This window comes from Choloepus didactylus, chromosome 14 (genome assembly GCF_015220235.1).
Source record: "Choloepus didactylus isolate mChoDid1 chromosome 14, mChoDid1.pri, whole genome shotgun sequence".
NCBI classification, from domain to species: Eukaryota; Metazoa; Chordata; class Mammalia; order Pilosa; family Megalonychidae; genus Choloepus; species Choloepus didactylus.
Genome location: NC_051320.1, coordinates 77,766,051 through 77,910,229, shown reverse-complemented (window position 1 = coordinate 77,910,229; position 144,179 = coordinate 77,766,051). Strand labels below are relative to the sequence as shown.

Sequence of the window (144,179 nt, the reverse complement as noted above, 5' to 3'; positions counted from 1 at the left end):
AAGCGGAGGATTTTTGGAGTTCTGGTGAACATAGAAAGGGGAAGGGCAGAGCTCAGGCCCTGAGGCTCATATGCAAATCCCGAAGAAAAGCTGATCTCTCTGCCCTGTGGACCTTTCCTTAATGGCCCTAATTGCTTTGTCTCTCAGCATTTCAAATTTCTCTGAGGAGGGCCCCCCCCTTTTTTTTTAATACTTTTTTCTTTTTCTAAAACAATTACTCCAAGAAGCCCAATACAGAAAGCTTCAAAGACTTGCAATTTGGGCAGGTCAAGACAAAAGCAGAACTAAGAGAGCTCTGAGACAAAGGGCAATAATCCAGTGGCTGAGAAAATTCACTAAACACCACAACTTCCCAAGAAAAGGGGGGTGTCCACTCACAGCCATCATCCTGGTGGACAGGAAACACTCCTGCCCATCGCCAGCCCCATAGCCCAGAGCTGCCCCAGAAAACCCAGTGTGTTGGAAGTGCTTCAAATAACATGTACACACCACAAAACTGGGCGTGGACATTAGCCTTCCCTGCAACCTCAGCTGATTTTCCCAGAGTTGGGAAGGTGGAGCAGTGTGAATTAACAAAGCCCCATTCAGCCATCATTTCAGCAGACTGGGAGCCTCCCTACACAGCCCAGCAGCCCAGAACTACCATGGGGGGACGGTACTCACCTGTGACATAGCACAGTCATCCCTCAACAGAGGACCAGGGGGTGCACAGCCTGGAAGAGGGGCCCACTTGCAAGTCTCAGGAGCTATACGCCAATACCAAGGACTTGTGGGTCAGTGGCAGAGACAAACTGTGGCAGGACTGAACTGAAGGATTAGACTATTGCAGCAGCTTTAAAACTCCAGGAACACCAGGGAGATTTGATTGTTAGAGCCACCTCCCCTCCCTGACTGCCCAGAAACACGCCCCATATACAGGGTGGGCAACACCAACTACACACGCAAGCTTGGTACACCACTTGGACCCCACAAGACTGACTCCCCCACTCACCACAAAGGCTAAGCAGGGGAGAACTGGTTTGTGGAGAACAGGTGGCTCGTGGACGCCACCTGCTGGTTAGTTAGAGAAAGTGTACTCCACGAAGCTGTAGATCTGATAAATTAGAGATAAGGACTTCAATTGGTCTACAAATCCTAAAACAATCCTATCAAGTTCAGCAAATGCCAAAAGGCCAAAAACAACAGAAAATTATAAAGCATATGAAAAAACCAGATGATATGGACAACGCAAGCCCAAGCACCCAAATCAAAAGATTAGAAGAGACACAGCATCTAGAGCAGCTACTCAAAGAACTAAAGATGAACAATGAGACCATAGTATGGGATACAAAGGATATCAAGAAGATCCTAGAAGAGCATAAAGAAGACATTGCAAGACTAAATAAAAAAATAGATGATCTTATGGAAATTAAAGAAACTGTTGACCAAATTAAAAAGATTCTGGACACTCATAGTACAAGACTAGAGGAAGTTGAACAACGAATCAGTGACCTGGAAGATGACAGAATGGAAAATGAAAGCATAAAAGAAAGAATGGGGAAAAAAATTGAAAAAATCGAAACGGACCTCAGGGATATGATAGATAATATAAAACGTCTGAATATAAGACTCAGTGGTGTTCCAGAAGGGGAAGAAAAGGGTAAAGGTCTAGGAAGAGTATTCAAAGAAATTGTTGGGGAAAACTTCCCAAATCTTCTAAACAACATAAATACACAAATCATAAATGCTCAGCGAACCCCAAATAGAATAAATCCAAATAAACCCACTCCAAGACATATTCTGATCACACTGTCAAACGCAGAAGAGAAGGAGCAAGTTCTGAAAGCAGCAAGAGAAAAGCAATTCACCACATACAAAGGAAACAGCATAAGACTAAGTAGTGACTACTCAGCAGCCACCATGGAGGCAAGAAGGCAGTGGCACGATATATTCAAAATTCTGAGTGAGAAAAATTTGCAACCAAGAATACTTTATCCAGCAAAGCTCTCCTTCAAATTTGAGGGAGAGCTTAAATTTTTCACAGACAAACAAATGCTGAGAGAATTTGCTAACAAGAGACCTGCCCTACTGGAGATACTCACGGGAGCCCTACAGACAGAGAAACAAAGAAAGGACAGAGAGACTTGGAGAAAGGTTCAGTACTAAAGAGATTTGGTATGCGTACAATTAAGGATATTAATAGAGAAAGGGGAAAAATATGACAAACATAAACCAAAGGATAAGATGGCTGATTCAAGAAATGCCTTCACGGTTATAACGTTGAATGTAAATGGATTAAACTCCCCAATTAAAAGATATAGATTCGCAGAATGGATCAAAAAAAATGAACCATCAGTAATGTTGCATACAAGAGACTTATCTTAGACACAGGGACACAAAGAAATTGAAAGTGAAAGGATGGAAAAAAATATTTCATGCAAGCTACAGCCAAAAGAAAGCAGGTGTAGCAATATTAATCTCAGACAAAATAGACTTTAAATGCAGGGATGTTTTGAGAGACAAAGAAGGCCACTACATACTAATAAAAGGGGCAATTCAACAAGAAGAAATAACAATCGTAAATGTCTATGCACCCAATCAAGGTGCCACAAAATACATGAGAGAAACACTGGCAAAACGAAAGGAAGCAATTGATGTTTCCACAATAATTGTGGGAGACTTCAACACATCACTCTCTCCTATAGATAGATCAACCAGACAGAAGACCAATAAGGAAATTGAAAACTGAAACAATCTGATAAATGAATTAGATTTAAGAGACATATACAGGACATTACATCCCAAATCACCAGGATACACATACTTTTCTAGTGCTCACGGAACTTTCTCCAGAATAGATCATATGCTGGGACATAAAACAAGCCTCAATAAATTTAAAAAGATTGAAATTATTCAAAGCACATTCTCTGACCACAATGGAATACAATTAGAAGTCAATAACCATCAGAGACTTAGAAAATTCACAAATACCTGGAGGTTAAACAACGCACTCCTAAACAATCAGTGGGTTAAAGAAGAAATAGCAAGAGAAATTGCTAAATATATAGAGACGAATGAAAATGAGAACACAACATACCAAAACCTATGGGATGCAGCAAAAGCAGTGCTAAGGGGGAAATTTATACCACTAAACACATATATTAAAAAGGAAGAAAGAGCCAAAATCAAAGAACTAATGGATCAACTGAAGAAGCTAGAAAATGAACAGCAAACCAATCCTAAACCAAGTAGAAGAAAAGAAATAACAAGGATTAAAGCAGAGATAAATGACATAGAGAACAAAAAAACAATAGAGAGGATAAATATCACCAAAAGTTGGTTCTTTGAGAAGATCAACAAGATTGACAAGCCCCTAGCTAGACTGACAAAATCAAAAAGAGAGAAGACCCATATAAACAAAATAATGAATGAAAAAGGTGATATAACTGCAGATCCTGAAGAAATTAAAAAAATTATAAGAGGATACTATGAACAACTGTATGGCAACAAACTGGATAATGTAGAGGAAATGGACAATTTCCTGGAAACATATGAACAACCTAGACTGACCAGAGAAGAAACAGAAGACCTCAACCAACCCATCACAAGCAAAGAGATTCAATCAGTCATCAAAAATCTTCCCACAAATAAATGCCCAGGGCCAGATGGCTTCACAGGGGAATTCTACCAAACTTTCCAGAAAGAACTGACACCAATCTTACTCAAACTCTTTCAAAACATTGAAAAAAATGGAACACTACCTAACTCATTTTATGAAGCTAACATCAATCTAATACCAAAACCAGGCAAAGATGCTACAAAAAAGGAAAACTACCGGCCAATCTCCCTAATGAATATAGATGCAAAAATCCTCAACAAAATACTTACAAATCGAATCCAAAGACACATTAAAAAAATCATACACCATGACCAAGTGGGGTTCATTCCAGGCATGCAAGGATGGTTCAACATAAGAAAATCAATCAATGTATTACAACACATTAAAAATTCGAAAGGGAAAAATCAAATGATCATCTCAATAGATGCTGAAAAAGCATCTGACAAAATCCAACATCCCTTTTTGATAAAAACACTTCAAAAGATAGGAATTGAAAGAAACTTCCTCAATATGATAAAGAGCATATATGAAAAACCCACAGCCAGCATAGTACTCAATGGTGAGAGACTGAAAGCCTTCCCTCTAAGATCAGGAACAAGACAAGGATGCCCGCTGTTACCACTGTTATTCAACATTGTGCTGGAAGTGCTAGCCAGGGCAATCCGGCAAGACAAAGAAATAAAAGGCATCCAAATTGGAAAAGAAGAAGTAAAACTGTCATTGTTTGCAGATGATATGATCTTATATCTGGAAAACCCTGAGAAATAGACGATACAGCTACTAGAGCTAATAAACAAATTTAGCAAAGTAGCGGGATACAAGATTAATGCACATAAGTCAGTAATGTTTCTATATGCTAGAAATGAACAAACTGAAGAGACACTCAAGAAAAAGATACCATTTTCAATAGCAACTAAAAATATGAAGTACCTAGGAATAAACTTAACCAAAGATGTAAAAGACCTATACAAAGAAAACTACACAACTCTACTAAAAGAAATAGAAGGGGACCTTAAAAGATGGAAAAATATTCCATGTTCATGGATAGGAAGGCTAAATGTCATTAAGATGTCAGTTCTACCCAAACTCATCTACAGATTCAATGCAATCCCAATCAAAATTCCAACAACCTACTTTGCAGACTTGGAAAAGCTTGTTATCAAATTTATTTGGAAAGGGAAGATGCCTCGAATTGCTAAAGACACTCTAAAAAAGAAAAACCAAGTGGGAGGACTTACACTCCCTGACTTTGAAGCTTATTATAAAGCCACAGTTGTCAAAACAGCATGGTACTGGCACAAAGATAGATACATAGATCAATGGAATCGAATTGAGAATTCAGAGATAGACCCTCAGATCTATGGCCGACTGATCTTTGATAAGGCTCCCAAAGTCACTGAACTGAGTCATAATGGTCTTTTCAACAAATGGGGCTGGGAGAGTTGGATATCCATATCCAAAAGAATGAAAGAGGACTCCTACCTCACACCCTACAGAAAAATTAACTCAAAATGGATGAAAGATCTCAATATAAAAGAAAGTACCATAAAACTCCTAGAATATAATGTAGGAAAACATCTTCAAGACCTTGTATTAGGTGGACACTTCCTAGACTTTACACCCAAAGCACAAGCAACAAAAGAAAAAATAGATAAATGGGAACTCCTCAAGCTTAGAAGTTTCTGCACCTGAAAGGAATTTCTCAAAAAGGTAAAGAGGCAGCCAACTCAATGGGAAAAAATGTTTGGAAACCATGTATCTGACAAAAGACTGTTATCTTGCATATATCAAGAAATCCTACAACTCAATGACAGTAGTACAGACAGCCCAATTATAAAATGGGCAAAAGATCTGAAAAGACAGTGCTCTGAAGAGGAAATACAAATGGCCAAGAAACACATGAAAAAATGTGCAGCTTCACTAGCTGTTAGAGAGATGCAAATTAAGACCACAATGAGATACCATCTATCACCGATTAGAATGGCTGCCATTAAACAAACAGGAAACTACAAATGCTGGAGGGGATGTGGAGAAATTGGAACTCTTATTCATTGTTGGTGGGACTATATAATGGTTCAGCCACTCTGGAAGTCAGTCTGGCAGTTCCTTAGAAAACTAGACATAGAGTTACCATTCGATCCAGCGACTGCACTTCTCGGTATATACCCGGAAGATCGGAAAGCAGTGACATGAACAGATATCTGCATGCCAATGTTCATAGCAGCATTATTCACAATTGCCAAGAGATGGAAACAACCCAAATGTCCTTCAACAGATGAGTGGATAAATAAAATGTGGTATATACACACGATGGAATACTACGCGGCAGTAAGAAGGAACGATCTCGTGAAACATATGACAACATGGATGAACCTTGAAGACATAATGCTGAGCGAAATAAGCCAAGCACAAAAAGAGAAATATTATATGCTACCACTAATGTGAACTTTGAAAAATGTAAAACAAATGGTTTATAATGTAGAATGTAGGGGAACTAGCAATAGAGAGCAATTAAGGAAGGGGAAACAATAATCCAAGAAGAACAGATAAGCTATTTAACGTTCTGGGGATGTCCAGGAATGACTATGGTCTGTTAATTGCTGATGGATAGTAGTAGTAACAAGTTCACAGAAATGTTGCTATATTAGGTAACTTTCTTGGGGTAAAGTAGGAACAGGTTGGAAGTAAAGCAGTTATCTTAGGTTAGTTGTCTTTTTCTTACTCCCTTGTTATGGTCTCTTTGAAATGTTCTTTTATTGTATGTTTTTTTTTTTTTTTTTTTTTTAATTTTTTCTCATACAGTTCATTTAAAAAAGAAAGGAAAGTTAAAAAAAAAAAAAAAAAGAAAACAAGGAAAAAAATATGTAGTGCCCCCTTGAGGAGCCTGTGGAGAATGCAGGGGTATTGGCCTACCCCACCTCGATGGTTGCTAACATGACCACAGACATTGGGGACTGGTGGTTTGATGGGTTGAGCCCTCTACCATAGGTTTTACCCTTGGGAAGATGGTTGCTGCAAAGGAGAGGCTAGGCCTCCCTATAATTGTGCCTAAGAGCCTCCTCCCGAATGCCTCTTTGTTGCTCAGATGTGGCCCTCTCTCTCTAGCTAAGTCAACTTGAAAGGTGAAATCACTGCCCTCCCCTCTACGTGGGATCAGACACCCAGGGGAGTGAATCTCCCTGGCAACGTGGAATAGGACTCCCGGGGAGGAATGTAGACCTGGCATTGTGGGACGGAGAACATCTTCTTGACCAAAAGGGGGATGTGAAAGGAAATGAAATAAGCTTCAGTGGCAGAGAGATTCCAAAAGGAGCCGAGAGATCACTCTGGTGGGCACTCTTACGCACACTTTAGACAACCCTTTTTAGGTTCTAAAGAATTGGGGTAGCTGGTGGTGGATACCCGAAACTATCAAACTACAACCCAGAACCCATGAATCTCGAAGACAGTTGTATAAAAATGTAGCTTATGAGGGGTGACAAGGGGATTGGGAAAACCATAAGGACCACACTCCCCTTTGTCTAGTTTATGGATGGATGAGTAGAAAAATAGGGGAAGGAAACAAACAAACAAACAGACAAAGGTACCCAGTGTTCTTTTTTACTTCAATTGCTCTTTTTCACTTTAATTATTATTCTTGTTATTTTTGTGTGTGTGCTAATGAAGGTGTCAGGGATTGATTTAGGTGATGAATGTACAACTATGTAATGGTACTGTGAACAATCAAATGTACGATTTGTTTTGTATGACAGCATGGTATGTGAATATATCTCAATAAAATGAAGATTAAAAAAATAATAATAATTATAATCCATGAGATAAGTAGGGCTTTTAAAACCAAGGAGGAAATTATTGTCCAAGTCATATGTCTCTTCCCGTCTCTTTACCTTTCATTTTCTTCTGATTGCTTTGGGCAAAAGCTGTCAGTTAAGAATATATTGAAAGGTAAAAGACAACAAAATGTAGGAAATAGTTCACATCCAAGGGGCTTGCCTGTCATCTTCTGTCAAAGACGTAACATAAACTAGCTGTACATAAGCTGAATCAGGAAGAAAATTCAAATTCTGGGCCTTAAGGTGCAGATAGCACAAGGGTGAGTAATAAAATATCAAATATCCAAAAAGTCTCCATGCATATTAATCACGCCACCATTGACAAGCTCCCCCCTTTCCCTTCCACGGGCACAAAGCCCGCCAAAATGGCGAGAACACAGTAATGCTTGGGGAACCCGGGTAGAGGCCTCCAATTCTAGGACAGTGTTTTGAGCCCTTATTCTTTCTACCCATAAAAAAATTTGTTCTAGGATTCCTAATTTACTTTCAAGAATCTGAGTAGTGGAGATGGTCAAATGTACCCTTCACAAAACATGTAGGATGGCCTGATGGTTAGGGGCCTGGAATGTGGAGCCAGGGGGCCTGCAATTTACTACGAGTGGGGACATCAGGACAATGGCTTACCCCTTCTCTGGGCCTCAGTCCTTTTCTGTAAAATACAACAGTAGTAATGACAGTACTTATTTCATAGGGCTATAAAGAACATTAAATCAGCTAATACATAAGACAACCTTAGAATAGTGCCAGGAACGAAATAAGCACTATTATTATCTTTTGGTATCATTATTATTATTATTATCACCATGAATATTATTATTACCATTATCAAGAATAGCTTAACTGTTCTTGAATGTGGAGTTATTGGAACAACCAATACAAATATGCATTTGCAAATACATACATTTTGTAGCTGGTGATACTGGGGTCCAGAGTAGGGAGGGAATCTAAGTTCACTGCATTAGTAACATGAATCCAGGACTCCTGGATCTCAGACCACTGTCCGTTCTGCTCATCTGTATCAGTCTTTCATATTGGAAAACTGTAATGAGAGTCTGTCAGTGAGACTTAGACATTTATGGCTAGACTTGCTTTTAAAGACATTGGTAAAACTTTGAGATAAACGATTATTGATATTGTCTGCCCACTTTCTGCATAGTGGGGGCTTTATGTGAATTTTCTGCAGTCTTACAGGTACACATTGCTCCACCCGATATAAAGGAATAAAGGCAGATTTCAGGTCAAGGTCCACCTGGGCAGAGCTGGGATCCAAACCTTTTCCATTATACCTTCAACGTAAGTAGGGGCCAGGGAAGGGGAACCAGTCTATCATTCAAACCTTCTGATGGGTTTCTTGTCATCCTTCTTTATCCTGCTGTAAAAGACTTCTAAAATGGCTGCCTTCAGTTCTAAAGCATTACTACAAGGAATAATCTAACAGCCCTTCCAGGATTAACTGCCACACAAGGAAGTCAACTGTGGAAGGAGCTAAGCGTCAGGTGTGCTGTGGTCTTAATTCTACGTTACCAAGGTAGGTTATCGACCGTAGTTTCCTTGCAGTTTTTTATCTTCTTCATACCCAACTCTGATCTGCTGGGTTATCTTTTCATTGCTGCATTCAAGAGTCTCTGTTTATACATACATACTTATCTACAGCCATAGCTTTCCTCATCTGGGTTAGAAGACATTATTGACAGCATATGTATCAACTCAATATTCAAGTCAGCTTCCTTTTAAAAGAAACTGCAATTTAAATGTTTGCTCACTAAATCTACTAATCTACACCTAATGTAAGAATACTTTCAGTGACTATTGATTTCACTTCCTTTATCTCTGCACTGTTTTTTTCACTCCAAACTTCAGCCTTTTTTCTCTCCATTGAATTGTGGCTCCAAGGTAAATGCCCAGTGCTGCATGGTGAGGGGCTGAGATGACAGGCCTGTAGGACAGGCCCCTTTCCCCTGTGGACAGACAGGCCTCCTCTCAGGCTGCCCAGTGCTGAGGGTGTTCCCGTTTGATCTCATCAGTGCCATTCCGGAAGGAGAGTGCCCACCTAAGCCCCATTCTCCTGCGAGGTGCAGAACCAGGAGCTGCCAGGCCTGCTCATGTTCCACTGCTGGCAAAGGGTTGGGAGGCACCGGTTTTTGTGAATTCCCTCAAGTCCTGGGGCCCCCCCATCCAGTCTGAGTTCTTGTTTCCACCTTTCAGAGTTCTCCTGTGGCTGTCTCCTGTATCATTTCTAGGTTTTTCCAGTTGTACTTAGCAGAACTAAGTCTGTGTCATTTTGTCTCAAACCAGAAGCCTCAAGAGGATTATGGTTTAATAATATCATCTGTAAAATCTCATTTCATTTCACACTTACAAGCACTTTAAGCTCAAAATGTGCCTCTTTTTGCACCAGAGCTCACAGAACTCTCTGTCTCATGGGTTTAAATGCTTTAAAGTTCACGTTTGTTAATTATGATATCCATGTAGTATGGGACATAGATCATGGGCTTTGGTGTCAGACAAATCTAGTTTGTTAGTTCTTGTACAGTCTACGTTCTCAGTTTCATCATCTGGAAAAATAAGTACCATAAAGGATTACTATTATGATAATTGAGATAATTATGCAGAATGTCTTGTGCAGGGCCAGTCATAAAACATATGAACACTCAAAAATGTCAATTCTTTGACAGTACTGTATAACCTGTATTTTTACATGTCTTCAGTTGTTTGTTCTTAATTACAAATATCTCAAGAAGTCTTCCTTTTCTTTAATAATTCCCTTTTCCCCAGATATTTCTATATTACCCAGATAATTGTTTCTCCCTTTTTCTATAATGTCTTGAAGGTTTCTCTCCCTGAGGGTTCCTCTTGTTATCTTCTCTGTGTTTTTAGCCTCACTGCAGCCCAGGAAGAACGTTCTTATAGCCATCATTATACAATTTCCATACTGAGTCTAAGGGATAGGGGATCCCGTACTGACCAGAGTCTGGATTATATCCTCCCGGCCTCAGAAGCTTGGGATTTTACTTACAAACCATTTTATTCATCATCCAATTGGATATAAGTCACATACACACACACACACACACACACACACACACACACACACACACACACAGACACACAGACACACACACACACACACACACACAGACACAGCCCAGATCAGATCCAATTCTAGTTTGGGTTCTTGAATGAAAGGTTCTCTGAAAATCTGTGACTGCTCCCCCATGTGCTGAGAGGGCACCTTTATTTGTTATATTATGCTTTCCCCTGGGGTTCTGTGGTCTGGGAAGGGAAACTAGAGGGCCCCAGATTATGCTTAGTGTTTTATAATTACTAGCTGAAACCCAATCCGAGGCTTTCAAGGCACTTGCCCTCCTTAACACATCTGCCAGGACCCTCCCCTTTTTCTCTGCTCTGGCCCTACCAGAGGAGCTTTTAGACAAATAAACTGAAGCACTCATGTGGCCGCCAGAAGAGCTCTGTGAGAAGCAGAATCGAACTCAAGCAGCCCCAAGGCCTGCTGTTCCTTTGTTCGCTGCTTCTCAGGGATGGAGGCAACCTGGAAGCATATATGGCAAAATCACGGCTATTCTAGCTGGGCCCACACTTTCCCTAAAAATAACTTGTGCCTGGGAATGGCTGACTAAGGCATCCTGACCATCTGCATTTCTGGAAGGAGAAAAATGTTACAGGGGTCCTGATCTTTTATATGTATTAAACCAAATTTTACTGCGTCTCTATACAGTATTTGAATTGTGGTATTTTAGGTTTTATCTATACAAGCAAAGGCTTTTTCAAAGGACCTGATTGGCCAAGATAGTCTTTATATGCATCTAAACTAAAGGGACAAAGAATAAAGGAAACTAATATTTATTGAGCATCTACTTTGTAAAGTAAGGAAGCATCCAGAAATAGCATATTTTTCAAGCTAATCTGAAATACGAAATCCTGACAATGGGTTTGTAGAATTGGAATACTGAGGTAGGAATTTCCTTTTAACTCTATCCTATGTAGGGCTATATGTACAAAAGAAGAGACTTGAAAAGAATTTAGGCACCTAGGACTTGAGAGAGTTATGCTAATGGGAACAAATGAGTTATTTTTTATAGAATCCTGCTATAATTCATTCATTCGTTATCTTAGTCATTCATTAAGTATTTACTGAATGCCTACCATATAGCAGGTATTATATCTAGGTACTAAGAATTGAACAGTAAATAAAAGTTACAAAACTCCTTGCCTTCATAAAGCTTACATTCCACTGAGTGAAAAGAGACAGATAATAAAAGAGATAAATAAATAAAATATATAGTATGTTTGGTGGTAACAAGAAATAAGAAAATACAAAAACAATGATATGAGATGTGCTACAGTGTGTTGTGGGGAAAGGTTGCAATTTTAAATAGACTGGCTAAAAAATGCTTCACTAAGATGACAACATCTGTGAAAAGAATTCAAGGATATGAGGGCATGAGCCACAAAGAAACCCGAGGAAAGAGCAATCCATGCAGAGAACAGCAGGTGTAACGCTCTAAGTTGACAGGGTTCTTGGAATATTTGAAGAATGTGAAGAAGATCAGTATGGTTATAGCAGAGTGATCGGGGGGAGAAAAAGACAAGGTGAAAGAGGAAATGATGGGGGACATCAGATCACATAGGGCATTGTAAGCTATTGGAAGAACTCTGGCTTTGACTCTGAGTGAGGTGGGAGGGCATCTCACCATGTGCTGGTTTGAATGTATTATGTCCCCCAGAAAAAGCCATATACTTTAATGCAGTCTTGTGGGGCAGACATTTTGGTGCTGATTAAATTTGCATGGAAATACGCCCCACCCAACTGTAGGTGATAACTCTGATGAGATATTTCCATGGAGGCATGGCCCCACCCATTCAGGGTGGGCCTTGATCAATGGAGAGCTGAGGGGCAGAGGGAACTCAGTGCAGCTGAGAGTGAACTTTTGAACAGGTGCTACAGTCAAGAGGGACACTTTGAAGAAAGCACAGGAGCTGCAGATGAGAGACAGTTTGAAGAGGGCTGTTGAAAGCAGACTCTTGCTCCGGAGAAGCTGAGAGAGGACAAATATCCCAAGTGCAACTAAGAGTGACATTTTTGAGAAACTGCAGCCTAGAGAGGAATGTCCTGGGAGAAAGCCATTTTGAAACCAGAACTTTGGAGCAGATGCCAGCCACGTGCCTTCCCAGCTAACAGAGGTTTTCTGGACACCACTGGCCATCCTCCAGTGAAGGTACCCGATTGCTGATGTGTTACCTTGGACACTTTATGGCCTTAAGACTGTAACTGCGTAACCAAAGAAACCCCCTTTTATGAAAGCCAATCCATCACTGGTGTTTTGCATTCCAGCAGCATTAGCAAACTAGAACACACCAGATGGGAAGGTGGTGAACATGACATGGATTGCATTTTAGCTGAATCCCTTCAACTGCTGTGTGGAGAACAGACTGAAGGGAAGGACAAAAGGAAGGGGTCAGTTAGGTGGCGTCACACAATAAATCAGGTGGCTGGTGGTTATGCCAAAGTCACACACATAGAAAGTAGCAGAATCAGCATTTGAACCTTGACATGTCTGAGGCCGAAACCCAAAGGCTCTTTCTTGTACACCACCACCTCCTGGGGGAGATGGTCTGACAAAAGGTTGCTTATAATGGGTGTTGATTTCCTTTCCATGTGTGACCAATGCAGAAAGTTACTTTGAGAATGGTACTATTTTGGATTTTTCTCTTTGCTTACTTCATGAAACATAATCAGAAAATTATTCATTAGCATTTAATTTCCAATGAATGAAAATTTAAAAAAATATTGCATATATTTTATACTATATGCTTGGCTTTAGTTGGCCTCATTTCCTCAAGTTCTAACTATTCTTATATGCAACCTTGAAAGACCTTGAAGCCTAGAATCTTGTTGTGCCCTGTAAAAACCCCAACAAATTCCTTCTGGACTTGGTTAAGTGCTTTTGTTCGCACTGATTATCAGCTCAAAATCAAAGGTCCCTCTTCTCTTGCACTTAGGTTCCACTTAACAGCAGAAATCACGTGGCTACCCTTCACCTTCCCTCTGTAGGAGGAGGAACTGCAGTGTCATTGTCTGAAAGTCAATTTTTCAGTAGAGGCTAACCACATTAATTCAGTCCTGCAGAAAGATGCTGGCGGGGAAGGTGATTCAGTATTACTTTTCCCCTCTAGAGATGGCTCTGGGGTCATAGACATAATTCTCATTTCCCCTATTTTCTACATGCCCATGACCTGCTTTTATCATCTGTCATCTGGGGTAGAGTAACAGCTTTCTTACTGGATGTTCTTGGCAGTTGGGCTTTTTCTCAATCCATTCTTTGTGGGTGAAATGTTAAAACCATGAATCTGGTTGTATTCCTTCCTTCTTATAACTGAGTAGTGGATTGTCCAAATATTTGAATAAATTTCAAATTTCTTAAACTTGTTTACTGAATCCTTTGTGGTCCGGACCCTTCATGGTCTGATCCCAATATAAATGCATCTTTATAATAAATTTAAGACAGCTATATTGTTATTTCCATTTTATAGTTGAGGAAAGTAAAGCTTCATAAGCTTTACTAATTTTCACATACCTACTATGTAATGACTCAGGAGTCAAATCCGGAATCTAAGTTTGTATTCTGAGTCAGATCAGCTATGTTGAAAGTGATTGTGATTTTCTGAAATTTTTTTCACTTCTCTATTTTGTGGCCACAAACAAATCTTTCCACACAGATTATCCTCTCTCCACATTTTAAGATTATCTTTTAGGAAATGTTCCTATTATCCCCTAAATGTTTGAGATCCACCATCTCTGTGTTCTCTCCCCACCCTGTTCTCAATACCGCCGTAACATGGTGTCCAAGTGTCATCATGAATTTTCTTACCTGTTTCCACTGCCAAACCCATGAACATTGAAGGCAGGGATATTGTCCTATTCATCTTTGTATTATTGGTATCACAGTATCTGGTACACAGTACAAACTCAGATAAAACTGTCTGATGAATAACTGAGTGGATACATAAATGACTGAAGATGGTTCTATCCCCAGATTTGAGCAGAGTCACTAAGCCCTATGGTTTTAAATGTCACCTAATTGAACTAAGCATACAACTAGGCCACATTACAAAGTTATTCAGGGTGGCAGAAGGGAGGAGAAAAGGGAGATAGCATCCTTAATAGGTGCAAAAACAAAACTTGCGTTGAACATCTCAACCCTTATAGCACCACTCCTTTTCCCAACCCAACTTGGATGACAACCCTGGCTATTCCACTGACATCAGAATATATTTTGGTTTACTTTACTGTCACCTCACCTTATCTGGCTGCTAATTTAAGTCAGAAAGTATCTGTATAAACATAATAAAAGTGGGAGGAAATTGATAAAGAAGCTCAACTTTTATATGCACTGGACCATGGTTCTTCCCTGAAAGGCCCCAGTCTCCAGACTATCATCACACAAAGTCACATAGGATAATAGATTTCAAATGTGAAGACTGGTATCTTAGTTTCCTAGGGCTGTCATAAAAAGCTACCACAAACTGGATGACCTAAAACCACAGAAATTTATTGACTCACAATTTCGGAGGCTATAAGCCACGTTCCATCTGCCCCCTGTATGGGAGAATCCTTCCTTGCCTCATCTGGCTCCCAGTGTTTGCTGGCAAACCTTGGCCTTCCTTGCCTTATAGGTCCACCTGCCTCTGACTTCACATGGCCTTCTTCCCTGTGTCTGTCTGTGACCGTGTTCAAGTCTCCTCTTCTTTTCAAGACACCAATCACACTGGATTAGGGCCCAGCATAATCAGGTTTGGCCTCATCTTACCTAATCATATCTTCAAAGACCCTATTTCCAAATACGGCCACATTCACACGACTCAACGTTAGGACTTGAACATATCTTTTGGGAGGGACACAATTTAACCCAATTAAACTAGATTAGGAGCCTTTTTCTGAGGCTTCTCAGGTGCTTATTCATTCACTGATTAACCAAACATTTATTAAGCATTATTTATATCAACACTGTTCCAGTATGTGGAGACTACAATGAACAGGAGAGCTCACATCTCTGCTCCTTTGGTTACATTCTAATGGGAGACACAGATAGGGTATAAGTAAATGGCAAAGATGAATACATGCGTATACATACATACATAGGTTTACATATGTATGTTTACATATGTATATATATATGCATAAACACACCTAATTTCAGGAAGTGATATGTACAGTGAAAAAAACATAAAGAAGAGTAAGAGGACAGGAAGGGATGCAGGGACCAAATTTTAGGTAAAGCTCTGAGGAAAATCTCAGAGAAGGTCAAATTTGGACCAATATATAAATAAAGTAAGGGAGTCATGGGAAGGTCAGGGGTATAAGGAGTCCACTCCAAGAGAACAGCAAGTTTAAAGGTCCTAAAGCAGACAAACATCTGTTCCTCTGAAGAACAGAATGAAACACATTATGGTTGCAGTGAATAAGTAATTAGGAACTGAGGTAAGAGAATTAGCCAGAAATCAGCTAATACCTGGCCTTATAAGGCCATAGTACAGAATTAAAATTTTAAGTGTTATGGGCAGTATTGGAGGGTTCTAAATAGAGAAGAGGCTTGATTCATAATTTTAAAAGATTAGAAGCAGGAAGACCCTGACAGTAACCTTGGATGAGATAATGATGGTTTCGTCTCCAGAGATAATACATGTGGTAAGAAGTCATCAGATTTAAGACATGTTTTCAAGAAAAATTGGCAGGATTATTTCATGTGTTGAATGTACAGATGCAATAAATGGACAAATCAAAGATGACTCCAGTGGTTTTGGACTAAACAACTTGAGAGAATTGTGATATTACTTCCTGAGTGGGGAACTGAAGGGGAAGATGAGGGCTGGGCGGGAGAGGTAGTGGAAGATATTGGGTACAAATTTTGAGTTCTGTTTTATTCTTATTTTGCTTGGGCTATCTATTAGACAACCAAGTAAAAATATCCAGCGGGAAGTTGGTTTATGGTTTGGGGGCTCAGAGGAGAATAAATAAATATAAATATCTGGGAGTAATCTATATACATGGTATGGGAAGCAAAAACAAAATAAAGCAAAAAACCTTGAGCAAAGCATCTTCCTCTTTATGTAAAATGAGAGGATCCAAAAATTCACTTATCCTCAGGGAAAAGGAAATTCTCCTTATCAGTCTTGAACTTTTTTCTTGGCTCCCTTACTGAACTCTGCGTGGGGACAATACAAAATCAGAGTCCCATTTCCCACCCCTGCTGATCCTCAAGCACTAACTGTGAAGACTGGCTCTCTTGGAGAGCCTTCTCCCAGTTCCTTACAGTGCTGCCAGGAGCATGTTTTTAAGCCCCAGGTCCTCACAGCACAACCAGGTCCTTCCTGTTACTGCAATTTGTCAACATGAATGAGAATATTCCATGGCTCTCTAAAGCCTCACGCCTTTAGTAATATTAAATTAAGACATTTGGGTTGGAAGATTGACAGAAATACTCAAGTCTGACATGTACTGCTAAATCCTCACATTTCCTGGCTTACATAAGTTTAGACATAGTGATATAAGACCCTCACAGCTAAAAGGCAATTTAAAAAGAGTTGTGGTTCACTGAGCTCCTACTGTACAATTGGCTCTGTACTAGGAACCGCACATATGAACTCAAAACAACCATATTAAAGTTCTGTTTTTAATTCTACCTTCAGAGATGAGGAAAATTAGATTTAGGCAGGTTGATTAACTTGCCTAAAGCCAACAGTTGGTGAATAGTGGATCCTGCATTCAAACCAAATTCTTTTAACTCTAAAGACCCCCAGGCCCTAATACATCTTCATTTAGTCTCTTTTTATCAAACCACATACTTAACACAAGTATTAAGTATGTTAATATACTTAAGTGTTAAGTATGTTAAGTATGTGTTAAGTATGTTTACAATTTTATCCTCATTTAACAGATGAGGATGTTTATAATTTTATCCTCATTTAATAGATGAGGAAACTGAGGCATATATATATATATATATATATATATATATATATAAAATTTAGTTATCTCACACACACACACACACACACACACACAACTTGTGAGCTATTAGGGTTGGCTTTCCTTGAGTTACAGGATATGACTGTTTAAAAAGATGGCAAGGAGGTAGGATGACTTTCCTAAGAGAACTAATGCAGATCTTTGAGACTTAAATATTGATATCAGAGAATGTGTGAGTGAGAAAGAAACAAGAGTCTTCTTCCAGCACTAAGTTTACACTTTCATCTTCAAGATGATTAATATGAAAGGTAATGTATAAGAATATCCCATCTACAGTGATTGCTTGGCACCAAATCCACTTTTTTTTTTAATTCACTGGCTTTTCTTCAAAATTTAACCAAAAATATATTTGATTAATTGCTTAGAAACCTTGAACATGATATTGAATTGGGAGTCATGGAATCTGTATGCTTCTTGTAGTCTGCATAAGTCAATTCTCTTGTCCGGGCCTCATTATTATCTGTAAATGGTGATGATTCAATGTGTAGCCCTTAATTCTCTAAATTCTATGAATTATAAAATTCTTTGAATAGAAGAATCAGTAATTTTTTATGTCACAATAACTGAAGAATTTTCATGTCCTAATTTTCATTTTATTGCTATAACAACCTAAAGTAAGTCAGACAGGCCTAATTATTCCCATTTTATAGATGAAAACTCAGTGGCTCTCACAAATTCACATACCTGATAAGGGGGAGAGATAATACTCAAATAATACAAGCCTTCTTTGTACTCAACTAAGAATGGGTCCTTTTCCTGAGTAGTTATTGATTGGCTAAACTGAGCAGAGCACTATATTAGTGCTGTGATGGCTTTGGAGACATATGTACTGTCCTCACAATCTAAGTCTAGTAGAGGCACATACACAATTAATTACAAGTTAGAATGGCAAGTATCATTTAAAAGGGAGTTTCATATTGGAAGAATCATGGAAGTTTTAGCAAAGGGTAGGTTTGAGTTAGATTTTGCAAGTATTCATGGGATATTAGCATGTGGAGATGAGTAAAAAGAGACATTTAAGATAAAGACTGGTATAGACAAAGTTACATAAAGAAGTCATCAGATTTATATGAGCAGTAGTCTGGCTGGAACTAATGATGCCTGAAGGAGAACAATGACTTCAATTCTTTGAGTTAGAGGAACTTGTCTAAAGAATTTGGATCTATTCCAAATACCATCTCTTTGATGATGATTAGGCCAAAAAGCCTGAAGCAGCTTTTTAAGAAACTCTTGGACAGAATGACTCAAATGTACTACCATTCTCTGTTAATATATGGGCTGTTCCCACCATAATTGTTCTGTGGTCTATAATATACTTCATAGAATTGTTTAAGCCTCAATAACGCACGCAGGTGAGAGTGTATGTGAGTGCATGTGTGTGCACACACGTGTTATAATCTCTACCCTAGGGATGATTACTTGGGAATTTACACCTGAGGCTTTTGATCGTAAACCATCTCCCTGAGGCAGTTATCACAAAGATGTCTGCTCTTTTTATCGCCATCCAAGAGCAAGGATTATATTAAGTAACCTATATATGTTATAAAGGGGATTTTAGTTAGTGAAATGAGAGCAAAATGGATATGAGAAATTAGTATCTGTAAAATTAGCAGGGTTCGATACAGGAAGATTGGCTAGAAATATTGCAGAGACAGTCTCTGCCTTTGGAGAGACAAAGTGTAAAGGAGTGTGTTGAATCAAGTGTCCAAATCCCCAGAAATGGAGCCCTAGGCTTAATTTCTAAGAGATTTTTTGTCTAGCATCTGATTCAGACAACTCTTGATCACATAACTCAACTCTAGCTAGACTTTTTAACCATATCCTGGTGAGAACTTGGTCACACGTGACTCAAGTGACTCTTAACCAAAGTTCTATTGGAGCACCTAAAACGACAGTGATGGAACTCCATGAGCTCTCAAAAGAGATTATATGACTACTGTCTACTCTTTGCCAATAAACATCAACATGGGTGGCTAATTTGGCCCCAGACTTGTTTGATTTCATTTTAACCTAGCAGTGAAATTGTGAAGAAAAGACCCACAGCCCTAAAATACCCCAAACTACTTGAGGTTAAGCCTATTTACCAAAATAGTCACAAGAACTGTGAACAGCCAAATTGGCTTAGGGAAATTTGCAACAATAATCTTCTGAACATTCAGGACCAACCAGAGTTCAAAGACAAATACTAACCTCCTTCCCATGCCCTGACCCCAGAAGCAAAACTTGTTTGCAGGCTAATCCTAAAGGGGGGAAGTCCAGATGGGGCTGAAGTAGGGATAGGGATAATTTCTAGCAGTGGCTAGTACTTAAGAGAGTGCTCTCTATGTGCTGTGCACTGCCCTAAGCACTTTGCATGTATTGGCTCATTTAATCTATAATAACCCAATCAATTTATAATTTTACCCTCATTTAACTGATGAGGAAATTGAGGCAGAGAGGTAAATGGTTACCCCAGTCCATACATCTGGGAAACAGGAGGCCCAGGATTCAAGGATTCAAATCCAAGCAGTGTTATCTCTAGAGTCCTTAACTTAACCATCACAGCCAACTACCTCACACACAACTGAACCAGAGGACCCAGGAGGTCAGGTGCTTTCCCGGGAGCCTGAAGGTTAGTAATATTAAGATTCCCTGACTTGTGGACACAACACTTGGCAGGTTTCAGAGTCTTTTATTTTACATATCTAGCACAATCCTTCCCGGCAACAACCCTGGGAGGAAGATAGAAAAGATTCTGTTGTCCCTACTTTACAGATGAGGAGAATGAGCCTTGGGGAATTTAAATAAATCGTTCAGTGTAAGATAACTGGCAAGTGACAGAAGAAAGAGTATAACAGAGTGGGCCTAGGCTGGGGTGGTGGCAGCCCTGCAGTTAGCACTAGATGACACCTTATAGCAGCTGGTGTTTGTTGCCACCTCAAAGTCAACTCACACAAACCCTCTTTATGTCTGGCACTTGACAATTTGCAGAAAACGTCTCTATATGCCATCTTATTTAACTCAGTCCTCACGTGCACCTAGTGCATGGAGGAGCAGGACATGTTAACCCCATCTGTTGATGAGATGATGCCTTCAGGACTAGCGAGTATATATCATACAGAAACGGACCTCAAATCTTCAGACTCCAGATCCAGACTACATCTGTATTCACATGGAGACAAATTCCAGGGCTGTAATATTACCAATGGGATTTCGAGTTACGCATCTTTTGCACTTTTCTCTCCTCTCTTTTATCTCTTGGGCTACCCCCAACCCTCTTCAAATCACCTATCCCTTTTGTGTCACTGAAATGCTATTACTGTGCAGAGCCAACAAAGATACCATTAAATATTCTTAAAACAAAATGCATTTTTCTAAGAAACACATGTTATGACTGCTCACCAAGGCAACAGGGAATTGATGACGTGAGTGGAGAAATGCCTTATGACTGTTTAGCAACAGATGCGACACCCAGTCAGCGATCAGAGGCAATGATGGGTTATCCACTGACTTGGTGTCACAGTACTTCCCATAATTGGCTTTTGAAACATTAACAGGAATTGAAGTTACTGACCTCAGCAGATTGGCTGTAGAGGAAATAGAGCATCTGGTGGCTGAATCTCCAGTCTTAATAAACTCTTAAGATTACGCAAAGTCTATTATACTCGGGATCTAGGTTTTTTCACCTTGAAAATGGGAGTTCAAGTAACTAACTTAATAAAGACCAGAACCAGTCAATAGCTAGTTTGTGTCATACATCTTGAGCCTTTGTGATCTAAAGATAATGCTACACAGGCACCTTGGCCTTCGCCATAGACTTTTAGCAGAGGATGAGGTGATTTATGATGGAATTTGCATAGGCAAACAAACCCCCAGCTGCAAGCTGGCTGCCCTGGAGTTTCATGGTTCACTAAGGATTAAGATTCCTGGAGCTCCTTCTGGGTGGCTAGAGGCTCTGACAGATATCCTTTCCCAGTTAGTTTCCTGACTCTGTGGGAGGTATCCCTTCACCTAGAGGTATGATGAAGTTTGACTCTACCCAGGAGGAGTGAATTGGAGATTGTGAGCTGGGAAGTCTCACATTTTGTGAAACTTAATTGTAAGGGAACTTTCTTTGGTACAAATTTTGCTGTCCTTGAAATGTGGAATAGCTAGCGGAGGGCTCACATGTTACAGCTAAGGACAAGAACAATCTGTTTGGCTTGTAGAGATTCTCCAAGAGTAAGGACCTTTCCTGAAAAGAGTTGATTGACTACAGAGGTTCTTACTGGTACTGCTTCATAAATGATACAGGAGATCTAAAATTCACAGAATGACAAAATCTTAGGATGTCAAGGGACATGATACTTGAATCCCCCGTTTAATATCCAAACAGCATTAAAGGGCTATTGTAACTTTCAGGGATATGGAACACTCCTAAAGTGAGATAGATTATTCTATCCTCAAACAGCTCTGATTGATAACATGTTTATTCTATTGAGATGGAATCTTTCTCCTGCTAACATTTCTATTGGAATCATGTAAACAAGTCCAATCTCTCATCAACTGGAAAGACCTTTAATACTTAAAGACAGATATTATGTAACCCTCAGGTCTTCTTTTCTTTTCTTTCTCTCTCTTTTTTTTTTTATCACCCTCAGCTGATTCCACTATTTCTCATATAATGTGATTAGCTCTTTAAAATAATTGGGGAGGTGGACATCCAACCAGGTGCCTAAGATCTATATGCACATGGAATGGAATCAATTACCTTTTTTTTTCCAGGATGGTAGGTTTTAGATATTATCCATCCTAATTTCTCCATGATACAGATTTTTAAAAATAATAATAACAACCCTAGACTATAGCAAGTGATTTGCCCAAAGTTATCCAGCTAAACACTGGATTTCATAGCTCTTGGTCCAGAGATTTTATTGTTACTTTTGTTCACTTAGCAACTGATATGCTCAGAGTCTAGAATCATAGAATGCTAGAATTGAAAGAGAAATTGGAAACCATAGAAGTTTTTCCCATATCTATGGGACATGAGAAAGAGTCTCTCATTTCAACATAAAATTCACCTGGCCTGGCTGATGATAATGCAGCCAAATTCCCCAGAGCTATGCCTAACATCAAAAATTATAAAACATTGTGCTTCACATGCAAACACCAATGGTCATCTCTGATACATGTGCACCCACCCAATGGCAGTGTGCCTTTTTGAAGTCTTTATGGTTATGTATGTACACTACAAATAATACTCAGAGCAAATTTGAAGAAAGGGACAGCAGAGAGAAAATTACAATTAAATAAAGTAAGTACATATATTAGGGACTGGAAAGGAATTTGAAATTATGTAGTCAATCTACTACTTGAGACACCCCTATCCTATCCTGACCAATTGGCAAACCAGCCTCTATCTGAACATTTCCTATGACTGGATGCTGGTGTCTCTCAGGCGGCACGCAGTATTTTTGTATGCTCTGGTTGTTAAAAAGGACTAAGTCTGAGCTAAAATTGTCCTCCTATAAGTTTTGCTGAGAGGACCTAGTTTTCCCCTTGACATTCATAAACTATCCTATTGTCAACAACTTAACTGTAAAATCAGAACATCATTCTAGGAAATTGACCCTGCATTGATGTTGGTCAGCTCAGTAAATTATAGGTAGCCTTACGGTCAGCACTCAGGATTATAGTGGCCTGTCACCACTGGCAGTTTGATTTCTGCACTGGCCACCTCATTAGACAAGAAAATGCCCTCAAAGGGCAAGCCTGTTTCTTGTCTTGGCTGGCCTGTCACCTCTGATGTTAAAGGAAACAGCAGCAAAGAATTGTGGCTGAAAGAATTGTAAATTTTGCCTGTGGAGAGTCACTGAGGGCAACTCTCCTGAAAGGGATTATTTGTCAACTGCACTAAGACCCTTTGTTATTAGAGTTTAATTGATATTTGCTACTGGAGAATAAAGCTGAAAACAGGATGCAAGGAAAGCAATTAAATCTCTTTTATAAAATTTAGTTAATAGGTTGTCAAATTTGGTAAAGATTACCGCCTCCTTTTATTGCAAGGATATGGGAAGGCTGTCTACTATCCTGGAGAAACATGAAGCAATCACAGGAGAAGCAAATTAAATCCAGTATGGCCAGGAAGCTTTAGAGCAATAAAAAGAACAAAAATTAGGAGTCAGGGGACCCAGGATTTTAGTTCAGACTGGTCAATAGCTAACTGTGCAACTCCCTTCCTGAGCCTTGATTTATTCATTTGTAAAATGTAGGTGTGGACAAGATACTCTCTAAGGCTTTTCTAATGTCCTATTCTGTTCCTAATCTATACAGTTATGTGCAGAATAGCACAGCAGATAAGAATCAAACATACCTGACTTAGAATCCCAGCATCCCCAGTAACTAGTTATGTGATCCTGGTTAAGTTACTTAACCTAGTATTAATGTCCTCATTTGTAAAGGGGGAGAATATTATGCAAAACCCATATATTTTTTGTTGTTGCAAAAATCAGAAGAGAATATACATTTAAAATATTTGACCATGTCCTGGAAGACAGAAAGTCATCACTAAATACTGGCTGTTTTTATTAATGTTCTGTTTCATGATCCAGTTGTTTTTTCAACTACACTGATATATTCCAACCGCCAGAGGGCACTGCACAGGTAACGGCTAGATTTTTTTTTTTTTTTTTTTTTTTTGCTTTGAAACTGGACCTCATTGTTACTTGAATCAATTGACTGCCACCAGGAAGTTTCAGCTCAAACTGTTTGGCCTCCCTCTGCATCTTCTACCAGTCTCATTGACTGTGTGTGTCTCACTTCAGTCTGGGCTCTTTTACTTCCCCCTGCATTCCTGAGGGACCCTCAGGAGATTTAGTGCTCATTCAGTGACTCCAAAAATGGAAGAAAAAAAAAGTAAACAAGCATTCTTTGAGTACCTACCATGCACCAGGCATTGTGTTAATCAGTGCAATTAATTCTCATAACAGCAAGACAAGATGTTAGTAGTCACAGTGCCTGTTTTAGATGTGGGAAAACTAAAACTCGTATGGGTTAAGCTCTTGATCCAAAGTTATACAGCTAGTAAGTGGTGCAAGCATCATTCAAGCATCATTCAAGCCATGGCTACTTGACTCCAAAGGTTAGACTCTTTGAATTTCACTGTACTGCCTCCAAAGCTGTGTTGTGATAAAACCACAGGACACTGATCAGGGAACAAGTCAAAGATTGGCACTATCTCCTCTACTATTTAATATTATATTGGAGTAATATTAGCTAAATTGGTTAGGCTACCAAAAGCAAAGAAAGGTAAAAGGAAAGCTTAAAACAATCTCTGTCTATAGATTATATCATAAATTGGAAAAACCTAAATAAATCAGTATCAAAGCTACCATAAACAAGACAATTTAGTAAAGGAGAGGTATAAAATTAGCATAGAGGAAGAAATAACTTTCATATATACAAACATAGCTAGATGAAAGAAATAATGAAAGAGCACTCCTAATTTAAATTAGTAATAAAAATTAGTGAAATGTATTTCTGTGAGTGTGAACCTATTGTAAATAGGATCTCTTGAAGATGTTATTTTAGCTATGGTATGGTCCACATAAATGAGGATGGGCCTTAATCCTATTACTGGAGTCTTTTATAAGCAGAAGAAATTCAGACATAGAAAGAGAAAGCCACAAGGAGGAGCCAGAAGCCGGAAGTCAACGAAAGAGCAAGGAGAGGACATCATCATGTGACGGGAGAGCCAAGGAACCCCAGGAACGCCAGCCAGCCAGAACGCTACTGGCCCTAGGAGGAAATAAACCTTCTAGCCTCTGAAACCGTGAGCCAATAAATTCATGTTGTTTGAGCCAAAATAAATAAATAAATAAATAAAGTGAAATTCATTTGGAAGAATTAAGAAAGGAAAAAGAAAATGTATGATAAGCCAGGAAAGCCCTTAAAATGATAAGTTAATTCTTACAGATCATTAACACATTTTGTAAAGCCTCTTTAGTCAAAACAGTGTAATATTGGTATGCAAATAGACCAATGGAATAGAATGGAAAATCCAAAAATAAAAATGCATGTGATAAAGAAAGTATCTCCACTCAGTGGGGAAAATTAAGGGTTTTTGTTTTTAATTTTTTAAATACTGAACGCTTCACGAATTTGCATGTCATCCTTGCCCAAGGGCCATGCTAATCCTCTCTGTATTGTTCCAATTTTAGTATATGTGCTGCCGAACAGAGCATGAAAATTAAGGGTTTTAAAGACAGTTAGCCATAAGTAGAAATATAAAATTGGATCTGTTTCTCATGCCATGTGACATAAGTTTCAAATAGTTCCAATATTTCAATGTAAAAATAAAGCTACTTAAATACTCCAAAAATATGGATGGCTTCCTTTATAACCTGGGAGATGGAAAATGGTTTAACTATGACTCAAAATCCAGATGCTCTATAAAGCAAACTTCATATATCTGAGTACATAAAATTAAAAAAATAAAGTTTGTATGGCAAACAGGAATTAAAACAAAGAAACACTAAAAACAAAATAAAAGGACAAATATCAAATGAGGAACAAATATCTGCAATTTATATCAGAAAAGGCTATTTCACTAATAAATGAAGAGCTTCCAAATACTGAGGGGAAAAAAAACTAACAATATGATACACACTGCAGCACTTTTTGTAAAAGAATGGAACCCACTCAAATGTTCATCAGCATGGATTAGACTGAATATACTATGGCACTATCCATAGGATGTTATAATATGCAGCTACCTAAAAGAATGAGGCCTATTTATTTATTGGCTTTTCACAAGACTATATCATTAAATGAAAGAAAGGGCACAAAGGACTGTGTTTAATATATTAATTTTACGTAATGGGGAAATATACATTCATATATACATAAATATAGGTATATATGCATATGCATTTGTTTTGACTTTCAAAAAGAAACCATGGAAGAATAAACCAAAAATTAATAAAATGTTTATCTACAGGAGAAGAAAGAGAAGAAATGGAACAATAGTGAAGGTAGACTTTTCTGAATAAATCTTGTTTTATAGCTTTAAATGTGGAATCCAAAGAAATACTTTACTAGTTAAATACACATGATTTACATTTTAAAAGATTATTCCTAAAAACTGGAAAAAGTAACCCACAAATGCATCTAGTGTATGCCAAATTGGTCATATAACCAAATTTTTAAAACATTATAATGATTTCAAGGGACAGTGTTTTGATCATACAAAAATGCATATTATGTCATTTCGAAATGCATGCATACATCTATAATACAAGTTAATGCATTAGGAATCATTAAGAATCAGGTTTTCAGTATAAGAGTGAAGTGATGCAAATATAAAATTAGAGTAGTTCGGTTAAAAAAACTTATAATCTTTCATTTGAATAGGAAATACTATGAATTCATTTTTCTCTTGCATCGCTTCTGGGCTTTTTCTGTGGACAGAGCTAGAAAACATGGACTTTTACAATAGGCTGAAAATGCTCAGTAGAAATGATATCCCAGGAGCAATGATAACATTTGGAAAACACTGAAATATATTAAAATATATTATATTTAAAATATATATTAAATATATTAATAAAATATATTAAAATATATTGAATACAACTGTTGAATTTTATTGTGAGCTTAATAGTAATATGGGAGAAGTGTAAGATGAGCGTGAATGCCCTGACATAAGAAATGTAGCCCTAGGGACTGGTGATCAAACAGGAGACCACCTCCAGACACATCCTTCCATGATAGGTGGATGGAGGACAGACTGAACAACTCATATCAGACCTTAGGAATCCCTACGTTTAGCATATCTGCCTAGTGAGTAGGTTCTCTATTGAACTGATCACTGACAAGACTTTTGGAGCCAAGATACTGTATACTGGGAGAGGTGCATAATTGATAGTGCATGTTTGAATGAGCCCTTGCTCAGTTTAGTCAAATTATCTGTCAAATAACCAGTCATTAATATTTCTATTTTTTTACTTTAGGAAATGTGGAAGTGGGGAATACTGATTTTACACAAAAGGTAGAAGACACATCTTCAAGGTGCTTATAATTTAACAATACCAGGCCATGATCCTGACTACGTATGACCCAGTGGAACAAGTACCCTGTTGACTGTTAGGAGTCATTGCTTCTGAATTAAGACAATGTATGATCTTGAATAAGTCAATTGGGCAGGCATTCACTGAGTGCCCACTATGTGCTAAGCACCATTCAAAGTAATGGAGATTAAATGGAGAACAAAATAGACATGGTCACTGCTCTCAAGCTTACATTCTAGTATAGAGAAACAGAATGTACACATGCAACACATACATGAACAATATTTTCAATGAAAGCTATGAAAAAACAGCTTTTCATAGAAAAAGAAAGTGACTGGATGGGGGTGTGGGGTGCGGTGGTAATTAGATCAGTTGATTGGGAAAGGCCTCACTAAGAAGCTGGCGTTTGAGCTGAGACCCAAATGACAAGGAGCCAGCAAAGAACAGATTTGGGGGCAAGAATCATTCCCAATAGAGGAACAAACTCTTCCCTGAGTCGGGAATGAGACGATTAGTGTCAAGGAACAAAAAAGATACTGTGGCTGAAATATGGTGATCAAGAGTATGAATATTAGTAGATGAAACCAGAGCGGGAGGCAGGGAACAGATCCTGCAGGGCCTACAGGTTTGGAATTCAAGGGCACTGGCAAGTCTTTGGCAGATTTTGACCGTAATATTGAGAAGTTCTGATTACATTTATAAAGGTCACTCAGGCTGCTGGTGGAGAATGCATGTAGAAAGACTAGAGTGGCTGAGGCAGTGGATGCACTGAGAACTGATGGAGAGAAGTAGAGAGAAACACACAGGACTTACAGGATGAGGGGGCAGGGAAAAAAGAATCAGATATGAATTCAAGATCCTTGCCTTGAGCAACTGGGTGGATGGTAGCAGACTGGTCACCGACTTGCTCTATACCTTATTTTTCTTTGTTTCGCAAAGCAAAGTTAGATTGCACAACTAAAATGTTTAATACCCGAGCTAGAATTCTGAATACAGAAAAAATGATGACAGTTACAATTTGAGAGGAAGGTCATTAGTCAATGAAAGATAACTATAAAACCCCTGTTTAAATTCATAGAAATAATTTGCATGTTTAAGCTCCATAGTACTTTAAAACATTTGAAAATTTGAAAAATTCTGAATCTTTGGCATTGTGAAGGCCAAGTGGACTTCCCTTGAGAACCTCAAGTCAGTTAAAACTTTTCCTGCCCCAGGACTTTGCTCTGTTTATTCCCGCAGTTGGTCACCACACCCAGCTTTCTTCATGACTGGCCACTTTTTGAATAAATGAATGAATGAATGAAATAAGAATAATCAAATATCGAACCTGCTACGGTTTATAAACTTTGATGATGTCAAATAATGGTATTGATTTGAGTTATGAGGTTTTATTTCTTTTCCCATTTGACTTCTTTCAAGTTATGATTTTTCTCAATTTTTGAGTGGAGGCTCAAATGTATTATAGAGCATTCCTCAAAACATGATCAGAGTTAAGAGATTTATGGCTGAAATGAGCTCAAAAAGAACGGGAATGGTAGAGACCAGCCATTTCCAAAAGATTGGGCACTTGGTCTCACCTTGGGGAGCTTATCCTGAATGTTTTGACAGGGAGGATGAGCAGCTGTCATCAGTCTTAGAAGGGAAAAGCCTGGCTCCAATCCTTTAGTCATGAACTCGTGTGGAAATCCCATCGCACCAAGGAAACTACAAAAGACGACTGGAATTTCCCATCTCCTTTGGCGATATTTATCTGAAGAATCTCAGGAACTTAATAGCTGAGGTTTCTTGACTTGCAAAACTTGAGCATGTTTTGGTTGTTACTCCCCAGAAGCTAACATTCCCCTCTGATTTCTCTCAGACACGCAGACTTACTTCACTTCCAGGTCCTGACCTGGTGGCTGGCTGATGGCTGCGGTATATCATTAAAAATGCATGGTCTCACTGTGGTTTTCTTCTCTCCAACTTGTAAGAATTTCTATTCCTTTTTTAAGGAAGGGAGAGTTTTCTAAGTGAAGGCCTGGATCTAAAAGAGATACCCAAAGCAAACTCTTGGAACCAGTCCAAGATGGATATAAACATCCTTTGCAGACAGAAATGTCTAGTGCATGTGAGGGCCACTGAAGCAAAAATTTTCTTGTAGGCCTATTTAATGTTCATCCTGTGGTACAACTGCTTGGAAATAGGAAGATCCTATTCAATTAATCCTTCTCGGTACAGATAATGAAGCCCCCTGTCAAATCATAAAGATATATATTTTATTATAGACAGTCTCTTTTTTTGAGCCAAAACAATAAACAGGAATTGAAAAAGTTTGTCAGTGGCTTGATTTCTCTGTAATAGATAACCACTCTGATTTTTTATTTTTTTCCCAACTGATTTGATTAGATTTCACATGGAAGAGAGGCTTCCCAAAATAAACACATCTTCAAATCATAAAAGATCTATTTCTGGGTTATAATGACAGAACCACTACCCATCTGGATAATCCAGGATAATTGCCCTGTTTGAAGGCCCATAGCCTTATTTACATTTGCAAAATCTCTTTGCCCTGTAATGTAAGAAATTCACAGTTTCTGGAGGTTAGGGCATGGACATCTTATGGTGACTATTATTCTGCCTACCACACATACCATGCTGGGAAATCCATTCCCATGCACCTGATCCCTTTTATTTAGCATGAGGCAGAATCAATTCTGGGTGAAGAACTCCAGAGAGCAGCTAATGTTTAGAACATGGTCTAGCTTTAGGAAGAGGTGGAGACAAGATAAGGGAACTAGGTAGAAATTGAGAAGACGGAAATTAGGGAGAGGTTCAAGGTAATGAGTTTGGCCAACTTGGTACTAAGAAGAGGGTGCTACAGGAGCCCAGCTTCCCTGATACTTGGATTTCAAGTCTGAATGGCAGAAAAGAAAACTAAGAGAGGGACAATGGAAATGCACCAGGCCTTGTTTCTGGTAATCGAAATTTCCAAATAGTGGCACGAAAGAAGGTGATATACTTGCTTTAGTCACAACTGATTACTAAACTGGAAGATAGCTGAATTAAAGGTGGGTATGGAACATTAGAGAATGTAGCCTTGAGAACATGTGATTAACTGAATATGTTAGGGGCAGATATTTTCTATCTTTTCACACTCCTCTTAACAACAGATATGACTTCATCATACATTTCCCTGTGCAGCCTCACTCACTATTTTAAGTAACACATGTTGATCAATACTATACTTGTTTGGACTACATAGTCTAAAGCTTGTTTGTTTTTTGTTAATCTACCTCCCGTTCCTCTAGGGATATACTTCTCTTTAGAGTGTTTCTCTTCTTAATTTTTTTCTAAAGAATTTGTAATCTAGTAATCTAGGTTCTAATGTATATCTGACACTATCCTCACCCAAATTCTAAACTAGGGCATTGGACAGTGCCAGCACAGTGAGGGCTAGAGAAATAATTAATGTCTGGATGGGAGATCTTTCCCAAAAGGAAATGTTCACCATTTTTGACCAACCTTCTTAAGTGGTTTGTATTTAAGCCCAAAGTAGCCCCAAAATGTTTCCTCAGGCTCTTTGGAGGTGCAATTGTCAAAGACTTCTTAGATTTTTTCATCAGTAGAATAAAAATGCCAATAGCTTTCTCTGTGTCCTCTGTTGTGGTGACAACTGTTATGGTTTTCCTGTGCACTGGCCATTTCTCCTTTTTTCTTATAACAGCATCTTGATTTTTCCTTAGGGAAAAATACAGTCCCTACCCTTAGTATGTAGGGTTAAGGTGAAGCTGACAGTACTCTGAGCTCAAAATATCTTTGACCAAGTGTTCTAGTTTGCTAATGCTGCCAGAATGCAAAACACCAGAGATGGACTGGCTTTTATAAAAAGGGGTTTATTTGGTTACACACTTACAGTCTTAAGGCCATAAAGTGTCCAAGGTAACACATCAGCAATTGGGTACCTTCACTGGAGGATGGCCAATGGTGTCTGGAAAACCTCTGTTAGCTGGGAAGCCACGTGGCTGGTGTCTGCTCCAAAGTTCTGGTTTCAAAATGGCTTTCTCCCAGGACGTTCCTCGCTAGGCTGCAGTTCCTCAAAAATGTCACCCTTAGTGGCACTTGGAATATTTGTCCTCTCTCAGCTTCTCTGGAGCAAGAGTCTGCTTTCAACAGCCATCTTCAAACTGTCTCTCATCTGCAGCTCCTGTGCTTTCTTCAAAGTGTCCCTCTTGGCTATAGCAAGCTTGCTCCTTCTGTCTGATCTTATATAGTGCACCCAATGGGCGGGCCAACACCTCCATGGAAATTATCCAATCAGAGTCATCACCCACAGTTGGGTGGGGTGCATCTCCATGGAAACACTCAAAGAATTACAATCTAATTAACACTGATAGGTCTGCCCACACAAGATTACATCAAAGATAATGGCGTTTGGGGGGACAAAATACATTCAAACTGGCACACCAAGGTTTGTCCAAACAGTGCCAAGGATTCTTGATCCTGTGACTGTTTCTTGGAACTTTGGGAGCTAAGTCTCTTTCTGCTGGACTTAGAGTTGTGAGGATGTGTGCTGGGACAATTGTATGGGAAATGGGAGCTTAGATTCTACTCCATGAGAAAAGCACAGCAGAGGGTAGATAAAGACTAAGTCAAAGTGATGTCATCTGAGCTCCTAGACACAACCAGTTGGCCACTAGACTATCCAGTTAAGTTGAAGAATTTTCTTTTTGCCTTAAGCCAATTTGAATTGGATTTCTGTTGCTTTTAGCTAAAAGCATTCTGATTGATATACATCTAATGAAATCCTCTCCTAGTCAATCTTCAATTTGATATTTATATTTGCATCTGATTGCCCAGCATCCTAGGGCAGTGACTTTATTTAATCCACTGCTGTAGCCTTAGCACCTAGATCCATGTCTGGTACATAGAATTCCTCAACAAATACTTCAGGAAAGAACTGGGAATGAATGATGGTTTCTTTATACTTTCATCCTCAACTGTATTTTTTTTTTTTAACAACTTTTGGTTTAGTTGTCTTTATTGATACCTGTTACCACAGGGGATTTGAAATAGGAGCCCAGAGATCACTAGAAGTCAGAGCGGATGAATTAACTATCCACATTATTTAAATCCATCTGGTTATCTGCCAGCCACACCATCACCTGCATTTAGACAGGACAACAAAATCAACCCAAAGGTAAACAGTAGTGAACATTAATATTTCAGTTTAACCCTAAGAAAACTGTGCTCTAAATCTAGTTCAGCTGCTGCCTAAAAAGTAAAGATAAACTATCTGGAAAATTTTGTGAAAATTTCCTGATTTTTGACAGGAGAATTTATCAGACAAGCACTGCTGGAGACTAGTCATATTTTGGCTTGCATACTGAATTCATTGTCTAATAAGTGTTCAAATCTCTTTTATCCTTTGTTCATGATTAATTTCCTAAATGGGGCTCTGGAAAATTACCTTCAAAAAAAAGTATCTGCCTACAACCTCTCCTATAGAAATGTTAATGAGATTCCAGGTTTCTGTTACTTCTTTGGACAGTGTACAGATTCCAGGTATTATTATCAGCTAGCCAATCAATAGCAGCTCCCTACCCACCCGAGATCCTTTGTGGATGAACTTCCAAAACCACAACTGCTTATAATTGGAATTTTGAATTCTAAAGAAAAGAATCGCTATTCCCATCATTAACTCATTAATTAAGCCCCAAATTTCTAGAGTCAGCAGGTTTTTAATCACCACGTTGTATGTCTTTAATCCCGAGGCACAAAAACATGTCCGGCACTAACTTTTTTGCCAGTAGTCTTTTCCTTAATGGTGTTTTAGTTTCGTGTGGGAAAAAAAAACAAGTATTTGAGGTTATCGACCTCAGGGCCTAAAAAATACCATAATGATTTTCCATCAAGTTGATAAATTTTTATAATGATTTATTTCCATAAGATTCAACATATGTTGGTCACTTAATTCCAAAGGCCCATGTAATTAGCAATGGGACTTTTACTAATCAGATTGAAGGAGAAGGAGACAGCTTCTGGAAGCATTGTATTAGCTCAGACTCTTTTGCACCCCCGTCAAAATCTGTCCAAGTCTAGCTAATCAGAGCCCTACAACGTTCCATGCAAGGAATGACCAGTAAAAATCACCCCAGCCTTCTATCTTCTATGTTAGATACAGAGTTCTCTTGTCCGCCAGCATGAATGGTTGCTATCATTACATCAGCCTCCAGTGGCTTCAATACATGAATGGCTAGCTTACAGTCCAAGAGTGGATGGCCTTTTTTGTCTTTTTTGGGGGGCAGGGGGGGCACAAGGGGAGGCATCTGCCAACCAAAGGAAGCAAGCAGACAAAGCTGTCTTTAAGTATTCTGTCCCACGCATTGAATAAGCAATGCCTTTAGTAGCAGCTCAAGATGAGACTGAAAACATGAAGGATGCCCATAGGCTTCTGAAAACCCCCTTCCAGTAAGACAGCTCTTCTATCTATAGAAATGAAAGTAAAGTTGAACTGAAAGCAGAGCTGTGTGTACTTGACTTTGAAGGGGAGGCTTGGTAGGAAAGAGTGGTGGAAACAATTCAAGCTACAGGGCACATGTTATCTGTGAATGGCCCTGTTAACTCAAAGTAAGGAGAGAACTCTCTCATAACCAGCTTTTTAACTTGGGAGACAGAATACATGAGCCCTGGCTCTGCGTCTAGCAATCTTGACTTTTATTTTTATTCCATTTTTAATGTTATTCTACCATTAAAATAATAACCAGCTAATTGAAAAAACTTAGAAAAATAAAGAAAAGGGTAAAAAAGCAGGAAATAATATCTATAATCCCATTGAACACAGGGAATTTTTCTTATAATTTTGGGCACATTTCTTTACAGTTTTGTTCCTATTCACTTACCTTTATTCAGGTGACAGAGCTGAAAATATAGAATTATATCCTTATTCATATTTATTTCTGTATCCTGTTTTTTAAACTTTATATTATTAGCTCCTTTTCCATACCATTAAAAATTCTTTATATTTTATAGTACAAAGCATACAGAGAATTTATAGTTTTGCAGATATTCCATAATTTACTGAGTCACATCTTTGATGATAAGCATTCCAAATCATACAAAATATGGCACAAATACCATTGTCTAACTGCAACAGAGACATTTCTGTGTCTGATCCCTTCCACCACCCCCATCTGAGATGCACTACCATGATAAACCCCCAGGCTTGGGGAGTGAGGGAGAGTGCATTGTGAACTTCAGGGGTGTTTGATTTAGGAAAAATAATGAAGTCTACGGATCTCCATTACAAAGGCTTATATTCATTGAAATGTGTAAATTAAAAACTTGCTTAATATAAAATCAGACATTCATTTTGACTCAAAGACTGAATACACTAAAATACTTTAAGATACCTCACAATAAACAAAGTGAAAACATTGGTTTAACTACTACTTCTACTAATTGGTGCTATATTTTTTATTTGGTGTTTTCGCACATCGTATTTCATAGGAAATAAAACTAGTTATAGGCAAAAGAAGGGCTACTAACCCCTGGCAAGATTTTTCCATCATTTCCACAAGTCCTTCAATGAATTTAGAACCACAGTCTTCAACATGTGGTCAAAGATTTGTTGATATTTTGCCTCTTTTCTCACTCTGGTGGAAAATATGCCTATAAGGAGCACCCTTAAATAATGCAGAGAGAAACAAAATGTCTGGCTAATCACACACACCAAATGACCCAGTGTCAGAAGATGGGAAGATAACCACAGGAATTTAGCTGGAACTGCTCTCTCATATCCCTGAGCCTGAGCATATTAGAATCAGGCGGAGCCAAAGAGAAAGGAAGTTCTGGTCAGACACACGTTGACTCACTTGAAAGTTCCTTCCTCATATAATTTTCTTGTCCTGTCAGATACTTCACTGACTCTTGGAAATATACCTAGAAGGTGGGGTCAAAATCCTTGACACAGCCAAAGTAATAAATGCTCAGACACAACTTCAGAATGTCCAAGGCGACCAGAGAGGCACCCAGACTTACCACACATTAGCTACAAGAGTGCGTGGAAAGAAAATCAGTTTGCAGACATTCCCACTGAAATGACTATATTTTTCTGATTATGAGATGAGGCCAGAGGCACTTGTTATCTCCGTCAGAGAGGAGGGTAGGTCCCTGAATTCACACTGAAAATATGAAAGCAGTCACATCTGGAGGACTTGGGCCCCACCCAAGGCTCATATTTACAATCCTTTGGTAACCCAGCCCTTCTCTGGAGCCCACATGGAAGCTGTCAGAGCAAACCCACAGAGGATTGATGACAACAGGCAGGACACATCCGTGATTCTCCCAGATACGTCCCATTTATCAATACAAAGAACTGGAGGTCTGATGCCAAGTAATCTGGAAATGAAAATACAAATTGTTTTCTGCCTATGATTTAACAGAAACGAGTTCACCTCCAAAGACAGTCAGTAGTTGGTCTCTGGTTAGAAGAAAGAACAGAGAGGCAACATGCTGAGGGATATTTTGTTCTGAAGTGCAGGCAGCTTCTGAGTATTTGAACCACCTGTTTATAGAGACTTGCCCTACATATATACCACTTCTAATTTGCCAGTATTTTAGAGAATCCAATGCATCTAGATCTCAAATGAATAGGGCATTATGTAGTCTTTATATATATATATATAAAATATTATATTATATATATAATTATGTATCTACTATAATTATATATATATAATTTAGCACTTGAGCACAGTGGGTTTTCTAATTGTTTAAATTTATAAGCAAATAACTGTGTCTTACAGACAAGAAATGTGAGAAGACTGAGCTTATGAATACAACTGTAATCAAACACATCTGCAACACTTTTAACTGACACTTTTAAATATATACACACTAACTGTGTTGCAGAGGAGTTGACATAAGTGCTAAGCAGTTCACATAAATTGCTGTCATTATTGTAAAGCAGGTGAACCAAAGTTTGGGGTTTCATCCCTATTTATATGTTAGGACTTCAAAATCTGTAATACTGCTCAAGCTTTTTCATGATATTATTTCATTTGAAGATAAAAGACTTAGAACACAAGAACCAAAGTTACAGGAATTCTGATTTGAAATCGGCAATACTTACTGAGGTTGAGTGTCTTCTCTGTGCCAGCCACTATGTGAGAGGCTTTCCAACTTGTAATTTTCAGTACAACATAAAAACGAACAATCTCACAACAGGCGAGGCTTTAGGAGGTAAATATTACTCTGGAAATAAGTTATCTGTCACTAGACATGCTGAAGGAGGGAGGAAGGGCCGTGTGTGTGTGTGTGTGTGTGTGTGTGTGTGTGTGTGCGCGCGCGCATCGGGTTTCCTTTATGTTGCTTTGGTCAAAAGATGAAGTAGATGAAGTCTGAGGTCTCTCCTAACAGAAGATGATCAGATTCTACTCCTTGACCATCAGGAGCACAGACACACAGAGATACTGCATTCACACTGAAAGCATTTTAATATGAACATTTTCAGACTAAGACCCTACACTGTCGCTCAAGAGTGACGCTCTCCTTGTCCACTAACACCGCTCTCCCAGCAGCCAGCATCTCCTGCACTAGCCAGCTCATCTCTATGTCTAAGAATATTAAGTGCTACCTACAGGCTCTTTTCTCATTAACTCCTTCTTCTGCAACTTATTTATTCCACAAATATTTAGTTTATGTCTTGGGGACCTACCATGAGAAAACAAGCAAGCCCCTGTTCTCATGAAGCTCAGCCCTTACCTAGTCCTTGTACCTGCTTTCCTGGGTTACCCAGGTGCTGAAGGACTTGAGACAATCACAAAGCATTGACTACCTGTCCCACAGGTGAAACTATGATTTTCAGAGCGGGGAAGGGGGATGTGGGGGTGTGCACGCAGGTGATTCACATCAGAGCAGGTTAGTCCAAAAGAAGGGAGATACACACCAATAAATGCCATGTGAGAATCTTGGGGCTAATAAAGCAACAGGCAGGTATTAGAGCCCACGGCGAGGGGAAGAAAGGAGTTGTTGAAAGGTCAGTAATATTCAGACATTCTCACCTGGGTACAAAGATAGCCTAGCCATCAGTATATGTTAGCACAGTTCTTAGCTTCCCTTTCTAGGAAACCCTACTTTACTCTCCCTCTCCTGGAAGCCTCCCAGAACCTTAAACCTACAAGCCTAAGTTTATGTTCAGACCCAACTGCAGGTTAATTTCTCTTTTAGGACTTACAACAAATCTGTCTCTGATTACACTTAAGAAAAATGAGGATAAAAGAGACGTGATAGTATGTTCAGTGACATCTAAATAGTACAAGACGGAACTTGTTCCTGATGTCAGTGCGATACCTAGTGATGTACTACAAATGCACAGATGGCAAGAAGGTATGAGGAGAACATCCAGGGTGAATCCTGCTTGCAAGGAATCAAGGAGGCTTTGAGTAGACTGCTAAAGGGGAAAGAAGAGGAGAGTTGAGGGCAGGGAGGATAATCGGAAACAAATTTGGCTTGTGATGCAATTTTTGTGGATTTTTTTTAATTGTATATGTGGATCTTACTGTAATAGTAAAAAGATGAAGGATAAATAAGTAAATAATTTAATAAACAAAGTGAATGAATGAATGATATTTCCCAGTCATCATCACAAATGAGGAAAACTGAAGGAGATTGTAGAGAGAGAGCTTACATGATCCAACACCCTGGGGTGTGTGTATGTATAAATTCATGTCAAAACCCAGTTTAGAAATTCTTTAGGCAAAAATTAACACTTTTAAAGATATTTTAGAATGCCTACATGGTGGGTGGCCTTAGCTATCTGCAACCTGAATACTTAAGATTACAGTTACTACATAGTAACCCATGTTATGAAGCAATGGGTATCCTACTGGGGCACAAATTTGAATGACGTGTCCAGTGAGGCAGGTGTGAGTCGGCTGGGAATCAAGTGTGTAAGAGTGAGGCACTCTGCTACAGCTGCTCTCAGCTAAGCCAGAGACTCTCACTTGCTCATGTGGCAGTATCTGCCTCCATTTCTATTGCTAATGTCACAGGTCCAGCGAAGTTAGGAAAACATCATCATCTTACTGCAATTTGAACATTGGCCTTGGCAATGAACAAAAAGTAACAAATAAAAAATTTCTTTGGACATGAAGAGTAAGTGAAGAGGCTATGGATGATGATGTTTCCTAGGAAGAAAAATAAAATCATTATATAATTTAGAGAGAGGATTGTCAAAGGTAGTGGTAGCTAGGATCTCTAACATAAGTAACTCTACTGTACACTCTTTCCAAAATCAAGAAGAGTGCATTTGTGAAACTGTTTTAGCAAATGCTCCAACAAACATAAAATTGTCTCATTCAGTGAGTGATAAAATATTAGCAAAAGGTAAAAGAGTAATTTACTTGGAATATGGGGCTATACATAAGGAACATGAGTTTTAATAAAAATGTGATTTAACAGGAATGGAATTTAATATTTTTATAAATAGCTAAACTCACATATAACAATCATTTTATATTATGTATATTATAATCATTACAAGTGTAAAGAGAGTTCTTGATATTTTCTTGTATACTACATTTTGTAGAGAAAAATCTTTACGATTTGTTTTGCACATAGAGAGATTCTGTAAGCCTTGAAACCTTCCCCTCACGATTGTCACAGTTTCTGATAATGCTACAACTCTCGGAGATATTTTCAAATAGAAGAGGACTGTCTACCAAGATAATGAGAACAAACTGAGGTAAGTTAATTGAGAGTATTTTTCCTGTTCAGTATTTATTCACCAAACACAAAACACTCAACTTAAGACAGTTACTGCATCTCCACAGTCCTTGCCTCTTAAGGTCAGAGTTAAGATCAATTCATTTTGACAAAAATTTGCTCACCAGTAACAACGTACCATGTTCTCTGCTGGGTGCTGAGGAAACAACAATTAAACTTATTTTTGTATTTCCCTTTTATGGGCAATGTTCTAAAAAAAAAAAAACGGTCTGATTGGAATTACTGGTGTTGATTCACTAAAGAAAAGACATGCCACAGCATTTCCTTTTTGAATCACTCTTATCCGTCTGTGGTGGAGACTCTTCATTCCACTAAACCTCATCTTCATTGGCAAGCACCACTAATTGGCAATCTCTCTCACTACGGCGGACTCAGGAAACCATAAGTGGAGATCTGGAATGTTTAGGAAAACCATCATCGGACAGCTCATGCCTGATGGCTCTGAAGTCATCCAACTGATCTATGGCAATGGGATCATATTTGTATATTTTGCTCAGACCACATCCTACAGATTCCATTAAAAATGAAGTATCATGCAGCAAAAGAAAAAAATGATTATCTGAGCTGTCCAGGTATGGGATGCCACATGTAATAGACTGAATCACTGTTTCTGATTTTTTTTTTACATTATAAAATGTTTTATTAACAAAAACTCAAACTTTGGAAACGTGGGGCATTGTAAAAGCTAAGAAACTCCTTCACGAAGCACTAATTGTGTACACTATGTTTTCCAGACTTTTTCCCAAGTAATAGTCTAGGACATCAGTCATAGCTACTGCATTCAGAGGGGTCTTATTTCTCACTGCTTGAATTTTAAGAAATATGCACTGAAGTACAATACAAACCACAAACAAATATTTACAGCAGCAAAAATAATAATCAACTCATAATAAAACACATTTTGGCCATATTTCAAAAAATATTTCACAGGTCAACATAATTCTGTGTTATCATTGGTTTGTGTCTTGCTTACAGTAGAGGCCGAAAACACACTTAATGACCAAGAACTTAAACTGAATTATGTAAACCATTTTCCTCCATTCTTTTTTTTTTTTTTTTTGTCATTAGAGTTTGTGTATTTTATATCATGTAGGAAGTAAACAGTGGAGTTAGAAATCAAAAATTATTGACTTCTATTTGTATTCCATTGTGGTCAGAGAATGTGCTTTGAATATGTTCAATTGTTTGTGTTTTTTTTAATTTACTGAGGCTTGTTTTATGTCCCAGCATATGGTCAATTCTGGAGAAAGATCTGTGATCACTAGAGAAAAATGTGTGTCCTGGTGATTTGGGATATAAGGTTCTATATATGTCTATTAAAATTCTCTCTCTCTCTCTCTCTCTCTCTCTCTCTCTCTCTCTCTCTCTCTCTCCTTTCTTTGTTTCTCTGTCGGTAGGGCTCCCTTTAGTTTCTGAAGTAGGGCAGGTCTTTTATTGGAAAAATCTCTCAGTATTTGTTTGTCTGTGAAAATTTAAGCTTTCCCTCAAATTTGAAGGAGAGTTGTGCTGGATAAAGTATTCCTGGTTGGAAATTTTTCTCTCTAAGACTTTTAAATATGTCATGCCACTGCCTTCTCGCCTCCATGGTGGCCGCTGAGTAGTCACTACTTAGTCTTATGTTGTTTCCTTTATATGTGGTGAATTGCTTCTCTCTTGCTGCTTTCAGAACTTGCTCCTTCTCTTCAGTATTTGACAGTCTGATCAGAATATGTCGTGGAGTGGGTTTATTTGGATTTATTCTATTTGGAGTTCACTGAGCATTTATGATTTGTGTATTTATATCGTGTAGAAGGTTTGGGAAGTTTTCCCCAACAATTTCTTTGAATACTCTTTCTAGACCGTTACCCTTCTCTTCCCCTTCTGGGACACCAATAAGTCTTAAATTTGGATGTTTTATTTTATCTATTGTATCCCTGAGATCCATTTTGATCTTTTTGATTTTTTTCTCTGTTCTTTCTTTTGTTATTTCATTTTCTGTTCTGTGGTCCTCTAGGACACTGAGTTGTTGTTCAACTTCCTCTAATCTTGTATTATGAGTATCCAGAGTCTTTTCAATTTGGCCAACAGTTTCTTTTATTTCCATAAGATCTTCTATTTTTTTACTTATTCTTGCAATTTCTTCTTTATGCTCTTCTAGGGTTTTCTTTATGTCCTTTATATCCTGTGCCATGTTCTTCTTCACATCCTTTATATCCTGTACCATGCTGTCATTCTTTGATTGTAGTCCTTTGATTAATTGCGCCTAGTACTGTGTCTCTTCTGATATTTTGATTTGAGTGTTTGGGATTGGGTTCTCCACATCATCTGGTTTTATCATATGCTTTAAGATTTTCTGTTGTTTTTGGCCTCTTGGCATTTGCTTTGCTTGATAGGGTTCTTTCAAGTTGTAAAAAATACCAATCTAATTTTTCAGAACTACAACTTGGTGGTGTACACTTTCTCTAACTAACCAGCAGATGGCGTCTGCGAGTCACCCATTTCCCTCAAGTCAGTTCTCCTCAACTTTGTCTTTGTGGTGTGTGGGGAAATGATTCTTGTGGGGTTCAAGTGGTGAACTCAGTTTGGGTGTGTTGTTGGTGCCATCTGCCCTGAATGTGGGGCGTGTGGGTGGTTATGGAGGCAGGGCAGCTTTAATATTCAAACCTCCCAGGTGTTCCCGGAGATTCAAGGCTGTTGCAAGAGTCTAAGCCTTCATTTCAGTTTTGCCCCAGATTTTCTCTGCCGTTGACCCACAAGTCGCCGGCATTGACGCAGCATCCCTGGGTTTTCCGAGCAGGCCCCCCTTCTCAGCTGTGATCTTCCAGGACCTCTGCTGAGGGAAGGCTGTGCTATGTCACAAGTGCACGCCATCCCTCAAAGGAAGCTCTGGGCCGCCAGGCTGTGCAGGGGCGCTCCCAGCCTGATGCAAAGATGGCTGAATGGGGTGTCTCAACCCCTCCCCCGCTTTTCACACAGCTTTGTCTTCCCAGCTCCGGGACAACTAGCTGTGTATAAACCCAAGGCCACTGTCCACAGCTGATACTGTGGTGTGCACGGTGCCATGGGATACACTCCCAGTCACACTGGGTTTCCTGGTGTGGTTCTGGGCTGTGGGCACGGCCCCGGGCAGGAGTGTCTCCAGCCCGCCGGGGAGCCGGCTGCAAGCAGCGCGGTTTCTTTCTCCTTTTGGCTCTCCCCTCTGCCACCCCAGGCCCTGAGGGAACCAGCAGCGGTCTATCCTCCATGTCAGACACTGAGAGGTTGGCACAGCCCACTCCTGCCATGCTTCACTGCGCGGTTCTCACCGTCATAACTGCAGCCACTCCTGGGTTTTTTTTTTTTTAAAGAACTAATCCGTCTCCAAATGCCAACCCCTGGTTTCCTCACACCACAGCGCAGCCACGGGACTTTCAGCCGGCTCACTCACTTGTTTCAGAACGCAGACTCTCAGTTTCACCAAGTACACGGTCCCTGTGATTTTAGCAGACGTTGTCCAGCTGGTGTATCGCTGAAACTGGTATTCTGGGTCACTTTCTGGTTTTTATCTAGTATTTTTCCTGGAGGTGTTTTTTTGCCCGGTCTCACCTAGCCGCCATCTTAGGTTCCCTCTCTTCCTCCATTTTTAAATGTGCTGATTTTAAAGAGAAACTTTATAATGATTCAGAAACTTCAGTATGATATTGCAGACAGTGTGGTAACTCCTACCCTGAAAAAAAAAATCCCAGTGACTGAGATAATTTGTTTTTCCAGGTACAAAGCATATAAAACTAGGCTCAGATGAGGCAAACAAAAATCCAGTATTTGCTTTCTCTTTTAAGACCATTATGTACACCCTACCCTCGCTAGGGGCCTTGCACAGCCTCCCACTCCTCTGACAGCACTTTGGCCATGTAACTGCTTTTGTCTATTAACTGTCAGCAGAAGTGACTTATGTGCCACCCAAAAAGAGACCTTAAGAGCTGTCATGTGGTCACACTGCCCCGATGGGAACTGCCCCTTCAGCCTGGATCCTAAAATGAATGATACAGGGTGCAGAGCTGCAGCTGACCCCCGCTAACATGCCACCTGAGGGCCCTGCACACAATGACATGTGAAGCAAAGGAGACCTAAAATGTATTTGCTGTGACCCACTGACATTTAGGGGTTGTTAAGGTAGCATTACAAAGTGAAAGCTAACTGATAAACCACATAAACAGAAGGTGACATGTTACTAATATAACCTAACTGTATTAGTTTGTGGATAGCATCACACCAGTTGTATAGTTGTATTTCATTATTTTATCTTACTTTACTTTTCTTTGTTTTGCTTTTGTTTTATTGTTTTATTTTATTTAGTTAATCCTATGGCCATCCTTCTGCCATCAATAGTAGGAAGTCTAGTTTTTTTGTTTTTTTTTTTCTCGAGGCTTCCATCTCAACCCTATCCTCAGCCTCCAAATTGCCCAACAATCTTGGAGTACAAGAAGGACCAGTCCTCTAGGCAGAGGGAAAAAAAAAAACTGAAAACCTGAAAAACTCAGCCCATTAGCCTCTATGCGTCCATCACTGCCACATGGTGCAGTTATTGAAGAGTAGGTCTGCCCAGTTCAATGGAATTTTGTCCACTGATGCCATATTACATTTTGGCCTGAGATCTCTTATCATGGGCATATCTCTCTTTTATTTCACACTGATTTGCATAACCATCTTTCCACAAAAACAATCACATGCTATGCAGGAAACGGCCTTTTTTCTCCAGCCCTTGGCCTTATGTTGAATTTAGGTCACTAGGCCATATACTCCTTGCTTCACAGGGGTCTTGGTGTTCTTTTTTTTTTTTTTTTTTTTTTTTTTGTTTTGTTTTGTTTTGTTTTATTTGAGCAATTACAGATTTACAGAAGAATCATGCAGATTGAGTACAGAGTTCCCATATATCCCCCTCACATAACAGTTATCCCCATTAACATTTTGCATTAGTGTGGCACGTTTGTTACATTGATGAAACAAAATCATTATGATTCTACTATTCTGTAGTTTACATTAGGTTTCACTTTTTGTGCTGTACAGATCTATGGGGTTTTTTTTTTAATTTTTATTCTGGTAACATATAAACCTAAAATTTCCTATTTTCTTCACTTTCAATTATACAATTCAGAGGTGTTAGATTCTGGTTTGAAAATATGCACAAAAATATAACACTTTACTTTGAATGCAGCAAAGCCACATTCCATTAATTTTAGCCAAGAGGCTCTTTTCTTTCTTATGGATGAAAAGTAGTCTTTAAAGAAAAGAAGGGCAAATCAATTGGGAGAAAAAATTTCAGGGCAAATCTTCTGCAGCTGTAGAATTGAAGTAGCAGTTCTCTCTCTCTGATTAGTGTGCTATGCAGAACCAGTTAGCCTCGTGAAAGTCTCAACCTCAAGAATCTCAACAGGAATTTATTTGGCCTGAGTCAAGTGCAAGACCAACAGAAAAGTAAGCTGGGTGTCTTAGTTTGGTAATGCTGCGGAATGCAAAATACCAGAGATGGATAGGCTTTTATAAAATGGGGGTTTATTTCACTACACAGTTACAGTCTTAAGGCCACAAAACGTCCAAGGTAACACATCAGTAATCGGGTACCTTCACTGGAGATGGCCAATGGCGTCCGGAAAACCTCTGTTAGCTGGGAAGGCACATGGCTGGCGTCTGCTCCAAAGTTCTGGTTTCAAAATGGCTTTCTCCCAGGACCTTCCTCTCTAGCAAGCTTGCTCTTCTTCAAAACGTCACTCACAGCTGCACTCTGTTCCTTCTCTTTGAGTAGCTCATTTATATGGCTCCACTGATCAAGGCCCACCCTGAATGGGTGGGGTCACACCTCCATAGGAGTATCCCACCAAAGTCACCACCCACAGTTGGGTGGGGCACATTCCAAGTAAATCGAACCAGCACCAAAACGTCTGTTCCACAAGACCACAAAGATAATGGCATTTGGGGGACACAATACATTCAAACCAGCACACTGGGGAAAAAAAAAAAGTCAAGCAGTTTCCTCTGGAGTAATGAACATAAAATAGCTAAATTAAAGTGAGAGCAGTCAACGATTCCACTCCACCACCACCATTAAAAATAAACAATTGTGCCGAGGCAATTATCCCCAACTCCTTTGGCAAACAACACTTTTGTAAAACTTCAGAATCTCCACTATTCCTTGGAGGAAGGTTACTTGACCATAAATAACAAAAGTTGGACCCAATTTAAAACAGAAATCTAATGTGACACTAACTTGTTATTATTGTTTGAAACACATTTTTATAGTCACGGGTCTTCTCACAGTTCTAAAATAGCAATTTGTCAGAGAGAAGGATGTTTGATTTAACAGTAAATTTCTTTGTGTTTGGTAAGCACAATTAGTAAGCTGTTTAGAACTCTACTTTGATTATCTACATATGACAGAATGAAGGAAGATAAAGACAAAAAAAAAAAAAGTCTTCCAATTTGTACCTTGCTTTTCCACTTAAAGGGAAAGAAACAGCATTTAGGATGTTCAGTTCTGCATTTCTACATACTAGAAATAACTTGATATTTTATCCTGTTCCTTGTTATAGTTAAGTTCATGTGTCAACTTGGCTAGGTCGTGGTGTCCAGTTGTTTGGTCAAGAAAGCATCAGCCTGATTGTTACCGTGAGGGTATTTCGTGGACATAAATCATTAGTTGATGGTACCTATGGCTGATTACATCCACAATCAACAAAGGAGATTGCCTTCAGCAGTGAGAGAAATCTCATCTAATCTCCTTAAAGGGAGAACTGATTACTTCAGCAGTGAGAAAGAATTTCTATCTCTACTTTAGCCAACCAGCTTCCCCTGCAAATTCCAATGAAAACTTCACTGAAGTTCACCCTCTTCTGAATTGTCTTTATGCCTATTTTTCTCTGAGACTCAAATTAAATGGAAAATAAGCTCAAGTCAACACCATATTTTGTTGGAGAGGGACCACCTGAAGTGCAAGAAAATAAGGAAAAGGAATTTATCTGAAATCTTTTCAGATAAGAAGTAGTTAATAATCACGGAAAAATTGTAATCTGGTGTTTAACTAGTGTGTAATATCTACAAACTATCAAGAAGCATAGTATCATATTTCAGTAGGAAAGACTCATGAGAAGTAGTACCATATTTGCGTCCAAGCATTGGAAGTGTACTCCAAAGAAAGATGCTTCAACTTCAGGGACAACATAATACAATTGGTCTCTCCACCCAAAAAGCAGACTGTGCAAATATTAAACATCCATGGAAAGATAATGCAGTTATCGTAGTGGTTAGCTGTGGGATACCTTGTCTGGATATTTTTCATAATAGAATAAGATCAGGTGACTAAGTAATGTACTTTTAACATTGTTCTGATTAGATAAGAGTTGTACCTCTAGGGATTTTAATAGTGGGAATTCACTAAGTAGGCAATCTATGAAATTTACTAACAGTAGAAAATTGAACTGCACCATAAAACTGCACCAATTTTTGAGAGTAAATGGCTTGTTATTATCAGGGAACTTCATGCCTCCTTTGGTTAAATCCCAATCACTTCAAAGAAGTTGTGAGTTCACATCTTTCTGATTCGATATGCTCCTTTTTCAAATTTCTTTCTTTGATGTCTCTAAGTCTAGGTTCCTTTTCAATCCATCAGAAAGCTGTAGGGATACCCAGGTTCCTTATATCTAAAGAGGGACAGCAGCCAACTGAAGAATATTACAACTAGACACATACCGATCATACACATCATCTTCCTCTTTAGAAAGTTCATGCGAGATGTGGCAGCTTTATCTAAGATCACCATTCCCAGGGTAATGCACATGTTAAGCAGAGAAATGATGTATGTTTCTCCTACAAACTGAGAGTAATACATTCTGTGGATGTAATGCATCTGTCCTGTGTGAGGATTCCTTTCAGCGTATGGTGCTGCTTCAATACGAGTCCACATTTCACCAGCTGTCATCACAGTCACAAAACAAAGAGCAAAAACTGCCCAAAACGTTTTGCTAAAAATAAATTTCCTGTTCCATTTCAGTAAATACACAAGTCCACCAATGAGAGCCAAAAGTATCCCCAACATGAAGAGATCATGATAACTTGCAGGCCGTCGGATTCTGATGCTGACGTTTGTTCTCTCCACTACCCATTCAGCTATCTGCTCAGCTCCGATACCCCTTTCTTTCAAACAATAAATGTCGTCTACTGTAAATTGCCTTTTTGCTGGAAAGTGGAGGAAAGTTGGAACTGACTTCACTTGGAACATTCCAAAGACCTTAGGGCATTCATCATAATCCACCATAGCAAAAAATATCTTGTTGAATGCCCCAAGGTGTTCCCAGGAATTTGCCAAGATCTGAAATTCTTCAGCAGCTTGTTTGCAATTTCCACACAGTCTAAATTCCTGGAGAGCAGTAAACATCACAATAACATAGTAGTTTCTTGGTGGATCTAGTATGAAACGATGGCACATGAAGTCACTCATTCTTTTTTTTTTTTTTTTTTTTTTTTTTTGTGATTGCTCTTATTTTAATATTTTCAAAAACAGGTATTTGAAAGTTAATGTAATTTTCTCTATGATAGATACATAGCTATTGATATTGAGGCAGCAATATACTGGACATTTAGGGTAATGATTTTTTTTTTTTTTTTTTTTTTTTAATCATCATTTTATTGAGATATATTCACATACCACGCAGTCATACAAAACAAATTGTACTTTCGATTGTTTACAGTACCATTACATAGTTGTACATTCATCACCTAAATCAATCCCTGACACCTTCATTAGCACACACACAAAAATAACAAGAATAATAATTAGAGTGAAAAAGAGCAATTGAAGTAAAAAAGAACACTGGGTACCTTTGTCTGTTTGTTTCCTTCCCCTACTTTTCTACACATCCATCCATAAACTAGACAAAGTGGTGTTTGGTCCTTATGGCTTTCCCAATCCCATTGTCACCCCTCATAAGCTACATTTTTATACAACTGTCTTCGAGATTCATGGGTTCTGGGTTGTAGTTTGATAGTTTCAGGTATCCACCACCAGCTACCCCAATTCTTTAGAACCTAAAAAGGGTTGTCTAAAGTGTGCATAAGAGTGCCCACCAGAGTGACCTCTCGGCTCCTTTTGGAATCTCTCTGCCACTGAAGCTTATTTCATTTCCTTTCACATCCCCCTTTTGGTCAAGAAGATGTTCTCCGTCCCACGGTGCCAGGTCTACATTCCTCCCTGGGAGTCATATTCCACGTTGCCAGGGAGATTCACTTCCCTGGGTGTCTGATCCCACGTAGGGGGGAGGGCAGTGATTTCACCTTTCAAGTTGGCTTAGCCAGAGAGAGAGGGCCACATCTGAGCAACAAAGAGGCATTCAGGAGGAGACTCTTAGGCACAAATATAGGGAGGCCTAGCCTCTCCTTTGCAGCAACCGTCTTCCCAAGGGTAAAACTTATGGTAGAGGGCTCAACCCATCAAACCACCAGTCCCCTATGTCTGTGGTCATGTTAGCAACCATGGAGGTGGGGTAGGCGAATACCCCTGCATTCTCCACAGGCTCCTCAAGGGGGCACTACATCTTTTTTTTTTTTTTTTTTTTTTTTAACTTTCCCTTCTTTTTTCAAATCACAGATTTCGCTGATCTCAGCAGTTCCACGTTTTCATGAGTGTTGTATGAAGTATGCCCAAAGACAGATTGCTCTGTGGTGTCCAGTCCACGCAGTTCCTGGCTTTTTACCTACTTTCCTGGAGGAGTAACTAAAACATACAGCTCACCAGTCTGCCATCTTGCCCCGCCTCCTTGGTGTTCTTTTTAACCAGGGGTCTCCAACAATCTGCCAGGGTATCCCAATCAATGTTACCCTAACACTGAATCAAAGAGGTACTTTCAGGTTTGCCCCATGACCCCCCTCCCCCCACAAAAAATGGTCCCTTGACAGATACTGTCAAGCCCCTAGTACCTACTGCTATTCTTTCTCATAACTAAAAGACCCCCATTGGGACCATTCAGAAGACAGAGTGGCACCGAGATGAATGACCGTGAGTCTGTGTATATACAGAAAGGTAGATGGAAGCATCTCCCAATTTTAAAAAAATGTTCCCTATCACATTAATGTACATCACTGATGCATCTCCAGAGCGTAGCAGAATGACTGGCACATTAGGTGCTCAATAAATATCAGATGAATAAATAGTAGAAATATCAATTATGAAGCAACTCAATAAAATCAGAAATAATCTGATATTTCCCCACTTTACCTTTCCCCACATAAAGTAATTTTTCTGATTTTCTAACTTTTTGAGACATAATAACTGAGATCTTTGGGAGGGAATTTCAGAGGCAGTGAAGTTTAGAAACTTGGTCTTAGAATATTCATAGGGGCTCTTCAAGCAAGTTGTAATAGAAACTACTAATAAAAGATGAAGCTAAAATATGCAAAGAAATTTTCTATTTATGTGAGGTCATCATCAAACTGGGAAAATCACTTACTTCCTCATCCTAAAATTTAAAAAAATAATAATTCCTTCATTTCTATATATCACAATGAAAAAAAAATCCATTAGCCAGTTTTATTAGGTGACAAAATTATATGTGAGGGTCTTTGGATATGAAAAGATGGTATTTATGACTAACTACATTATTTAAATTGGTAGATAACCAACAATTTTCCAAGCCTTTCTCCTCTGTAAACAACTCTATGAATAAGGAGATATTTCAGTAAGCATTTTCATTTCCTTGACTAAAATCCTATATTGTATGATAATACCTACATGACAGAATAATCTTTCTTCAAAAATTCTTAAATTATATAACTACTTCATTTTAACCCATTCCCTCAGAATTATATTTATATTCTCCATCTAGACTAGGAGAATAAGTAGCCATAATTCCTGGATAAATGAAAACAAATGAACAAACAAACATGAACTAAGACTTACACATCATCACATGTATAAAATCCCTATTGTCAGGACATCTCAGGTGCTAAGTAAACAATGGCAGTTTTTATTAGTGAAGGTTTTCTCTGAGAATTACATCATCTAGTTGAGAAGAGGCCGTATAGCAAAATTTTTAAGGGTACTGGTTTTGGAGTGAGAAAATTTGGATTCCCACATTTGCTTGTAACAAATAGTGCAACCTTGGGCCAATCACATCGAGTCTCTGGGCTTTGATTTTCATATTTGTAAAATAAGGATAACAATACCCAATTCAGGGGGACTTTTGTGATAATATATGTGTATTAAACACAGCAAATTGCAAAGAAACAGGAAGCTTAAGTACAACAAACAAAAAATTGTTTTACTTAAACTGCAAAAAAACACATCAAAAGAAACAAACACAAAACAGCACCAATGAATCTATATGGATTCAAATTATTAGGTTACCCTTCTGTCTCCTATACCTACCTCTTTTCACACGTAGCTGTGTTCTCTCAGGCTAACCATCCTCACAAGGTTAAAACCAAGAATACAGCCATCTCTGAGCTTACATTCTCCTCAGTCTCATGAATAAATAGGAGAGAAGGTCTCTCCAAATAACTACAGTTAGAAAAATTCTGGAGAAGAAACCTGATTGGCCCTGCTTATGTCACTTGTCCATTTTTGGACCAATCAACTGCAGTCAGGTCAATGGAATACTACGACTGGTCTAGCTTCTGTGATGTGCAAATCCCTACATTCAGGAAGTGAGATCTGCTGCCAAAAAAGTGGGGGAAAGGGGGAGACAAACCAAAAGAAACAGCTTCTTGTTATTTAAAGCACTTGACATGGTATCAGCTAAGCACTCGATGACAGATATGAGTATTAAGAAGTTAAATTCCATTACCTTGATCAACCAAATAATTAGCTTGGTTTAAGTCCATGAGCCATTTCGGTATGTTTATGGAGCTGGTGGGCGTGAGAGGGATCTGAGAGAGGAGAGCTAAATGTGTTCAGGGCAACAACCACTGCCTCTAAGTTAGAGCTTGCCCTGCTGATGATGGGTCATTAACGACATCTTTACATCCAAAGGGCAGAGCACTAATTATTCTTTGAGATTTCATCGCTTGGATTGGAAAATGAGAAATTTACAAAGGAAATCAATGACTCCACTGACTCTCTAACATGAAGTCAGATTGAACTGCAGTCTGCTGGGAAATGCTGAAATTATTTTGACACACCCAGCAATAATGAATACATCTTTCCTGCTCCATCACTTATGAGCTGGGTGGCCTCAGATGAGTTGTGAACCTATTTGTGCCTCAGTTTCCTCAAGGGTTACTTAGGAATAATAACACCTAGATTTTCAAAGACTATTTTGGGACAATAAAATAAGTTAATGAATGCAAAGGAGTTAGGGAAAACTTTGAAATTATTATTATTGTTATTACTCATAATACTGCTCTCAGAAGAAATCTCCATTCCGGCACGTGATGGGGTCTATGTGAAGGAACTAGTTTGATTTTGCACACAGGCACCACAGTTTATTCTTTGGCATATTCATGCCCCAGCACAACAGCCAAAATCTGGATGGGGAAAAATTTAAACCAGTTGATTATCTGTGTTCTTCTCAGTGCCCATATGTTTGGAGTTGCTTAGGCAAAGTGTTCAACTATTTGAATTATGTCTGTCTGTCCAGATGTTTCGCACAATGTAGCTACAACCATTTTCACACCTTGGGGGATTATTTCAGGGCTGGTTTTACTGTGTTACTCTTTTGCTGATTTGTGTGGAAACAAACAATAAATTAATAAAACCAACAAAGGTTAGATAGGAGATGTCTGTAGTAAATGTCCCCCAGATGCCCTTTAACCTGCTGGTGCACCTCAAACCCAGCTTCTGCAACGGTCAGCTGCTAATGGCTCACAGCTGCCCAACTTCTGTGGAGAATGTGTTCTCTAACTGAGCAAAATGCTCTCCCCTGAGGGTCAGTCCAAAGCCAATGACTGACCTGTGGTATATGGGAAGTCACTCCCTGTCCTTAAGGGGACAACAGAGCTATGTGGTTGATGCTTCAAAGACCTCTCTCCTATGTATCAAACCAAGTCTAGACTTTACCTAAAACCACCTTCTTGCTCAGTATTTTCTCTCAATACAACAAATTCACAAGAATTCCTGTGTCAGACTGAGCTTCTAGAGAATTCAGCCTAAGAGAATGTTACAACAACCTGTGCTATCAAGGGAACCTGCAGAATAATTCAAAGAGATCAAGCTAATACATCTTAGGAGAAATCAGATTTCAGAAATGCACTCTTAGGAATGCTGGAGTTTATAATATGGAAAACATGAATATAATATACATGAATTTATAATATGGAAAGCAACAGAAGAGAGGATCAAGATACAAGATAGCCATAAAACTCAAGCATTGGGAATGGCATATCCTGAAGTATAACTGCACTTAGCAGTTGCTATTGGTTGGTGCGTTGGTTGGCTGGTTTGATTGACTGTTGCTTGAGGGGTGTCCATCATTCACCATTCCTCCTTATTATGGGTGAATAACTCACTGTGTGAGGAATTAGAGGGGTATGGTTCCCTACCTCAAAATGCCTGTGCAGAAGAAGAGAAATCCTTCTTTGTCTGACCCAGTAGTGAGGGCTTGGTTACCTGATCAGAACTTGGCCAATCATCCATCCAACCCAGGGGTGAGATTAAGCCAGTTGCTAACAAAAGGAAGGTCAGGGTTAATTCATGACACTGCTGTGGGGGTCGTGCATGTTAGGATCCAGTGACAGTCCCGAGGGAGCCTAGCAGGCAGCGGCAGTGGCAGTGGTACAGGGGTGTTGACAGCATCCTGGAAGCACTGCTCTTACTGACTGCGTTCTGTGCTCCTTCACTTTCTAGCACTGACCAAACATACCCCTCCATTTCCTCACTAATTATATCAACTCCCTATTTTCCCCAATAAAGTCTTCTTTCAAGTAAAAATAGGAATCTCTCTTGGCCAAAGCCAAGAAATCTTACTTATAGAATACCTGATGCAGATGATCACAATGCTAATTTTTTATATAAAGGAAATGATATTTTTATAAGCATGAAGACACCCAATAGAATTTTACAGAATAAGACAAATAACTGATTATCAATAATGGGTCAATTAAACTCTGCAAATTTTTATTCTGCTTCTATTTGTTTTCTGTCATGGTTGAGATGTTCACCTAATCGAGGACCTGCAATATCCTAGGCACAAGCAGCAATGAACAGTAAGCATGGCCCTGTCTTCAAGGATCGTAGGTTTCACAAACATCATCTTATCTTAACACATAAGTAGATACATATTCACATGGTTGGTAATTTCTACCAATGCAAATATAGTACACAATGATGGAGAACAGTAGAATATAACTTAGCCCAGGGAAGGTAATCAGGAACTGTCTCCCAAACTTCCATGTAAACTGTGGCCTGCTGAGTAAGTAAAATTTAGGCAAGTGGAGTAAACAACAGGAATGAAAACCCCAAGGTGGGACAGGCCAACAAGTGAGGCATTGGGCAGTGGCATGCAAACGGACTACGGTGCTAGGTAAGAGTTTTGTTAAAGGCCTGTACAGACTGTATTAAGGATTACTATTTATATTTGTGACAGTCAATTACCTAAAAATTTCCTTAAAGAACCACATAAGTAGGCTACTGTGAGTCAGCACTATGCCTTGTGAGAGAGAGCTTAATGCAAATTTGAGTAAACAGGCAGTCTTTACAATCAAATAATTAGGAGTGTAGAGAAAAAGTGGAGTTTGGGCAGGTGTTGATATTGGATCATTAGGAAAGGGAGGATCAGCTGAAGAAGGCTTAGTCAGAGGGTAAGATCAAGAAACAGGGGTTCCTCCCTTAGAGCAGCAGGCTGGGAGGAGGTCACAAGGAGAGACTGAGTCTACATGGTGAAATGCACAAGCAAATATGATTCTCTGGCCAAAACAAAACCAGAGAACCAGAAGAGGGAGACAAGGCGAGCCGGCGGCAGAGCCAAGGGCTGAGGCAATCACGAAGTAAAATCCCAGGGGAGCCAAGCCTTGCTGCAGAGAGCTGCCCCATCAAGGGGACCACCCCAGGGTCAACCAGGCAGCCTTGGTCCACAATGGTTCACCTCGGTATAACTGGGGTCCATCTCTTCCGGGAGTGAGGTTTTCTGGAGGTAGCTGAGTTTCTTCAGTCCCTGAGTTTCCTCGCTGTAGTGCTCTCCCTCCACTCTACTTCAGGTCTCGGTCTGTCTTATGGGATCATCCGAGCACAGTCTCCACGGCAGAAAATCTGACACATGCACACACATGCATACAATGCATGCAAATGAAAAGCTCATAGACGTAACAAGAAATAAGACCAATATGTCTCAGCCCCACTCACTACTGCTCTGCCAGAAACTTCTGGAAAGTTGGAGCAAAGTATGAGGAAGGCTAAATTTTATGAAAAATTAGTCTCAAGTTCTCTTCTTAATTCTATCTGCATATGTGCCTGCTAATAAGTTGTGCGAAGTTGGAAAGTTAGACCCTTTCATCACCTTAATATCAAAGAGACACAGGGTCGTGCAAAGAATAACAAACATAAGCAAATAAAATAAAGATTCTAGGAAATAATAAATGAAATAAATTAATGTACTTTGGGAGAAATAAGAAAATAGACTTATCAGTGGATTAAAATTTGGATACAATTAAGAGAAAGTAAACACTTAATTTGCGAGAACTGTCATTAAGAAAAACAATATTATTAATTGTAAATTGAATGTCAGAGAAAAGTGTTGGCAGCGTGAACTAATTGGATTGTAGAAGCTAAACTCCCAAGGGAAGGGGTGGACGCTTCAGCTCGCGTATTAGAGGCAAAATTCTCACTGGCAGGAGTTAGGGTAAAATGACCTAATAGGTCTTTTCCAACTCTGATTTCTATCACTTGGCTAGGGAAGCCCAGCCAAGAGTTACACAATTAAGCACCCTTGCTGAAACAATAAACACAGAACCATCAAATAATGCAGATCTCTGCCTACTACCCTCACCCCTCCCCTCCCCACCCCACCTCCCAAAAAAACTGGTAAAGGGGATGATCACAACACCAATAAAGCCATAGGATTCAGCCCAGAAGAAAATTCTTGACATGGACCAGGGATAAATAGATGTTTTCATTCTCCCAGTTTCCTTAACCCTCAAATCTGAATGGAGACGGCAGATTTTCAGGGGTGCTGGATGGAGGGGCTTTGCATAATCTCCTCCTGAAGGCTTGCTCTGTTTAGAAGAGGTTAGCGTTTGAACATGGCTGGACAGAATCCAGCCCATTTTCTCCGACTCCCACAATCTTTTGCCCACTTTCCTTCATCCCTTCCCCTTGGCTCTACCCATCTCTGGGAAAGTGGACACATTACAACAAACCTTAAGATTCTTTCTTGGAGAATTGTGAGTAGAGTATTATATCCTAGCAGCCTGTTGGCAAATTCAAACCTTATTCAAAGAAACCCCACTTTGAAAACTAAATCTGTAGAGATGTGGACATTCCTGGGAAAATGCATTTTCTCCTCTGCCTTTCGTTTTTCTCCTTTACACGAGGGCTTACGTTTTCTGGTTTCATTATTTGTTTTAGGGCTTCCGTTATCCTGGTTTTTTTGTTTTGTTTTGTGTTGAAACCACCACCAGTGTAGACAGAACAGAATAGTTATACAGAAATGCCTGTGGCTGCTTTGATTGGCATAAGACTATCACCTAGGCAAACTGGTAAAAATAGTAGAAAAATAGCTCAGGGGGTTGTAGTTTGAGAACAAGCAGCAGTAACTACGAACCCCAGTTCTGAGTCTTTTCTTCCTCTCAGCCTTGCCTTTATAAATGCCTATTTTGGGATTTTATCTCTGAATCATTAAAGTTAGGCAATCAAGAAAACCTGGCATGGATAGGTCTGTCTTTGTATTTTCTCAAGAGAATGTAACAGCTGCAACCTTTTGGATAAATACTGTTCATTTTCTAACCATGAATGGACTTAATTTTCAACCCATGGAGTCCAGTGTAATAATGCTTTAAAGCCTACCTCTATTTGGCTGTCTTTGGTTACTATTTCTAACTCTGCTAAGCTTCTCAAGTGGCTTCACTTTTAAGAGGAACACAACTAGATGTAAAACTGCTTGCGGGCAGTCACAACCACAAGAAACCCATGATAAACCCATGAAAGATCCAGCACAATGAAAACCTGGATTTTTTCTTCTTCCATATCCTTTTCTTTTTTGGGGGAAGAGGGAAGTATTTTTCACATTTTCCACAATTAGTAGGTATGACTTAACTTACCGATTTTCATTCAAGAAATACTTTTGAGCAGCGTTGTACACCGGGTAGGCGAGACCCTGGAGATACAACACTGAAATAAAACAAAAAATAAAATACTACTTTTAAATAGAGGAAAAGAAAAATATCCTGAACAATGACATCTTTTAAAAAAAATAAATATGAAAACAAATTTATCAAGAAAGGAAGAAAAATGGAAGTAGAGCTGGAGGAAGAAAGAGAAGGAAGGAGAATTGTTTCTTGAAGTCATTTAGTCCTGACTGCAAAAGACCCAAAGAATTAAAGTTAAGGTTTTGATTTCCCTTAGAAAACTGAACGAGCATCTCTTAACTTAAAACTACCAGCTAATTTACATAAACAAAACATTTTCTCTGGAATAATATAATGACAATAATTATTCTTGTTTTTGTAAATAAGTCTCCAATTAACATCATACCTGTTTACCAACACATAATACTTTTTTTTTAAAAAAAAAAAAAAAAAAAAGGGAATTAAAGGAATAAAGACCAACTGTTTTTTCAATGGAGGGTTATGGAAAGTCCTGACTACTTTATGGTGTCTTGACCACCATTATTGCTGATTATGTTTGATTTCAGTCCATCTCTACCTAATGATTACATACACTCAAGGAAAGGAAAACCCATTTCATTTGAAATGGGTATAATGATGTTCTTGGAAGGCATATTTTAAGAAAAAAATACAAGTTTAATCATTATTGTCTTTTTCAAACAAAAAATTTGTTCAGTCTAAGAATTTGCTTTTTGTATCATTTTAGAACCTACAAATGCAAATCATGTGTATGTGGCCTAGCACCTGAGTTTACTTTTAATAAATTGGGCCACCATATTTGAGTGCAACATTCAAAATAAATTTTAAAACGGTGAATGGAATTAATTTTGAATTTTTTTGAGTTTATTTTCACATCACATAATGCCAGAAAACATTGCAATTTGATTCTATACTTTCATAATAAATAAATATTTATTATAATTATTTATATAATAAATATTTATTATAATTATTTATATAATAAATAATTATTTATATAATTATTAATCTCTAAAATTTTATTTTTTATTAAGCAGTCTCAGAATCCTACCCTATGTTTCACTTTACAAAAATTTCATGAAAACTGGAAAGTAAAACAGAGAGAAAAAAAACACATGCTGCATATTTTTGAAGTTCAAAGTCTATCCTCATGACATTTAATGGGATTCCCTATACATTTTAGCTAATGGGCCAATACTATATTTAGGAACAGCATACAAATTACAATCTTGATGTTTAATGTGAAATAATGACAGCATAGCTAGTAATTAATTCATTAAAATTTTAGTCACTCATTTCAAGGTGCTGTTAAGCAAGTTACTTTGTGATCCTTCAACCAAGTGTGTTTCCTTTTTGCACAGGAAGAAGTAATTACGTAAAATGCACAAAAAACGATTACTTGAGGAGGGGAACTTTTAAAGAGACCACTCTATCCTTTATCTAACACCCATACAGAGTAAGAATAAGAAGATGTAGATTTCGTTCATTGTTGGCAAAGAGGCAGTTTAGTGACCCTGCAGAAATCTAAACGTAATTCCTACTTTCACCCCATAACACAGTTTTAAGACAAACTTGGCCAGTGGGGCTCTGTCACAGTCTGTATCTAATATGAAAGCTGTCTCTGAAGCGAAGCCCCTACGGGATTCCAGTTTGCCACCCCCCACTGCTGCCAACACCACTTGGTCAGTCTTTCAGATCCTCAGCCATCCTGAGACCGGGTCTCCATTTTCCAAGGGGAGTTTTCAGTGAACCACAGTCTACTTCCCATTGGCTAAGTTTGTAAACCTTGGTGGGCTGGGTGGGTCCAAAAAGAAAAGAGGATGTTTTCTTTTTCCACTGTTTAAACCTCTTGAGAGTAATTCCCTGCAGCTGTCCATAAACACCCCCTTTCTGAGTTGGGGGGAAAGAGGTCTCAGAAAAGCACAGCTCTCTTCTGTTTATCAAATTAAAACAAATCATGGCAACAGCCTTTGTGCACCGCTTCTTTAACCCAAAGGGAGCCTCCTAATCCCGACGAGTTTTGCAGGGGGCTTAATTGTACTCTGGGGCTTCGAGCTAGAATTACCCTGAGTTCTCCTTTAAAGAGGAAAAAGGATGAAAGAAGAAAACAACTTTTGAACTGCTGTGTGTAAACAAACTGGGATTCTTACAACGTTATTATGAGATTACTAAACAATTAAATAGCTATAATTATAACCCCAAACAATGTTTGACTGGGCTGACTGCCTCATCAGTGAACTTGTATTTGCACAGCAGACCAACCATATTATTGTTAAAATAAATGTTATTGAAAAAAAACAACTCTAGAGAATACATTTTGGCCTACAGAGAGGTGGAGGTTATTTTCAAAGATGGCAAGAAATTCAGTGCCCAGAAAGTGGGTGCAAAACATCTGTTGGATTGAACAGAAAACTCTGAGGCTTGCTTGCAAATAAGCCATTGCTGTTATCAGTTTTAAAGTATCACCACACAGCATTTGCTAGTTTTTCAAACTCATTTGTTCCTCCAGTGCAATGTGCAGGAGATGTCGATTAAAGACTGATTGATTTTTTAAGGTCATATATGAGTAGTAGATTGTGAAATCACAGACTTCTCTGAATAATTCCACCATAGTCCTTACAGTTACAGTAACTGTTGATTTATCTGACTTCACTCGTGGACTGTGAGATTCATGAGACTCCGTTTTATCTCTGATGCACACCTATAGCTTCACTCACTATTTGTGTGTGTGTGTGTGCACGTTCGTGTGCACTGTGTGTTTGGACAGATGACATGGGTGGTTATGAGGGTGAACCCAGAGTACATCTGCCATCACTTTTAATGGAGTATGAATAGAGGAATGAACTGAACTCAGAACATAAACAAATGGATGCCTGCTCATACTAACCTGCCTACTTAAACCTACAGACATTTTGAAGGGTTCTTCCCCCAATGTTCCTAGTCTCCAGGAGGTTACCTTTAGTTAATGGGAGGAAGGGAAGAAGAAAAGAATGTTATGATTTTAACTACAATTCTCTAAGTCATCTTTCTCACTCACATTTTCAATAATTTTACCCAATTTGATAGCCTTCGTCTTTCTAATTTAGCATTCCTCAGTCTTACCTGGTTATAAAAATTTCCTACAGTGCTTCTTAAAAACACAACTTCTCAGGCTTCAGCCAGGCCTTAGGAAAATCTCTGGGGGATGGGACTTACTCATGAAATGAGTTTGAAAATCACTCTTCTCAATAATTTCTGGCTGACCAATGATATCATGTAAGTCTTTCATATTTAGGATAAATCTCCCTTCTTCCGTGGAGCCAACTGGACAACTCTAATCCACCAAGTTTCTTTCCACTCAATTCCTTAATGATGTATCTATAATCTGCATCTCTCTTTTGGCTCATGACATTTACTTCCTTTTTTTAAAATTTTTAACAGCATCATAAACTTTTAAAGGAAAAGGACAAGGCCCTATTATTTTTCTGACCTTTATTTGCCACCTACTACGATCAGATATGGAGGTGGGATGGAATAATGGTGAATATGACAAAGTTTTTGTACAATTACAATTTGACAGGTAATATTTACATAAAGTAATGTTTTTCTGGATTTCTGCATCAAGTGTAGTGCATCTCATACATAGATTCTCAAAATCCACTTGTTCACAAACGAATGAATTCAGACTTGAATGTATCGCACTCAAAAGTCATAATTCAAAGAGTTTCCCATTTTGGCATTGCTTCTTGGAAGTAAAAATGGTTCTGCTAAATAATAATCATAATGGCAACTTATACAGTCAAGCTAGTTTACAATGGACAAAGACTTCACTTGCATCATCTCATCTTTTCTTCACATTATCACACTGAGACAGAAAGGGCAAGTTTTATTACTAGCTTCACGTCATAGATGTACCTCAATAAGCCTGATTAATCTGGTCAGGACAAAGTCAGATCTTAAAACTAGGATGAAAACTCAAGTATATGGTAAACCCAAGAGCCTGCTTTAGAAGATAAAACTCAGAAGACAGAGTCCACACTTATTAAGTGGGTTATCATTTTAAGTCACTCAGTCATGTTGACCCAGTTTTCTCATTCATAAACTAGAGTTGATAATAACTTCCCCATCATAGGATTGCTGTAAATATTAAAAGAGTTGTTACAGTGCATTAAAAAAAAAATTGTAAGTGAATTTGGGTGAAGTTCCAAACCAGGAAGGATGACTTTGCTTTTTAATTCATCTTCTCTCCAATGAACAGATACTCTCTGTAAATTATCAGAGGAAGGATGGGCTGGTGGTTTAATCACAAGCATGGGGGTTGCATGGGCTGTGTTTAGGTCCCAGCTCTGCTACTTACCAGCTTTGTGACTTGGCAAGTTACTCAATCAGCCTGTGTCTCAATGGCTTCATTCATTAACCAGGCATTAAAAATAGCATCTATTGTATAGAATACTTAAAAGGACTGACTGATACGTACAAATGTAAAGACAATATCTGACAGGTAGTAAGCATTTCACAGATGGTTGATTTTTTTTTTTCTGGCCCACGGATCAGTAGCTGTGAGCTGGAAGTCCTCTTAACGTTTATTTCTAAATAATATTTCATAAAAATATAAAGAGCACCTATTTTATGCCAGGCACTGTTCCAAGTAAGGGGGATGTATTCCTGAACAAGACTATCTCTGTGTTTGTTTTTTTTTCTGAACTTGGAAATAGAGGGAAAAGGGATTTTTCTCCCATCTGGGGCTGCAGGGGCACTACTTTCAGTCCATGCAGGAAGAAAAAAAGAGGCGGCCCTTGTCATCTGTGGAGTGCTGTGATTAACCTCTGGAAACAGAGATCAGCCAGGCCAGGCCTCAACCGTGACAGTTCACATAGGTTAGAAGTTCACTTTTCCTTAATTGATCCCAGACTCTGGTCACCGACTGTCGTCGTTGGTGGCGGGCTTGCCAGAGGGCAGCTCTAAGCTCTAAGGTGTCACATCAGATAACAATGACTTTATTTCCCCCCTGGGCATGCTCAAGAAACTGTACTCACTCAAGCTGCTCCTATTCTTCCTGGCGAAGTTTTTCCTCATTCATCAAATAACAAATCTAATACATCCACATTTTCCTAACTTGTTTATCTCCGGATAGCGGAGTCAGCAGTTCTGTGTTAGTTACTGGCCTTTTAAGGAGCAGAAAATTCTGTGTGGAAGCTGGGCAGCGGTCAAGGTTTTATTCATTAAAATGTATGTAAATGGCCTAGAAAAATAATAAATCTCCTCTACATCACAAAGTTACTATGGGTATTGAGGTAGATAAAATATATTAAGCAACATTTTTTCTTGATTAGATGTATTATTTTGAGGTACATGTGAATTCACATGCAGTTGTAAGGAATAATACAGAACAATCTCGTGAACTCTTTATCCAGCTTCCCAAATAGTAATATCTTGCAAAACTATAGCACAATATGACAACCACAAAACTGACATCGGTACAGTCCACCTACCTCATTTAGATTGTACTAGTTTTACATGCACTCACCTACATGTGTATTTAATGCTGTGCAATTTTATCCCAAGTGTAGGTTCACGTGTCCACCACCACGATCAAGATACAGAGCAATTCCATTACCATGGCCACAAGGACACCTCAAGTTGCCCTTTTACAGCCACTCCCACCTCCCTCCCTCCCTCCCATCTCCCCCTGAGTCCCTAACTCCCCCTGGCAACCACTAATCTGTTCTCCATCTCTGTAATTTTGTCATTTTTTAGACTGTTCCGTAAATGGAATTATACAGTTGCTTCAAATTGCCTATAAACATTAAGAAATGTAACCTGGCCTTACTTTTTACAATAATTGTACTCACAACAATTAAGACAATTATATGTTATTTTTAGATCAACCCTATTTTTTGACAATTATAATATTTTTGGAGCAATCGATTTTCAGGTTTATTTAGTGTGCCCATTAAAAGGGAAATTGTATTAAACAGTAGCTAGGGAGAGGCTGGGCTTACTGACAAGTTTTCCTATGGGAAATGGCCTTGTTTTGACAAACCACTGCTAGGGAGAAGACAGGAATCTATAAAACAGAGCTACTTACTCTGTCTGGAAGATTTTATCATAAGCTTTACAAAGATAACCTAGTGATCTCTCTCAAAGAGATATACAATTATTCAAAGTGGTACATAATATACCTTGATCGAATCTGAGATCAAAGTCGGTGTTTTAAGGCGGCTAGATCTAGCAAAATCTTTTCACAGTAATTCTGGGGCAGGTTCCCCTGAAGAAAAGGATTTAGGCAACTGTTCTGATAACACAAGAAAATTAAACTCATCAATCAAATAATAATAATGATTATATTGTAATGTGAGACTTTATAATTTAATAAATAACTATTAAGCATGTTACAGTAAATATTTTGTTCAATCCTACAAATCTTCATTATTAGGTTCTTTATCACATTTTATTGATGAGAATACAGAGGCTCAGAATACTTAACTCTCTCAAAGCCCCAGAGCTATTTTACATTATTTTATTTTTGCTTTTGTCCCTAAACATTTTTATTTTGATAAAATTCAAACTTACAGAAAGTTGAAAGAATGGTACAAGTAACACACTCTACCTACGTTCACCAATTGCTACAATTTCACCACATTTGATAACTGTACATTTATAATATAAGAGGAGTACTGCCAAATACCTGAAGCATGAATTTAATGAAGGAAGCTAATTAAAGATGTTGCAAGGCAGGAAGTTCTTCCCCATCTCTTCCTCCCACAACCCAACTAATACTAAACTTCCCCTTTCACCATGATAGATGGTGCAACTTGGCATAGTATTACTTTCTTTAGGCAAGATATTTCTACTTTACTGTACACTCTGATAATAAAATATGGACATGAGTTGTTTTTTGTTTGTTTTCACCAAGGAGACCAGATTTCTTGAAACTTAGTCTTCAAAAAGCTTTTAAAATATGCATCTCAATTCTCCATGCTTTATGCAATGGCTAAGGGTCAACTGTAAAAAATATCTATGACTATTAAATATTCTGCCTTTGGAAAAGGGGGACTTAGGTTTGAATGCCAGATCCACTATTCTCTAGATATGTGACATTAAGCTTCACCTCTCTGAGGTCTAGCTTCCTCATTTGTAAGATAGATATGTGTATAGACCTTACAATGTGTTTACACTGAGTGAAACGTAAGAGTAACCAGCACAATGACTGGAACTAGCAGACACTCAATAACTATAATGTATACAGTTGTCTTCAAGTCAAAATGGTTGGATCTATTGGAAAACATTTCCCATGCCATGTTACATCAATAGTCTCTTGGCCTTAAAGGGTTCCCTTTATTTCCCTGGGAGAAATTAAGTCTTTAACAATGATCCATGGTTTCCATGTCCTTATCTGTTGCCTTATAGGAGTTGCTGAATGCATGGTTCACTGAGAGATACAGCATCAGACACACGAAGGGCTTTCCCCTTCATTTCTATCCATGTTGGATTACCACCTAGAATTATGGCTCATCAGGCATCCCAGCTTGTGGTTAGAAAGCAGTCCTTCGGGTTGGCCACAAGCTGATTTTCCCATTCTGTGGTTTGTTGTGGCTGATTGTATGCCATATTCACTCCTGAGAAAACTGTGTCAATTCTCTGGATTTTATTGTGAAATCCGGCTCTCTCACTTGCTCCTTTTCACTCTCCCGAAGTGATCCTCAGCGTTTAAAAAAATAATCATTTATGTGTTGTCATTTTTTTTCCTGTTCCCTATTAAACAATGATTAAGAAAGCCATTTGTCTTTGCTTTTAGCATGGTTTCATTTGTTCCTTCATTGATTTAAATTTTTGTGAAATCCTGTTTCAATCATTGACCAAGGAACTTCAGATATTTTATCTCATTTAATCCTTCCAATAACTGAACTAGTTACTACTGACCCTTTCGCAACTTTGAGGACACTGGATTTCAGTGACTTGGAGGTTCTTATCCAAGATTATATGGCTGATAAATGCCCAGGATCTTTGCTAATATGACCTCAATATCCATCTCCTTTGCATAAAGGGAGATAAGTGGGCAAAGATTATTACAAGCATCTTTAAATCCATAGCACCAAGTCATGTGGATTCTGTGCATCTACTCGCCACATCAAAGAAAAACACAAAATTTAAGGGATAGCTGAGGTAATGAAGACTTTTTTTTCACAGTAAAAGCTAAAAAGTCAACTCTGGGGATTTATTTGCTGCTCAGTGAATCATACAAGCTTCAGTGTGCTATTCATATCAGAAAACAACACTTCAACAGTCACAACTGTATGATCTTTTTTCTAATGATCATACTCAATTTCAGTTACTTTAAAAAAAAAATTCTATTGTTTGCAATTTTTTTCCGGGATTAAAACTCCAAGTTATATACTATATTTGCAACTCCCATTATTTTTCCTTAATTCCTTGAGAGCAAAGATTATACTTCATTCACTTTTGTTTTCCCCAGTGCTTGGTATAATGCTGGGCACAAGGAGGAGGCTCTGTTCAGTGAGTGAAGGAATGTTCTTGTTCAACAAACATTTATTTAGCTTATGTATTGTAGGTTCCAGTGACAGATATAAAGAAATGACTAAGGGATGACAAATAACTCAAAATTTAGACTCCCATGCCTGAATACACACAAACACACACAGAGCAGCATTTATTTATATGTAATATATAGAAACATACAACATTATACTGAGCCTTCAAGGAACCTTAATGGAGCAGTCATTTTGAAAATTCTATTTGCTGAATGACATATATGTGGTCAGAAAATGTAATTAAGAATCAATATAGAAAATGTAAGGACCAAGATGGCAACACAAGACACTTCACAGCGCTGATCTCTCACAGTATCTTTGTACAATTAGCAAAAACTGGAAGAGCCATTGTCCTTGATCTTCAGAAAACAGTTAATGGATTGCAGTAACTGAGTTGAGCACCGAATCAAGAAAACACAGTTTAAAAAAATGGTAGGACATGTGATAGTGAAAACCTGGTGACCGACACTCCCCTTAACCAGTGTATGGGCAGATGAGTAATAAAATAATGACAAAAATTTATAAATAATGGGGGGGGGGGCGAATAATGGGATGGGTGTTTGCTCTTATTTCTTTCTTATTTTTTTATGTATTTTTTCTCTATTTTGGAGTAATGAAAATGTTTGAAAATTGATTGTGATGACGACTGCTCAACTATATGATATTATGAGCCACTGATTGTATACTTTGGATGGATTATATGGTATGTGAGTATATATCAATAAAATTGCATTTAAAAAACAGTAGGAGAAGCTTGTGGTGCACTTGTTGCCTTCCCCACCCCCACCCTGGCTGGGTGTGGAGCCAGGCCGTGGTCCCACTGTGGATCCCTGCCCCTGTTCTGGATACAGCAGAGTAAACCTTATGCACACACTGGAATGCCTATCACTGCCAATCCACTCAGTGGCAGCTGGAAAGAACGAAACAGGTAACTCATCCCGGACTCGCCCTCACAGAACTAGCCCTGCAGACAGAAATATCCTGCAGACAGTTAAAGCAGAATAAGACACCAATAAGACAAACAGCCTGGGACAAAGGATTACCTGCTTTAATTCATACCATAGAGCATCCAGAAGAGAAAAAAAAAATCTGTTTCGTAGGAGTAGAGGGGGCAATCAAATTCCTATAAATGGGGGAATTCTTCAGGCAACCACAAGCACAGACCCAGAATTAAGATGCAGGTGTGCCAGTATGGATATATTATGTCCCCAAGAAAAAACCATATGCTTTAATGCAAACTTGTGGGGGAAGATTGATTAATCTTTTTTGATTAAGGTATGATCTCTTGATTGGACGTTTCCATGGAGATCTGACCACAACCATTCAGAGTAGGTCTTGATTAGTTTACTGGAGTCCTTTAAAGGGAGCTCTCACCAAGAGCACAGAGATAAAAATGCCCTGGCATATGCTAAGCCAAGACCCAGATGCATCCTGACACTTAAAGATGGTTGGAGATGCAGGCAGAAGGACGTTTGGAGATACAAAGCTAAGAGATAAAACCCAGAGTTTGCCCTTGAGGAGCCAAGAGAGGACTCCAGATACTTAGAGAGAAAGCCACTAGAATCAGAAGCTGAAATCAATGCAGCCTGGGAGCAAAGGACCAGCAGATGCCAGCCACATGGGCTTCCCAGAGGACAGAAGTGTTCCAGACACCATCAGCTGTTCTTCAGTAAAGGTATCCTCTTGTTGATGCCTTAGTTTGGACATTTTTACGGCTGGAGAACTGTAAATCTGGAGCCAAATAAAACCCTTTAAAAAAGCCAATCCATTTCTGGTAATTTGCATAATGGCAGCATTAGCAAACCGGAACAGCAAGCTAAGAAAAGATGGAGAGGACCCTAAATTTCACATTTGCCTTAGGCTGATCTTCCTGCTAGGAGGACTAACATCTGAGAGAGAGTACCAGCCAATGCACAGCCAATTTGCAAAGACTATGAAAGGTGCCTTGTGCATTGGTTTGTTTGTTTCTGTTAGCTCTTGGCACTCAAGGAAAACTCTTGTCCTATCACTAGCTGCACACAAAATTAAGGAAAAGGCAGCTCAGGGACTAAATCACAGAGTTAACACTTTAAAATATTAAAATGTACAGTTTGCAACAAAAGATTACAAGACAAAGAAACAGGAAATTAAGTCTCATCCAATGAAACAAGATAAAAATCCAAAAGCCATCAATGAAAACAACTATTCTTTGGACATACTGGACAAAAAGTTTAAAAACAGGATCCACAACATGCTCAAGGAAAACAGAGAAAGAACTATAGGATATCAGGAAAACAATGAACGAACAATATGAGAAGCTCAATGAAGAGATAGAAATTTTAAAAAGGAATTAAATACTGGATTTGAAGACTACAATAACTAAAAGAAAAATAGATTGGAGCTGGCAGAAGAAACAATTAACTTGAAGACAAGACAATTGAAATGATTCAGGCTGATGAGAAAGAAAAAAAGAGAGAAAATAAATGCATTCACTTATTACCAATCTGTGCATTATGAGAGTCCCAGAAAGTGAAGCAAGAGAGAAAGGGGCAAGTTGCGGTTTGCTAAAAATCTGTTCCAGTTTGTTAATGCCGCCATTATGCAAACTACCAGAAATGAATTGGCTTTTATAAAGGGGGTTTATTTGGTTACAAATTTACAGTCTTTTGAAGGCCATGAAAATGTCCAAATTAAGGTGTCAACATGAGCATACCTTCACCGAAGGAAGACCAATGGCATCCAGAAAATCTCTGTTAGCTGGGAGGGCATGTGGCTGGTGTCTGCTGATCCTGGTTTGTGTTCCAGCTCCTCTCTCAGCTGCTCTCCAAAATGTCACTCTCAGCTGCTCTGAGGTCCTTCTGTTTGTGAGCTCTTTTATAGGACTCCAGCGATTAAATCAAGACCCGCCCTGAATGGGTGGGGCCCATATCTCCATGGAAATAATCCAATCAAATGTTTCACTCACAGTTGACTAAATCACATCTCCATGGGAACACTCAATCAAAGGATTCCAACCTAATGCATCTGCTGCCACAAGACTGCATTAAAGAACATGGCATTTGGGGGAACATAATACACCCAAATCGGCACAGGGTAAAAGGAATTTTCAAAGATGTAAGGGCAAAAAACTTCCCAAATGTAACAAATGACATTAATATGCACATACAGGAGGAAAAACACATGCCAAACAGGTTAAAGTCTTAGAGCACCATACCCAGATAAACAGTAGTAAAATGTAGAATGCCAAGGGCATGGAGTTAGTTCTGAAAACTGCAAGAGAAAAGCAACTACGAAGCAGTCCCAGTAAGACCGATTGCTGATTTCTCATCAGATACCATAGTGGCAAGAAAGCAGGGGGTCAAAATATTTAAAGTACTGAAAGAAAACAATGCCAACCAATAATTTCACATCCAGCAAGACTGTTTTCCAAAAAGGAGGGAGAGATCAAGGCATTCCCAGATAAACAAAAGCAGAGAGAGTTGATCACCGTTAATCACCGTTAGAAATGCCCCACAAGCAATACTAACGTGAGTTCTTCAGATTGAAATAAAAGAATACTAGACAATAGATCAAAGTGGCATAAATAAATGAAAAGCCTCTAGTAAAGGTAACCATATGGGTAATTACATATTCCAGTATTGTTATAGTGTATTATTTGGCATGTAACTCCACTTTTTACTTCTTACAGCTTGTAAAATGCAAATGCATAAAAATAATGGTAAGTCTATGGTTTGGACACACAATATATAAAGATATAATTTGTAAAAAGTTCAACCAAAAGGTGAGGACAGAGGGATATAGGAGCAGTTCTTGTGTATGCTACTGAGGTTAAATTGGTGTCAGATCAAACATGACTAGATTTAGGATGCTAAATTTAAGCTCCCTGGTAACCACAAAGAAAATATGTGAAAAATATATACAGAGAAAAATGAGAAGGACTCAAAATGGTGCAATAAGAAATTCAAATAAATGTTAAAGTAGACAATAACGGAAGAATTGAGGGACAAAAAATATATACGACTTACAAAGACAAATAGCAAAATGGCAGAACAAAGCCCTGCATTGTCCATAGTTACATTAAATGTAAATGTATTCAACTCTCCAGTCAAAAGGCAAAGTTGGCAGAATGGATAAAAAAGCATGACCCAACCATATTCTGTTTATATGAGACTCAAATTCAAACACACAAGCAGGTTAAAAGTGAAAGGATAGAAAAAAAATATTCCATGAAAATAGTAACTAAAGAAAGCTTAGGTAGCTATACTAATAGATAAAATAGACTAAGTAAAAGACTGTTGTGAGGGACAACGATTAGTATATACGACAAAGAGGTCAATTCAACAAGAAGAGAAAACATATTTAAATATATATGCACATAATGGCAGAATCCCAAAATATATGAATATTGAGATCTGAAGAAAGAAATTGACAGACCTACATTAATAATGAGACTTCAATAAGCCATATTCAACAATGGATAAAACATCTAGACAGAAGAGCAATAAGGAAATAGATGACTTGAACTATACTATAAACCACCTAGACCTAAGACACAAATGTGGATTACTTCACCCAATAGCAGCAGAATACACATATTTCCCTAGTATATATGGATAATTTTCCAGGATAGACCATATGCTAGGTCACAAGACAAACCTCAATTAAATATATATATATATTGCAGCCTTACAATGTATCTTCTCCGACCACAATGGAATGAAGCTAGAAACAAATAAAAGAGGGAGAACTGAAAAGTTCACAAATATGTGGAAATTAAACCCCACACTCAAATAACCAATGAGCCAAAAAAAAAAAAAAAAAAAAAAAAAATCACAAGGGAAATTAGGATATACCTTAAAGTAAATGAAACTGAAAACACAACATACCCAAATTTATGGGATGCAGTAAAGGCAGTGCTAAGAGGGAAATGTATGATGGTAAATGTTTCCATTAAAGAAGAAAATCTCAAATAAGAGACCCAACCTCACAACTGAAGGATCTACAAGAAGAGCAAACTAAACCCAGAATGGGCAGAAGGAAGGAAATAACAAAGATTAGAGTGGGTATTACTGATAGAAAAATTAAAAAAAAAAAAACAATAAAATCAACAAAACCAAAAGTTGGCTCTTTGAAAAAAAATCAATAAAATTAACAAACCTTCAGCTAGACTGACAAAGAAAAAAAGGGAAAGGAAACAAAAAACTAAAATCACAAATTAAAGGAGGGGCATTACTACCAACTCCACAGAAATAAAGAGGGTTGTAAGAGGATATATGAACAACTGTGTGCCAACAAATCAGATATCCTAGATCAACTGGACAAATTCCTAGAAACACACAAACTACCCAACCAACTCAAGAAGAAATAGAAGATATAAACAGAACAATAACAGGTGAAGAAACTGAATAAGTAATCAACCACCCCTCCCCCCCAACAAAGAAAAGCCTGATTTCAGATGGCTTCACTGGAAAATTTTACCAATCATTCCAAGAAGAATTAACACCAATCCTGCTAAAACTCTTCCAAAAAATTGAAGAGAAGGGATTGGTCCCTAATTATTCTATAAGGCCAGCATCATCCTTATAAGAAAGCCATTTAAAAATAGCATAAAAAATCAGAAAAGTATAGACCAGTTTTTGACTTATGATTACAGATGCAAAATCCTCAACAAAATATCAGCACATTAAAATAATTATATACCATGATGAAGTGGGATTTACCCTAGGTATGCAAGGCTAGTTCAATATAAGAAAATCAATTAAAGTAATGCACCACATTAATAGAACAAGGAAAAACCCACATGATCATCTTAATTGACACAGAAAAGGCATTTGATAAAAACCCAGCTCTACATCTTAATAAAAATCCTTAGAGAGCTAGGGATAGAAGGAAACTTTCTCAACATGATAAATGGCATATAAGAAAAACCCACAGCTAACATCAGACTCAATGGGGAAAAACTGAAAGCTTTCCCTCTAGGATGAGAAGACAAGGATGCCCACTGTCACCACCATTAATCAATGTTGTACAGGAAGTTCTAAGAGAGCAATAAGGCAAGAAATAGAAATAAAAGGCATCCAAATTGGAAAGGAAGAATCTAAGTCTTCCGCATTTGAAGATGGCATGATCCCATTGAAAATCCTGAAAAATCCACAACAAAGCTGCTAGAGCTAACAAATGAATTCAGCATAGTGGTGGGATACAAGATCAACACCTAAAATCAGTAGTTTTTCTATACACTAATAGTGAACAATCTGAAGATGAAACCAAGAAAATATCCCATTTTCAACAGCAACTAAAAGAATCAAATATCTAAGAATAAATTTAACCAAGATGTAAAGGATTTATACATGGGAAACTATAAAACATTGCTAAAAGAAGTCAAAGAATACCTAAATAAATGGAAGGACATTCCATATTTATGGATTGGAAAACTAAATATTTTAAGATGTCAATTCTACTTAAAACAATTTACAGATTCAATGCAATCCCAGTCAAAATGCCAAGAGCATTCTTTGCATAAATAGAAAAGCTAATCATCAACCCATATGGAAGGGCAAGGGGTCCTGAACAGCCAAAAATATCTTGAAAAAGAACAGATTTGGAAGGCTCACATGTCCTTATTTTAAAACTTATTACAAAGCATAGAAATCAAACCAGCATGGTACTGGCATGAGGAGAGATATGTAACCCCAATAGAATAAAAGTGAGAACTCAGAAATAAACACGTGTATCGCCAACTGATTTTTGACAAGGGTGCCAGGTCTACTCAACTGGGAAAGAATAGTCTCTTCAACAAATGGGGCTGGGAAAACTGGGCATCTATGTGCAAAAGAAGGAAGGCGGACCTCTACCTCATACCATATACAAAAATTAACTCAAAATGGGTCACAGCCCTACATATAAAAGCCAAAACTATAAAACTCTTAGAAGAAAACACAGGGAAACACCTTCAGGACCTTGTGTTAGTCAAAGGTTTCTTAGACTTTACAACAAAAGCACAAGCAACCAAAGAAAAAACAGATAAATAAGACTTGGCAAAAATTAAGACGTTTTGTGCATTGTAGGATCTCAGAATGAAAGTAAAAAGACAACTTAAAGAATGGGATAAAATATTTGGAAACTACATATCCAATTAGGGTTTAATATCCAGCATATATCAAGAAGTCCTACAACTCAACAACAAAAAGATAAACTACCCAATTTTAAAAATGTGCAAAAGATCTTCAAAGAAGATACACATGGGGAAAAAAAAAAAGCACATGAGATGCTCAACATCATTACCTTTAGAGAAATTCAAATCAAAACCACAATGATATATCGTTTCACACTCATTAAAATGTCTACTATTTAAAAAATAGAAAATAACAAGTGTTGGAAAGGATGTGGAGAAATGGGAATACTCCATTACCGGTGATAAGGTAAAATGGTGCAACCACTGTAGAAGACAATTTGGTGATTCCTCAGAACTTTAAGTATAGAATTACCATATGACCCAACAATCCATTCACTTCTAGGTATATAACTAAAGAATTGAAAGCAAGGACCCAATCAGATATTTGCACACCAGTGTTCACAATGGCATTATTCACATATGCCAGAAAACAGAAGCAACCCAAGTGTCGATCAACCAATGAATGGATAAATAAAAGGATAAATAAAATGTGGTTAATATACAATGGAATATTATTCAGCCATAAAAGGGAATGAAGTTCTGATATATGTAACAAAGTAAATGAACCTTAAAGACATTACGTTGAGTGAAATAAGCCAGGTACAAAAGGATAATTATTGTATAAACTTACTGATATGAAATTAGAATAATCAAATTTATAGAGTGAGAAACTGAAATATAGGTTACCAGGGACCAGGTTGGGGATATGGAATGGGGAGTTAATGCTTTATTGGTACAGTTTCTGTTTGGGGTGAAGGAAAAGTTTTCATAATGGACAATGCTGATGGTTGCACAATATTGTGAATGTAATTAACGGCACTGAATTATATATTTGAAAGTGGTTAAAAGGGGAAATTTCAGATTGTATATATGTTGCTAGAATAAAAATTTTTTAAAAACCATAGGACTGTACAACAGTGAACCTTAATGTATACTATGTTCTATAATTATAATTATAATAATACTGTTCCCTCATTTGTAACAAAGTTACCTCACTAGTGCAAAATGTTACTAATGGGGAAAACTGTGGGTGTAAGGAAGAAAAATATGGGAACTGTGTTTTCTATGATTTTTTTGTAAACCTACAACTCCTCTCATTAAAAAAAGTTTGTGTTAAGAAAAATATGAGAAAATATATGTTTATATTAAGCAGCACTCACCAGAAACAAAGATTTTGCCAGATTTCTGAATATCCAATAGATTTTGTCATTCTATAAATCTAATTACTTTGAAACTATTAAAGCTGTTCTATTTTTAGTTATATTTGTTAAATATGCAGGTCACAGTTTTCCTGGATTTCATCTATATTATGATAACACTAGAAAAGTGTGAGGAATTTGACAGCTTATTCTGACACTGGTTTGGTTTGAGGTCAAAACATTTGGAGAAAGACCTTTCATCGCACTGTAGCTAAGAAGACTAAGGCAGCAATTTGGGACAAAAAAAAAAAAAAAAAAAAAAACCCAAACCAGTAGTGACTGGGGGGTTAAGGGAAAAGATATCATTTGTTAAAAAGGAAAGGAAAGGAAAAGTAAGACAGCTTGCCAGAGAAATGAAAATTAAAAACAGGCAAAAATTTTTATACAGATTGAGGTTTCAGGAAAAGAGAGGAAAGTGCAATAAATCAACAGACAAGCTTATTTAGTTGTGAGTGGAGAGAAACCACTTTTAAATTCATATAAACTGCTTCAGGAAGGTGAGAAGCTTCCTGTAACCGTTCCTTGAATCACAGACCTTTCAAAGACTCAGCTGGGAATGAGAGCAAATGTACCAGAAGCCTAAGAGGAGGAAAACTGCCTTTTATTAAAACTTTCCATATCATAAATAACTATATATTTCCTGACCTTGAAGTTTCCCAAGCATCATACTTGCTGTGTAGATAACCATATGCTTTTATATATCTCAGGGAACTGAGAATATATCCAATATGGGAACAAGTACATTTGAATGTATTTAAAGGGTGCTCTCTAAGGTTGGGGCTGGGGTGAGATGCCTCCTATTGTGTCATCATCCATTGTCATCTAACTATGTCCCATAAAAATGTACTCTTGCACTCAGTAAATGAGTCAACCATCACTGTAATCTGTTGTTTCAAGACCATATTAAGGAACAAATTATTTGATCACAATGAAGTATAATTTTAATATATTCCAGTGTTCACTCCTTCAGAAAATATGGATAAATTTTGGAGTCTTGAAGACAATTCTTTATCTCTTTTAATTTGGGGTACTGTGACCAGCCAATAGAAATATATTTTGCCAAAGGGAGACTCTTATATCACCTTCAATCTACAACTTCTTTTTCTCTTACATTTAAGGTTGGCCTTGTTTTGATAAAAGAACCATAGATGGTATCCATAGTCTGATGAGAGGCACAAATATAAATACATACATAACTAACATTCACATATGTCCACAGAGACCTCCAGTTTCTTGGATCATATCTACTTGAAGTGTAGTTTCATCAGACCCAAAGGGTAAATGCACTCTGAGGGGAGGATGGCACTAAAGGTTCCAGTCTGCATTTTCATGTCTAGCTTCAACTCATAGTAAAACATTACCAAGAATCTTTCCTTTGTGCTGAAGAGAAATTTGGAACAGTATATTAGAATCCAGTGGCCAAAAAGATGTAGCTGCAAAAGTATTTCAATCTGTTTGTTTGCAAGTTAATTTTGTTGCACAGGAAAAATAGTGAATGAGTGAGAATAAAAGAATTAAGGATGGCTCATTTTCTATTTGTTTCTAGATATTCATTGTTATTGTAAAAGTGGCACCTGTTAAAAAGTTCTAACACTATAGAGATACAGAGAATAAATTATTAAAAACTCTGCCCATCCTTCCATATCTTCCAGTCATAACCTCTTAGTAACAGTTGATATGCTCCCTGAGACTTGGTTCTACATTATTAAAAAAAAAAAAACTAATTTCATAAATATTCACTAAGTATATTCTATATGCCAGGCACTGTTCTAATACTTGGAATATAGGAGTAAACAAAATGGATAAAGCCTACCCTTTTATGGAGCTTACTTTCTATAAGGAGAAACAGACAATAATGAATAGGTAGATTACACAGAGCTACATAGGCAGATTACATATCTACACAGAATAGAGATATACATTTCTAATTCCTACATATTAGGAGTAGTAAAGGCAATGGAAAAATAAAGAATAAATAGAATAGGGTAAGGCAAGCGGAGAGTGCCAGGGATGAGGCTGAGTGCGGTTTGCAATTTAAAACAGGGGAGTAGGCCTCTTGAGGAGGTGACATTTGAGGAAAGAGGATGGAAGTGGGAAAGTTAGCCACTAGGTTATCTGGTGGAAGATAATTCAGGGTATATGAAGCAGCCTTAATGTAGTGGTCTAGCGTATTCTAGGACCAGCAAGGAATCTCCTGGAGCAGGAGTGGAGTAAGAACAGTCGTGGGAGGTGAGGTAATAAGAGACAAGATCAACAAGTCCTTGCAGGTTGGATGTGTTATGTCCTCCCAAATCGCCATGTTCTTTAATGCAATCTTGTGGGGGCATACGTATTAGTGTTGAATAGGTTGGAATGCTTTGAGTGTTCCCATGGAGATGTGACTCTATCAATCGTGGGTGAACCATTTGATTAAACTATTTCCATGGAGGTATGGATCCCGCCCATTCAGGGTGGCTCTTAATAAAATCACTGGAGTCCTATATAAGAAGCTCAGACAGAAGGAGCTTGCTGCTGCAGCCACAAGGGACACTTTGAAGAATGCACAGGGCTGAGAGTGGAGCTGGAACACAACCTGGGATCAGCAGATGCCAGCCACGTGCCTTCCCAGCTAACAGAGGTTTTGCGGACACCAATGGCCTTCCTTCGGTGAAGGTAATCATGTGGCTCCCTTAATTTGGACATTTTCATGGCCTTCAGACTGTAAATTTGTAACCAAATAAACCCCCTTTATAAAAGTCAATCCATTTCTGGTATTTTGCATAACCACTGCATAACTGGAATACCATCCTAAGGATGTTGGCTTTCATTCTGCATGAAAAAAGAACAGCCAAGGACAATACCAAGGTTATGGTCTGAAAAATTCAAAGGGTGGCATTCACACTAAGTACAATTTTCTAAACCTTAAGTTTTTTTTCTTCTTCACAATAAGTCATGCACATCATTCCATGTCAAGACCTAGAGCCACCTCATTTTTAATGTTTTCTTAGTTGTCTATTACATGGCTACACTAAAATTTATTTAATCAACGTTTGATTCTTGTTCTTTTGTTTTTCTAAATTTTCTTCTGTAAAGTTTTCAAATTACTTTCTAAAAATCTTATCTTGTTACCTTTTTTGAACAGGCCAGTGTAAAGGCCTAAATATACCCTTAAAGATCCAGTAGTGAATCTTTCAGAAATCTATTTAATTCACAAAATGAGACATTTATATACGTTCTTGCTAATTTTGATGGCTTTCAAGTTTTTCATTATTAGAAACATGCTCAATAATTTTCCTTTTTATTACATTGACTCTGGTTAGAAATCTGGAGAGAAACAGTGTATTGGGACAATATTAATTGATTCCTGGAGAAGCTCTGCACCCAGAAATGAAACACAGAGAGCTTTGTAGAGAAAAAGATTATGACATAAGACAATATTTATTTTATCCTATTCATTATTTATTAAAACAAAAGAGTAATCCATTATGAATCTATTTATAAATCCTACAATTTTTGAAACGGTAGGTTTAATCACATAAATTCACTTTATTAATTTTTTAAAAAATTGAGATTTATCTACCTATAGATATAGAAACAGATATACCTATATAAGAAGTCACAACTCTCGATCCCAAATCCTCTACTCACCTAAAAGAATTCTATTTATCTAGCCAGAATTTTTTTAAACATTAAATTATTTGCTTCCTAAGGGAAGAGGGAAAAGACTATACGGCTGCTTGCAGATCTGGTGACTGCACCCCCTGAATCACCAGGAGGTAAACTGGCTTGACTAGGCTATTATTAGAACATGAATGGAAAGACCTTTCTTCAAATATTGATTAAACTGAATGCAGAAAACCAGGACATGCAAGAGCTGTTTGTACAAAACTACCACAGAGCCATAGAGATTAAAGAAGTACTATGTATTTGTACCAGATATCTTCTTAATGTGAGAAAAGATTTAAAACTTTGCTGGCTTTAATCTCCAATATCAATAAAGGGGAATAAATTAGCAGTAGTTGGGAGAAAAGAAAAAGCAATGAGGAATATGGGTCAGAACTGAAACTTCAAATTTAATTTTTTTAAACTTTTACTAAAGTCATTCTATATTTTATATACATTTAACTTTTACTAAATAATTGTATATTATATATTTATTTTGGTTTGCTAAAGCTGCCAGAATGCAATATACCAGAACTTAGTTGGCTTTTACAATGGAGATTTATTAGCTTATAAAGTTTACAGTTCTAAGTCTATGAGAATGTCCAACTTAAGGCATCAACAGGACAATGCCGCTGAAGATTGCTTATCACGAGCTTGGGCTCCTCTGTCAAGACAGCAAGGTTCATGGTGACGTCTGCTAGTCCTTCTCTCCCAGGTTTCATTGCTTCCAACTTTTGGCTTCAGTGGCTTCCTCTCTCAGTTTCTGTAGGGTGTCCTTGTCTCTCAGCATCTCTTAAGTTTATCTCTTAGCTACTGTATGTGTTTTATCCTCTCATAAACGACTCCAGTCAGAGGATTAAGACCCACCTTGAAGGGGCAGGATCACATCTCAATTGAAATCACCTAATCAAAAGGTCCCACCCACAATAGGTCTGCACCCACAGGAATGGATTAAAAGGACATGACCTTTTCTGGGGGACATAACAGCTTCAAAGTACCACAGTATTTAATTGTTTTTAACTTTTATAAGAGTAATTGTATATTGTATCATATATTACAAGTTGCAAATTGTATACTTTGTACATATAATAAGGGGAAATTATTTAACCCTAGGCATTTTACTTTTATGTTGGGAATTATAGAATTCCCTATGAAATAATGTGAAACCTAACTAATCAAGTTTAAGGGAGGATTATGCATTTTGACATAGGAATAAAAAGTGTTGCATAAGTAGGCAGAGTCACACACAAATGGTGTAGTAGGAAGTTCTACAGATTACTCCCTCCACCATAAACAATGAATGAGGTGGAAAAAGAGATTAGAATTAACCAGTTTGTAACACTGCAACCTGATCAGACATTTAAAACAATCATGGGAATGAGGGATGAAGGGAGAAGCCACACAGCTTTTAAGCTTTCACAAGGGCACAGATGAGCTGGCTACCAGCCTCATTTCCCAGGCCACAGTGGTGGCCTTGGAAACAGTGGCCTGCAATTCAGGAGCAGCTGGCTGCAGCCTGGGCAGGCAGAGGAAATTTCATCCTCCAAAAAGTCAGAGTTGTAAGTTGAGATCAGTCTGGTAGATCCCTGATGGACCAACTAAGATGCATGCCTTGGTTTCAGCCCTCTCAACAGTGGCTTTTACTTTTTTAATTTTAATTTATTTATTTTTTATTGGTGAAATTTGTATCAGTTCACTGATTGACCACAGAGGTAACAAAACAGAAACTCCAGTGACCACACAATAAAATCAAGGAATTTACACTCTTCAAAAAAATTTTTTAAAGTCAAAAATGGGCAGCTCCAGCCCTTAGCAAGTAAAACTTAGAAATTCCTGAGGACTGAAGAGTGGGAGAATTAGATTGCCAGACTTATCACAATATCATACTCAGCATGTCCAGTTAGCAACAAAAAATTACAAAACACACAAAGAACAGGACAGTATGGCCAAGTAAAGGAAAAAAATAATTGGACAGAAACTATCCTGGAGGAAAACACTCGCTGGAATTACTAATCAAAGACCTTAGATCAACTCTCTTAAGTAAGATCAATAAACTAAAGGAAAACATGACCAAGAACTATGTGAAATTTGGAAAATAATATAACAAAAACTTGAGAATTTCAATAAAGTGACAAATTATAAATATGGACCAAATAGAAATTCTGGAATTGAAAAGCATAATAATTAAAATGAAGAATTCAACAGAGGGATTCAACAGCAGATTGAAGCAGGAAGAAAGCATCACTGACCCTGAAGATAAGAAAATTGAAATTAATTTGTCTAAGAACAGAGAAAAAAAAAAAAAATACCACAAAGCCCAAAGACACCATCAAGCATAGGAACATATGGGTCATAGGAAGCCCAGAAGGAGAAGTCCAAACAACAAAAGACTACTCATGTCCTGTCTCCTCACTGAGGCCACAACATCACAATATTTTCCTCCTTTCTGAATTCCCACAACACTTTGTGACTGGGTCATCCATTGAGAGCTTCTCTTGTTCCCAATCTAGAAATATGCCTTTATCTTCCTAACTAAATGCTTTCACAGGATAAGTATCAATTTCTATTCTGAATTCCTCATGCCTAGCAATGTGAATTGTACCCAGGAGGCTTCTAAATAGTATCTCATAGTGCTGATGACAATGAGAATAATGTTGATATTGATTATTTCCAATACTGTTTGTTTCTTTCATATAGTTTATCTATTGTTTAAAATCTTGTAATTGGTTTCCTTCTAAATTATTTGGCATTTTAAGGGTTGTTATCAGTCATTTGGGAATGGGTTTTTCCTGTTCTCTAATTTTATTGCCCTTTTCAGAAACTGAAAAGTAGTATTAATGATACCCAGATTATCAACAACCTGGACTTTGAATACTGGGTATCGGAAAACAGGAACCATGATACCAGCACCTAATTTCCCAAATCCTAACTTTTTATGGAGAACCCAAGGCATCAAATACAATTTCTAATAAACAATAAATTAGTTGTAGTTTTTATTGAGTCAAATACAATTTCTAATAAACAAATAATAAATTGGTTATAATTTTCATCCAATCCAGACCAAGGAGAGAAAGTACAAATGGAAGAATTTACCCCTTAGATTCTAGACTCTACCCCTTAGAGTTGTAACTAGGATGAAGAATTTAACTCTAGATGGACTACTTAAACAAGTTGCAACATGCTAAACCTAGAACCTATGTAGAAATTTCTTAGTTCCATCATTATGTTAAGGAAAAATAAGGTAGATTGGGAGAGAAAGTTGTATTTTTTCAAAGGCTGAAGAAATCTGACAATCTGCAGCAAGGGCTAAAGTTCTAGTTATGAATGTATGATTTAAGCCTCCCTAGGGAAACAAAAGTAATTGGCCCTGACAAAGTTCACGCTGACCAAAATAATGGTTTGTTTTGTGTGTGTCATCTTCAAAATCAAAAACAACAAATACATTGCTTCTCACTTCACTCTTACTTGCTACATAGGAATAAATGGCCACAAAACAACCCAGAATGTAATTTTACTTGACTTAAAATTTTATTTTTCGCTAGTCCCAAGTAGGCTATGAAATTTTGGTGAAATAAAATGTCAGGGTGTGGTCCCTTTGCTGCTGTACTTTTTTTTTTTTTTTTTTTTAATTTCTACAGGAGTAGTCAGCCAGCAAGAGGGAGAGGGTATGCTCTAGAGTAACAATAAGGAAATTTATATTTACTTCCCCTCTTTGCTTGTCTATCCCATTGTGACCTGGCAGTGAATTCTCAAAGGGTGGTTAGGAGTCTTAGGGCTCTGGAATTCTTTCCTGTGCTAAGTGTTTACAATCTGACCATGCCTCTGCTTCTACTTCAGCTAGGGAGTGAATATTCACTTGGAATAGTTAATAAAATCCAGAGGTCACCAGGATTCCGTCTCACCCAGAGGAGGAGCAGACTTTCCATGCATTCTGATTGGATGATTTCACAACTGCAAGCACATGGGGAGGTAGTTACAAAGGCTGCTTTTCCACCAAATACATTTGAGTCAATTCCTTAATCATCTGTCTGGTGATTTCAATCTCATATGAATACACTGAAGCTCCAAATTTTATCTTCTTTTCCCCAGAGGAATAATAACAAATTTTGATACCATATAGAATAAACAGAGCATGTTAGGTATTTTTAAAAGAAAACCACTATTCAAATCCACACATTTTGGAAGTGTCAAAGTAGGACTGAGACCTCCAAATGCAATAAGCTGTATTTTTGTTCAATGTGCCTCTTGGATTTTATCCAGTTGGATGGGGATGCTGTAAGCTGACGTCTGTCAGTGATTTTGATGATCACCAACAACAGAGCTGAGAAGTGAGGGTGTGTAGGGACAATTTCGTTCTTGACAAATTTGGAAGCCAGATTGGAATGAATCTTCATCCCCCTCTCAACAGATCCAGTAGAAGGAATGTTTTCGTAAAACACAATGCCAAGAAATTACAGAAATGCAGGGCAAGGGCAGAGGGAGGAAAGTGAGGATGAGATGGAAGAGAGGCGTTCTCACCTTTAAGTACCAGTGACTGCACACGCTATAGTTGTTTATTCCCAGCAAAAATTCCTTTCCTGAGATGGAAATGCATGCCTGTAATGGTAGGTGATATCCAAGAGTTTTTAAATGATGAAGGTCCCAGGTCACAAGGGACAGAGGGCCAGGGCCAGGTTTACTTGAAGGCAAAATGTAAACCCAATTTGATTTTATGATGTTAGAAAATATTATCACACAGATTATAGCCATGACTTATCCTTATTAAAATGTTATTAATATTTTGGAAATGTGATACCTTAGAATCTTATCTAATATTGGCAATTTAACCTCATCTAGATTACTTAATCCTTCACATATCAAAGCATAGAAAGAGTGAAGTTCAAAATAGGAGACTTAAGAGGTGTCTGGGGGGGGGGGGAAGTAAGTCACCTGGAGCTATGGGAGACATGGATACATGAGCTCAGTGGGCCCTGGAAGGAGAGAAAGAAAGAGTGGGTGCAGGGAAGGGGAAGGAGTAGTACCCCCTAGTTAACACAAGCAATAAGACTGGTTCAAAAATGCATATGCAATCTAATAACATCCAATCTCCTTTAATTTATGAATATTTTCCCTATCATACCTAGGCTTCTATGGCCCAGGATTGATGGATGGGGGAGCAGGGATCACAGTGTTCATCAAAAGCAAGAGGACCTTTGTCAGGTATTGGATGAGCTGGGAAACTTCTCTGTCAATTAAATTCATGTGAGGTCACTTCCTGGACCTGAATCTAACCAGTGGTTTGAGCTGTATGATTGTCCAAGATTTAGACAACTGTTTTGTACCACTTTTTCAGTTGCGGAACCACAGTGAGCTAATCTCTGATGAACTTTTTTTCTACCAGAGCCAGAAACAAAGCTAAGGGGACTTCTCTCTATGGACTGAGTACCATAGATCCCATCCTGTAGCTGCTTGATTAAGGGAATGAAATGGATCTGAGAATTTAAAGAGACCAGACTGTTCTGGAGAATGCTTGCCCAGCTTCCAGGGCCTCCCTTATGTTCTGTATGGATTTTTAAACCTAGAAACAATCCTGTTGACTGACGTACTTTACCAAACATTAGCTGCTCCACAGCTTTCCAAGCAGTATGAGTTCTCCAAAGATGCCTGGTAGGAACAAAGGATTTAGCATGGGAAAACCACTGGGTAGGGGTATGGGTTCTTCTCAAAGAACTGACTCAAACCTTTGTAGCTAGACATTCCAACAGAGAGCTGAAAGGAATGTCAGATTTTAGTATAGCCAACCCATTGTACAGATGAGAAAAGGGAGGTAAAAAGATGACATTGGGCAATTCATACAGCTGGAAAGTGGCAAAAACAGGATGAGAACCCAGTTTTTTGACTCCTGGTCCAATGAACCCTTCATTTTAATACACAGATATTCTGGCTATTATGCCATCAACACAACAGGGAAATCTGAAATGTCTGTGTTAGAGGGAAGGTATGGGTCTCATCTGGCTTGATTTTATATCCATGTTACCTAATTTGAGAGTCTTGCTGATTTTCCATTGTGTCCTGACAAAACGATCAAAGCAATGCTCAGAAGTGATTGTACCCAGAAGCCACCTGATACCCATGTTTCCCCCAGCTCCCATTCAATTTCTGACAACACTGAATGCAATAAGTGAAAAGATGGAGCCAAGGAAGTGAAGATAGACGCTGCATAAATTTCTGGACAGGTTGTGCAACCAGGACATGTTTTTTTAGCTCTTCCCTCCCTGGCTGGAGTATTTCTTTTGCCTCTGACTAAAGTATAGAAGAGGTAAGAGTGAAAAGGGAAATCTCTTCAAGCTGTTTTCCCCACAATTCTAATGTTATCTATCAGATATATTCAATCATTTTTCGCTGGTGAACTGTTGTAATAAAGAATCATTGTGCACCTATAACTTCTGCCTTAATGTTAAGCTAAGGGATTAAAAAGATGAGAAAAAACAGCCTTTTTCCATGAAGAGTTCTAGAGTTCACAGGAGCAGATAAACAGATACTGCAATAAAAGTGCTCTGGTAGAAATAAGCATACAGCACAGAAACACCTGGCTTAAGAGAAGGGATGAAGGGCAAAGATCTAGGATGTCTTTCTCAAAAGAGAAGGTATCTAAGTTCTGAGAATTAGTTTTTCAGGCAAGAGTAGGACAGGGAAGTGGGTATCTAAGCTGATGGAATGTATAAATATAAGGCATAGAAATCAAGAGCACATAGCTTTTTGGGATCAACATTAAGTCATCTCTGTGGCTAGATTATAGATTTCAGTGGAAAAGCAACAAGTGTTAAGAGAAGCTAGATTTTTCAAGAGCTAATATGCATCCTCATCTTCCTAAAAGCAAGCACTCAGTGAGTGTAAATTAAGCAATCATCAAAGATATTTGGGACAATAAAAATTAAATAAGGCAAACTATATAAAGATCATGAGCCATCTTTTGCACTCAGAACAACTGTCTATCACCCCATTTTGCAGATGAAGAAACTGAGGCTCAAGGAGGTAAAGAAACTCACCCAAGGTAAATGATGACGTCTTGAGTTAAAACAGCCATATGGCTCCAAAGCCCATATTATGTATAAATCTACATCTAATTGCTATGGCAAAACAAAAATGACTCCATATGTAACATTTGCCACTCACAATTCTCAACTCAAAAATTCACGTCCAGAATTTTTACACATTGAAGAAATCACCTGTATGGTTTGAGGTAGGATGAAATGACACCTCTCTTCAGCCAACTCCTGTGAAGTGGCATGGATTTGCAAAAGGCTTAATTTTCAAACAGGGATGAAAGTGAAAACTTCAGTTATCAACTGGAAAGAGCATTTAGCGAAGGAAGAAGAGGATGAAAAATTTTCCCAAACCACTGTTCAGTTGGCCAATGGCCAGCTCAGAATGAAGCACTCATTTTCCTAGAGAACAGGGATTGCTCACACCCAATTACTTACACCTTGTAAGGAATCCAGTTTGGTTTTCCTTTTTTCTTTTATTTTTTTTCCTAGACATGAAATCAATCACTGAATGAAATCTTTGTGAGTTAGGGGCATAAACAGTCCAACCTTTGTGGCTGTTTGTGATTACAGCTGGCAAAATGAAAGATTGTTCAATAGATATTAATAGTTAAAACGACAGAGGGGTAAAAAGGAACAAGTTAATCCCGTTTCAGACTTCTAGAATGAGGAAACCAGCTCATGAGGAAGTCCTTAGATCCCAATAGGGATGCCCCCTGCCCTATTCTGTTTGACCTTCAAGCAACTACCTTCATCTGGAACAGGTGTTGATGAATGAAGGCAAAAAACCTGACACTACCCGGGTATGTCTCTGCTAAAGAGGAAATGAAGTTTTGCTCGGATTAGTTTTCCTCTCTGATTTGGTTACCTTTTCTCCAGTCAGTTACACATAGTACTGCTAAGAATATCTTCTGGGACTAAATGGCACCTCCTTTCTAAGAACAGAGATGCTGAAGACTAAGAGAATGGCAGTGGGGCAACCCTCTCAGTAGAAATTTAAAATTCTAGGAGCCTGGGAAATGTAAGATAGAAGGGTCCCCTTGGCTCTTTCATTGAGTCCAATGCTTCATGGACTCAAAAGAATTTCACAGGGAGCTTCCTAAACATTTTGACCAGTGTGATTCTAGAGAAGCGGGTGGCAAAACACAGCCAAAGGCAAAATATGGTCGTTTGCATGTTATTTTATGGCGGATGAATGAAGAATGGATTTTACATTTTTTAAGGTATTGAAAAATAATCAGAAGAAGACTATCTCAACTCAAATTTTGACATCCATAAATTAGAGACCTGCTGGAACTCACCCATGCCATTTGTTTACATCTTATCTATGGTTCCGTTTGTTCTACACCAGAGTTGAATACAAAACCACAAGGCCTCCACTACCTAAAATATTTACTAGAGAACCTTTTACGTATCTCTGATCTAGAGCATTAAGGAACTGAATTAAGTGAGAAGAATGTTTTCTTTTCCTAAAACTGAGGCCTATTAGAAGTCGAATATTTTTCAGAAGCATTTACAAAAATCCAATTTAGTCCATGTGGACCTGTGGCATAAATAAAAAAAAGAAAACTACTCATTTCTGGTGAATATGATTGAAGCAAACTGAAAACTGGCCTGAATAAATTTACTAGGTTTGGCACACTACACTAAATGAATTTAAATTCACCACTGAGCTGCCAAATTTCTACTAATTATTGTGCTGCACCATATGAAATCACAGTTTTTGTAGGTCAAAAATGATCAAATTTTGGCAATTTCATATGCTTCACATGGTTTCAGAAGGTAGTCTACAAAGAAAGGGTCTCTTTTAATATCCATCTTTTATATCAGCTTTCCTCTGACAGGCATTTTTATTTTGCTTTATTTTCCAGAATTTCATGAATGCATAACACATGTTTCTTGACAAACTGGTAATTAAAGAATAAATTAAAGACCCTTCTAAGCCTTCTACATTTTGAATAATATTACAAGGAAGGATACTAGGTCTTGAAACTTCAAGCCAGAAATGCAATGTGGAGGCATTTCTCAGAGCTAGGTGTCCAGGCTGGATAGCACAGGACACTTGCAAAGTTTGACTTGAAGGAACAGAATTGCAATTACTGCCTTTACTTTCTACAATTGCTAGTACATTTAGCTTTAAAGCACTAGGACTGTCATGGACTTCTACTATTGTAAGCACGTTTTCTCCTCCATTCAGTGAAAGAGCAACAAAAAAATTATATCAAGAATATATATATATACATACATACATATTATATATTCTATATATATGGACTCAAATCAATAACTTCATCATGTTAAATCATTGCTACCATTCCATAAAATAAATACTATTAAAAACCTTAGGCAAAATAACAAAGTCTTTAGGTACAGTGATAGACATTTTCTCACCCTTTTGCAGTTGTTTCTTTATTCATTTTACTCTTCAACTGATCTGTAAACCCTATGAAGACAAGTGACATGCCTAACTTAATCCTGCAGGGCCTAATATAGTTTTGGGGACATAAATTATGTATATGTATATATATGCATGTATGTATTAGTATATATACTGAATGAGAAGAAAAAAAATGAAAGAACAAAAGAATGAGAAAGAAAAAGAAAGAGAAAGAAGGAAGAGACGGAGGGGGAGAGGTAGAGAAGGGAGAGGGAGGAACAAAAGAAGGCAGAGGAGTGAGGGAGGGAAAGAGAAGAGAGAGCGAGAATCTCCAATAATTCAGATGAAGGAGCAACCTAGAATTTCCAAGAAATCAGAGTTGAACCTCATGTAAAGCCATAATCGGAAGTATTTTAACACCAATGCAACAATATGGGATTAGAGATAAAGACAGAGTAAGAATGACTTTAATTTTATAGAAAGCCCTAAAAATATAAACCAACAATTCCAAGGTACAGAAACTGGCAGGTGCTTTTAAATTTCATAAGGTAAAAATTTCAAACTCCTTCCCTTAAAAGCCTTCATTTATTACATGGTTTTTTTTTTGTTTGTTTTTTTGTTTTTGTTTCTGTTTTTAAGGTAACTGCATTTGTTTCCTGTGGCTGTTGGAACAAATTACCACAATTTTGCTGTCGTAAAACAACAGAAATATATTCTCTCATAGTTCTGCAGGCCAGAAATCTGAAATCAAGGTATGGGCAGGGCTGCATTCCCTCTGGAGCTCTGGGGGAGGATCCGTTCCTGCCATTCCCAGCTGCTGATGGTTGCATCTCTCTTTGCTCCCTCTTCTCATTACCCTCGCCTCTGTGTATCTCTCTTTAATCTCCCTCTGTCTCTTTCCTATAAGGCCACTCATGTAATGGCCTTTAGGGCCCACCCAGATAAGCCAGGAGAAAGCTGCTCCTCTCAGGAGTCTTAATTTTATCACACCTCTTTCCATATAAAGTAATATTCACAGGATCCAGGGGTGAGGAAGTGAATATATCTTTGGGGGGACCACAATATCAGCCTACCACAATGATAATGACATCATATTAAAATATACCTTAAAGGATTGCTTTTAAAATTTCTGCAGAACCAGAAGAGAGGCCAAAATACCTTTCACCTGGTAGCTAATTAAGGTATTTTAATAATAGACAGATAATGGGCTTCTCCAAGAGAATTACCTTCTTAATCTGTTAACTCTGCATTATGGTGAATAGAAAGGGAAGGCGCCTGTGAAAGAACGACAGCCTCTAAAGGAAGCAAGTTACCAAAGCCATGTTTTCAAAAATGAAGAAGGAAGACTAAATGAATTATCAAGGATATTTCTATTATTACTTTTTCAATGGGTTCATTTTTTACCCACAAGAAATATTCTCCATACAGACCTTTCATTTTTGATTAAAAACAGACTCCAATAAAAGTGGGTTAGGATCACAATGATAACCTATATTCAAGAACATGAATAAAAAGTGCCCTTGAAAGGAAAAACGCAGATGTGTTCACATTCGATACTGGGAAATAACTGTATGATGTCGGGGAGTGATTACTACCAGCTGCAAGCATGTACGCTGCACAATAATATCTCATCCGTATAACCACTTGGAAAACCTCTCTCGTGCTCTCGCTCGCTCTCTCCCAAGAGTTCCATAAAATATGTCCACATCTCTCCCCTCTTACTGAATACTGGCCTTTGAAAATCTCTACATAGGAAAAGACAGAGTCTTGGATCTTGAAAGAACAGAGAGAGGAGACACAGAGTTTAGTTGTTCCTCCACAAGGATAGAACTGGCGAGGACCCTACCCTTTCTTCATATTCTGTTGTGAAATGTTTTGGAATGTTTTCCAACTGGCAGGCTTTTAATCTTGATGGCTTTGGACAACTATTCTGAATCAAAGGTGTTCAGACCTCAATAAAGCATCATTTCTCTATAAACTCTTACCACTGGAAATAATCTGAAATGTCATCCTGACCATCCCCCTGAACTTTGGAACAGTAACCGCTGGGTCACTGCCTCACTGCAGTTCTCTCTGGGTTGTCCCTTGACCTTTCTTACTCAACCTTAGCTAAACTAGGTTTCCACAGAGGGATCTCTGAGGTGTTGAGGAAAGGAATAATGGGGAGAGGGTGGGGAAAAGATTAAGAAGCTCTTGATTAAACAGGGACATCTCTGTTACATATTAAACATCACAATAAAATTTTTGTTCAATGAAAACAGTTTAAACAAGAAGAAAAATGAATACCTTTGCTTAAGTCTTTTGAACAGATAAGAGAAGAAACTAGGAGATGCTATCATTGTGGACATCAGAGCATTTCCTTTTTACCCGATACAACTAAATGTAAATTAATCAAGAGAATGGAATTTTGGCAAAAGCACATCTTGTCTTCTAAAGAGTGGAACAGCAAGGCCAAATGACCATGGAACAGTTTGCCACTAGAAAGAAGGTTAACCAACAAACAGTCCATGAATAGATGAATTAGAATAAGGTGGTCTCTGCTTAGACATCACTTTCCTCCACCACTCAGACTTGGTCCAATACCCCTTGCAAAGAGGGTCCCTTGGACAACCTCTGTCTTGCCCTCAACACACTGCATTTTAATTGGCTGTTTGCTCCCCAAACACACACACACACAACACACACACACACTTCCATACAAACACTGTGAGGAGGTGCATCAGCTTAGATTACCATTAAAACCATAGAGCTGAAATTGTGAAACTGTAACCCATAACAATTTTTGAAATTACCTATATGACTGCTTGTTGAGCTGTACATCGAGAGGACACCTTTCTGTATGTATGTTACATTGAAAGTTATTACTGTTATGTTATATATGTTAAAGTTCACAATAAAAAAATGAAAGAGTACTGACATCTTAACTAAAAAATAAATAAATAAAATAATAGAGATAGCAAAGTATATGATTTAATCTTAAAAATAAATAATAGGCCAACAAGGGTGACCAAGATGTTGTACTGAGACACTTCAGGGCCCCAGCGCCCCATGGAAGCTTTGAACAACCAGCAAGAATTTCAAGAAACACCTCGCTCAAAGCTCCAGACTGCAGTTAAAGGGTGAATGCCTAATCCAGAAGGGGGAAAATGAAAAATGGTAGGATCTCACAGCCCCCTGGCAGGTCCCTTCCCCACCCTCTCACTGGCTCGGCATGGAGCCAGCCTGCCTTTCCAGTGAGGGCCCCAGGTCCTAATTCCAGAGGCAGCAGAGTAACCCTTATACTGGGAACAGGTACGTCTGGGTCAATCTTTCTGCTGGCAGCCTGAAAGACTAAAGTAGGACACTCCTCATTATGGGCTTGCCTTTCCAGAATTTGCCCTGTGTGTAGAGGCAGCTCACAGAGCTCTCCTACAGAATGCTGTGAGAGAGTGGTCAGGTCACAGGTGCCTGGGGCAAGGGCATGCTGGCACGGAATATACAATGCAGTGCCCAGACCATGAGGACATTATGTGTCCAAAGGAAGAAAGGACATCCAAATACGCATAAATTGGGTAATTCCGAGGTACATGCGCACTTGCCCAAGACAAGATGCATGCGCAAAAAGCTTTGGCCTCAAGCTGTTCTCTAAACCTATCACATGGATAAGCTCTGAAGGAGAGCACTTGCACAAGCCAATCTGCAAATAGTAGGAATGGTGTTTTCTTTTATTCTTTTTTTTTTTTTTTTTGGTTAGCCCCTGGCATTTGAGGAAATCTCTACCATAATGCTAGCTAGAAACAAATTTAAGAAACAGACTCCTCAGAGTCTAAATTTCAGTGATAACAATGCATCAAAATATCAAAATGTCCAGGTTTCAACAAAAGAATATGAAACATACAAAGAAACAGAAGCAATGGCCCAGACAAAGGAGAAGATTAAAGGAATAGAAACCATCAAGGAGGACCAGACTTGGGACATACCAGACAAAGACTTTTTAAAAAATGAGCCTAAATACGCTCAAAGAGCTAAAAGAAAACATGGGGTGTAGAACTAAAAGACATTAGGAAAACAATAGAGAAACACAAGGGAATATCAATAAATAGAAAGAAACTATGAAAAGGAACCAACCAGAGCTGAGACTACAGTCACAGAAATTAAAAATTCCCTAGATGGGTTCAACAGCACATTACAGCTGGCAAAGAAAGAATCAGTGAACTTAAAGAGAAGACAAGTGAAGTCATCCAGTCTGAGGAACAGAAAGAAAAAAAGAATGAAGAAAAATGAGCAGAGACTGAGGAACTTGTGGGACACCATCCTCGCAATGTGTGTGGGAGCCCTAGAAAGATAAGAAAGAAAGGGGCAGAGAGAATATTTGAAGAATTAATGGTATAAATGTCCCAAATTTAATACAAGACCTGAATATACACATCCAAGACACCCAGCCAACTGCAAATGGAAAAAACCCAAACAGAACCACATTGGGACACATTATAATAAAACTGTCAATTGTCAACCCTTGAGGAAGAGACAGGAAGTGACCCCCAATAATGACAGAGACTCAATTTCTGGGCAGGTCACTGGGATGAGTAAAATCTAATTTCATAAATCTTTAAGCAAAGTAATAGGTCATTTCTCACATTCCTAAGACTCCTGAGAAAAATCATAACTGGTATATAATTATGAGGCCATTATGCATTTTTATCATATTGCCCTCAGCATTCATTTTCTCTTTTTGAAAAAAAGAAATGAAAAAAAGCATTATTTTCTTAGTCTCTTTCTACGGAAAAAAACCACATATGATAGTAAACATTTTCATTTCCCATTGCTAAGATATTGTTTTTTCTGGTGGCTTTCAAATCTATTTGACATACACTATTGTCTGGGTTGAATATTTACTAAGTACATAGCCCTCTTGTCGTATCCCTGATTACCCTAATTTATATCAGCTCTTTTTCAAACCCCAAAATAATGGAAAAGAGAAGTACACTGAAATTCACAATGCAGCATGGCTAAAAAAATAGTGTTGCCAAAATTCTGATTCCATTGTTCATTGGTTAGCTCAACAAGATCCACATGCTTGGAGACCTTTTGAAAGAAATTAGAAGAGGGGAAGCAAACATATCAATCACCGTGTCAGCCCGTGAGCACAGCTAAATTCCATTTTTTTTTGGTTTAACAGAATGGTTTAGGAACAAGATTATTTCATCAAAGGGAAGTTATTTTCATAAGATGGAAATTGGCAATTTACCCATTGAAGTCTGGAAGAAATTCAAATGTCTACATTTCCACAGGGAATGGATTCTGACAGCCAAAAGGGTGGGGAGCACTGCCAGTACAAAAACAACCACCTGTTGCTGAGCAGGAGAGGAAGAAGCCAGGTGGGACACACACCCCATGGAGGAAATCTGAGCAACCTCTTGACTTCCTATGGGATAGAGGGGGACAGGAAAGCTGGCAGCAGGGAGGTTGAGGGGGGAGAAATATGAGCAGGTTTCTTAGCCGTCTTCCTTGTAGGGAAGGCAGGACTGAATTGGAGAAACTATCAAACAGGGAGTTTGACGATAAATGCTCATGTGTTTAAGGCACATTTAAACTACTAGAATGTTACAGAAACACATAATAATTCTTTTGAAATTACCAGTGTGTCTAGATGAATATGAAACCAAGAGCTCCCTCAGTTACTATCATTCTAGAAGAGTAAAATGCCTAGTAAAATACCATTCTGAAAAAATAGTATTTGTAAGAAAATACATTTTTAACCATAAAGGGAAAATAAGTGCAAAAGAATAAGCTACCAAAAACTCAAAACTCTTAAAGCTTATTGAAACCAGTGGCTTTAGCTGTCTTTACTATCATGTCTGATACCAAACCGGGCAACAAAGAGCAGTATTCCTTTACATTTCTCTCCCCACTCTCTGTGCCCCTCTCAACTTTCAGATTAGGGGATAATACACTATGAAACATACTAAGGTAAATATTTATGGAAAGTAGCAGCATTATTTGCAATAGCCAAAAGGCAGAAAAAACCCAAGTGTCCATCAACAGATGAATGGATAAACAAAATATGGTATATCCACACCATGGAATGGTATTCACCCATAAAAGGAATGAAGTACCGACAGATGCTACAACTTGGATAAACCTTGAAAACATGATGTAAGTGAAAGAAGTCAGTCACAGAAGTTCACTATCATGTGATTCCATTCATAGGAAAGTAGAACAGGAAAATCTATAGAAACAGAAAGTAGATTAGTAGTTGCTTAGGGCTGGAGAGGAGAATGGAGAGAAAAAAGGGTGACAGCTTAGAGCATTTCTTTCTAAGGTAATAAAAAGGTTCTACAAAGGACAGTTGAGATGGTTGCGCCCATCTATGATTATACTAAAGCCATTGAATTGTACAATTTCAATGGGTTAATTGTATAGTATATGGCTTAAATCTCAATAAAGCTGTTTAAAAATTATTGAGATAGAGAAGAAATCTGGAAAAAGAATATATGAGTTATATAATCATCATTTGAATAATAAAGTTTCCCATCAATTTAGAAATAAACCAAAAAGGGTACAGCATACTTAACAAGCATTCATTATATGCATGCCCTGTTCCAAATGCTTTACTTTTATTCCTCATTTCAACCCAATGAAGTATTATTATCCCCACTTTGCAAACTAAGAAACTGACAGCGAGAAACATTAAGTAACTTACTCAAATGTAAATAGTAAGTTAAGATTTGATGCTAGGTTCTTAGGATGAAAGACATTCTTCAGTGATAGATTAGTTATCAAGCAGCATCTTCTATCCAAACTATAGGCAAGATGCTGAAAAATTTCTTTAAAAAAGAAGAATGTTTCTAAGTAGTTAAATATACATGTCATAAAATTCAAGCCTTCTCAGTGTATTTCCTGTTTTTGATGAAATACTAACAAAGCATATTATCTCACTTCTAAGCCTCGAGCTGATTAGTTACAGAAAATTAGTAATATCTTTGGAGGACTATGTGTGAGAAAGACAAGCCTACTGGTAAAGTAAGAACAAGTAACTGGCAGGCAAACCATGGTGTAGATTAGCACTTTACTTTCTTTTGGTTGCAGGTGACAGAAAAGGTACTTAAACTAAGTTAAGTGAATTAAACTCACACGTGAGAATCTTGGTATCTGACTCACATACCTTGGGTTATGAACTTCAGTCACAGGAGCTCCAGGGCCTCAAACACAAGACAAGAAAATCAGTTTCTCTCCACATTTCATTTTCCATGTCCATCCAATCACATTGTTTCCCAATTACAATAAAAGAAGGAAGAAAAGTGCATACCAGCCCCCTCTCAAAAACTCACAGTGGATGTTCTTTACTCTGGCTGGCCCTTGGAAAAGATATGAAACAAACACCATGGCCACGGAGAATGAAAGCTCAGGGTAAGGCAGAATGGATGCTAACTTGAAAGATACAGACTGAAGCTGCAGGAGAGTTATTTTCCCATAGAAAATCTGAGGTATTCATAAAAGAAAAAAAGGAATAGCTGATGCTTAGAGGGTGTTAAAGAAAAATGGGAGTACAGATGAAGACGGAAAAATCTATTTTTAAAAATGCAAACATAAGAACACAAAAGTCCAGCTAAAGGTAATATTAGAGCCAAGCAACCTTCAAAATTTAAGTGTAAAGTAGATAAGTCTTTAAACCATTGTTTACCTTGAGTTTTCAAAAAAGTTTAATGTCCAAAAGGATAGGGATAATATAAAATGAGGAAAGTAGAAGTACTATAATATTGAAATAGTTGGCATCCACATATTGATAACTATGTACCAGGCATCAGAACCTCATAACTACTCTTTGAAGAAGTATTATGACAATCACCATTTTACAGTGAAGGGAAAGTGAGACAGAAATTTCCTAGTGGGACTCAAAGATAAATTTGGCCAATTGGCAGTATAAGAATTGAAACTCAGGCAGTATGTTTCCAGAAGCGTTCCTGTTAAACACTACCCTATACTTTGTAAAACAGGTCAGCTTTATTCTCACTGAATATTACTTCATATTTAATAAATGGGTTTTGGTAATCTAAATTCTAAACTAATCTCAGTAGTATATCACATATTCAACAATATATTCAATATGAGAGCTTACCACTGATTCTTTCAAATGTATTATACTGTTACTCTGTCCTAGTTCTTTTCATTTCAACATAATTATTGAACTTTACATTTACTGTTCACCAGGCACTATATTACATTCTGGGGATATCTGGTTTGCAATCTGTGCTTAAATTCAATTTTTGAGCTTCTCTGGCACACATTCCTTATTCAAAGTTTCCTATTTATAACAGCTTTACGAACTTTCTATTAAACATGTGATCCTAAATATTGAAATAATAATAACTATATCCCTATGACTGTTGAATGATAAGGAAGAGGTTTGGTAGCAGTAACAAAGAATTCACTTGTGTTCCAGATAAAATACAGGATGCCAAAATATGTTAACACTTCAATTTGTTAAATATCCATCCATCAGTTACTCAATAGAGATTGGCAAGCATTTTTATTAGGCATTATTAAATAATTCTCTGAATTTTTATGTTCATGGTTAAATGTCTACTCATACAATGTTATAAACAAGGACAGCATGAACTATTTCACAAAGATCTTTTATACAACTGAAGAACACTTCTTATACAGCTTAATAACAATTCTATTTAATATAGCAATTTACACAGTTTCCTGGCCTTTAGACTTCTCTGAAACTATAGAAGATATCTTCAAATGTATTTGAGTCTTTTCTTAAAAAATTAAATAAGTCAGATAGATAAAAGGAAAATACTAACTTTTAAAGACAAAAATGGCAAAAATAGTTGTCTGTTACTTGAGTATTTAAAATGTATACCTATATATGGCAGTTGAATTTTTTTAATATCATTGAGATGGTATTTAATTCTAAATTTCATTTGACATTCTTCTGTTTCTGAGATCTAGGCTATGTTCTCTCCAAAGACATTTTCTTTTACAGTTGAACAACAACTACATTATTGTTTTCACATTTCTGTTTTCACGATGAAAACAACTTAGTCTCATAAGCAATGCTCTAGGAGTCTGGTGGCTCCAAAAGTGATTCCTCTGCTTCATGGAAAGGTTCCAATTCCAGGCAAACCACCCACCATGTGCTTGGTAGATATACGAATCCTAGGGAAAGATAAATGCCCCATGCTCCCCGTAAATACATATTCAACAATATACTGAACACTTCCACTCACCAAATGGAATGCAGTGGATAAGAAAGAATCAGGCTCTGGAGTAAGAATTCCTGGGTTCAAATCCCACTATGCTATTTAGTAGGTGTGTGGCTTGGGATTTTACTTAACATTTCTAATCCTGAAATATCCTCATCTGTATGCCAACTTCATGGAATACTCTATGGATCACATATTCACTGCCTGCTACAGAAGAAAAAATTAATTTTAGGTATTTCTATGCCTATTAGTACCAATAATTATAAACTCTCTATATTGTTTTAACAAGGCAGATTTGGGAATATTCCACAGAAGAGATATGGAAAGACTAGCTAGGATTTTCACAATGGAAAATGAGTTGTGAAGAGGAGGGGAAAGGAAGAGAGACAGAGAGAGAGGAAAAGAAGGATGGACGGTGGGAGGGAGGAAGGAAGGAAGGAAGGAAGGAAGGTAGGTAGGAAGGAAGGAAGGAAGGGTGGAAGGGAGGGAAGGAAAGGAGGAAAGAAAGGAAAGAAGCTCAAAGGGAGGGAGGAGGACGGAAGGAAGATGAGCAAAAGCATGGAGGTTGGAAGGCAACAATTAATCCATTAAAGCTGGAACAATAAATGCTTACTCTATTAGAACTAGAAAGAAAATTGGAAACACACTTTTTTCTCCCTACCCTGGGTTAGGCGACCCTTCTATATGTGCTCACATTTCCTTCAATGTGTTATAAAAACACTGCAAACACCTCATGCTTGAGAGAGAAAATGACCATGATCTAGGGTTAAAATTCTGGTACAGCAATTTATTCTTGTGCAATCTTGAAGGAAAAATAAAAATCAATCTGTGTCTTAGTTTTTTTTTTGTTTTAATACATTTTTATTGTGTAATTTAATATATATATACAAAACAGTGATAACTTTCAAAGTATGATTTAACAAGTAGACAGAGAACAAATCTCAAAGAATGTTATGGGTTACAGTTCCATCCTTTCAGCTACTGCCCTCTAGCCATTCCAATACCCTAGCATCCAAAAAAAAAAAAAATTTATATAAAGATTCAGTATTCATAATCCTTTGTTAAATCCTATCTTGTCTGTTGCTACCCCTTCCTCTCCTTTAATCACATTCTCGATCTTCAGGGTGTCTACGCAGTGACCACCCTAACTTGTCCATATTGAAAAGGGGTGTCAACATTATGGGGAAGGGGTTGCATCTGGCTGATGTTCTTAAAAAGGCGGTTGCCTCTGGGTTTTAGGTCTTGTCTGGCATAAAAACACTGGTAGATTCAATTTTCTGCAGGACAAACTTAGTAAGTGAAACTTTTATAGAATTGTGCCTTAATTTTTAACAGATAAAATGGCAATGAGACAGCTTTTCATAGTTGTTGTCATGTTTCAAAATAATAAAAATATTAATACCAAAAAAACTACCTTTGAATGAATTCTTTGTTTATGCCAAGCATTTTGCTGAAGACTTTGCACCTGTTTTATTTAACCCCTTCAGCTGCTCCAGGATAACGAATGAAGAGTGATGATTATACTAGAACTAGGTGCTCAATGCAAGGAAAACAGTACTTGTGAATTCAGGGGCCAGAAACAGAGGCTGCCAAGAAAAGCTATAAATAACCAACACAGAAAAGACTGCTTTGAAATTTACTGGACCTGAAAGGAGTGTTCAAGTCAAATTTTAACTAGATTTCTGAGCAGCCAGGCTTCCAAGTTACAACTGAATTACAATATTTTTTGTCTTACATTCCTTGCAATGCTGCTGTTAGGGAAAAAAAAGTTCTACACAGAAGACTCCTCGTCAACAAAATTAAGACCCAGAGTAAATCAATTAACCAAAGTTAGAGAGAAGAATCATAAGAAAGATACATAAATATCTAGCAAAACTTTGAAAAGTACATTTATTGACCAAACTTTTGATGTAAGGTATATTTCTTTGAGTGCAGGTTCACTGATTGGAAATCTATATCATATCTCTTATAAAAACCACACCCACTCTGTATGCATCCTCTGTAACTTCCACATTTGTTTTCTTCAAGTTCTGTGAAAAGACCTCTGAGAAATGGCCTGAGTGCAAAGACGTTACAGAATTTTACATCTTTTTTTCCCACTATTTTACTGTTGTTTTTGTCCATCCTAATTTAACAGCATTTTTATGGTACAGACTATTCATATTGTTGCAAAACATAGGGCTTAATTTTCTTGGAAACAGTTCTCTTTCAGCCTCATTTTTAATCGGTTTCATTAACATTTAAATTACATAACTACAATAAAGTGTAACTGGCATAAACTGGTTTAGGAACAACCATGCTAGTCCCTTGGTAAGTGTTCGGATAGGCCGATGAGAATAGAAGTGTGTGGACATCCCAGACAGGAGCCTGCTTGACGTGAACTTCATGTACTGAGCTTCAGCAAGTATGATGGATATGGATAGTGCCCTTTAATCTATCAGGTCTGATAAGGCAAGGTCAGATAAGAATACATCTATTCTACTACTACAGTATTACAGTCCCTACGTTGAGAGAAGCAACCATATTTCCTTAGACTTTTCTTCTATTGCCTCAATACACTTTAACATACTTGATTTTAAACAAAGAAGAAAATGCCTACTCATTAAAAAAAAAAAATTGCCTTGGCCTCAGCAGCAAACATGAAAGAAGCACCTGTTTAGGAACAGGTCCGTCCTGAAAACCTCCCTTACCTTCATCTCGCCTTTGGTGGCATCGCTCGGCCAACTGGGGAGCTGATTTGTTTTTTAATATTTCTCTCCACTTTTCATTTCAATTCCCCATTTGTGATGTTGCTCAAGGAAACATAAAGAAATAGGATGCTCTTCATTGGGTTCAAGGACCTGAGAGAGTGACCCAAGTGAGTCTTCAGTCTGCATGCTGTGAGACTGGAGTAAGCAGGTGTTGAGGCTACTCTGCAGCTTTAGCAGGGAAATGTGTGGCAGGGTATTACAAGACTCAGACACCTGGGAATCACACTGGTCAACCACCAGGTCTGTTCTGCATTTATACACATATCCAATCCATCCCAGTAAACTACCCAAATCTCTTTTATTTTCAGCAATGGAGACAGCATTCTCCATCTCTAAATTGAGCAAAAGCAAAAATCTGGAAACAGAATTTCCTCTTCTAGCAATGAAGAGTTTGTGGAGGTGCAGGAACAGGAAATAGCTCAGTCCCTCAAAAAACAACAGAGTGAAGCAACCCTAAAATTTGATATAAGTATCGGTTATTATTCCTCAAGATACTCTTAACTGTATTGAGTTTTCTTAATTGCATTCTTTTTCTTGCCCTCTGTGTAGAATCCTTCCACCAAAATGGCACTCAAATGTGTTCCTCAGAACTATAATTCATAGACAAAGAAAATGAGTGAGACGCCGGAACTCCTTAAATTTTCTTGTGGGTGGCAGACTGGAGAATTTTGTTTTCAGCTGAATAAATTCTCTTCACCCAGCTTTTGCAGAATTCGTCTACTAACACTATATGTAAGAGCTGGTGGTAACTTCTTCAACTTTTATCCTACCTGAGCATAGTAAGAAATATCTTTTTTCCTGCCCCTACATGTCCCCTCTTAGATTTGTCTTTGCATTTACCAAAAGGAAGAAAAAAGTAAGCTAACATATCAAGTACCAACCAAGGGGTAGGCACTGGGCTGAGCTTTCAATGTAAGGTGTTCTCTCTAGAATAAAACATGTCCACGGAAGGGTGAGGTAAAAAGTATGAGGAACATGTACTTTAGAAATTAATTAATAAATACTTGAAGTAAAAACAAAATAAAGATTTCTTTAGTTTAGCAAGGCAACAAAGTTTTGAATTACAAAGCTCTCTGTGGACATATCCAGTTTTAGAGTAGCACAGGGGAGAAGTAGGATGCAGTATCCAGGAAGGTAGAGCTGACCATGATGGTTACTTTCATGTGTCCACTTGACTAAGTTATAGTGTACAGTTATTTGGACAAGAACTGGACCAGGTTTTGTGGCAGAGATATTTCATAGATGGGACTGGCATCTACAATCAGTTGACCTTAAGTAAAGGAGATGACCTCCATAATGTAGGTGGGCCTCATTCAACCAGTTGGAGGTTTTAACAGCAAGAACAGAGGGTTTCAGAGAGCAGATGAACTTTGGCCTCAAATTCAACATCACATTTACCACAATTTTCAGCCTATGGCCTTGACTGACAGAAGGTAGACTTGCCTACCTAACAGACAACTACATGGGCCAATTCCTTACAATAAATTTCTGTGTGTGTGTGTGTGTGTGTGTGTACCCCGTCAGTTCTGTTTCTCTGGAGAACCCTGACTGAAACAAATAAAACAACATGCAAAAAAAAAATTCGTAACCACAGTCATCTTTGTTCAGTGTACTTAGACTATTGTGCTACCGTCACACAGTATTGTACTATCCACTTCTGGATCCATGAGTCCTACTGAACATTCTATACTCCTTCAACATTGAATGGCAAATTTCTACTCTCTGTCTCCTGATATCTTCATTTCTATACTCTTCTCCAAACCTCTCTCTCCTGTCTTTTCCTCTCTGTCTTTAGCATTCCCTTTAGTATTTCTTGTAGAGGAGGTCTACTGTTCACGAACTCTTTCAGTGTCTGTTTATCTGTAAATATTTTAAATTCTCCCTCATATTTGAAGGACAGTTTTGCTGGGTATAGGATTCTTGGCTGGCAGGTTTTCTCTTTCAGTATCTTGAATGTATCATACCACTGCCTTCTGGCCTCCATGGTTTCTGTTGAGAGAGCTGCCCTTAGTCTTATCAAGCTTCCCTTGTATGGGATGGATCGCTTCTCTCTTGCTGCTTCCAGGATTTTCTCTTTGTCTTTGACATTAGGCAATCTGATTCGTAAATGTCTTAGAGTAGGTATATTTGGATCAGTTCTGTTTGGGGTATACTGCACTTCTTGCACCTGTAACTTTATTTCTTTCGTAAGAGTTGGGAAATTTTCATTGATTATTTCCTCTATTATTCTTTATGCCCCTTTTTCCTTCTCTTCACCTCCTGGGACACCTATAACACATATATTCCTGTGCTTCATTCATGCTGTCATTCGGTTCTCTGAGACCCTGCTCATACTTTTCTATTCTTTCCCTAGCTGTTCTTTAGTGTATAGGATTTCAGATGTTCTGTCCTCTAGTTCAGTAATCCTTTCTTCTGCATCTCCAAGTCTGCTGTTGTAGGTCTCCACTATGTTTTCCATCTCTTCTATGGTGCCTTTCATTCCCTTAAGTTCTGCCCATTGTTTTTTCAAGCTTACAAATTCTTCCTTATGGTCACTTGGTGTCTTCTTTACATCCTTCATCTCTTTTTGTCACATTTTCTTTCTATTCATTGATTTGATTTAGAAGATTTGTTTGAACATCTTTAATCAGTTGTTTCAACTCCTGAATCTCAGTTGTTCCTTTGACTGGGCCACATCTTCCTGTTTCTTGATGTGGTTCATGATTTTTTGCTGTCTAGGCATCTGATTTTCTTGACTGGTTTATTAAGTAGGTTGTTTTCTCTCGTTTGCCTAAGGTTTTCTTGCTGGTTGTCTTTGATCTCTATCTTTTCTTTGTTTCTCTCCTTGACCAACTGTCAGATTGGCTCTGCCCCACAGTCTTTCCCCCCAAAATGAGGCACCCACTGTGGGCTGCCACAGGGATGGGAGGTAGGCACTGGGCATCCTAGCAAGTTCACTGTGTGTGGTAATACAAAATCTGCTGGTTTCCAGTGATGCTCTGTTTTCCACTGGCTAGCAAGACCTGGGTTTGTTTTACAGCCCTGTTTTAACAGTTGGGTCTTCTGTATTTCTCAGCCAAAACAGGGCTGTGTTTCTGTACAGGGCATGTAGACCAGCTCCTGTGCTCCTAGGAAAAGGTCTGGAGCATCTTTTTAAAAGTATTTTAATTCCCTGATGGCTCTGTTCAGTAACTTAATCATCTCAGAGACTGCTTTACCTCCAAGAACAGATTGTGTCTACTCGGGTGAGCTGAAACGGCAGGATTTTTATGCCCTCAATTTGCCAGCCACAATCTGACTGGATGTGGGGCTCCACCTCTGGCAAAGTACTCCCTCAGCTGACCCAGTCTCCAAGGCAAGGAAATAGCTGCCGGCTGCTGCTTCCCTCAAAGGTGGGAGAAGGGCTTTCAGACCCAGGGCTGGAAACAGTCTCTGTCCACATTTTCTTCTTATTATTATTTTTTTTAGTCTCTCACTGATCTTGGCCTTGAAATGTCCTTCCCTGTTCCCTGGTGTTCAAACAGTGGGGGTGTGTCTCATTGCTCTGAGAGATTTTAAAATCTGGGTCCCCAGTGGAAGGTGTCCTGCCTGCTGATCCTGCATCTTCCCCACACTGAATGAGTGAGGGGGAGGGGAGAGGACCTGCTGGTCCAGGATGGAAAATTCCTACCTAATGTTTCTTCTCTTTCTCCACTTCATCACTTGCAGGGTCTTTATCCAATCTACATCCTCTTCCAGAGTTTTAAACAATTCAGAATTGTCCTTTTTTTATGGAATGTCTGGAGAGAAGTTCTCAGTAGCCGTTTACATCACCATGTTGATCCAGAAGGTTTTCTTTTAATCAATATACACTGTTACAGAAAAGAAACATGCATAAATCTTGCATCAAATTTATTACATTTTCTTCTAAATCATTTACACATTTATCAAATGCTTGTTGAACTTGTGCATGGCACTGTTCTAGGCACAGTGGACCCAGCAGTGAACAAAATCTGTTTTCCTGTTTCATTCTATGAGTGAGAAACAGAATGTATACAAATAAAGATATAATAGGAGGGTGGTGGTAAATGCCATGGAGTAAAACAAAGCAGGGAGGGTGGATGGGGAGTGTGGACAATGGAATTAGGAATCTGACTCTATTTGTACTGATTGACTGATGACAGCTTTCATGCCCCAACACTCCCCTTCTTTTCCTGCCCCACAACTAGGCAAGCTCATAAGAAATCCTGAGAATCCTTTGGCACTGGTGAGAAGTTCAAACCACACAAGCCCCAGCCTGTGCAAAGGAAAACTTCACCCACATCCCACCGGAAAATCATCATAACAGCCAAGCCTGTCTCCTTTCCCTGCTCCCTCAAGGCATTTCTGGACTTGCTTGGCAGCCTGGATATTTAAAAATATACACTGGAGGGATCAAGAGCCTAAGAGAAACATTTTTTTAAATGGGAGGCGGGACAGGATCAGTAAACTTGAAAACAGATAGACAGAAATTATTCAATAAGAAGAATAGTAAGAAGGAAGATTAAAAAAGAAGAGGAAGGAATGGAAGGAAGGAGGGAGGAACGGAAGGAGGGAGGGAGGGAGGGAGGCTCAGTAACCCGAGGGATAATATCAAGTAACCTAACATACACATAATTGGAGTCCCAGAGTGTAAGAAGAGAATATTAGGGCATAAAAAATACATTTGAGAAAATAATGGTTACAAATTCCCCAAATTTAGTATAAAAAATAAAACTAGAGGTCCAAGAACTCAGTATTCAAGCAGGACATATTAAGAAAATCACATTGAGGTACTTTATTGTCAAATTTCTGGAAACCAAAGGCAAATAGAAAATTTAGAGCAGCCAGAAACAAACAAAAAGACATGATAAATACAGGGAACTGTGATAAGAATGACAGCTAACATGAAAGAAACAAGCAGACCAGAACATAATAGTGTGATATGTTTAAAGTGCTGAAAGGAAAAGAAAGTTAACCTAAAATTCTGTGTGTAATGGAAGTACCCTCTTAAAGTAAGGTGAAATAAAGATATTTTTAGATAAATGGTAACCAAGAGAATTATCACATGCAGACCTACACTGTAAGAAATGCTAAAGGAAGCTCTTAGCTAAATAGAAATGACACGCAGGAAGATACGATTGACGTGAAGAAATGAAGAGATCCATCATTGCAAATATACGGATAAATAAAAAAATGTAGCCACTTTTTTTTAATTTCTTAATTTTCTTTAAAGTCAATTGACTTTTTAAGTAAACTAATGAAAATTGGACCAAAGATTTGAAGTGACACTCCCTAAAAGACATACCAATGGTTAATAACCACATGAAAAGATGTTCGTTATTATTACTCATCAGAGAAAAGTCAATTAAAACTATATGAGATATCACTACATACCCACTAGAGGGGCTTAAAGTTATGAGGACTGACTATTTCAAGTGCTTGCACAGATTTGAGCAATGGAGCACTCACACGTTTCCTGTATAAATGTAAAATGGTTTGACCAGTTTGATAAAGGCAAAAAATTATTAGAGTCTATATTTACCTGAGTCTGACCCTGGATACCACCCATGAGTCCACTAGGAGAATGGAAAAGCAAATTTCCATATAGTCACACAATAAAGCACTTCTCAGGAATGAAAGGAACATACTACACACAAAACCATGGATCTCTAAAGCACGATATTGAGCAAAAGAAGCCAGACATAAAAGAGTACAAGTTCAAGAACAGGCAAAAATAAAGTATGGTGATAATCAGTAGAGTGGTCACCTTGAGGTGAGGGAAAACCGACTGGAAACAGGCATGAAAGAACTTTCTGAGGCAAGGGAAATATTCTGTATATTCTGTCACTTTGCTTTTGCTGAGTAACAAACCACTGCAAAACTTAGTAGCTTAAAGCTACATTCATTTTATTTCACTCATGATTTTGTCAGTTCTCTGGGCAGTTGTTCCTGCCTTGACCAGCCCAGCTGATCTCCTGTATCCGTGGTCATCTGGAGGCTGGATGATCTAGGACAGCCTCTCTCATGTCTGGGGTTGGCAGCTCTGAGCTGGGACACTTTGATTCTCCTCCATGTGTCCTCTCACCCACCAGTAGGGTAGCTCAGCCTCACTCACGTGGATCCAAACTCCAATCCAAAGCATTTTTTCAAATCTTGGCTTGTGTCATCTTAGATACTTTCCCATTTCCAAAGCAGACCATATGGCCAAGCACAAGGTTCAGAAGTGGAGAAACATAATGAATCTTTTGATGTAGTAAAAAGGGATAAAAAGGGATAGGCAGAATTTGTGGCATTCTTTCCATCTACCCCAATCTTGATTGAGATGCTACCTGCATGGGCGTGTGTTTATACTTTGTTCAAATGTACACTCAAAATCAGTGCATTTTTCCTGTATATAAACTATATCTCAATGTAAAAATACTAAAAAGAAAAATAACAAATACATATGTGCCTTGATGTTGAAGCAAATATATTCTGATATATGGCTTATCACTTAACATGCTTTTTGTAGCAAGAAATAGAAAAATCTGACACAGATAGACTTAAACAATAAAGAGGATTTACTGTTTTTAACTGGGAAGTTCAGTTGTAGCTTCAGGTGTGGTTTGATCAAGGCTCTAGCTCCACTGTTCTGCAATTTCCTCTTTTTAATTTCCTCATGTCTGCATAGACTGTGTTCCCAGATTGGCATTTTTCATGATAGCAAAATAGCTATAACCATCTTAGGCCTCGCAACTGCACACAGTCCAGAAAAAGACATAGATTCTTTTCCATCAACCAGCAAACAAGTCATGGTTTCACTCTTATTGGACCAATTTAGATCCCAAGCCTCAACAGTAACTGGAATAAGTCTGAGTTACACGTTCATCTATGATCCAATCACGTGGTAAGGAGGAAAGGACATGATTAAGACTATGTCAACCAGCCCCATCCCTGAAGGTAGGAGTCGGCTAATCCCATCCTAACTTTGTGGCAGCTACAGAGTGTACTAAGGGTGCAGCAGATGATGTGGAGGCAACAAAAATACACAAGGCAGATGAACACTGGGGAAAATGATAAACGGTGAAAAACAATCTAAGTTGAGTCACCGAGAAAAAAAAAAACCAGAAATATAAGATTTTCTGGAGTTGGGTACAATTCCCTATCAGAAAATGTTCATGAATTTACTTCCATTTTAATCCCAAGTAAAATTGTTTAATAGGGTAAAAAGTTTAAAATTGACATGGCATAAGCTGGGTTAAGTTATATTTTTTGATACCTCCCTACAACTCCCCAGTTGACACTGCCTTCATTCCACTGCACCTGTCCTGCACCTGTTTGTTTCACTGTTACTATAGAGTTGCTCTGAGGGGAGCATCTGAACTTTCAATTATAACCACTTGGGGACACTAACCTGTTTTATTCTCAACCTGTAGATTTTATTACTGCACAATATTTCACGCAGACTGCTGCTGCGGTGGAATGATCAAGAGTCCTGGAAAATGAGGATATGATTTTGGAAACCTGCCTGGAGCACAGACAATGTTCTCATCCCAAATATTTATCTTAGTCCTGTAGATCTCAGTGAGAGAAAAGAACAGGCAGAGAGTGCTTTTTAATATTCCCACACTCTCTGGTATATTTATGAACTTCCACCAGTCCAACTTCACCTCTCTGGCTTACCATTTGCCCCTGGGAACTGTGAGTGCCTATGGAAGAAATACTCTAAACGTTAGTCATCATCTATAATTCAATATGAATGAGTTTAAAGTGGGATCGGAGGTCTAGGAGAGGAAGGTGAGAGAGTGAGGACCATAAAAAATCCTGAGACTTGTCAGAGAAGGGAGAACCATGCAGAGGGTGGGAAGGACAGAATCATGAAAATAAAACCATAATAGCCAAAGATAAATGACACCTATGTTATAATTGTGTACAATACTTACCTAAGCCTTCCCTCAGGATTTCTGATGTAAACACAAAAGTTTATATAATGCAGCACTGTCACACTGACTTAGAATGACAAAGAGACAGCAGATAATAGGGAAACTGTCCTCAAAATAGAGTCTCCTGCTCTGGCTTGAAAGTCTACTCTGCTACTTACTGCCTATGTGCCTTAGGCAAGTTATTTAACCTCTTTGGGCTTCGTTTTCTCATTTGAAAAAATGGAGATAACAGTTATTTCACAGTGAATGTATGAGAACTAAAATGCATGTTATGTGAATAAGCCTTATGTAAATTTGTTATAGTAACAGTCACACTCAAGCACTATTGTCATGGTGAGTGGGGAGAAGATGAATAAGAGGCTAAAAATGAGGCTGGGGTGTTGTCTTTAACTATAACTTTCAAAGCAGAGAAAAAAGATAAAGCATTCCTTTAAACATCTACTTACAGGTCCAATAATATGACAGATACTGACTGTAGTGCAAGAGACATGTTTTCTACCTTTATGGTCCTCAGAATCATTGAGGAGGTAAGACATGCAAAGAAAGCAATACAAGAGCTGATGTCCAGAAAGCAGCATGTTTCCCACACATCACCCTATTATTAACACTGTGTTGGTGTGGTACATTTGTTGTAACTGATGGAAGTATATTTACTCTTAAAAAAAAAAAAAAAAAAAAAAAAAAGAGCACCACGGTTAGAGCTGTAGTTTGCCAGAAGAAGGCTAGGATATCAGGTGAAGCTTCCTGGAGGAAATGGGACTCTAGATGTTTGTGAGAGAATGGCTAGATAAAGAGGAGTGTGGGGTCTTTCCTGGCTGGGACCCAGAGACTAGGAGGCTAGGGAACTGATGACCTGCTGTCAGGAGCAGCCAGTGCTCTCTGGCCTTCCTGTGCTGGGCACCAGAAGACACCTGGCAGCTTAGCAATGTGGCCGGTTTGTTCAGAGGCCAGCCAGACTTGAATCAGCTTCTTCACGGAAACTATGGCTTGGAGGCCACACCAATTCAGAACAAAGTATACCCATAGCATCCACAGAAAGAATAGCAGGACACTACGGACATTTAGAGTTGGAAGATATGGCAATCGTTTAATGTAACATTCCCCCTTCTCCTGAGGGGCAGAGGTGCTCACAACCAAGCAGATTCTGCAGCCGTAGATCTAGGACCAAAGCATCTCCCAGGCTAGGTCGTGCCTAAGCCAGTCTTGCCCTAAGCCTGGAGCTTCCAAGTAAAGTTTCAACATAAACACAAGCCTTTTTCTTCTTTGTCTTCATCTTTGACTTCATTTCTGGTAATGAGGACTGGACGTTCTCTGGAATTTAATTGCCTCATCAGAAAAATGAAGGGACTGATGGAAAGGGTAATGGATATTGGTGATGGTAGCAAATTATGGGGAATGTAATTCACACTACTGAATTGTCCACTTGAAAGTGGTTTAAATGGGAAAACTTAAGTTGTATATATGTTACTAATAATTTTTTTAAAGGGGGTTGAACTATAGTGTCACTATAAACACTCTCCCTCACTTCCCCACCACATTTTAATTATTTGTCAGGTTTTGCTGACCATCTTTTCCTAAGGTGATACTGGACATCGTTAAGAGAGTTCCTAATAAATACATGTGACACCTAGAAAAAAGAAAACAAGTAATTAAGAGAGTGCTCAATCTCACACCTAGGGACTTTGAGGTGACAATGAGCAAACTCGAAGTTCTCTTGCAGTTAAAAAGTCCATGTGAAAAAAGATTCCAAGATTCCAAATAAAGTTATCTTCCTATAAATCAGGTGACTGGCTAAAATGATGAATCACCTTGAAAGTTTATACAGGAAACATAATACCATGAATATAAAATCTGTACATATGAAACTGGATGGACCAGAGAACTCAGATCTTTGAATGTAGTTCTTTACTTGGTAATATCTGTATCTTCCTCTCACTGCACAAAATAGTTAATGTCTGCCAGGTGCTTTCAACATCTCAGAAGAAAAGCACTTAAATAAAATATGAGGTGTCGCCTTGACTGGTGAGCTTTGACCTCTGCATGCAGGGAGTACGGGTTTAAACCCGGGGAACTGGAAACTCATTTGTTTTGCTTCACAGTTCCTTTCTAGTCATCAGATTTGCTATTGATGTTAATAGCGCAGATCTGAAGGTGAGTCTTAATTTTTACCCATAACTTGAGATTTGACTCTTCCAGTATTAAATGAAGGCACGTGAACCATCTAATGATCATAGAGAATGGCAAACTGCCATTTAACACGTGGTCATATTATGTCCCTCTCTCTGCTTCCCTTCAGGGGTTGCTATGCTGTACGGGAGGCTGTACGGGAGGCCATTTCCTTTCCCAGCTAGGGCAACTGCACTCTTATCTCAGATCTCGATCTTAACCAAATAGCCTTACAATAAACCAGACAGCCTGATGTTTGATACCATTAGCCTCTGACCTCTGAAGAACTTCCTCAGAAGAGAGCTGATTATCAGACATTTAGAAAACTCAGTCATGCACACAGAGCACCAAAGCTAAGAGAATAGGGAAGGTTTCATTAACTTTGAAGAAGCAGAAAGTTTTCTCAATTCAGTGGGGCCCTTCAGAGGGGAAAGGAGAGAAGAGAAATGGAGGCAGCCTTTTTAACAGTCATGCTATCATAGGTTCAATACTGCCTCACGCCTAGGCTAGCTACTGTCCTAATCAGACCCATGCCAGACCGGATGTGTTTTCTTCAAGAAGACAGAGGCTGCAACTATATTTGAAACAGATACCTTTTTAAAAGTATCTACTAATGTCCCTTAGTAATACAATGGCCGTGTAATGTGACCCAAGTCAAAGAATCAGCAATAACATTCAACACTCAGTTGTTTCCAGATAAGGAAAAGATGTTCAGACAAGTCATTCATATTTTTCACTACTGAACACATTACAAGGCAATAAGTTTCTGGTTAGATTTGATCAGACAAAATAGGATTCTTTTATTGCATTTTTTTTCCAAAATGTCCAATTAAAAGAATTTCTTTTTTAAAACCTGACAAGCAAAATTTTATGAATATCTCAATGCTAAAATCTAGAAAGCTAAGGAAGCAAAGTGGAAAAAAGGAACTCATTGGGCCACTGTGAGGATTTTTTTTTTGAGTCAGATTTTGTAAGAGATATAAGATATAGAAAACAGAATTAGCTGCAACAAAAAGTCTTAGAGAGTAAAATATGGAATTGGATGGTTATTTATCACTCCCCACATTAATTATCCCAACTGGAACTGTCTGAGAATTGACTCAACGGATTTTATTTTGTTTGGAGATTGATCTTGTTATTTTCCTTCCATTATGTTGCCAAAAGATGAAGGAAAACCTGAAACTTGAAATAAAAGAGAATTTTTGAGTAATAGGGAGAAAAGCATTTGCTTAACTCTGTTACTCTTTCTATTTCAATGAAAGTCTCTGGAAAAAATCATTTTTGTTAATAAGAAAAACATAAGGTGTAGGTGGTTTGATAGGCATACTATTCTAGCAAATGCATCAAAAACACAGGTGTCTTGTCCAGCCTAGGGCAGATGGTGGCCATTCTAATGAGGAAGATATTCCATAAAGAAAGATTTTAGAAGAACACCTTCACTGCAAGTCTTACAAAACCAAACTAACCTTGAGTCTTGGCAAAAAACTGACTCCTACAGGGTGCAACAGATGTGTAAAGCATTAAGCAAATTCACATACAACCAACAAGTATTAAGCATCTAGTACAGGTTGGCTCTGAAATAGGATCTGTAAGAATAAGAAAGACAATCCCAAGTTTCAAGAAATTCACAATCTAGCAGGGGTGCAAACATGTGAACAACTAGATGGTGTAGCATGATACTGGCTTGAAGAATGTACTATGGGGCACAAGGAAAGCAAGAATTAGTTCTGAGAATTCAGATTCCACAAATACATTCCCTGCAGAGCACTCATACATCATGACAGCTTTATTCCATTGAGTCTTAAAGGTTTCTTGGACTTCAAAAATATAAACTACTATTTATTGAGAAGTTGCTCAATAAGCTTAGCACTTTCACATTATCTACCTCATAAGATCTCCACAAGGACTATGATTTAGTTTTCTGGCTGCCAAAGCAAACACCATGCAATGGGTTGGCCTAAACAACACAATTTATTGGCTTGCAATTTTGAGGCTATGAAAAGTCCAAATCAATGCATCATCAAGGCGATGCTTTCTTCCCGAAGACTGGTGATCTGGAGCTGGCTGCTGGCGATCCCTGGTCCTGGGCTCCTCTATCACAAGGCAATGCACATGGCGGCCTCTTCTGGCCTCTCCTTTCTCTTCCAGGTTTCACTGAACTTTTGCTTCTTGCTTCCTGTGGCTTTCTCTCTTTATGTCTGAATTTCATTCTGCTTATAAAGGACTCCAGTAATAGGATTAAGGACTATCCTGATAGAGGTGGGCCACAGCTTAACTGAAATAACCTCATCAAAAGGTCCTACTTAAAATAAGTTCACACTGTAGGAATGGATTAAGTTTAAGAATGTTGTTCTGGGGCACATAGCTCCAAAGCACCACAGACTATAAAATGTTGGCATTATTTTCTCTATTTTTAGAACCAATAAAATCAAACTTCTATTTTTAAAAATGAAGTCATGATTGGGTTCTGGGGAAGATGGTAGAGTAGGGAGCTCCAGGACTCAGTCTTCCACCAAAGTACTTTTTAAACAGACTTAGACTGTCTGAAACAACTGTTCTGGGGCTCTGGAGGCCAGAAGAACATTGCACAGCACCCAGGGAGGAGTGGGAGGAAGAAGTTAATGAACTTGGGTAAAAAACAGTGAGTAGCTCTCTCCATGTGGCAGCGGCCAGCGCCCATCCCCCACTCTCAGGGCGGGCTGCCTTGGAATCCAGACCCTGGCTGACTACTGCAGTCAGAAAGGGACATAAAATTCTTCTTCCCCAAACACGGGGTGGGCAGGGCCAATCACTCATCATGGCTTTTGATTAGTGCATTTGGATCTCTGGGTCCCAGCTCTGAGCTACTGCTACAACACACCCTAAACAAAGACAGCAGCAGCCACTGTTTCAATCCTGCCCCTCACAGAGGCAGAGGTGGTGGATATTTAAAGACACAGTGTCTCCTTAGAGCTGCGGGGAACCGTTTGCTGAAAGGTGGCATCTCTTGGGCAAGCCAGGAAAGCACAGCTTGGAGGAACTTAAAGGCTTTTGGTGACCTACTTGATCCCCTCCCCAAGGCACTTTGGAACTGCTCTGTGCCCGCTCTGTGGGTCTCTGGCCCTGTTCTGGCTGTGAAATACTGACTTGGGAAAGTACTCTTTGGGGTAAACCTCCTCCCAGAATTTGTCCTCCAGTCAAAAGCAGCTAGAGATAATGAAAGGAGTGTTAAAAAAAAAAAAAACAAAAACACAACTATAGAGCCCAAACAAAAACAAATCAAAATTCCCAGAGAGGGAACAGGGGAAAGGAAGTTCTCTCCCTCTCAGAGGTTATGACCATTGCACAAAAGTACAATCTTAAAAATAGTACTGCATATTCAAGAAAAGAAGCAGATGAAGAAAAGCTGAAAAAATCTGATCGGTTATACATGGGCTATTCTAAAGGTTTAGAACAAGTGGAGCCAAGTGTCAAAGAAAAGCCTTAGCACATAGCCAATCAACAATAAAACCCTAAGCAAGAGAGAGAAACTGACCTTCAGAGTAAATTCATCAGATAATCAGATACATAGACATTGGAAAAAATAACAAGGCCTAGTAGGGATCAGGAAGACATGACTCAGTGAAGGGAACACATTAAAACCAGAGGAGACACTAAATTTGTAACAATGAATCAAAGATGTTCAAATAAATCTCCTAAATCAATTCCAATAGATGAAGGAAAATACAGCTAAAGAGATAAAGGATATTAAGAAGACACTGTGTGAGAATAAACAAGAATTTGAAAGTATAAAAAGAAACATAAATTAGGGAGATAGGAGGCACAATTGAACAGATTCTAAATACACTAGAGGCATGCAACAGCAGATTTGAACAGGCAGAAGGAATCAGTGAATTAGAAGACAGGACAATCAAAATCTTACAGACAGAAAAATAGAGCAAAGAATAGAAAAAAAATTGAGCATGGTTTCAGGGATCTGAATGACAGCATGCAAACATATTCATCATGAGTATCCCAAAAGGAAAAGAAGGGAAAAGGGGTAGAAAGAATATTTGAGGAAATAATGACTGAAAATTTCCTAACTTTTATGAAAGACATAAAAAATACATACCCAAGAAGTATAAAAGCATAACATAGTGCTAACAATAAATCCTAATAGACCACTCCAAGACACATACTAATCAAAATGTTAAATGCCAAAGATAAAGCAAGAACTCTGAAAGCAGCAAGAGAAATGTGATTCATAACATACAAGGGATCGGCAATAAGACTAAGTGCCAACTTCTCAAAAGAAACCATAGAGGTGAGAAGGCAGTGGTATGATATATTTAAGGTACTAAAAGAGAAAAACTGCCAGCCCCAAATTCTGTATCTGGCAAAACTGTCCTTCAAAAATGAGGGTGAAACCAATCCTAAACCAAGTAGAAGAAAAAAAAATAACAAGGATTAAAGCCGAAATAAATGAAATAGAGAATAAAATAACAATAGAGAGGATAAATAATACCAAAAGCTGGTTGTTTGAGAAGATCAGTAAGATTGACAAGCCCCTAGCTAGACTGACAAAATCAAAAAGAGAGAAGACCCATATAAACAAAATAATGAATGAGAAAGGTGACATTACTGCAGATCCCGAGGAAATTAAAAAAATTATAAGAGGGTACTATGAACAACTGTATGGCAACAAACTGGATAATGTAGGGAGGAAATGGACAATTTCCTGGAAACACATGAACAACCTAGACTGACCAGAGAAGAAATAGAAGACCTCAACCAACCAATCACAATCAAACAGATCCAATCAGTCATCAAAAAGCTTCCCACAAATAAATGCCCAGGGCCAGATGGCTTCACAGGAGAATTCTACCAAACTTTCCAGAAAGAACTGACACCAATCTTACTCAAACTCTTTCAAAACATTGAAGAAAATGGAACACTACCTAACTCATTTTATGAAGCTAACATCAATCTAATACCAAAACCAGGCAAAGATGCTACAAAAAAGGAAAACTACCGGCCAACCTCCCTAATGAATATAGATGCAAAAATCCTCAACAAAATACTTGCAAATTGAATCCAAAGACACATTAAAAAAATCATAAACCATGACCAAGTGGGGTTCATTCCAGGCATGCCAGGATGGTTCAACATAAGAAAATCAATCAATGTATTACAACACATTAACAAATCAAAAGGGAAAAATCAAATAATCATCTCAATAGATGCTGAAAAAGCATTCGACAAAATCCAACATCCGTTTTTGATAAAAACACTTCAAAAGGTAGGAATTGAAGGAAACTTCCTCAATATGATAAAGAGCATATATGAAAAACCCACAGCCAGCATAGTACTCAATGGTGAGAGACTGAAAGCATTCCCCCTAAGATGAGGAACAAGACAAGGATGCCCGCTATCACCACTGTTAGTCAACCTTGTGCCAGAAGTGCTAGCCAGGGCAATCCGGCAAGACAAAGAAATAAAAGGCATCCAAATTGGAAAGGAAGAAGTAAAACTGTCATTGTTTGCAGATGATATGATCTTATATCTGGAAAACCCGAAGAAATCGATGATACAGCTACTAGAGCTAATAAAAAAGTTTAGCAAAGTAGGATACAAGATTAATACACATAAGTCTATATGCTAGAAATGAACAAACTGAAGAGACACTCAAGAAAAAGATACCATTTTCAATAGCAACTAAAAAATCAAGTACCTAGGAATAAACTTAACCAAAGATGTAAAAGACCTATACAAAGAAAACTACATAACTCTGCTAAAAGAAATAGAAGGGGACCTTAAAAGATGGAAAAATATTCCATGTTCATGGCTAGGAAGGCTAAATGTCATTAAGATGTCAATTCTACCCAAACTCATCTACAGATTCAATGCAATCCCAATCAAAATTCCAACAACCTACTTTGCAGACCTGGAAAAGCTAGTTATCAAATTTATTTGGAAAGGGAAGATGCCTTGAATTGCTAAAGACACTCTAAAAAAGAAAAACGAAGTGGGAGGACTTACACTCCCTGACTTTGAAGCTTATTATAAAGCCACAGTTGTCAAAACAGCATGGTACTGGCACAAAGATAGACATATAGATCAATGGAATCGAATTGAGAATTCAGAGATAGACCCCCAGATCTATGGCCGACTGATCTTTGATAAGGCCCCCAAAGTCACTGAACTGGGTCATAAAGGTCTTTTCAACAAATGGGGCTGGGAGAGTTGGATATCCATATCCAAAAGAATGAAAGAGGACCCCTACCTCACCCCCTACACAAAAATTAACTCAAAATGGACCAAAGATCTCAATATAAAAGAAAGCACCATAAAACTCCTAGAAGATAATGTAGGAAAACATCTTCAAGACCTTGTATTAGGTGGCCACTTCCTAGACTTTACACCCAAAGCACAAGCAACAAAAGAAAAAATAGATAAATGGGAACTCCTCAAGCTTAGAAGTTTCTGTACCTCAAAGGAATTTCTCAAAAAGGTAAAGAGGCAGCCAACTCAATGGGAAAAAATATTTGGAAACCATGTATCTGACAAAAGACTGATATCTTGCATATATAAAGAAATCCTACAACTCAATGACGATAGTACAGACAGCCCAATTATAAAATGGGCAAAAGATATGAAAAGACAGTTCTCTGAAGAGGAAATACAAATGGGCAAGAAACACATGAAAAAATGTTCAGCTTCACTAGCTATTAGAGAGATGCAAATTAAGACCACAATGAGATAACATCTCACATCGATTAGAATGGCTGCCGTTAAACAAACAGGAAACTACAAATGCTGGAGGGGATGTGGAGAAATTGGAACTCTTATTCATTGTTGGTGGGACTGTATAATGGTTCAGCCACTCTGGAAGTCAGTCTGGCAGTTCCTTAGAAAACTAGATATAGAGATACCCTTCAATCCAGCGATTGCACTTCTCGGTATATACCTGGAAGATCGGAGAGCAGTGACATGAACAGATATCTGCACGCCAATGTTCATAGCAGCATTACTCACAATTGCCAAGAGATGGAAACAACCCAGATGCCCTTCAACAGATGAGTGGATAAATAAAATGTGGTATATACACACGATGGAATACTACACAGCAGTAAGAAGGAACAATGTTGTGAAACATATGACAACACGGATAAACCTTGAAGACATAATGCTGAGCGAAATAAGCCAGGCACAAAAAGACAAATATTACATGCTACCACTAATGTGAACTTTGAAAAATGTAAAACGAATGGTTTATAATGTAGAATGTAGGGGAACCAGCGATACAGAGCAATTAAGGAAGGGGAACAATAATCCAAGAAGAACAGATAAGCTATCATGGGTAAATTTAATGTGCTGGGAATGCCCAGGAATGCTATGGTCTGTTAATTTCTAATGGGTATAGTAGGACCAAGTTCACAGAAATGTTGCTATATTAGGTTACTTTCTTGGGGTAGAGTAAGAAAACATTGGAAGTAAAGTAGTTATCTTAGGTTAGTTGTCTTTTTCTTACTCCCTTGTTATGGTCTCTTTGAAATGTTCTTTCAGTGTATTTTTTTTTAATTTTTTTTATTTTTCATACAGTTGATTTAGAAAAAAAAAGTTAAAAAAAAAAAAAAAGTTAAAAAATATGCAGAGCCCCCTTGAGGAGCTGGTGGAGAATGCAGGGGTATTGGCCTGCCCTACCTCGATGGTTGCTAACATGACCACAGACATAGAGGATTGGTGGTTTGATGGGTTGAGCCCTCTACCATAGATTTTACCCTTGGGAAGACTGTTGCTGCAAAGGAGAGGCTAGGCCTCCCTATAATTGTGCCTAAGAGCCTCCTCCCGAGTGCTTCTTTGTTGCTCAGATGTGGCCCTCTCTCTCTAGCTAAGGCAACTTGAAAGGTGAAATCACTGCCCTCCCCCCAACGTGGGATCAGACACCCAGGGGAGTGAATCTCCCTGGCAACGTGGAATAGGACTCCCAGGGAGGAATGTAGACCTGGCATCGTGGGATGGAGAACATCTTCTTGACCAAAAGGGGGATGTGAAAGGAAATGAAATAAGCTTCAGTGGCAGAGAGATTCCAAAAGGAGCCGAGAGGTCACTCTGGTGGGCACTCTTACGCACAATATAGACAACCCTTTTTAGGTTCTAAAGAATTGGGGTAGCTGGTGGTGGATACCTGAAACTATCAAACTACAACCCTGAACCCATGAATCTCGAAGACAGTTGTATAAAAATGTGGCTTATGAGGGGAGACAGTGGGATTGGGGAGTGCCATAGGGATCACACTCCCGTTTGTCTAGTTTGTGGATGGATGAGTGGAAAGGTGGGGGAAGGAAACAAACAAACAGACAAGGGCGCCCAGTGTTCCTTTTTTACTTTAGTTGCTCCTTTTCACTTTAATTATTATTCTGGTTATTTTTGTGTGTGTGGTAATGAGGGTGTCAGGGATTGATTTTGGTAATGAATGTACAACTATGTAATGGTACTGTGAACAATCAAATGTACGATTTGTTTTGTATGACTGCGTGGTATGTGAATATATCTCAATAAAATGAATAATTAAAAAAGATTTAAAAAAAAGACAAGTAAAGCAAAAAAAAAAAAGGGTGAGTTTAAAATAATCACAGATAAACAGAAACTGCGAGAGTTCTTCAACATGAGACCCACCCTACAAGAAATACTAAAGGGAGTTCTGCAGGCAGAAAGGAAAAGACAGGAGAGAGAAGCTTGGAATAGAGTGAAGAAATGAAGATCATCAGTAAGGGTAATCAAAATGGTAAGAAGAGAGACCCAAAAAAATATGACATAAAACCACAGGATAAAATGCCTTTACAGTGATAACACTGAATGTTAATAGATTAAACTTCCCAATCAAAAGACACAGATTGGCAGAATCAAAAACATGATCCAACTTTATGCTGTTTACAAGAGACTCATCTTAGACCCCAAAACACAAATAGGTTGAAAGTGAAAGGTTGGAAAAAGATATTCCTTGGAAACAGTAACCAAAAGAGATCTGGGGTAGCTACAATAATATTGGACAAAATAAACTTTAAACACAAAACTGCTATAAGAGACAAAGAAAGACACTAGAGATTAACAAAAGGGGTAATCCACTAAGAAGAAAGAGCAATCATAAATATCTATGAACCCAACCATGGTACCCCAAAAACATATGAAGCAAACAGTGGCAAAATGGAAAGGAGAAATAGATATCCCTACAATAACAGTTGGAGACTTCATCAATAGATAGAACATCTAAACAGAGACTCAATAAGGAAACAGAAAACTTAAATATGATAAGTGAAATATACCTAACAGACATATACAGAACATTGCACCCCAAAACAGCAGGATATACATTCTTCTCACGTGCTCATGGATCATTCTCCAGGATAGACCACATGTTGGATCACAAAACAAGTTTAAATAAATTTTAAAAGATAGAAATTTTACAAAGCATTTCCTTTGACCACAATGGAATGAAACTTGGTATCAATGACAGGTGGAGAACTGGAAAGGGCATATATAAAAAAACCCCACAGTTAATATCATACTCAATGGCCAAAGATTGAAAGCTTTCCCTTTAAAATCTGGAACAAGACAAGGATCCTCACTGTGGCCACTGTAATCCAACATTATGCTAGGAGTTCTAGCTAGAGCAGTTAGGCAAGAAAAAGAAATAAAAACATCCAAATTGGAAAGGAAGAAGTAAAACTTTCACTATTTGCAGATGACATGGTCCTATTTAGAAAATCCAAAAAAAAAATCTTTAACAAAGCTACTAGAGCTAATAAATGAGGTCAGCAAAGTGGTAGGATACAAGGTTGCTCTAGTTTGCTAATGCTGCCTTTTCGCAAAACACCAGAAATGGATCGGCTTTTATATAAGGGGTTTATTTGGTTACACAGTTACAGTCTGAAGGCCATAGAGTGTCCAAGGTAATGCATCAACACTTGGGTACCTTCACTGAAGGACGCCCAATGGTGTCTGGAAAACCTGTTAGCTGGGAAGGCACATGGCTGGCGTCTGCTCCAAGTTCTGGTTTCAAATGCCTTTCTTTCAGGACATTCCTCTCTAGGACGCAGCTCCTCTTCAAAATGTCACTCTCAGTTACTCTTCGGGCACTTGTCCTCTCTTAGCTTGTCCGGAGCAAGAGTCTGCTTTCAACAGCCATCTTCAAACTGTCTCTCATCTGCAGCTCCTCTCTCAGCTCCTGTGCATTCTTCAAAATATCCCTCTTGGCTGTAGCATGCTCACTCCTTCTGTCTGAGGTTATATAGTGCCCCAGTAAACCAATCAATGCCCATGCTGAATGGGCAGGGCCACACCTCCATGGAAATTATCCAAAGAAAGATCTCGCCCACAGCTTAGTGATCACATCTCCACGGAAACACTCAATCAAAGAATTACAATCTAATCAACACTAATACCTCTGCCCAAACAAGATTGCCCCAAATAGCCAAGAACATCTTGAAAAAGAAAAATGAAGTCGAAGGCCCTTGGACAGATAATAGCACAGAGGCATTATTCACAATTTCCAAAAGATGGAAGCAACTCAAATGTCCATCAACCAATGAATGCAGAAACAAAATGTGTATATACCTATCACAGAATATTATTCAGCAGGAAAAAGAATGAAGTCCTGATGCATGCAACAACTTTAGGACATTATGTTGAGTGAAATAAGCCAGGCAAAAAAAGGACAAATATTGTATGATTTCACTGTTATGAACTAATTATAATAAGCAAACTGAAAGAGTTTGAATCTAGAATATAAATTACCAGGAGACAAATTGGGGTTAGAGAATGGGAACTGATGCTTAGCTTGAAAAGAATTTCTATTTAAGCTGATGGTAGAGGTCTGGAAATGGACAGTGGTGATGGAAGCACATTATTGTGATCATAATCAACACAATGAATTGTATAGGTGAATGTGGTTAAAAGAGGAAACTTTAAGATATACGTATTACTAAAATAAAAATTAAAAGATAAAACATAGGACTGTACAACACAGCAAACCCTACTATAGATGGTGGGTTATAGCTAATAGAACTATAAGAATGTTCTTTCATGAATTATAACAAATCTATGATACTAAAATAAGGTAGTAATAATAGGTTGGTATATGGGGAAAAACACCTAATGTAAATAATGGGTGATAGAATTATTTTCATAATCTTTCATCAACTGTAACAAAGGTAACTACTATTAAAAAAAATAGTACATTTTAAAAAGTGCTATCGATAATAGTAACAAATGTTCCACACCAATGCAAGGTGTTAGTGGTGGGCTGGTGTACAAGAATCTTGTATTTTATGCATGATTGTTTCATAAACTCACAACTGCTAATAAAAAAAATTAAAAGAATCAATGTGAATCCAAATACACACCACATGAAAAGACACTTAAAGTCATTCCCATTAGGAAAATGCAATCAGAAACAATGAGATTCCATCTCACATCCATTAGAATAGCTACTACTAAAAAAAAACAGAAAATAACAAGTGTTAGAGAGGATATGCAGAAACAGAACACTCATACATTGTTGGTGGGAATGTAAATTGTTGCAGCCTCTGTGGAAAGCAATTTGGCGTTTCCTCAGACAATGAGGTAGGGAATTACCATATAATCCAGCAATCCTATTTCTAATACCCCAAAGAGTTGAAATCAGGGACTTGAACAGACATTTGCACACCAATGTTCCTAGAAGCATTATTCACAATTGCCAAAAGGTGTAAGCAACCCAAGTATCCATCAACCGATAAATGGATAAGCAAAATAGTATACACAGATAATGGAATATAATTCATATTTGATTGTAAAAAGGAATGAAGTTCTGATGCATGTTCAACATGGATGAACCTTGAAGACATCATGTTTAGTGAAATAAACCAGACAAAAAAGGACAAATATTGTATGATCTGACTTATATGAAATAAGAAGAAGATGTATATTGATAAAGTCAGAATAAAAAGGTTACCAGGGGCCGAGTGGGGACTTGGGGAATGGTGAGTTAATGTTCAAGGCCTCATGGAGTTTTTATCTAAGGTGATGAAAAAGTTTTAGAGGATGGAGGTACAACTTTGCATATGTAATTAATACCCCTTAACTATAAATGTGAAAAGGGATAAAAAGGAAAATTTTAAGTTGTATGTAAGTTACCACACACACAAATACAAACCTACAGAACTGTACAACACAAAGAGTGAAATCTAAGGTAAACAGAGGCTGTACAACACAAAGAGTGAAATCTAAGGTAAACAGAGGCTTAATGTTAATAGGAGAATTATAATTATATTGTTTCATGAATTGTTACAAAGGTACCACACTAGTGCAAAGTGTTCAAAACAGAGGAAACTGTGTGTATGAGAGGAGGGTGTGTGTGTGTGTGTGTATATGTGTGTATGTGTGTGTGTGTGTGTGTGTGTGTGTGTGTGTGTGTTTATAAACTCTGGACTTTCTGCATGACATTTCTATAAACATACAACTGCTCTAATAAATAAAAAAATAATAAAAAAAGAAGTCCCATATCTATAGACTATTATTTGGAGACAATTCCAGATCTACTTGATCTTGGATTCAAACTTGCTGTCCACTTGATCTCATTTCTCATTTAAACACAAACCCACTCTGATAAATAAACTGGTATCAGGGTGAAATGGAATAGGATTGGGGGGAGGCAGGGATAAAAAGGGACATAAAGAGGATTGTAGAGGCTCTCACTATTAAGTTTGGAACTTTCTAATTTTTCAGAGGGCAGCCCCTCTGAGGGGACTTTTTAATGGCAGAGATTTACAGGGAAAAAAATTCAACAAAATATTCAATATAGTGAAAAGCCTTGCTGAGCAAATGGCATGGCTTTTCTCCCAGAAGGCTCTCAGGCCAATATTCGAAAAGGGCTGTCTTCCCCACAGACCACTCTCCCATAAAAGTCCCAGAGACACATCTTAAGGCAACACCTCCTTTCATGATTCTCAATTATGTATGGGATGGAATTTTGAATTCAACTGTCCCTAAAATATAATGAATCAGGCTAAGCCAATCAGAGTATCTCCTTTCCTACTGGGGAAAAATTCATATACATAAACTAATAATTTTTTTAAAAGCCAATTAACACCATCTTCATTATTAATAAAACAAATATAATAGGATAGCTCCCTCCCCCCTTCCCCATACGCCCTGGATATGCTTTTGTGATTCCTTTTCCCCTTCAAACAACTCCTTAAATAAATCTTGATCAAACCACTGTTTTAGAGAGGAAATATGCAGAGGAAGGGGAGGAAGTTACAACTTTTTAAATCTATTGATTTTTATTGTTCTTTCCTGTAAAACAGAGAAATTAATACCCTCACAAATGATTAAATGAGGCACTCGACCTAAAGTGCTCAGCCAGGTGTCTAGCATGTTATCAGATGTTCCCAGATGCTAGCAGTGGTTGTTGGAATTACTACTTTAAAAAAAAAACTATTACTATCATAATTTTTAAAACCATTACACCATGATTAGCCCCCAGACCTTTTTTGAATCTCACTAAATACACACACATTTCTACCAAAAAAGATCCCAGTTTCCTTTTGTCTGGTTCCCATCCCTGAGTTTGGCAATGATTTCCTAGAACTTTTTTCTATTGAAAGGGGTCTTCTAAACACATTCTCAGTTATCTTTAACATTTCCATCTTTGTCCCCAGTCTCTTCACATTTCATCTTTTAGCAGCCCCTCCAGCTTATAAAGGCCCTCTTGTGCCATGGACCCTCCCCACCAACACCCTCTGTTTTCTCGTCTTTCCTTCTCGGTTTTCCCGCGTTGGCTTCTGCAGTCACATCAGCACCCCTGGCCACTGACAGCCAGCTAATCACTGCCCACTTCTCTGCTGACGGCCAACTGGCCTTTGGGGAACATTATGTCACAGTGACATTGAGTCCTTTAGATGTTCACAAGTCAATCTGGAAACGCAAATCCGAAATTGAAAACATATTTCAGCAGAAATGAGATGCAGGTTTTCCTGGACTTGTGGGGCCTGTTGGAATCATAAAATCCATTGTGGGCAGAAGGGAAGACTGGCCGAGGGAGCTGCTCTCCAAGGCCACGACCCCAGTCCTCCTCTTGGAACTAATGGATTTCCAACGACTATTTCTCCCCTCTTTATGAGTCAACACTGTTTTAGCCCAGGCCATTTTGGGGCTAGAAAAATAAAACAAGCTGATAGGATAAGAGAAAATGCCTCAGTGAAGAATAGACAGAGGAACCCACATTTTAAAAAGGAAATACAGAATCCTTCTTCCATCATCTAGCTCCAACTCATACACATGGCAGTCAGAGCTGCTCACAGGCTTTAGGAAACTGCCCCTTGGAAATTTGGACTTTTCAAAGGGCCAATGCTTGCTCTGAGGACTGAGAAGAAATACTCGTTTCCTCTTCTATCCCCTTAGACTTAAGCTTTATGGGGCTCTTCATATGCTGGAATAGCTTCCCTTCCATGTTTTACTCTGAATCTCTCTACTCTTAAGGGTATCTTCTATTTTCAGTTTCTCATTATCATAAAGGTTTGCTGAACAGGGCCCCCAAAATGTGATTACCAAAAATAAGATGGATTTCAAATCAGTAATCAAAATAACCAGTAATCAAAATAACCACCTCCTCCAATGGAACCTTCTTGTTCCATTCATCAGAACTTCATTTCTGCCTCCTGTAGCACATAGGTTTCCAGTACTCATCGTATCCCCTACCATAATCCTCATCTGAAAAGGGGTTGTTGTGAGGCTAATTACTACTAGTCATAAAAATGATTATAATAGAAAGCTTTTATTCAGTTCTTTCTATGTTCCAGGAACTTTCCTTAATTTTTTTATTAGCCAGCGGTAATGATAGCTGCTATATTTTAAAAAATAATAATAAAAAATAAAGAGTTCCTAAAGTTCAGTAGCTCAAGCAAAATAAAAACTTTGTTTCTCATTTACATAAAGTCCAGGGTTTATGTAGTCATTTACAGAACAAAGATGACAGCTGAGATGCCATGTTTAACATAAGACCTCCACAAGCAAGAAGAGAAAAAAAGTCCAGAACCAAAAAGTTCTTAAGCAAGTGAGGAGGGATTTGCATACATCACTTCCGCTCATCCTTCACTGACGAAAGCTTAGTCATGGGGTGTCACCGGGGTGGTCGGCAACTGCAGTTCTAGGCTGAGAAGCCACATCCAAGCTACAGCTCTATTACTCAAGAAAGGGGAGCAAATGGATTTGGGTAGCCAGCCAGCTGATTCTACAGCTGCGTCTTATGCTATAATCTGACTTAATCTTCAAAACGACCTTTTAAGGAAAGATTTAAAAAAATGAGTCCTACAAACACCTACCACAAGGTCTGGCATAATAAGGCATAATAAATTGAAACTATTATTTGTTGTTGTTATTATCAAAAGCCTTTGATGGGCTGTAAACAGACTTGCTTTGCATTATGCCTGAATTTATTGCTTGTTTATAGGGAAATGTGTATGTGTATACATGTCTATGTGATGCCCTTATATCAGATCCCTGCTCTTACTTCACCGAATGGCAACTGCTACTTATCCTGGTAAACTTTAACAATCAATAATGTATAAATGGGTTCTCTCTTTCCTATGTTATTTGCACTTGAGATACAAGACCTTAATCAAATAAGCAATGTCTCAGTAGAACTGGAGCTCTGTGACTAACAGTGAAGAAAGGATCCTAAGGTCAGAGTGATGTCCCTTAAAGCCCACAAAAATCACCTTGGATTAAAAATGGTCATTTTAGACTCTAACAGTAAGTGCCTGTGAGCCAGGTGTTTCAGATCATTCTTCTCCTGATTTTACCTTTAACCCAAGAGTGAACTAGCAGGAAAAACAAGCAGGAAATAAATACTAAATTGCAAATAAAATCTTCAATAATCCCTTAAATTTATGGAATAGTTTGCTAGTTTGCTCTTTTCAAAAAACTTCCATTTACTTAATGAATACTATCGATTCTTAGTTAAACAATATTCTTATTCTTGTACCTCCTATTACTAAAGTTCTATCTTGTATGCTAGGAATACAAGAGTGTACAAGACAGACAGCCATTGTCTCTGCTAGACTGGAAAGACAGAATTTTAAAACATTGATAAGAATGAATATATAGAGTATTGAAACTTTTGATAAGTCCTTGAAAGGAAATAAAACTGATGGTGCTATAAAAATAATAAGGGGAGGGACTCGGGCAAGATGGCGGCATAGAGAGGAGTGGAAGCTAAGTAGTCCCCCTGGAACAACTACAAAAAACCAGAAACAACTAGTAAATAATCCAGAATAACTGCGGGGGGACAAACGAGACCATCCACTCATCATACACCAACCTGAATTGGGAGGAATGCCCGAGAACACAGCATAAAATCTGTAAGTAAAACCTGCGGAACCAAGTCGTGAGACCCCCTCCCCCATAGCCCGAGCTGCAAAGCCTCGTGGTGCTAGAGAGAAGCTCTCTCCCATCAAGCAAATATAGCTCAGCTGAGCTCCAACTGGGGTTTTAAGTAGCAAGTGTGAACTGCTCACTACAGGTACGCATCCCCAAAAACAGACAGAGGCTTTGGGTGACGACTGACCTGGGAGAGCCGGAAGGTTGCCTTGGACTGGGTCTGAAGGGGACTGTTTCTTTTTTGGCTCAGTGGAGAAAGCTCCAGTCATTTTCAGTTTCCAGGGCTGTGACTCGGGGAAGGGCGGAGACAGCACAAGCAGAGAGCAAGACCACTGAAATGCTAATGACCTCCACCTGGGGGGTTTGTCTTCTCTAGGAGGAAAGGGGTGGGGCCCTTTCCATTCAGAACCAGACCCCAGAGCCTGGGGGAACACCACCATACCTCCTCACACCAGTCAAGAATTATAGGCTAACAGGCATCACCTGCTGGGCAGAAAAGCACAGTGACCCGAGGCATCAAAGGGTGGAGCAATTTTCTAAGACACACCCTCAGGGAAACCAGACACTGACTATTTCTTCCCTCTGGGGCCTGAGCCTGTTCTGGTCTGGGAAAACCTGATTTGGATAACCAAGGAAACCATGCCTAGACAACAGAAAATTACAACCTACACTAAGAAAAACAAAGTTACGGCCCAGTCAAAGGAACAAATGTACACTTCAACTGAGGTACAGGAATTTAAACAACTAATGCTAAATCAAATCAAAAAGTTTAGAGAAGATATTGCAAAAGAGATAGAGGCTGTAAAGGAAGCACTGGACATGTATATGGCAGAAATCAAAAGTTCAAAAAAACAACTAGAAGAATCTATGGAAATGAAAGGCACAACACAAGAGATGAAAGACACAATGGAAACATACAACAGCAGATCTCAAGAGGCAGAAGAAAACACTCAGGAACTGGAGAACAAAACACCTGAAAGCCTATACGCAAAGGAGCAGATGGAGAAAAGAATGAAAAAATATGAGCAACGTCTCTGGGAACTCAAGGATGAAACAAAGTACAATAATGTACATATCATTGGTGTCCCAGAAGGCGAAGAGAAGGGAAAGGGGGCAGAAGCAATAATAGAGGAAATAATTAATGAAAATTTCCCATCTCTTATGAAAGACATAAAATTACAGATCCAAGAAGCGCAGCGTACTCCAAACAGAAGAGATATGAATAGGCCTATGCCAAGACACTTAATAATCAGATTATCAAATGTCAAAGACAAAGAGAGAATCCTGAAAGCAGCAAGAGAAAAGCAATCCATTACATACAAAGGAAGCTTAATAAGACTGTGCGGATCTCTCAGCAGAAACCATGGAGGCAAGAAGGAAGTGGTGTGATATATTTAAGATACTGAAAGAGAAAAACCGCCAACCAAGAATCCTATATCCAGCAAAGCTGTCCTTCAAATATGAGGGAGATCTCAAAATATTTTCTGACAAACAGACAATGAGAGACTTTGTGAACAAGACACCTGTCCTACAGGAAATACTAAAGGGAGCACTACAGGGTGACAGAAGACAAGAGTGCGTGGTTTGGAACACAATTTTGGGAGATGGTAGCACAACAATGAGCCTCCAGAAGATGATGCAAACATCATTGAGAAGATCCTGGCATCTAAGATGGTCCAAGAGGTTCACCCAGGAGAACCCCCATTTGACTTGGAGCTATTCTACATTAAATATAGAAATTTGTACGTCTCTTTAATAAATTGTTTGTATTTGGATTTTATATGAATAAAGCTTTCTTTCCTGCAAAAATAATAATAATAATAATAATAATAATAATAATAAGGGGAAAAGGCTCTTTTAGAAATAGTGGTCAAGAAAATCTTATCTAAACAATGAAAACAGAGGTTCAGAAGGGTTAAATGACTAGCCCAGAGTCACACAGGCATTAGAGGCAGAGACAGAGCTAGACTCCAGATCTGATCCACAAAGCATCAGACTGGAAGAGAGCAATAAAACTTTTTATGTTTGTATTTGATGATATGAAAATTTGCAAGACTTATACTATCTTTAAAATAGCTGGAGGTTGGAGGACAGCTTCCTTTTGTTCTCTAAGACCCTTGGATTAACTAACTGGGTCTTCAAACATGGGATGAAAACAAAACATTCCCCTCTCTCTTCTAGGCAATTAGCAGTAGCCAGGCTTGTTGACAGAAAGGGTCTGAAGGGATAGCAGTTAATGGTGATGCCAACATTTGTTACTGCTCGTGGCTCTCCCCACTGGCTGAAATGTCACCAGCATAACTGTAGACATTATATTCTCCATGCCTTGCGGCTGCAACTCCACAGCCAGCCCTCCTGGAACTCAGGCATGTTCCCCAGGGAGCACTTATCAGCCCTCCAGCAGTCCACTGAGACCTCTAAGTAAGGCTCCTGCACTAAAGAATATCCAACCACTGCCACTTCCAAAGAGGCACCCAAGTTGTCCAATACTATTTCTTCTCTTCTTAAGATTTCTTTTAGATATTTAGTTAATGGGTTAAGACAGTGAGAATAGACAGACAATTTCAGTTACATCTCCCACTGCTTTTGTACATTCGTCCTCCTTTCCAAGCATCCTTCATGGAAATCCCAATTTAAACTCAACCTCAAGCATGAGGAGTTCCCTGATCCCTGTTTTAATGGATCTCTCCTCCTCAATTCCCACCCCACCCAGGGTTGCTGCTATTTATCATGATATTATTGAATACTAGGGGCAAAAGAGGGGGAAAAAACACTAACATTTATTTAACACAGGACAGGTGTTCTGTGATTTTTTTTTTACAAAACTTATCCTCGGAGCAAATAATTGAGGTAGGTACCATGAAGATGAGAACAGTCACTGTCTATTGAGCAATTATCACCCAGACACTGGATACCTGGCTTACACATATCACTGCACAAAAAATTCCTTTAAGTGAGTGTTAATACCCACGCTTTCCAGATGAGGAAACTGAGAATTACGAAAGCATAAAAGGTCCAAGGTCATAGGGCCAGCACTAGTTCATCCACTGGCTCATGATGCTTTGCATAAATTAGAAAAAGGGAGTCCCTTCTGGTGAATGCATCCTAAGAGCATATGGTTTGGCGAGTGATTGGTGCCTTTGTGCTAGTAAGAAAATTAAACCTCTTCTTCCAAATGGAAGCAGCTCTTGTACCAGGGCTTAAAGAGCAGAAGAGGGAGGGGACTGGATTCTAGGCTCTATTTCTGAGTCTTGCACCCTTGGGCCGGAAGCATCCTGCACGACCCCACCCAACAGCTCTGTGGGCACACGGAGGTAGGATGTGTCAGAGCAAACTTGAATCAAAGTCTCTGTGATTTCAGAGCTTGTGATCTTACCAAAAAGCAACCAGGGAGACATCATCAACATGGCAATGCAAACCACTACTGAAAACTCTTCTCCAGAGATTCAATGAAAAAACGGACAATTCTGAATTGCTTGGAACTCTAGAGGAGGTTATAGACTGGAGAAGGGCCCTGCAGATGCCGAATTGAAGAAAGACAAGAAATATCAGGTAGGAATCTTCCCTCACTCCTCCCCCTCACTCAGTCTCTGTGTGGGAAAGGCACAGAATTAGCAGATGGGACCCCTCCCACCAGGGACACAGACTTTAAAATCTCTCACATCAGTGAGACATATGCCCACCGTTTGAAGACCCAGAGGACAGAGGAGGACAATTCAAGGCCCAGGTCAGTGAGGAACAAAGAGTCTGAGAAAATGTCGACTCTTGCCCAACCCTTGAGGGAAGTAGCCATTTCCTTGCCTTGGGAATGGCTGGAGTACTGGGTCACCTGAAGGAGTACTCGGCCACAGGTGTAGCCCCACACTGAGCCTGATTTTGGCCAACAAAGTGAGGGCAAGGAATGCCACAGTTTCAGTTCACCTGGGTAGATGCAGCCTGTGCTCAGAGGCAAAGCAGCCTCAGAGGGTGACTAAGTTACTGAACAACACCATCTGCTGGACAGTCTGGAAAGTGCAAGGGAATAGAAGCCCTTTGGACCACAGGAGCTGGTCTACATGCCCTGCACAGAAACCCACTCCAGTTTTGGCTGAGAAATACGGACAACCTAACTGTCAAAGCAGGGTTCTAAAACAAACCCACGTTTTGCTAGCTGGCAGAAAACAGCACCACTGGAAGTCAGCAGAGCTATATTACCATACACAGTGAACTTGCTGGGGTGCCCAGTGCCTACCTCCCATCCCTGTGGCAGGCCATGGTGGGTGCCTAATTTTGGGGGTAAGACTGTGGGGCAGAGCCAATCTGACAACTGGCCAATGAGAGAAACAAAGAAATAAAGAGATCAAAGAAAACCAACAAGAAAACCCAAGACAAAAAAGAGAAAACAACTTATGGAATAAACTAATCAAGAAAATCATATGCCTGGACAGAAAAAAAAATCATGAGCCACACCAGGAAACATTAAGATATGGCCCAGTCAAAGGAACAAACTAACACCTCAACCAAGATTCAACAGGCAAAACAATTAAAGATGTTCAAACAAATCTTCTAAATCAAATCAATGAACAGGAAGAAAATGTGACAAAAGAGATGAAGAATATAAAGAAAACACTGGGTGACCATAAGGAAGAATTTGTAAGCTTGAAAAAACAAATGGCAGAACTTATAGGAATGAAAGGCACAATAGAAGAAATGAAAAACACAATGGAGACACATAACAGCAGACTTGGAGAGGCAGAAGAAAGAATTCTTTCTTTTTTCTTTTTTTTTTTTTTTTAGAAGAAAGGATTTCAGAACTAGAGAACAGAACATCTGAAATCCTACACACAAAAGGACAGGGAAAACAATGGAAAAATATAAGCTGGGGCTCAGGGAAGTAAAGAACAACATGAAGCATAGGAATATATGTTACAGGTGTCCCAGGAGGAGAAGAAAAGGGAAAAGGGGCATAAAGAATAATTGAGGAAATAATCAACAAAAATTTCCCAACTCTTTTTGAAAGAAATAAAATTACAGGTCCAAGAAGTGCAGCATACCCCAAACAGAACTGATCCAAAAAGACCTACTCTGAGATACTTACTAATCAGATTGTCAAAGGTCAAAGACAAAGAGAAGGGAAGCTCAATAAGACTAAGTGCAGATTTCTCGGTAGAAACCATGGAAGCCAGAAGGCAGTGGTATGATATATTCAAGACAATGAAAGAGAAAAACTGCCAACTGAGAATCCTGTATCAGCAAAACTGTCCTTTAAAAGTGGAGAGTGCAGGGGTATTCGCCTAACCCACCTCCATGGTTGCTAACATGACCACAGACATAGGGGACTGGTGGTTTGATGGGTTGAGCCCTCTACCATAAGTTTTACCCTTGGGAAGACGGTTGCTGCAAAGGAGAGGCTAGGCCTCCCTACATTTGTGCCTAAGAGTCTCCTCCTGAATGCCTCTTTGTTGCTCAGATGTGGCCCTCTCTCTCTGGCTAAGCCAACTTGAAAGGTGAAATCACTGCCCTCCCCTCTACGTGGGATCAGACACCCAGGGGAGTGAATCTCCCTGGCAACGTAGAATATGACTCCCGGGGAGGAATGTAGACCCGGCATCGTGGGACGGAGAACATCTTCTTGACCAAAAGGGGGATGTGAAAGGAAATGAAATAAGCTTCAGTGGCAGAGAGATTCCAAAACGAGCCGAGAGGTCACTCTGGAGGGCACTCTTACGCACACTTTAGACAACCCTTTTTAAGTTCTAAAGAATTGGGGTAGCTGGTGGTGGATACCTGAAACTATCAAACTACAACCCAGAACCCATGAATCTCGAAGACAGTTGTATAAAAATGTAGCTTATGAGGGGTGACAATGGGATTGGGAAAGCCATAAGGACCACACTCCACTTTGTCTAGCTTATGGATGGATGAGTAGAAAAATAGGGGAAGGAAACAAACAGACAAAGGTACCCAGTGTTCTTTTTTACTTCAATTGCTCTTTTTCACTCTAATTATTATTCTTGTTATTTTTGTGTGTGTGCTAATGAAGGTGTCAGGGATTGATTTAGGTGATGAATGTACAACTATGTAATGGTACTATAAACAATCGAAAGTACGATTTGTTTTGTATGACTGCGTGGTATGTGAATATATCTCAATAAAATGATGATTAAAAAAAAAAAGTGAGGGAGAGTTAAAAATATTTACATATCAACAGACACTGAGAGAGTTCGTGAACAGCAGACCTCCTGTACAAGAAATACTAAAGGGAGAGCTACAGACAGACAGGAAGAGACAGGAGAGAGAGGTTTGGAGAAGAGTATAGAAATGAAGATGCCAAGACATAGAAAGAGGGTAAAGATCAGATATTTGATGCTGAAGGAGTACAGAATGTTCAATAGGATTGACTGTATAGATCCAGAAATGGATAGCATAATAGTGGGTAATGGTAGCACAATACTGTGAGTTCACTGAACAAATATGACTATGACTATGGTTGAAAGAGGAAGGTTAGGGGTATGTAGGACACCAGAAGGAAAGATAGAAGATAAATACTGGGATGGAATAACTTAGTTAAACCTAGAGTGGGCAATGACAGTGATTAAATTTACAAAAAATAAGAATGTTTTTACATGAGGGAGAACCAATGAATGTCAACTTTGTGAGGTGTTGAAAATGGGATGGTATTGGGGAAAAAATACAATCAATGCAAACTAGAGTCTATAGTTACCAGTAACATTGTAATATGCTTCCATTAATTGTAACAAGGGCAATATACCAAAGCTAAATGTCTATAAGAGGGGATATAAAGGAGGGGTATGGGATTCTAGGCATTGGTGTTGTAGTCTGACCTTTTCATTTTATTTTATTTTTAGTTTTGTTGCTTTTTAGTTGTCATTTTTTTCTTTCTTTTCTTCTTTTTTCTCCTCTTCATCTTTCTTGGTGGAAGAAATGGAAAAGCTCTCATATAGATAGTGGTGGTGAATGCATAATTATGTGATTAGACTGGGAACCTCTGATTGTTTACTTAAAAGGGAATGTATGATGTGTGAATAAAACGTTTTAAAAATAAACAGAAGGCTCTTTTTTTGTGTAGTTTCCTTTCCATGGCCGGCCACAACCATGGGGCCATCTCCTGTCAGGTGCAAATTTGACATTTTTGAGTTCTGATCATCCCAGCCTTCCAGAAAGCATACAAGAAAACACACCGTTTATACTTCGAATCACAAGTATTTATCAGATAGCTTTGGATTCTCTTAAAACGACTTCTGTGGAGCATGAGGATGCTGGAATTAGTCAAGAAGACAATAATAAGCTGGTCTTAAAGACCATTCAAGATGTGCTAAAAGAAAAACTGCATAAAAAAGGTGTTCATATTTTGACTGGATTGGAAAAATACTTAAAACAATTGGACAAGGAAGGAAATGGACTTTTAGATAAGGCAGATTTTAAGCAAGCTCTAAAAGTATTTCATTTAGAAGTGTCTGAAAAGGATTTTGAGTCATTGAGGCTGCTTTTGAATGGCAATTGCAATGACAAGTTTGATTATGGAGAATTCACACGTACCATTATTGGTGAAATGAATGAATATAGGAACTCGTTTGTTCGAAAGGCATTTATTAAACTGGATTTCAATAAAACTGGCAGTGTGCCTATTACAGACGTAAGAAAATGGTATTCTGCAAAGAAGCACCCGCAAGTAATTTCAGGTCATTCCACAGAAGAAGAAATCAAATCATCTTTTCTAGAAACATTAAAAGATGCTTGCAGCAAGTCTGATGAAGTGTCATATTGTGAATCTGAAGATTACTATGAAGGTGTAAGTATAGGGATAGTAGATGATACAGATTTTGTTACTATCTTGCAGACTCCGTGGGGGGTTTAGTTTTTTAAAATGTAGCACCAGGACTAAATATTTTATAGGAGAGATGAATTGAATATAAAATGTGATCTAACACTGGAATATATTCTTTGGGGACTCTAAAAATAAATAAATAAACAAACAGAGGTATATAAGTGCTGGAGAAAATGTGGAGAAAGGGATGCATTTAATCACCGTTGGTGGGAAAGTAGAATGGTGCAGCCCATCTGGAGGGCAGTGTGGTGGTTCCAAAGGAAGCTAAGAATTGGGGATGCCATATGGTCCTGCAACCCTGTTATTCGGTATATACTTGGAAGAACTGAAAAGAGGAACATGAATGGACATTTGCACAGTGGGTTTTATGGTGTCAGTATTCATGATTCACAGCAGATTGAGGTGGCCTAAGGGTACATTGTCTGATGAACAGAATGGCGAACTCCAGTGTATACATACAATGAATATTGAGATGCTACAAAAAGGAATGAAGTTGTGAGGTTTGCAACTAGGTGAATGGACATTAAGGACAGTATGTTGAATGAAATAAACCATAAATGAAAATACAAACATTATAATGCCTCACTAATAAGGACTAACTATAATCTGCAAACTCTGAGAATTGAAACTGAGAGCATAGGTTATCAGGGGAAGGCTTATTGTAAAGGTTCCTAGGTTGTAAGCTCTTACTGCAGTCACATCTATTCCTGAGCTATACTGGCTATTTCTAAATCCTGAGATACTGGGCTCTTTGTGTATAACCTGGTCGGTCCCTGTCTGGAACTTTGGGCATCCGTGTGATGTGACACCTGAGACTCAGAGCCAGAGTCTGACAGCTATGAATGTCAGCATTACCCCATACAACAAATGTTAAAGAGTCTGAAAAAGAAATCAGACTTCAAGTAGCAACACGAATGAAATGGACTTGATTCAGACTAAGATAAATCAGACCAAGGGTAAAGGACAATAGTGATGTTGTTTTAAACTTCAAGTTCTGTGTGAGACCAAAGGAAGAAATGTTTCTTAGGTGCAAAATCTATATTTTTTGTAACACACTATATAATTTAACTTGTAGGGTCAGTTTATTCAAACACCATAATCACGTGGAACTTTGAATAAGGAGTGAAATCTAGTTGGTTTGTACAGGTTAGTGTGAAGCCATGATACATCCCAGAGTAATTTCGGCAGAGAATAAAAATGAATTTGCAACGCACCCTTGAGGGACTGGGGGAAAATGTGGAAATATTAAACTTCCCCACTTGGGGAATTAATGATATTTTCACAAGCATTGGGGACTACCAATTTAGAAGGTCACGCCCTCGATCTTGAGACTTGTCCTTATGAAGTCTGTTACTGCAAAGGAGAGGCTAAGCCTAATTAAAATTGTGCCTAAGAGTCACCCCCAGAGAACCTCTTTTGTTGCTCAGATGTGGCCTCTCTCTCTCTTAGGCCAATCGGCAGGTAAACTCACTGCCCTCCCCACTACGTGAGACACGACTCCTGGGGGTGTAAATCTCCCTGGTAATGTGGGACATGACTCCTGGGGATGAGCTTGACCCTAGCATCATGGATCAAGAAAGCCTTCTTGGACCAAAAAGAGTAAGAGAAATGAAACAAAATCAAGTTTCAGTGGCTGAGAGATCTCAAATGGAGTCATGAGGTCATTCTGGAGGTTATTCTTATGCATTATATAAATATCTATTTTTAGTTTTTAGTATATTGGTATAGCTAGAAGAAATTACCTGAAACTGATGGACTGCAACCCAGTATCCTTGATTCTTGAAGATGACTGTATAACTATATAGCTTACAATGTGTGACCGTGTGATTGTGAAAACCTTGTGGCTCCTACTCCCTTTATACGGTGTATGGACAGATGAGTACAAAAATGAGGGCAAAATGTAAATGAATTATAGGGAGGGATGGGGGTATGGGATGTTTTGAGTGCTCTTTTTCATTTTCATTTTGATTTTGTGTGTGTGTGGTAATGAAAATGTTCAAAAATTGATTGTGGTGATGAATGCACAAATCTATAAAACGGTACTGTGAATAACTGTACACTGTGGATGACTATATGGTTTGTGAATATATATCAATAAAATTTAATTTTTAAAAAAAGCAACCATACCTTTCAATGTGGTGAATTTCTATGTGACGAGGGTTTATTTCTTTAATTTAATTTAAAATTCCTTGAAGTCAAGAATCATACCCAGTGAATCTCAGCATCCCAGCCTGTATCTTTGTACCCCAAAACAATTCGGAATCCACCTGTTGCTGGATTGTTTGACACCCTGAGACAGGGTTAAGGTCAGGACAGCACGCCCCATCCTACCAGCTGTGCTGGAAGACCTGAAACTTAGGCCCAATCTTATGTGCCACCATGACATCTGGTACAATTGGGAGAATCTCGAATGTCCTATCTGCACATTCCCCTCATCACTCTACTCCTGTGGATAAGGTTCCTGTGGTGGCTTGAAGCTGTATGTACCCCCAGAAAACATGTTCTTAAATCTAATCCATTCCTGTGGGTGAGGACCTATTGCAAGTAGGACATTTTGATGAGGCTACTTCAGTAAAGGTGTGGTCCAACTCAAACAGGACAGATCATAATCCCATTACTGGAGTCCTTTGTAAGCAGAATGAAAGTCAGGCAGAGAGAAAGAAAGCCACAGAGAGAGCAGCCAGGAGCTGAAACCAAGTCAACTGGAAGAGAAGGAAGAGGCCAGGAGAGGCTGCCATGTGCTTTGCCATGTGACAACCTAAGGACCAAGGATCGCCAGCAGCCGGACCCAGAATGCCATAGTCTTGGGGGAGAAGGCATCCCCTTGATCGTGACTTGATTTGGACTTCTTTCTTAACTTCAAAACCATGAGCCATTAAATTCTCATTGTTTAAGCCAGCTCATTACATGGTACTTGCCTGAGTAGCCTTGCAAACTAAAACAGTCTCCTAGCCCAACAACCTTCCTTATCTAACAAACCAGGTACAGTTCCTGTTTAACTCTGAGTAGTGGGTTTTAATTTCTTGCCAGCCCATGGAATTATTCAAGCAAACCAATCACATCCTCCTGTGGGAACCAGGGGCCACTCCACCCTTTGATAACACAAAGCCTGCCTCCCACAGCCCCTGGCTGCTCTCCCTATTCCAAGTGCAACCCCTGTGCGGTCCTGTGTGGCGGGCAGCGTCCTCCACCCCCATCTGTGAGTATATGTGACTAATAAACTGCTGTCAATCTCATCCGTCCAGTGTAGTGTGCTCAGTCATCCCTGAACCCTACTGCGGGAATCCCTTCCCCACCAATGGGGTGAACAGGAGGCCATTAAAACACTAACCCCCAATGCCAGCATGTGAGGCAGCTAAGCAGCCGATTCTCCCCAGCGCCTGCTGCCATCCCTTCTTTCTCCCCCCTGCACTGCAGCAGCACCCAGGCCCATCTGTCTTCCAAGGCAGCGGGCCCTGCAAGGAATAAATTGTCGGCACAACCCATTCCCGGCCTTAGCTTAGTCATCTGCATCATGGGCCTTCTTTAACAACTAATCCTCTCACAATATCCTTAAATCAAACCTCTGGACAAGTAAATCCCCAGAGTTAATGAGACAAACCAGCAAAGGGATCCCAGAGCCTCACTCTCAGTCCACAGCCCCTTAAGACATCAGAGACCCACCATTCCCCATGTCTCTTCCACTTCCTCCTAACTCATCTAGGGCTTCTACCCTCTAGCTCAGAGGTTTCCCTTTGGGGATCAGGGTGGAAGCCGGCCCAGATTTACTCCACTGACTCAGCAGGCTGACAAATCCGGGAGAGGATTTTAAAGATAGAGTACCACAAATCCTTTTGGCGATCATCTAGCCATTTAGATGTTTAGACAGATAACTAAAAGCTTAGCGCTCACCTGGCCAGACCCTGCTGCTATCTCCAGATATGGTCACCTTGGGGAGGGAAGGGGCAGAGGTGTGTGGAAGGCTCTGGGCCTTGGAAGACAAATGGGCCTGGGTGCTGCTGCAGTGCAGGGGGTAGAAAGAAGGGATGGGATCCCATTGCTGTGCTACAAGTCAGGCAACACACTATCTACTTCCCTCTTATCTTCGGAGAAAACACTTCTTCATGAAGTCTGGAGGTTTCCTCCAGCCTGCACCTATCTGCTCTGGCTTATCTTTTAATAACACAATTACATAATAATTAAAAAAAAATTTTTTTTTCAAATAGCAGACATACCTTGGGACTAAGATCTAGTTCTTTATTTGGTGGGAGGGACACGGAAGGAGGACAGCAGAATTCAAAATGTGCAGGAGTGCAAAGACCTGGGGAACAAGGCAGCTTGGCCACCTTTCTCAGACCTGCTACAGACCCACTACATCTGGCTGCCCCACCACCACCACCACCCACCACCACGTGGATCTTGGGGTGGCCTGGGCACTGCCTTTGGCCACTCACATGCTGTATCTGAGTGTGGGGGCGCCAAACACCCTCCAAAGTACAGCTTTATGGTTAAAGGTTTGCAGACAGATTTGTTTGCCAGTTTTGTTTGGGGTTTGGGGATGTTGCGTCCCCCACTCCCACCCCAAGCAGCAGGGCCTGCCCCAGTCCTAAGTGACTCATCTGGCTTTCCCAGCCAGGCCCAGCCTAAACACTGCCCACTTGGCAGGAGGAGGGGGTGTTCCCCAGTTGCTCAGTGCCCTGGCAGCACTGAAAGGAACAGTCTCGGTCCCCTCCCTGGCCGCCTGGAGCAAGCAGCCAGCGTGCAGGCGAGTCATCCCGGCTGCAATGCGGCTCCCCAACCCGAGCCCTCTGCCACACACACCCCGCCCTCCTGCAGAATACAACAGCATGAAACGTGCAGAGCGGGGCTGGCTGGTCAGTCTGTTTTCCCTGTGGGCCCCACTAATCGCAAACAAGGCCATGTGTACAGGGTACACGGGGATCCCTGCATCTGCCCAGTGACGCAGCCGCAGCTGAGGTGAGGTGGGGCGGGGCGGGCTGGACAGCTGTGCGAGGCCACACAGGCGCGGATCAGGGTCAGGTGGCGGCCGGAGGGTCCCCGGGTTGGAAGGAGGCCAGGGGTCCCAGGCCACCAACATGCATTCCCAGAAAGGAGTGACCTTTCTGGCTTATTTATTCAAACCACAAACATTTGCCAGGCACAGGGCTAGGAGCTGGAGAAGTACTATAAAAAGGGTGGGGGAGGGAGTAAAGGCTGCTATCAAATTCATGTGCCATGGTCTCTACCCTCAGGGAGCTCCCAGTCTGGTTGGAGAAGCAAAAACGTAAGAGAAGGATGATGACTGACAATTCGAGGTGGTAAACCATGAAAGAGGTGTGCAAGGCCCCTACCCTTCTCTTAATTCTCTGGTTCACAAAGCACCTGACCCTTGCCCTTTGGCAACACCACACACACATCCAAGATTTTGCTCAAGCTACGCCCTTTCCCCAGGATGCCTTTTCTCTCTCGCTCCACCTGGATAATTAGAAATGATCTTTTGAGGGTCAGCTGACGCGTGACCTCATCCATGCAGCCTTCCTGACCTCCCTTGCTCCCTCACTAGGATGAGGTGGGTGCCGCTCCTTCCTATTTCTTGTTCATAACCCGTGCCATTGCACACATTATGTATTGTTTATTAATTTTTTTATTAACTATGGGTCTTTGTTTCCCACTGGACTGGGAGCTCCTTGAGGGTAGACAGCTGCAACTTATTTTATTTCACTAGACATTCTTCTAACACATATCTGGTATGTAATAGGCAATCTGTAAATATCTCTCAAGTAAATAACAGTAGCTGGGCAGAGAGGTGTGCCTTAGGGGGCCCCCAATGAGCCACGTTCTTCTATACAAATACCCTCCCATTGGAGGTAGGAGAAAACTGTGACTTGCTTCTGACCCATAATATATGGCAAAGGCAATGGGATGTCAAACCCATGATTATTTTTCCTTATATAAGATTCCATCCTAGCAGACTAAAGAGAGTCTCTTGCTGACCTCCAAGAATCCACGAGTCTTGTGGTTAAAGAGCCCTGCTGTTACTTGCCTACGGAGTGCCAGGGAAGTTGGCCTCCAGAACCTGATGGTGGACAGGAGCCAAGAACCAGCAAGACGCTGTCCCCTCAGTCAAGTCCCAAGAGGATGAATTCTGCCAACACCTGAATGAGCTTGTCCAGCCTCAAAATGAGAAGTAAGAAGGTTGACACTTGAATGCAACCTCATGACTCCTTATCGTGAAAACTCTGAAATAATAAATGCTCTATTTGCAGCTGCCAGTTTGTGGCAACTTGGTGTGAAAGAACAGAAAACCAAGATGGTAGCTCATACTGACTGAGGACTTTCTTTTCTCTAAGCACTGCAAGAAACACTTTATAAACTGTATCCTATTTAATTCTCAAAATACTGCTTTGAAATTAAGTCATATTTTTATCAGCATTTTACTGATTGGAAAAATTAAGATTTAGAAAAGGACTTGAGTCTCAGTCTCTCTAATTCAATTTGATGCTTTTATCCTCTCTTCTTCTTGGTAGCTTGATGAAGGCCAGATGAATTTATGTATCATGGTAGGTGTGTTCGCATATACTTTCAAACAAATCCCATTCGCAAATAAAGAAATGCATCCAAATTGATTTTTTTTTTTCATTTTCTACATAGAGTCCAGATGGAGAGAGATTTATTTTATCACCTTCAGCTGGTGACAGTCCAGTTAGTCCAATCTCTTACTTTGTGTGTAGACCTGCATGGGTTCTGGATCCAAGTGAAGGGTGCCAGTTCCAACTCCCAATGAGGCATGGGTCCAAAGTTTCCTTTACTGTCCTTGGTTAGATATCAAAAATAAACTGGTTATCCCAGCCTCCTAACTCCCAGGGCAATTGCAGTACTTGCTTATAAGCCCCCAACCCTGGCTTTTAGTCTTGCTTTGTTTTTAACCCTGGGTACATACTTTGCATTTCTGTGAGCTCAGTGTTGCATTTAAAATGAACATTTGTTATACTTTATCCATCATCTACAGCATTTCGTATTGAGGCACACATTCAAGTAATCCTGTCTGTCATAATTCTATAACTGGAAGTCAAGAGTGTTCCCTTTAAGATGATGTATTGCCCATGTTGAATTCAAAATCCATATTGTAAACATCCAAAACTCTTGTAAAAGAAATGTTTTGCCCTGATCGAAAGGGGACCACCCTGACAGAGCCTTAAAATCCCATGATGGTCCTTAGTCTCCAAACAACTCCATTCAGTCAGACCAATCCTCTGCTAGGCTGGGATCCAATTCTGCAGTCTTGGGAAACCACTCCTGTCAGGGCCTGTATTTCTTCCTTACTCTTTTCTGTCTGTTGGATTGATACCTGACTGTAAAACTGGATTTTTTTAAAATTTTGGCTACAACCTTCAAACTATCCTTTTGAGGGAGTGGAATATAGGTAGATGATAGCAGCACGTTTTGTTTCTCCTGCGTGTATGACAGAGCTACACCCAGGAGCATGACCACAACGTTTAATCCAGAAGATCCTGCATAAATTCTTCCCATTGACGGTGGCATAAAAAAGAACTGGCAGTCCCGGGGATGAATGTGGACCCGGCATCGTGGGACTGAGAGTATCTTCTTGACCAAAAGGGGGATGCAAAATGAGACGAAATAGTTTCAGTGGCTGAGAGATTCCAAATGGAGTCGAGAGGTCACTCTGGTGGACATTCTTATGCACTATATAGATAACACCTCTTAGGCTTTAATGTATTGGAATAGCTAGAAGTAAATACCTGAAACTACCAAACTCCAACCCAGCAGTCTGGACTCCTAAAGACAATTATATAATAATGTAGATTACAAGGGGTGACAGTGTGATTGTGAAGACCTTGTGGATCACATCCCCTTTATCTAGTGTATGGATGAGTGGAGGAATGGGGATAAAAACTAAAGGACAAATGGGGTGGGATGGGGGGATGATTTGGGTGTTTTTTTTCACTTTTATTTTTTATTCTTGTTCTGGTTCTTTCTGATGTAAGGAAAATGTTCAGAGACAGATTGTGGTGATGAACACATAACTATGTTATCATACTGTGGACAGTGGATTATATATCATGGATGATTGTATGGTGTGTGAATATATTTCAATAAAACTGAATTTAATTAAAAAAAAAAGAAATTAACAAAAAAAAAAAAAAAGAACTGGCAGGACTGGGGTTCAAATCCAGAAGATCAGTCCCTCTCCAGCACCCAAATTTATTTCTTCTCCTTTTTAAGTCAGATTTTTTTTTTTTTTTTTACATCATGCATACCCTCGTCTTCTTACAACTGCTCCTCAGTTTTCCTCTTACAGCTTCAATATCAGCCTTTGACAAGCCCAGGAGGAAAAGATTCTCTAAACATCTTGTGAAGTATGTACCTGGTTTTAAAGTCCTTGTGTGTGTAGGGTGTGTATTTTTTTTTCCCTGAAGTTTCTTACCCAATAGCCCAGTTTCACTTTTATGTTAAAAGCTTATCTAAGCTGCTGGAAAACTTCTTGCCAAGATTTAACTCTTAGAAAATGTTCCAGTCAATTTACAACCCCCAAGAAAAATTCAATTTATAATGGAAATGCTGAGATCATCACTAGAATTTTGCTGTGTGAATAGAGGGATCCTGAAAAATACTTTTTAAAGCCCATAAACCTTTTTAATTTTATAACCACTAATCCTAACTTTTTCAGTTTCTCAATTGCCAGAGTATAACCTATAAAAAAGTCACTCTTAGAACCAAGATAGAAGTAGTTCTTTGACAAAGCCTCCCGTTCGAGAATAAAAGAATCTTAGACCTTGAAAGGAAAATATCATTTAGTCTAGCCTCATCAGTCTTCAGATGAGAGAGGAGACGGGAGAGTCTTGCCCAGTGTGCTAGAGGGTGAGAGGCCTGAGCCCAATCCAGTCCTTTCCTCTTCGCCATGTCCTTAATCTCACTGCATATGACAGATGTTTTAGCTGCATATAGCACATTCTGTGTAATCTGTGCTTCATTTCTGCTTCAGTGAAGGAGCGATTCAGAATGCTGATATTTAGCTCTAGGAGAACAGTGCCATTTCCTGCCAACTGCCTGTGATTTATACCTTATTAGCAGTTTATTCTCATTTATGTATTTATTTACTTTTTTATTTATTCCATCAGCAAAAACTACTCTACTGGCTCAGGGCACAATGCAGTCACATTTCTTTTTATTTGCTTACACAATAACCCGAGGACACAGGAGTTTTCTGAGCAGGGAGATGTCCAAGATCTCCCGCTTGAGGCTCTACTTGGATTTCCCAGAGAACTCTAAGGGCTTCTTCAGACCAAAACAAGGGATCAGCCAGGTTTCTAAACTAAAGCAAAACTGGAGCTAAAGTCTTACCAACCTATAACCGGTGATGCTTCTCAATACTATATGAAGTTGAAGCTAAAACTGTTTGGACAGAGTCACACAAAGAGAGAGCACTCCCTGCTGACCCACATTCCTGCACTCCCTCAGTGCCAAACCCATCCAGCTATTCTGGGCGTGTGTTCCCCAGATCGCAGCTTGCTGTGTCCAAACGTACAGCACCTCCAAAGGCACCAGCCAACCTCAGGGATGCCAGCTCATTCGTTATTATAAAAAGTATATATCACGTATCTACTGAATATGGAGCGTACCATATTCCAGGCACCAAATTTGGCCTCGAGGATATAATGGGCACAACTCAGACAAGCCCCTTGCCCTTATGAAGCTTATGTCTAATTCTTTGTGTGATGGTTGGGTTCATGTGTCAACTTGGCTAGGTAGCCTAGCTGTCTGGTCAAGCGGGCACTGGCCTGACGATTGCTGTGAGGCTATCTGAGGCTGGTTGGTTTGTCGGATCATCAGTCAACTGACTGCAGCTGACTGATGACTCATCAAGGGGCGTGCTTCCACAGTGAGAGAATGCAATTGGCTGGATTTGGTCCGGGTGATCAGTTGGAGGCTTATAAGCCAGACGGTTAGAGAACCTTCACTTCTTCTTCAGCTGCTCAGTGAAGCTTTTCCTGGGGAGCTCGTCGAAGTTGCCAGTTCTTTTCCTGAGGAGTTCGTCAAAGTTGTCGGTTCGTTTCCTGAGGAGTTCTTCAAAGTTGCTGGTTCGTTTCCTGAGGAGTTCGTCAAAGTTGTCGGTTCGTTTCCCAAGGAATTCATCGGACGTCTTCCTTGGAGTTGACAGCTTGTTGACGGCTCTGCAGAATTTGGACTCGTGCACTCCTGCAGTTGTGTGAGTCACTTTTACAATTTGATAATAAGAGACATCTCTCATTGATTCTGTTTCCAAGGAGAACCCTAACTAATACACTTTGGTATTCAAAACCATATCTACCATCCCATGGACTTAAGATAACAGCCTCCTTCCTTTCCCAGGGTTTCAAAGAAGTTTTGCCATTTAAATCTCAAAATTCAGAGGCTCTGCTCACTTCCTCTTTTCTTGTTTACTGGGATAGTGGTCTATCTGTCGACTCTCCTAAAGGAGGCTACCCTCAAACACTTCAGGAGACAGTATTCACCATCCCCACTCACCTGCTACCACATGTATAGTTACCCACAACCCTGAGAGTGATGTGCTATGATGCAGAAATGTAGTTAAGGGAAACTGCCTTCTGAGGGAGACCACCAAAGTGACACCAGGCAACGGACACCCACTGCCCTTGAGAAGAGAGTAGAGTTGACAAGAAGCCACCATCAGTAATTCAATTAACATTTCCTGGCACCTTACTACCCAACAAAGACATAAACGTAAATCTCTGAGGGAGCAAGCACAGAAATAAATACAACTGTCAAACTGAAAGGGATCGTCTGTTCCTATGGTTTTCGTCATTCTTCAGAGCTCAGTGAACCTGCAAATAGTGAAAGGTCAATCAAAGAAGTTAAATCCCGAGACAGAAACACAGCTTGGGGGAGATGGTGGAGAAGCCATGTTTCTAAAGCCCACTATCCACCAATAGCATGGCTTCATCTAAATTTAAAAAAACTATGTTGGCACACGCTTTTAAGACCATGATGAAAACAACTACAGGAAGCATTGCAAGTGTTGCTAGACGGGATGGGGAGGACGAATAGAACCTGATTTCTTTGAAGTGTGCTCTCTGGTCAATCAAGAGTGCAAGGAACACCCTCCAGCCAAGGCCTGTCCCCAGATCCGAGCCCGAAGTTTCCTTAGTCACCAAATACTGATCGAGTACTGCCATAAGCCACGGTAAGTGCTGATTAGAATCTGGCTCCACTTCTGCATGAGGACCTCATGTGTGAGGCTACAACATGGACTTTTATTCAGGATGCAATAGCCAGTGCAAAAAGTATTTGAGAAGGGTAATAAATTGTTGAGGGTTAAGTTTTAGGAAGATGAATCAGAGGTATGTAGAACAGACTAAAGGGGAGAAAATATGGAGGCAAAGAGAACAAGTAGATGGCTGCCATAATGTCAGGTAAGATGTGGTGTAAACTTGACATAAAGCAGTGGCAGTGTGGATGGAAAAAGGAAGCTTTTTAATTTGAGTTGAATTTGTTGAGAAACTTCTAGATGCTAATAAATACATTTTATA

The 144,179-nt window shown here is 38.8% G+C and overlaps 2 protein-coding genes and 1 non-coding gene across 3 annotated transcripts; 1 reads left to right on the top strand and 2 right to left on the bottom strand.

The window, feature by feature from the left end:
• Window positions 1-25,573: 25,573 nt before the first annotated feature.
• LOC119509690 lies at window positions 25,574-25,680 on the bottom strand. Its single transcript, XR_005211755.1, has one exon. It is a non-coding gene; the product is annotated as a U6 spliceosomal RNA (small nuclear RNA).
• Window positions 25,681-46,632: 20,952 nt separating this feature from the next.
• LOC119508885 (magnesium transporter protein 1-like) lies at window positions 46,633-47,704 on the bottom strand. The gene has a single exon (XM_037802609.1). The coding sequence runs from the start codon at window positions 47,702-47,704 to the stop codon at window positions 46,877-46,879; it is 828 nt and encodes a 275-aa protein (XP_037658537.1). The 3' UTR covers window positions 46,633-46,876.
• A 29,952-nt stretch (window positions 47,705-77,656) lies between these two features.
• LOC119508883 (calcyphosin-2-like) lies at window positions 77,657-132,681 on the top strand. The gene is made up of 3 exons (XM_037802608.1): window positions 77,657-77,710; window positions 79,849-79,908; window positions 131,893-132,681. Exons 1-3 carry the CDS (start codon window positions 77,657-77,659, stop codon window positions 132,679-132,681), a joined length of 903 nt encoding a protein of 300 aa, XP_037658536.1.
• The last annotated feature ends 11,498 nt before the right edge of the window (window positions 132,682-144,179 follow it).

Coding starts and splice junctions, on each gene's coding strand:
- LOC119508883 (XM_037802608.1), top strand. CDS start 77,657: ATGCCGCTGAAGATTGCTTATCACGAGCTTGGGCTCCTCTGTCAAGAC. Junction 77,711..79,848: donor TCCTCTGTCAAGACAGCAAG/GTTCATGGTGAC, acceptor TGCCCTTTTCAG/AAACTGAAAAGTAGTATTAA. Junction 79,909..131,892: donor ACCTGGACTTTGAATACTGG/GTATCGGAAAAC, acceptor TTTTTTGTGTAG/TTTCCTTTCCATGGCCGGCC.
- LOC119508885 (XM_037802609.1), bottom strand. CDS start 47,704: ATGTGCCATCGTTTCATACTAGATCCACCAAGAAACTACTATGTTATT.